We start from the raw sequence: 144179 nt of genomic DNA on the forward strand, positions 1-144179 counted from the left end.
TTGAAATGAGTAACAGTGAAACTATAGATCAAATGTATGGAAGGTTTACAGTTATCATAAATGAGCTAAACTCTCTTGGTAAAAAATATACCACACATGAGAGAATAAGAAAGCTACTAAGATGTCTACCAGAAGAATGGAGACACATAGTAACTGCAATAACTGTAGCAAAAGATCTTAAGAAAATGGATCTTGAAGATTTCATTGGATCTTTAAAAGCTCATGAAGCAATACTTCAAGAAAAGAAACCAGCAAATAACAAAATGATTGCTCTAGAATCACAAGTAAAAGAGAACCTTAAAAGAGAAATAACATGTGATGAAGAGAATCCTCTTCAACAAGATGATGAGGAAGAAATGGCTTTTCTCTCAAGAAGAATCCAAAGGCTGATGATGAGAAGAAATCAAATCAAAAATTCATTTCCACCAAGAAGAAATGAAACTGATTTAAGCCAAGTAAAGTGTTACGGATGCAATCAAACTGGACATTACAAAAATGAATGTCCAAAGCTGAAACCTTTGAAAACATCCTAGGTGTTCAACAAAGAGTAATTGATAAAAATGGAATAGGCTTCAAAACTCATCAAACAATTTATGATAAAGTTTTCTTACCTAAAAAAGATCAAAAAGTAAAAAAACTGTTTTGTTCCTTCTGTCATAAACATGGACATATAAGATACTTTTGTTTTAAGAAAAGATCAAAAAATTCTGTGAGAGATCATTCTCCAGATAATCTCCAAAACTGGTCTCAAAGGAATGCATACACAAAACCATCTCATAAGAGAATGCATTTTAAAAACACTAACCAACAAGGACCCAAATCCATATGGGTACCAAAAGTCTTACTAAACTCAAATGCAGGAATGTATGCTAGCAGTCAAGAAAAAGCCATGGTACTTGGACAGTGGCTGCTCAAGGCACATGACTGGAGACAGACACAGCTTCCTTTCCTTTGAAGAAAAGGAAGGAGGAACCGTTACCTTTGGAAATAATGAAAAAGCTAGCATCAAAGGTAAAGGTATAATAGGTAAAATTAATTCTGCTAAATTAGAAAATGTTCATTATGTAGAAGGTCTAGAACATAACTTAATAAGTATTAGCCAATTGTGTGATAGTGGTCTTGAAGTCATTTTTAAAACTCATACATGTGAAATTAAACAAATATCTTCTGGAAAAACACTTTTTAATGGATTAAAAAAAAAAAAATGTGTATGTCATATATCTAGATGAACTGCCTGTTGAATCATGTTTTGTATCTCTTGAAAAGGATAAATGGATTTGGCATAAAAGGGCAGGACATGTAAATATGAGGACAATTGCAAAACTTTCTCAACTTGATCTAGTAAGAGGATTACCAAAGATAAGTTTTGACAAAGATAAACTATGTGAAAGTTGTACAAAGGGAAAACAAGCTAAAAGCAGTTTTAAACCAAAAGACTTTATTTCAACTAAAAAACCTCTTGAGCTACTTCACATAGATTTGTTTGGACCTGTCAAAACTACCAGTCTAGGTGGTAAAAACTATGGTTTTGTTATTATTGATGACTATTCTAGATACACATGGGTTTTGTTTTTAAAAAATAAAGATGAATCTTTTGAATCTTTTAAAATCTTTTGTAAAAAGGTTCAAAATGAAAGAGGTTCAAATATCATCTCCATAAGAAGTGATCATGGTGGAGAATTTGAAAACTCCCACTTTGAATCATTCTTTGATGAAAATGGTATTTCTCACAACTTTTCTTGTCCAAGAACTCCTCAACAAAACGGAGTTGTTGAAAGAAAAAATAGAACCTTACAAGAAATGGCAAGAACTATGATAGACGAATCCAATGTTGAAAAATACTTTTGGGCTGAAGCTGTCAACACTGCTTGCTATATCTTGAATAGAATGTCTATTAGAAAAGTTTTGAACAAAACCCCTTATGAACTTTGGAAAGATAAAAAACCAAATGTTTCTTATTTTCACATTTTTGGGTGTTATTGTTACATCTTAAATATTAAAGACAATCTAGGAAAATTTGACTCTAAGTCTGATAAAGGAATCTTTTTAGGATACTCTTTAACATCTAAAGCATATAGAGTTTATAATCTAACATCAAAATCTTTGGAAGAAAGCATGCATGTAAAATTTGATGAATATGATGATATATCATGTGTAAGAGAAATAGATGATGAAGATGAGCAAAGCTCATCAAAAGAACAGGTTGCAGAACAGGAATCACCACCTCAAGAACCTCCTAAAACGTGGAAGATTGTAAACAATCATCCTCAAGAACAAATAATAGGCGATACTGCAGAAGGTGTAAGAACCAGAAGATCATTTCAACTTAATGAGAACAATCTAGCTATGATCTCTCAAATTGAGCCAAAATCCATAGATGAAGCTATCATTGATGAATCATGGAAAATTGCCATGAAAGAAGAACTTTCACAATTTGAAAAGAATGAAGTATGGAAGCTAGTACCAGCTCCTGCAGATCATTCTATCATTGGAACTAGATGGGTCTTCAGAAATAAAATGGATGAAAATGGTAAGGTAATTCGCAACAAAGCAAGACTTGTTGCTCAAGGTTATAATCAACAAGAAGGTATAGATTATGATGAGACTTTTGCACCAGTAGCAAGGTTAGAAGCAATTAGAATATTACTTGCATATGCATCTCATAAGTGTCTTAAACTTTTTCAAATGGATGTGAAAAGTGCATTTTTAAATGGATTTTTAAATGAAGAGGTTTATGTCCATCAACCTCCTGGTTTTAAAGATGAACACAAACCTAATCATGTTTTTAAACTTACCAAAGCTTTATATGGACTTAAACAAGCCCCAAGAGCATGGTATGATAGATTAAGCTCATTTTTAATTGAAAATGGTTTTTCTAGAGGAAAAATTGATACAACACTTTTTAGAAAAACAAATGAAAATGATTTGTTAATTGTACAAGTATATGTTGATGATATTATATTTGGTGCTACTAATGAAAAAATGTGCGAGGATTTTTCAAACCTTATGCAAAGTGAATTTGAGATGAGCATGATGGGAGAACTCAGATTCTTTCTTGGCTTGCAAATCAAGCAACAAGATGATGGAATTTTTATTAGTCAAGAAAAATACATCAAAGATCTTCTCAAAAAATACAACATGAATGAAGCAAAGATCATGACTACTCCAATGCATCCATCAACAAATTTAGACAAAGATGAAAATGGTAAAACTGTGTCTGAGAAGGAATATAGAGGAATGATTGGATCACTTCTATATTTAACTGCAAGTAGACCAGACATTGTATTCTCAGTTGGTCTTTGTGCAAGATTTCAAACATCTCCAAAAGAATCTCATCTTACAGCAGTCAAAAGGATTTTTAGATATTTGGTGGGAACACCAGATGTTGGTCTATGGTACAAAAAGGGATCTCATTTTGACCTAAAAGCCTATTGTGATGCTGACTATGCTGGTGACAAGCTTGAAAGAAAAAGCACAAGTGGTGCTTGTCAGTTTCTTGGTGAAGCTCTTGTAAGTTGGTGCTGTAGGAAGCAAAACACCATAGCACTCTCAACAACTGAAGCAGAATATGTATCAGCTGCAAATTGTTGTTCACAAGTGATATGGATCAAAAACCAACTTGAGGACTTTTCTCTAAGGTACACAAATATTAAAATTCTTTGTGATAATACTAGTGCCATTAATTTATCAAAGAATCCCATTCAGCATTCTAGATCTAAACATATTGAAATTAAACATCATTTCATACGTGACCATGTTTGCAAAAAAGATGTTGAATTAATATTTGTTGATACTGAATCTCAATTAGCTGATATTTTTACAAAACCTCTAGTTGAAGATCGTTTTAATTTTATTAAAGAAAATTTGAAAATTATAAAAATCCCAGCTGAATATTGTTGAGACAAAGTTTCTCCTCTTGGAGAACGTCAGGAGAACATTCTTTCCCTGAACAAAAAAAAAAAAATCAGGTCTTAAAAAATGATCTAAGTTTTGGCTGAAAACTCTTAAATGTTTATTTCTCCAATTAATTATAATTTTTTAGGTCTTTTACTCTTCCCATGACATTTGTCTCTCTCTTTCTCACGCCTTAACTATCTCTCTCTCTCTTTTTAGTTTTCCTAAGTACAATTTGCAACTATTCATAATTGTACTAAGCTACACCTAACCTATCTATCAAATCCTTTCCTATTCTCTAGACACTCTCTCATTAGTGGTTTATTTAATCAAAACAAAATCTACACTCTTTCATCATCACTTCCATAAAATCCTTATCTCTTCTCCACTGTTCATCTTCCAAAATCAAATTTTGCTTCCATGGCTCGTTTGAAGAAACCTGCAAACAAGAACAAAATGGAAAGTTGTTCATCCTCTTCTCAAAAGTCAGGTACCAAATCATCCTCCTCTACCTCTTCTAAATCCCTTTCAACTCGTGAAAATGAGATTGAAGTTCAATCAAATCCCTCAAATACGCCTCAAACAAACCAACCCTCTATTGAAACACAATCACCACCACCAACAACCATTCAAATCTCTGAAGTTTTAATTGGAACCATTCCAATTGCTTGTAAAACCGTCATTGAACCCATTCAATGTTCTCAAACCACTGCTGAATTCAAAACCACCACTCCAAAAATCAAAACTAACCCTATCACTAAGAAAACTTCAACCAAAACCAAAAAATCAAAATCACTTGATGCTTCAAAAGTCAGAAAATCAAGTAGATTAGCCTCAGGTGCTGGGAGAAGACCAGCAATAGATAAACCTGTATACTCTCTCTCTGATGATGATTCAGAAAATACACAGTCAGGCTCTCCAAAAGCCAAATCTGTTCCTGAAATTAAAACCTACTCAAAAAGATCTTCATCGTCCAAACACCACACCAAACCCTCAAAATCTGAATCTTCTGAAGAAGATATCATGATTAGAAAACTCAAAAAACCTGCCCCTCTTATTCATGAGGACTGTCAACAAAGCTTTGAAATTTTTTCAAAGAAAAAACCTGTTCTTCCTGGTAGAGTGTATAACTTTGATGATCTTATCAACACAGATCATGACCTAACCCAATACACCAACCCTCTTGGATGGACAAACTTGTTCAACATTAGAGAAACTCATTATCCTAACCTTATCTCAGCCTTTTATTTCAATGCTGTCATTTCCTCTGAACAAACCTACATTGCATCTGAACTCAAAGGAGTAAAATTCAAGGTCTCTGAACAACTTCTAAGTGAACTCCTAGATGTACCCTCATCTGGTCACAAACTATATGGAGAAAGCTGGTTCTCCATGGCAGGAATAAACAAGGAAACATTCATGTCTGAAATTTTTGAACCCGGAACCCCTCTCAAAAATCCATCCTCTTCCAAACTCAAACTTGTGTTCAAAATGTTCCACAACATGTGTCTTCATGCCATCTTTCCCAGAAAAGGTAGCAAGGATAAAGTCACTGACAATGATATGTTAATAATGTATCATATGTTCAACAAAATTCCTCTTAACCTACCCTTTGTCATGCTCAAGCATATGATTTCTGTCATTGAAAATGAATCCAGAAAAGTCACTCTTCCTTATGGAATGTTTCTAACCAGAGTCTTTAACAAGTTCAAAGTAAGCTTTGAAGGAGAAGAAGGAAAGAATTCATCTACCACATTCTCCCTAAAGAATATTGGAAGAATGAAGTTCATAGGAGATATTGAAGACCACACCATTCCTGATCCAAGCCAGAAAAGAAAAAGAGAAGATTTTGAAAAGGATACCAATCTGAACCTTCTAGCTGAAGTTGTGACAACACAGCAGGGAGACCATCCAGAGATCATTCTCCCAGTCTCAGCTCCAACAGAACAAACCAAAGAAACTGTCAGTGAGAAAACCACTTCTGCTCAGTTCAATCCTTTTGTATCCCTAGAGTTTGATAACCTAAGAAATGATTTTGGCAACCCTCAAAATCCACACACCTCTGTCTTGGATAATGACTTTTCCACCATTAATAATCCTGTCAATACATCCATCTTCTCACCTTTATTAACCTCTCCACAAACCTCCTTTGACACCACAGATTTTCTAAAAAATTTCATTTCAACTCCTTCAGATTTTTCAAAAATCCATCAGCCTATCTATACTGATGCTGGTCCATCTCTGCCATCCTTCCCTCAAAACTTTGCTTCCATGAACTCTTTCTGCACTAGCTATCCATCAACTGATTCTGCTGCATTCCAAAACTCTGCAAATATACCTCCTTTTGACTCAAGACCCATCAAAAAGTCAAAAGTTGAGAAAGATATGGCTAAGCTCTTTCAAGCCATCAAGATCAACAACACTCTGATGAACTACACTATCCATGAGCACCAAGATTACGATGGTAATTGTGAAGTTGTTGTTCAAGATAAGTGGGAGTCTGATTATCAACTCTTCATAGATTTTCTATATCATAAAGACCCTCATCTCGCGTTCAGCATAGCATTGAACCGTCAGCCTTATGAAGACCTGCAGGCCATGAGAGATCGCTTTCCGTTCGAGGAGTTGCTTGCTGAATGATCTTGATCTGAATTACTAGTTAGGATCTTAAATATAAATCACTTTTGTTGATGTTTTGTTTATTCCAAGAGCTAGAATAAGGAAGATGCTTATTTTTCATGATATAGTACTAATAATTATAGTAATACATATAACTAATTATTGTCCTGACGTTCCTTTATTAAGCTTCCTTTAAATGATATATTTTTTTTGGGTTATCATGATATAAGCCATGACTAATCTCCGTCGAGGAACCTCTGAGGCACATAAGGTGGTTCTCCCCTCCTAATCAAATTCTTTCCGTACACATTTTTAATGATATTTATGATTGAGTATAGGTTATAGGGATTATTATTTAGTATTTTGTTTTGGCCAAACTAGATATAATAAACCAGTAATGTTTGGCTAGCTAGAACTGTAAAACAAAAAGTAGATTATTAAGCATTAAGTGAAAAATTAAGGTCAATATATTCTATCTCAAAGTACTGAAACTGAATGCTTTATGATATAATTGGGACATAACTTTCACATAAAATTCAGTCACACATGCACAATAGAGGAGTGGAAGAGTTTAATCTTCACAATATCTTTCAACTCAATGCCTTAGCTCATGTTACATCTAGAGCAATCAAGTTCTTCATGCCTCAAAACTAACAACATCCAAGTTCTGTATTGCACTCTGAAAATGTGGCGAATCAAAGTTAAAATCTCTACTAAAATAGGTGACCATATTTAGTGTTCGACGGTGTCTCAATCAGAATTACCTGCACTAAAGGGAACATGTGGAAAATCAATAAATATCATAAAATTCTTATTTAAAATTTTCAATCTTTGCGTTTTTCTCTCTCAAACTGCAGAACCTCAACTCTATTTAGTTGGTTCTTTTGAAACTTCTTCACAAAAAACCCTCGACAGTGTGTCACAGCGTCACAAAATTCATGGCAAGACAAAATATCGTCAAAGTTTAACTTGAAGATTTACATTGCAACATCCAAGTATGAGACAGAGTTGATGACAGTAATGACACCATATCTGTCAATGGTAACAATAATAGCAGGTCCTCAATAACCTCTGGCTGGATCACAATTTGGATGAATTGGAATTTTCTTAACTTCATTCACCAGTCACCACTGCACCATTATTCACATGATACATAGTTTCAACAGGAGAACTGAGAAAAACATCTTCAACATCATTTTTCAAACCAGCACTATCAGTATCAATCAAGACAAAATTTTTATATTTTTTATGCCAAGATAGTAGTACTATCCATGTATACTTCTTCCTTCAAGTAATCATTGAAAATTATATTCATTACGACCCTCCAAATTTTAGTTTCGTCTCTTCAATATTGACTTCGTTCCACTTAAAATATTTCAGTCTCACTTTTTGGAATTTTTACAACAGATTATTGTGAAATACCATAACAATTAGTTTGGAATACAAAAAAGTGCACTTTGAAAGAGTCTTCTCAGACTAATTTATTATTTAGAAGTACATATTATAATAGCTAGCTATGAATCATATTCAAAAACAATTTATCATTGAATGTGTATATTACAATGGTCATTCATCTTGTCTAGTGTATATGACAAAATGTTGTAAGAAGAAATGTAGGCATCCTTCTAGTCTTTGTCCATGCTTTGTATATACAATTGACTTGTAATATATATTGGTATGTTCCACGATCTTTTGGATAAATTTATATTCGTACCTACAAAAATATATACAAGGGATTTCAATTTGTGTATTTCCTCAATAAGAGTATGAAGTTAAGTATGAACAACAAGTTTTCACAATCACTAATCGTCACTTAAAATACAACTAAGTATTTCTTGTTTAAAGCTCTGTTGCATACCTTAAAAAAGTATTGGATTAGAGACTGCATAATTATGAAATAACGTTAATAAAAGTATTTGAAAGTATACTACGCACCCATTATTGGTTTCATAAGGCTTTCCAGACATACCAGCAACTTCAAACAAAGCCGATCTCCATTCCTGTAATCTCTCAAGCTCATTTCCGAAATTGTTTTCATGTTCAGGTCTCTCTAATTGAACGCGAATTGATCTCATAACCGCACGAAATTGACTCCAATTGGTTCTTCTAAAGCTTGTGCTTGTAATGTATATGAATGAATTTCTGAAATTTGCGGCCCAATTGAAAGATAAAATCTGTGCTTGTGAGTGTTTCTTTTCTTTGTTTCAAAACAACTCTTTTGAATGAATTATATTAGCCGCAGATAATGAGATGATAGTGAAGAGATCAAACACTGAGAATGAATTCCTTTTTCTTATCTTGGGCTCCTGGTGGGGGCGAACCCGAGGAGCGAGAGTACTTGGAAGCCGGTTTTGAAGGCTATCGAAAGTCGCCTTCATTCATGGAAGAATAAGTATGTGAGCCTAGGTGGCCATGTGGTGTTGATTAATTCCGTCTTGACATCCATCTCTATCTTTTACCTCTCTTTTATGAAAATCTCGATCGGTGTTAGGAAAGCTATTATCCGTCTCCAAAGGAATTTTTTGTGGGGTACTTCCGTCTCCGGACGGAGCAAAATTCCTTGGGTTAGTTGGAGAGATGTGTGTAGATCAAAGAAGGATGGGGGATTGGGGGTGAAGAATTTAAAGTTGTTTAACCTCTCTTTGTTGGCTAAGTGGCGGTGGAGGTTGCTTGAGGAGGACAAATCCCGATGGAAACTCGTCTTGGAGGCCAAATACAATAGCACTCCCAGCCACTTGTGCTCACGATCATCTGATGCACAAGGGTCCAACAATTCCTTCGAGGTTTTCCAAACGTTTCCTCAATTCCTTGCTACCTTGATCTCGTCAACTACACAACCGTCCAAAACATGTTGCATAACGTCATACACACTCACTTAGCACAAGGCATTTGGCGAGCATTCTCCAAAATAGTACAAATCAAAATGCCGAGGTATAACCCCAAACAAAACACTCCTAAAGAAGTTATCATTTCCGTAGAACTTTTCAACTTCACCAATGTTCGTAAGTCCTTAAATTTTCCTTTAATCCCAGCAGCGCCGAACCGTATGTTCATATCCAAATCTCATTCCAATTTCAGTCTTATTAATACCATTCCCACATCCGGTCGGTGATTAGAGCCTCCCAATTTATTTCTTGGTAATTGTCACACTATCCCATCTACGTCATTTGGATTTTCCCTTTATACAAACTTCAACTTTCCACAAATCAACCTCTTATGAGTCCGCATTATTTCCAAATTAATACTTAGCTTGCTCTCGCGTGCCTTAATACAAAATGTTTCTCTTCATTGACGACCACCGTTGGCACGCACCATCTTTTGTTAAATCCCAAACCGTTTTAAAACTCTCTTGAGTTTCTTTCCTCTTACCAATAAATTCTCTTTTCCTTAAAAGAGTTCGCGTCACCCTGACCATTCTTTATTGTTCCAACATCACCCCTTCCGTCGAGACACTTACTTCCAAAGTATACCTTAAGGCACTCCTCTCATAACTATTGTTCAACCGTCCACGATGACCATATCCGAAGTCTTTTAATTCCTCAATTCTCATTTTCACTATGCTACGAACCTCTCCATTAACAGATATGACGTATCTAACCTTACAAGTCTCAACAACTTTTCCATCTTGTACTCAATTCTCCTCAATAGACAAATACTTAACTACTTACGAGGTACATCAATTTAGTCCTTGCTACCTATCCTGAAGCATGTTTTCACTCACTGGTTTCTTATTCACTTCTAACCTTTTCTAATGATTATCTATTTATGGATGACTATCTCTAAACTTATCTTCATAATGTTACTTTAACTCACCTCCAAACACAAATCTTACCCATCCATCTAGTGTCCGAAACTTATCTCAAATCTCAATGCTCGTCTTCTTGAGACTACCCACCAAAGCATAAATCATCCTCTATAATAACTTCCTTATTACATTCGATTCCCAAATCGATATCTAGAACTTAATCGTCCAAAACTCCAATTGCTCATCATATCATTTAAACTCGTCTATTTTATCCTATTATACAGTACAAGGTTATCTCCAATATCAATTCTTCATGTCTTAGTACTCTTAATAATGACTCCTTGTCTACTCTCAACATGACATTTCTAGGAAATTTCCAAAAATTTTCGTCCATAACTTGAATTATTCAAAACTTGTCTACCACAACTCCTATGATATCATAAATTCAAGGTGCTACTTGGTTCTTTAACCCTCTTGGTCGATCGAAATCGTTAACTTAAATGTCAACTCACACAAGGTCTCTACTCAAATCTTGAATAATCTCTTCCAACTACTCAAGAAATTTACTTTCTCTTAGGTTTTACCCGCCAATAGCTAACAATTCAAGCTTAAAAGGCTACTATTCTATAGGTATTTCCATACTATACACCTCTAGTATCACCTATCATCGACTTACAACCCATTGTCCAAGGTTGAACTCGTCGTTCTTACCTAAACATCTCTCCGGATTCACACTTATCCAACAATCAATCACCTATATTTTTATCTCACATCGACATCTATACTTACCATCTCCCAAACTATGATATAGATTGTCACTTATCAACGTGATACTTGGTCTCCTACCTTCGATTATCACGAGATTTTACCCTTAATAATCTCATTTCATAATCCAGTATGTCCTAATCACTCAACTTTAACCCTTAAAATACCCACTATTCATATAACTGTCGTTTAACAACATTAGGCCCCTCAATATTGACGTGCAACACCCTTTTATTCCGATATAACTCGCCCCGATGATTATCCAATCATCGTAATTAATTCCAATTGACATTGTTGCCTGCTCCGCCATTCCGCAGTGGCCGCACCCTTTTGCCAACCAATTGACTTAATCAAGTCTCATCCCGAACTCACTGTTGCAACATCCAATGTTTCCTCCAAAATGTCCTTATTTGCAATCCCTTATTAGTTGACGTCCACTCGTCCCTACTCAACATCTCTGTGTGATCACGACCAATGCGACTTCCAATCCATAATCTTACTTCCAAGAATCCCTTGCAGTTCTTATTCGCCTCAAATCCATCCTCCTCGGACCGCTGCCTCTGAGAAAATTCGGAGACACCAGTCGACCCAATTCGACCAAAGCTCTAGGGCTTAACTGCCCTACTCACTGAAGCACTATAGGGAACTTTGTTTCGGTTAAGAAACAATCAATTATCTAAGCATATACCATGCTTGACTCAAGACAAACAACCAAGGTTGTCAGATTCGCGAGTCTGCTCAGACTCGTAAATGGTTCATAAACTCGACTCGTAGACTCGATTCGTAAACTCGTACGAGTCTATGAAAAATTAAAAATGACTTTCGAAAACCTATAAGTGACACATATATGACACACTAAAGTTGTAAATGACACATAAACACACACACACACACACACACCGTAAAGTATATAGATAAGGTACTAGTTCTTTCTTAATTGGCTACTACGTAAAGCAAACAATCGTAAAACACATATGCTAATGACTTCAAACATTCAAAGCTTCAATGAAACAACCACCACAAACATCATTGTCACAAAAAAATATTGATGAAGGATGAGAGACGATCGTGAACACCTCAAGAGACAAACGGGACCATGTCGTCGATGAAGGGTAGAAAAAAACGCCAATGAAGGAGGAAACACTCCATATATCCTCACTGAAGGTGGAGACTAAAGAGTGGGAGTTCTTTAACATTTCTAATTTTAAATGTGTACCGTCATACGCAATAAAAAAGGTTTAAGGCCTTAATTTTAAAAAAATAAGTTTGGGGAATTTGTGCCTTTTTGGGGTTTTTTTCAAAAAAACTTATAGACTCGTAAACTCGCCATAAACTCGCGAGTCCATACGAGTTTGTGCGAGTCTACCCGAGTCTATCCGAGTCTATCAAAAACCAATTCTATACACAAGTCCACTCGTTTGTGCTTCCTAGATTCGTAAACTCGTACGAGTTTAAGAGTCTACTCGCGAGTTTGACAACCATGCAAACAACCACATAGCGCATAAGGCCTCAAACACTTATGCCCACTAAACCCGACTCTAGCTCTACTCTGACTGACCTCAGACTGTTAACTCATGTACGCACTTTTCCTTTGATGATCTAATGCCGAGCTCTGATACCACAATGTAACACCCCGATTTTTAAAGCACGAAAAAAGGGCATTATTTTTTTAAACAACATGCAAAATAAACAGAGCGCGCGTGAAAGCTCGTGACCAGCTCAACATTTCATCATACAATGGAATTAATATATAATACCCAATATTGTATCCTAGGGCTTCCGAGAAGCAAAGTGTGTACCTGAATAAAATACAACCCAAAAGATAACATATAGTTCATAACCAAATAAATACAAGTGTTATGAACTAAATGTATCGCACGACCAAAAGGCATAACCAATCTGAGTATAAGTACAAAATACAATTATCCAAAACAAAACTAGATCCTAAACCTAGTCCAAAAGCAAGGTCTAACTAAGACCACCAGCTACTCTTCGTGATACTCCACGAAATCGTCGTCGTCCTTACGACCTACGACATCATGTACAGCTCCATCGTCTAGGGGTGGGAGGAGCCTGCAATGTATGTCATAAGGGTCACCAACTGGAAACAATTATACAAACATACCAAGCACAAATACCAAAACAGAAAGCGAATAAACACGAAAGGGCACATAGCCTATCAATGCAAATCTCTAATGCAATGAGTGTGAACAACTGCCACTGGTTTCCACATGCATGAATTCCAAAATTCAAACCTCTCTCAGAGAATCGTAGATCCAATCCCTACTAAAGCCTACAAGGCAGGTGGAGTCACACAGATCACACACCAGGCGAAGTCACACAGACATACACCTATTTCAATCAAAGTCTCAAAGGATTAGGTGGAGTCACACAGATCACACACCAGGCGAAGTCACATAGACATACACCAATTCAACAAAAATCCCGAAGGACTAGGTGGAGTCACACAGATCACACACCAGGCGAAGTCACACAGACATACACCGCTCACTAAGAATCCCGTAGGATTAGGTGGATCCACTCACGCCCTCACCCCCGTGGTCCACTCACGCAACCCTCACCCCCGTGGTCCACTCACGCAACCACGTACCATGGATGCATGAGCATACGATACTCTTATCTATGCTAATGCAATAACTTACATATTCACATAATATGTAATTTCACAGCAACCTGTCAATACATATATTTAACCAAATCATATGTAAGACATCACACAAACATGTATTCATCACGAACTCATCTCGAGAATACATCACACAACATGCCAACCACTCACAAACAGTGCACAAACAACAAGCATATACACATACCATAACGGAAAAAGAGACAGAAAGAGAAGGTGCCCTTACCTCGGCAAGCTTCCATTTACAACAACTCTACGCAAGCAAACGTTCGTCTCTCCCGACGAAATCTCAATCCGGTTAATTTCTCTTAACCTTAAACAAAACATAATTCCTCTATGTTAATACGCGTTCTAAACGATTACTCCAATCGCTTACTCAAAAACCAAAGTCTATCCTCTAAGACTAAACGGTGTTTTAGGTCGGTTCTAAAGCACTTGGATAGCGGATTCGAGACTCCCCTAATTGATCAAACTCATACCAAAACCTTTTTAAAACAAGGCTAGTTTGATTAAAACACAAGTTAATATTTTCTTTTTCACAACCAAAAACCATTGGAAACATCCTTTTCAAAACCATGGTCAAGCCTTTCCTTTTAGGGCTCAAAATTTTGCAAACATCTTGAGGCCACACATGCCACGGCCAAGAGAAGAACAAGGCTAGCCCCATGCATTTTTTCATTTCAAAACCCTAGCATTGATCAACTAGCTCCCAAAATCATTAAGTTGAACAATGAAAGCATTTTCAAGACACAAGCCAACTCATAAGAGTTTTCTCCAAAATTCTTATGAACACTCAAGAACAATTTTCTTGTTTTTCAAAACAAAACCATTTTTCACCTATCCATTTCCATTAAAACAACTCATTAAACACAAAATCTAACAAGTTTTTCATTTTCTTGATCAATTAGAAATTCTCCAAAACCCTAGCTAAGAACACTTCATGAGATTTTCAACAACTCATGGAAAACAAACTAACCAAGCCTAAATACACTAGTTAAACCCTCATGAGCAACTCTCATGGAACAAAAACCATTCATGAACAATTTCTAGTAAAACTATTCCATGAACATAAACCAAAAATCCATCAAACTCTAAGAGTTTGGCCAATTAAGAGAAAGGAAGATGCCTAGTTACCTTAAGGAAGAAGCTCTTACAATTTCCTATGATCCAACAAGCTTGAAATGAGTTGAAATGGTGAAGGATTGAAATTTTTGTGAGGGTTAGGGCAAGAGGGAGAAGAAGCACGGCCAAGAGAGAAGAGAAGGATGAGTTTTGTGATTTTTTCTCAATTCCACAATGTGACCAAAGTCACCTACTGATATGGCTCTTGATCAATCTCAACCATTGGATCAAATAGTGCAACTAAAGCAAGATCAAACCCTAGCCATTGGATCAAATCCAAGCATATCCACTCAAGATATTTTCCTTCCTCAAGACAGCTCATGCCTCACAGACGAGTCGCACTACGCGAACGGACGAAACTCGCGCAAACAGAAAATTTAGGAACTAAATGTTCGTCGAAAATGGTTTCTAAAAATTCTCGCTAAATTTTTTTCCTCGACTGGATTTTTCATCTCATCCTCCTAAAAATATTCTGAGGACGGTTCCCAACTCACGCCGATATATAAAGTTCCCGTTCAAAAAACGAAAGAATTACGAGTCTGCAAAAATTCTGAACATCGGGTAAACTTTTGCCCGTTTTCTCAAAAACTAGAACAACGCGAAACTTGAAATTCCAAAGACACAGGAACACCCTCATTCCTAAAAGAAGACTAAGAAACCAAAGTCTGTGCTATTCCAACACTCGAGCACCACACAGGCACGATCTCAGCAAACTATGTCGTTATAACGACGATCCTCGCGCTAACAACTCAAAACCCTAATTCTCCTAACCACCACTCATGGTCTCACAAGGTCAATGCTATCAAGCATTCCTCAACTCAACAACCTAGCATCGGAAATGGAATCTACGCGAAAAACTGAGCAAAATAGGCTCCGAGTGCAAAAATCGTCAAAAGTCAACAAAAGTCAACTCTGCCTAAACTGTGTACTGCGCCTGGCTCAACACCTCCCAAGCCGGGCGCAGCAACCAGAGGGAAACGGGAAACATAACACTCACTCTGCGCCTGGCTTAGTGCCTCCTAAGCCCGGCGTAGCAACCAGAGGCTGCAGAAATGCAAAAAATGCAATTTTAATGCAACGGTGCTAACGAACTCGAAAACGACTCAATTGACTTCAACCAAACAACCCAACAACCCAAACATTAGGTTATGTCCAAAAGTCCAACCCACTTACGAACAATTTATTTCACTTAACGTACTGTAGAATTATGGGTCTTACATGGTTCACTTGGTTTGTGCCTTGTGGAGGGGTGTTGAAACCGAAAATCATTTGTTTCTCTTGTGCCCTTTGGCTTGGTCCATTTGGGTTGAGATTTTTAGGTGGTTTGGTATGGTTGAGGTTTTCCCAGGAACTATTTGGTCTCTTTTTGAAGGATTTTTGTCGTCTCTTAAGTGTAGCACGAAATCTCGTAAAGGGATCTTGATGGTTTGACATGCGGTTATTTGGGTCCTATGACGTGTTAGGAACGTTAAAATCTTTTTAGATAAGTCCATTGTTTTTGAGGATGTTTTGGATAGAATCAAGTGTATCTCTTGGAGGTGGCTCTTGGCGAAGAAACCGAACTCTCATTGTTTGTACTATGAGTGGTGTAAGTACCCTCTAGATTGTTTGGCTAGATAAGCTTTGGGTGTGGTTTATTTTTTGGCCTGATCTTTTTTTTTTTTAAAAAAAAAAGAGGAGTAGCAAAGTGCTACTGCCTCAAAAGATATATATATATATATAGAGAGAGAGAGAGAGAGAGAGAGATATGAGGATAAAGATACAAAAAAAAGGAGGGGGACTAGACCAAAACCTCCCTAACTATGTACAACCTTATAGAAGGGTTTACCAAGCCTGTTAGATTCAAAACTATCCTTAACAACAAAAGGGACATCATTCCATAAGGTGAGCCTATCTAAATTAAGCCCAATATTAGCCAATCTATCCGCACAATGGTTACCCTCTCGAAAAATATGAGATACAATGATGTTCATGTGACCAGCAAGCTTAAGGCAGTTAAACCAACGATTACTTAACGACCACGACACTAGATTTGAGGATTTGTAGGCATTCACTACAAGCATTGAATCTGACTCAATCAACATATTTCTCCAACCTCTAGCATCTGCAATTTCAATTGCAGTCATAAATCCACAAAGCTCTGCACTGAAAGCTGAGGCCATGTCTGTTTTAGAAGCAAACGCGCACAAAAACTCTGCATTGCTATTTCTAAATATGCCTCCACACGCAGATGCAGAAGGTGTTAAAGCACCATCAGTATTGCATTTAATCCACTGAGGGGGAGGTGGCTGCCAAATAACCTCCTTCAAGCTCATAGGCTTTGGAGGATGAACAGTTACCATGAATGCTTTGAGCATAGAAAAGTCATTAATGGTACCAGAAGAAAGGGCTTTGGTATGATTACCTGCTAAAACTACATTTGCAGCAATCCAAGTCATAGAAGATTTCCAGTTAGGCCTGCTATCCTTGAACCTTGCATTGTTTCTTGCTATCCAGATGGCATACAAAACATTGATTAATGCAACTTTTATTACTATCTTGCACTAAGGGGACCTAGCTTTATCACAAAGATTCCAAATATCTTCCATAGATTGGAACTGCAGCACTAGATTTAAAGAAGTTGCCAGCCAACGCCAAAGGCCAAAAGCAAATTCACACTCAAAGAATAAATGAAATAAAGTCTCAGTATGAATTTTACAAAGAGAGCACATAGAAGGCAAGCAACAACCACGATCCATTACCTTGTCATCAGTGGGCAGTTTATCAAGCATAATTCTCCAAACCAAGAGAGACCGAGATGGAGGAACATCAATACACCAAATTACTTTGGCCCAACTTAAAACAGGAAAGTGATTTCTCTTGAAATTGTAGGCATCCTTCAAAGTTAGCAAACCTTTGTCATTACCACTCCAAACTAACACATCAGGAAGTGGTTCAAATGGAAGGACCACTTGTTGCACAAGGCTAGAGAGAGTTGGAAAAAGATTGGCTAAGTATGGAGGAATGTGCCATTGCTGGTTTTGAATGATATCACTAACTTTCTGAGGAAGCCAGATTAGGACATTTGGATGAATATTGAGAGTTTCAGCTAAAGCATTACCACACCAAGAATCTGTCCAAAGATCAATACTACACCCTGAACCCACCTTCCAACATGAATTCTCAAGGATAGTTGTTGCTTCTTGTTTTATACTACTCCATAAAGATGAGTAAACATGATAATTCACCACTTTACCATTTCTCAACACTCTATTTTTAAGAATAGATGCCCAGTCCTCCACAGAATTCATTAAATCCCAGCATAATTTCAAATTAGCAGCTTCATTGATAGTAATAAGAGATCTCAATCCAAGCCCTCCTTCTTCATAAGGTGCACAAACTTTTTTCCATGCTACTGTGACTAACTTCTTTTGACTAATATCACCACTCCAGATAAAGTTCCTGGTCCAAGATTCAATGGATTTGAGAATAGATGAGGGCCAAGAGTAGATTGTGATGCTGTAGATAGCCATACTTTGAATCACTGACTTCACTAATTGCACTCTACCGGCTATTGATAATAAAGAAGTCTTCCAAGCTGAAAGTTTAACTTTGATTTTATCGGCAATGGATAGAAATAACTAACTTTTGGCCGGATCTTGTTATTGGCTTTGTTCTTAGGTTTTAGTACTCCTATGTACTTTTTCCCCGATGTGGGTAGAGTACGTCTTCTACATTTTCCTCCCATTTCTCTGCTTATTAATATATTTATCACTTTCTTTGCTGCTTAAAAAAAAAAAAAAAAAACTGAGAATGAATGTGGTGATGGTGGGGCAATGTTGAAGACAAATAAAATATAAACCTTTTAAGTTTAGTGTTTATTTAATTTTTATTATATTTTTAATCACTATAAAATAATTTTTCAAGGACTAAAAATATAATAAGGATTAATTTTTCAAAATACAAGTTAATTTAATAGTACTCCAAACCAAAACTAAGTGCATGATAATTTTTCATAGATTAAAAATTAAGTAAGAATTAAACTTAGAAAGTCATCATTTTATAGAAATAAAAAAAAAAACATATTTAAACTTTTATTTTATTATCGATATTATTATTTTGTTAATAATCATTAGAAACCAAAAAAGGGAAATGAAAAACCCAGAACACGGGTTGTCTTCAACATTGCCCCACCATCACCACATATATTTAACTCTAAGACTATGTTTGGATTGGTGGTATGTGGTGGAATGAAATAGAATGAGAAGGTATATAATAAAATTTCATTGTTTGGATTTGCAAAAAACTAATGGAATGAAACCCAATGGAACCAATTTCATTCTATACCACTCAATCCTTCAATTTTTCATTCCTCCCAATTTGGAGGGTATCCAATAGAATGGAACATCAGATTTTTAATATTACTTTTTTATTCTTATTTTATTTTTCTCTTTCAGCTTTACAACTCTGTTCTTCATTATATTTCTTCTTCTCCGAAGCTTTACAACTTTGTTCTTCTTTGATTCTTCAACGTACCTTATGCGTGGCTATCTTTTGATTTGCTTTCACGGGAAAAACTTACAATTCAACAAAAAAGCAAACGAACACTAAACGTTGATATTTATATGGCTTCCATTATCATACTAAAAAGGAGTTTTTGATTTAAAAAAATCTTGTATTGTTTTTTTTTTAGTTCTACTTATTTAAAAGGTATAAATTTATATCCGAAATAATTTTCTTTCTTTTATTCAAAAAATAAATAAAAATGTTTCCTTTCTAAAATATATTTATATTATGAAATCCATTTTAATATATAGTTGAGTGAAACATTGATCTGTCAAAAAAAAAGTAAAACATTGATATTTTTTTATTTTTTTTGGTAAGTAAACATTGATATGTTTTATAACTACAATTTAGATGACAAAATATTGCAGGAATATTTTATATACATTTTAAATATTCAACATATTAGAAAGAAAAATATTTAATAGAAGAATATATTTTAACCAAGGATAAAAATGGAATAAAAAAGTTATAATTTATTCCATTCCGTCAATTTTCCAAACAACGGAATGGAAAATTTATTCCGCTTCATTATAAAATACCCAAACAGTGGAATGGACTATTTGTTCCATTCCATTTCATTCTATTTCATTCCGCTCCGCTCCGTTATTATAAATTAATTTTATTATTTTATTTAATTAAGGATAAAATATAATTCCAGTCCCTATTTTTATAGTAAATTTTGATTTTCGTCCCCGTAAAATAAAATCACTTGTTTTCATCCCTACAAAAAAAATTCTTTTGTTTTTAGTCCCTAATGAACAAAATTTTGATATTGTTTTGACATTTTTTAACATAATATAGACTTATCACTTGTATAGGTTTAACATGATAAATAAACATAATATAAACCACTTTAAACATAAAAATGTCATAATATTTGCATCAAAATGTCAAAATATTGGCATTAAAATGTCAATATTATGTCAAAATGTATTTTTGACATAGGGAATATAGATCAGAGGGAGTGGTTATGGTGCATAAGCAAGATTTATGTACCATACATAAATATGGAAAATTGCTCAGTGCACCCTCAAATTTCTCGCACCCCCAGATGCGTGAGAAATTTGGGGGGTGCGCGAGAAATCTGGGGGTGTGCTGAGCAATTTTCATTGTTTATGTACCATGCATAAAAAGAAGGCTTATGCACCATAACTTCTCCCTAGATTAGATGCATTAAATATACAATGAACATAAAAAGTACATTTTTATTTATAAAGTGTTAAGGAGGAAGTAAAGTACTCCCCTCCGTTTTTTTTTTAATTGTTGTTTTTGAATAGTAACACTAAATTAAGAAAGTGAATTTTTGCATTTTTTCTTTCTATTATACTCTCGGGGTGTGGTTATGGTGCATAAGCTTTTTCCTTATGCACCATGCATAAATAATGAAAATTACTCAACGCACCCCCATTTACTCCACGCAACCCCATATGCTACCCCATTACTCGCGCGCCCCCCATTTACTCTGTGCGCCCCCCATATGCTACCCCATTACTCGCGCGCCCCCCATTTACTCACGCGCCCCCCATTTGCTTAGCGCACCTCCCAATTTTTTTTCTTTTTCTCCCCTAGATTTCTTACGAGGCCCCCAGTTTTTTTCCTCCCCTAGATATCTAGCGCGCCCCCCAGTTTTTTTCCTCTTCCAGATTTCTAGCGCATCCCCCAAATTTCTAACGCGCCCCCCATTTCCAATTAAATAATAACTTTTGTTCCTTTGAAGTACATATTATAAGAATCTATTTTCAATTAATTGTGTTGGATGATTATATAGTCATATTTTAATTTAAAATTACATACTAAAACATGTACTGTAATTATGGTTTAATTTATTACAATTAACATAAATCATTAGACGAAACCATTGGTTTTTTGTTTTATTACAAAATCATTAGACAATTATTTTGGTTTCACATAGAAAACTATCAAAACCATTAAACCATACTTATGGTTTCAGTAATAATCAGTATTTAAAATCATTAAATCATTTAGTGTAAAACCGTTTTACAATACAAATGGTTTCAGTGTATAACTATCTGAAACTATTTAACCAGCATAATGGTTTCCAGGATTTTTAAAACCATAAAAACACAATATTGATTTCAGAAAACACACTAGCAATATACCCGTGCTCCCGCACGGGACGCGCGTTTCGCGCGTTTTGTTTCGTGGGGGGCCTTGGGTCGGAAATGTGTGTGTGATTCTTTTAATTGATTAGTTTATTGATTTTTTAAAAAATTGGAAAAAATAAATTTTGTTTTGTGTAACGTAATATAGTAAATTCTAAATTTGATATTAGTTTAAAATGAGAAGAAATATATTATTGAATAATAAAATATGTAAAAATGAATTTAATATGTATTATATAATAAAAGTAGTTAATGAAAAAAAATTGGAGAAAAATTGAAAGAATTATTAATTTATGTAAGGAAAATGTTAATATTATATTATTATAAGTGATTTATATTTAAAAAAACTATTGATTTAGCAAATGATAATTTATTATATAAGAAACTATTATAAAATAAATTAACATTTACAGAATGTGATGAAAAATTAGATAGAAAGTAAAAAACATTAGCAATCGATGATAGAAATTTTTCATCAGCAACAACGTATTCCACGTGTATTATTTAAATGCAACATTGTAGTAATTTTAATATAGTGATGAACATTGTAGTTATCCCGTATATAATTAATTAGTGATGCACATTGTAGTTATCCCGTGAATTTTTCATCAGTAATAATTTATAATAGTGATTTTAAAACTTTTATCATCGATAAAAATTGTCTTCTCCCCGTGATTTTTTTTTGTATCAGTAATAATTTGTAATAGTTATTTTAAAACTTTTATTAGCGATAAAAATTATCTTCTCCCCGTGATTTTTTTTATCAGTAATAACTTGTAATAGTTATTTTAAAACTTTTATCAGCGATAAAATTGTCATCACCCCGTGAATTTTTTATTTTATCAGTGATAAAATTGTCATCACCCTGTGAATTTTTTATTTTATCAGCGATAAAATTGTCATCGCCCCGTGAATTTTTTATTAGTAATTAGTAATAACTTGTAATAGTAAAATAGAGTTGAAGACAAAAAGAGAGAGAAGAAGGTGAAAAACAAAAGTAGAGAAAATTGAGGGAAATGAATGAATGAAATTTGAAATGAAAGTGAGAATGAATATTTAATGTGTTAAAATTTGAAATTCAAATTAAAAAAAAAGAGTGGGAATCAAAAAGAGAACAAAAAGTAGATTATTTGCTAAGTCCAAAATGCCCTTAAAAATGATGATGTGGCTGCAAAATTGATTAGGGTAGAATAGAGAATTCCACAACATGTTCTTTGTTAAATTGTTATTAGATAGATTAGATAAAACCATTTTACAAAACAAATGGTTTCACTTTTTAACTCTCTGAAACCATTTAACCAGCATAATGGTTTCCAGAATAATATTGCATATATATATATGTTTCTCTCACCTTAGTATTTATATAAAACCATTTAACAATACTAATGGTTTCAGTGTATAATATCTTGAAACCATTTAACATACCAAACAGGATGAGATTCCGAAAATACCAAATAGAATTAATATTAGTTTGTCTAGCTTTATCGTTCGATTATTCGAGAGATGAGCGAGGGATGAGCGGATGCAAACCCGTCGGTCCCCTTTTTAATCCAATTTTATTTATTAATTTTATTTGCGGAACAACCGGTAAGCAAAGCGCACGGCCAACGTTCGGTCATTCGAGGGTTTAGCGGATGTAAACCCGCCGGTCCCATTTTAAATCCAAATTATTTAATTATAATTTGTTTTGTAGGTTTTTATCATTTTTTTGATTTTTTTGGTTTAAATTAAACAAATTAAATAAATTAGATAATAAATAAATAAACAAATAACATCACAAGGGTTCATAAAGTAAGCAGGAGAGGTGCATGTAGCATGAAAGAATACAAGCCCAACCCACAAGAAGGCCCAGCGCAGCAACAAACAAAAAAAATAGGTGGATGATCTGGACTGTTTGATTAATCAGACGACTCATGCTTGATCAGGAGGGTGGAAGCACTAAGGCTGCTTGATCAAGAATCAAAGGCTAAAATGGAATGGCGCGCGGAAGTAACGATGCGCGCACGCGTAGGGAATTAGCATGCATGATAACTTTTGCACCTCATCTTAATTCCCCAATAAATTCTTATTTTTTTGCACTCTTTTCAATAAATTTAATGTTATGCAAAAAACAAATAATTAATATATTATTTTTCTCTCGTAACAATCAATTGTTTTTTTTTAGGAAAAAACAATTGTAACAAAAAAAAATATAGCATGAACTAGTTTTATTGAAAAAGATAAAAGTAGTTGATAAAGAATTTAATTGACAAATCGTAACCTTAAAATACAAAAGCGACAATTAAATAGAAAGATAAATCCGACAAAAAACGACACTTAAAAAAAAAAAACGGAGGGAGTATTAGGAGTTAAAACATGACTGAAAAAACCAAAATTAACCATAGGTAATTCCCTTGTCGTTGTCGCTTATAACTTCACCAATGCGATAAGCTTTTTCAACATCATCAAGTATTCTATTAGCTGCCTCTGGACTAACTACCAGGACCATCCCTATGCCCATATTAAATGTTCGTCTCATCTCGGAGTCTTGTATGTTCCCAGCCTAATGTGAGAGATTATTAATACAGAACTATACTTAAGATTTTGAAAATGAAAATTGAATTCAATTATATGCAAGTATCAGAAGTTGGTTATTGAAACATGTATTACCTCCTGAAGCCATTTGAACACTATAGGGACTTCCCATGAGTCTTTGTATATAAGGGCACCAAGGCCTTCTGGAAAAACACGGGGTATGTTTTCTGTGAAACCACCACCTGTGATATGGGCAATTCCCTTCACCCCTCCTTTGCTAACTAAGTCAAGCACCTGTTGATAAAATATGAGAAATCTTCAAAATCTAAAGAGAAGGAAACATCACATAGTAGAAAATTTATGACAGTGAAAAACGATGAATGACCTGTTTAACATAAATAACAGTTGGTGCCATTAAAGCTTCTGCAATTGTAATATCGCCACCAGGAAGTTTACCTTTCAATGATAGACCACTTTGTTCAAGCACACTGTTAACATATCAATACATTTCAGTAACCAATAATTTTAAAGCTTAAATACGATTTTAGTTTTTGCAAATATCATTCATTTTGATTTTAGTCCCTGTAAAAAATATTTATGCCCTTGTAAAATTACAAAAGTTTTAAAAAAGTCCCTAAACTACATTTTTCGATGATTTGGCCAAATTTAGGAAAATGTGGCACATGTTGACTGTACAACTGTTGCTGACTTGGCACTTTTAAATTATTTAATTAATAGTTATCTCTAATTAATTCTTTTAATCTATTAATTAAAAATGTAAAACTAATTAATTATTAAACCAATTTGTTTTATACAGTTAAATAATTAAACCCAAACACTCCTTGAAGCCAAAATTGATCTTTGTTGTGGATGTGAGAGTGGTAGTGAGAGAAAGTCACGGTTGTTGTGGATGGGAGACAGTTGTCTGGTGGTGGTGGTGGTTGTTATTGTGGTTGTGGAAACTGCCAAAAGCGATGCCTACACACCAGCGGTCTCAGTCAATGGAGTTCCGTCGACAAGGAACTCCTTAGGTGTTATTCAAGACTAAAATCAAAATGAGTCATATTTGCAAGGACCAAAATCATATTTAAGCCTAATTTTAACAAAATTGATAGATTTGATTACTCATCGTCAAAACCAAAACCAACCTTCTTACAAGTGAGAAGCCATTAGAATGAACTCCACTAGATGGCAAGCCAATAAGAATATCACCAGCAATAATGTTCTTTCCATCAATTACAGAATCTTTCTTCGCAATGCCAACAGCACAGCCACATAGATCAAAGTCACCTTCTCTGTAGAGACCAGGCATCTCTGCAGTCTGTAAGTGTAAAATTAACTAAGTCACCCATATTATCTCTTTATCAACAACCATATTTGCAGATGGTTGGGTATATGCGTAGGAGGGAGAACTATTTAAATAAATAAAAAACTAGAAAATATTTCAATACCTCTCCTCCTAAAAGAGCACAATCAGATTGCTTACAGCCAGATTGCTTACAGCCATCAACAATGCCTTTGATAACCTGAATAATAAGAAGAAGAAATGAAACAAGGGGAGAAACACAATAAGCTCTATTTAACCAATACACACAGAGCTCAAACCATAACATCAAATGCACATCCATTACCTTCTCAGCAACATCCACATCAAGGTGGCCAGTAGAATAGTAATCAAGGAAACCCAAAGGTTTTGTCCCCGAAGTAACAACATCGTTGACACTCATCGCAACCTAAACAGAAACAAGGATGCTCATAATACAAAAAATTCAAATATCATAACACATTTCCAAAAGTTTAAAAATTAAAATTCAGTTTCCACAAAGTTCACCAGATCAATCCCAATTGTGTCAAGAATGCCAGTTTCGAGGGCAAGCATCAGCTTCGTTCCAACACCATCCATACTGGCAACAAGGTACGAACCATCATCTGCTCAAAAGCAAAGGTGAGTCAAAATATAATAAAAGAACAAAACACGAGTGAAGATGAAAAAAAAGAGTACCTAAAGGTAAAAAACCGCCAAAGCCTCCAATCCCAGGCGCCATCTTCGCTATTCTTCGAACGAGTTCAGAACCTGCGTCGATATCAACGCCGGCGCCCCTGTACGTGAGACTTGCGCCCCCTGCTCCAGCAACCACAGTGTTCTTGCCCCTCTTCGACATCGACATTGATAATACGCCGCTGTAACCGCCGATTGGACAGCATAAATCGTGTCTGATTGCAGAGGAGCCATTGGACTTGATAGGGTTAGGCTTAGCTGATGCTACTGCAAGGTAACATGATAGCCCTGTGCATGCTCCCAAGATCATTGTTGAGACCAATACAAGAACTGAATAAATCAAATCAATGACGATAAGTTTCGCTCACTCAGATAGAATAAATCAAACCAAAATTAGTACATAGTTCATTCTAAAAAGTTTGTTGTTTAAGGTTTTAGCACAAAAATGAAAATAGCAATTATTGATACTACAATTTAACTATGTTTTATTTTTGGTCTCTATAAAAAAAGTAGCATGTTTTGGTCGTAAAAATTACCATAGTAGTTAATCCCGGATCACGGAGCGGAGCGGCCAACCCCAAAATTGGCCCCAAAATTGGGATAGCGGCATTCCGGGGAGCGGGATGGCCGGGATGCCGCTATTTCATTTTTTTTATTTTTATAAATTACATAAATAATACTATAAACATATAAATTAGAACATAGAAGAAACAGAACGAAACATAGAAGACAGATTCTACACTAAAACAGAACAAAACATAGAAGAAACAGAACGAAACAGAGATTAGAACATAGAGAGAAAATAAAAAAGGCTTGGAGAAAGAAACAGATTAGAACAAATAAACAGAGTTTAGAACCAAAAAAAAAAAAAAAACAAAGCTTGGAGAAAGAAACAGAGATTAGAACAAAGAAACAGAAATTAGAACAAAAAAAAAAGTACACTTGGACAAAAAAAACAGTGCAGACAAAAATAGAAATATAGAAGAAACAAAACAATCAGAACAAAGCTTAGAGAAGTAAAGAAGAAACAGAACAAACCTTGGTGTGAAGCTTTGATGAGGTGAAGTTGTGGAGAAGAAACAGATCTTGGAGAAGAAACAGATGAAGCTTTGAAGCTTTGAAGAGATGAAGAGTACGATGAAGCTTTGAAGAGGTGAAGAAGAGATGAAGTTTTGATGAAGCTTTGAAGAGACGATGAAGGTGAAGAAGAGATGAAGAGTACGATGAATTTTTTTTTGGATCGGTGAAGAGGTGCGAGGGAATCGTGAAATTGGAACTGGCGGCTAGGGTTATGTGAAGTTGTGAACTGATAACAACAAATTAATTGTAAAATACCTAATATGCCCTTACTAATAGTCTGTTAAAAGCTGTTTTTTTGGCCTGGTCTGGCCTGTTTAAAAGTCTGGCCTGGCCTTAGAGCCTATTTAAAAGCCTGTGTTAAAAATTGTCCTAAATTTTACTTATTTTTTTCCCTCTTTCTCCCAACAATTGGTGCTTCATTTTCTTGAGTTGAATCTACATGCTCATTCACATCTTGAATTGGGTTTGCTTCTCCATTGCTATACAGAGAAAAAAACAGAGCACTGTATCAAAATATAGCATTATATCAGTAATAAAAAACAACCATGTATTTGTTAAAAAAAAACTAAGTATGAAATCAAAATAATACAGAAATCATTAAAGATAACACTATATCTGTAATCATAAAAATCATATGAATCATTGAAAACATAAATCATTAAAACATAACATTATTAACATGAATCGCAGAATTGAAACTTGAAAACAAAAATAATTAAAGTGCGAGATTCAGTTATCGAAAACTTGAAATTGAAATCGCAGAAAGACAGTGAAAGAGAGATAGCGTGCGAGAGAGAGAGAGAGAGAGAGAGAGATGGAACCTGAAAGAGTGAGAGCGCCGGCGGAGAGAGTGAGAGTGTCGAGATCTGTGAGAGACGGAGAGCTGGAGGCGGAGAGAGTGAGAGTGTCGAAATCTGTGAGAGTCGGAGAGCTGGAGGCGGAGAGAGTGATAGACGGAGGAGAACTGCGCGAGAGAGTAAGAGTTGGAGGCAGAGAAAAAGAGATCGACAGACTTAGGGTTTCTATTTGTGATTTTTTTTTGTGATGTAAATATTTTGTTTTTATTTCCTTAACCATTTAATTTTTATTTGTATAAAGTAAATTATTTTTTATTTATACAAACTAATATATAATTATGTACACAAAAACAAAAGTAAATATAAACAGGCCAGGCCGCCCTATTAGGCTTTGCAGGCTTTTTTATAGCCTAGGTCTGGCCAATTTAGGTAAACAGGCTCTTTTCAAAGCCTTAGACTGGCCTTTTTTATAAACAGGCCAGGCCGCAGACCCCTGGAGGCCAGCCTGGCCTATTCCCAACCCTATGTACAAGCAACGTTGGTCACGCAGTGTGTGAATTGGAGAAATTAATTATTTTTAGTCATTAATTGGTACACTAAACATACATATGATGCTAAACTCTAAGTGGACTTTGAAAAGGCATATGACTCGGTTAGTTGGAGCTTTTTGGATTATATGCTTCGGAGGTTTGGTTTTGATGCGAAATGGAGGAGTTGGGTTAAAGCTTGTGTGTTTGCGGGGAGCCTCTCGGTGTTAGTGAATGGTAGTCCAACGGAGCAAATTGATATTAGCAAGGGGCTTAAGCAAGGTGACCCTCTTGCACCGTTTTTGTTTATCCTTGTGGCGGAAGGTCTTGGTGCACTAATGAAAAAGGCGGTGGAGCTTGGCTTTTTCAAAGGGATCCAATTTCCGAATGAGGGAGCTAATATTTCCCACCTCCAATATGCCGATGATACACTTTTTGTCGGGGAGGCGTGTGTAGAGAATCTTTGGACTATCAAAGCAATATTGAGGTGGTTTGAACTTATTTCTGGGCTTAAAGTAAACTTTTTCAAAAGTAAACTTTTTGGCATTAACGTAGAGGACGACTTTTTGAGTTCGGCGACTTCTTTTCTTAAATGCAACATTGGGAGGTTGCCTTTTATTTACCTTGGGCTACCGGTGGGGGCTAACCCAAGGAGATTGTCTACTTGGAATCCGGTATTAGAGGTGCTCAAAGAAGACTTGCCTCTTGGAAGAATAAATATGTTAGCTTAGGGGGCCGTGTTGTGCTCCTAAATTCGGTGTTGGCGGCGATACCAATTTTCTACCTCTCTTTATTTAAAATGCCGGTGGGAGTGTGGAAGAAGATTGTTAGGTTGCAAAGGAGGTTCCTTTGGGGAAGGGTGTCCGGGGCCTCTAAAATTTGTTGGGTTAAGTGGCTTGACGTTTGTAGACCAAAAAAGGAGGTAGGCCTTGGGGTTAAGGATTTGCCGATCATGAACATTTCACTATTGACCAAGTGGAAATGGAGGCTATTATCGGAGGGTAATTCGATTTGGAAAGATGTCCTCCGGGATAGGTATGGTGGTGGGGAGAGTGGGGTTTGTTGGATGTCTAGAGTATTGCCGCCGCGTAAGGCTTCGCCATGGTGGAATGACTTAATGACGGTGGGTCTGGTTGATGGATCAGATCGTCTTCAAGGAATTTTTTCAAAAAGTTTGGTAACGGGAGCTGTTAGTGTTTTGGGTGTTGGCTAAATTTTGTAAAAACAAACTTTGGTCACATGTTGAACCACGATGTTGAAGACATATGGGTTCAACATCTGGTGCCCTGTAACATACGCATCAAGTTTTTTATTTATGCATAATCTTTGATTAAAAGATTTGATTGAAGAATATATTGCATCGACTTGCTACTGGAAGGCGTATGATGTGTGTAGAATCTTCAGGAAGCTACTGGAAGCTAGGTTACTTGGTTCACAAGGAGATTTAAATATTTTATAATCAAAAGATTTGATTTTAAAATATAGAATCAAAAGATTTGATTCTAGAATATAACCACTGAAGATTAATTGGAGCAGAAGATTATTATTAAAAATATGTTTATGAACAACAAATATATTTTTATAATCTTGGAAGAAAGATTTGTTGAAAATATATTTTGGTGAAAAATATATTGCTTTTGGAAGATTGCTCCTCAAGAAAAGTCAGAGCTGCTCATGCCTATATAAAGGAAGTCTCAGACTTTGTTTTACACACCGAAACAGAGGTCAAAAAGCAAATATCAAAGATGTAGTCTTTTACGGTTTTCGTGTCTATGTAAGCCTTGTGCTTTATTTTGTAAGCCAATTCCTTGGTGTCTTTCGGCATAGGGTTGGTGTGTGTAAACCTGGGTAGTACTCTTGAAGCTTTTAAGCAAAAGAGAAGGAGTCTAGGTTTTGATTTTCTATTGGAGGGTTTGTCTCCTTTACTTCAAGTAATTGTTTTGTTCAAAACTCTTGCGTGTGATCGTGAGGAAGAGGAAGTGAGATGGCAATAGGGGAGTTGCTAAGTGGGAAGGGCAAGGCTTGGAGGGTTTTGTCATTAGCTTAGGGCTATTGCTTATTGGTTATCTCAGATCTAGGCTAAGACCCTAGGTTGTAAACAATGGGGGAGTTGCTAAGTGGGAAGGGCAAGGCTTGGTTGACTTTGTCATTAGCTTAGGGCTATTGCTTATTGGTTACATTCCTGGATTGGTATCCCCAGAGTAGGTGAGGTTGCACCGAACTGGGTTAACAATTACTTGTGTTATTTACTTTCCTGCACTTTATTATTTTGTCCATTATGTTCTGCTATAGCCAGATGCTTCAGCATTTGGGTTTGACATCTGTCTGTGGTACGCCAGAATTTCAATTGGTATCAGAGCAGGTGCTGTTGGAGTAAGCCCTAAAAGCCAATCTGTTTTGATAGAATCTTCTTTTGTATCATAACTTTGATTTATATATATAATAAGGCATTTCTTTATTATGTTTGTTTCAAACTAATAAAGTCCCTAGAATAGCTAGTCTAATTAATGGAACATTAAGTGTGACTTAATGGTGAGACTCCATTAAACATAAGGACACTATTCTTAAACTATCCGTAGTCAAGTTTTACTGTGATGTGGGATAACAGTAAAACATAGAGACTATTATGTGAGTAGACTGATGACTTCATCTCACGAGTCATGGATATGAGATATCAAGTCTTCACATAGATATAAATATTAGGAGTAATATTTATATTGGATTGACCCACCATGAGAATACTACATAGTATGTATGAAGAGTGTCATAAGATATTCTCATAGTGATAATGGTGTATAGCACCCTTCGACCTGAAACCACTATGGACCCTAGATGTGGAGTTGAGTGCTTAGTTGTCGTTCAAACGTTGTCCCTAACAGGATGACTATAAAGTCGGTTGATGGGTACTCCACGAATCATGCTGAGGGACATGAGTGACCTAGATGGGATTTGCCCCTCCTGCATAACGGGAGTAATATCTACAGGCCTCTTGATGGAATATGACTGACAAAATGCGTGGTCACGCCGAACTAAGTCAGTATGAGATATTGAGCTTATTCGTTACTCAGTATATTCTGGAATCAAGAAATAAGATATTGAACTATACAAGGATGACACGATCTATGCCTTGTGTTCAATATATATATAAGGGTAAATGGGTAATTATACATACGATCGTTATCACGGAAAGGTTTCGTCAGATCACATGACATTCTCGTCACTTGGGTAGCAATGATGTGTTGCTAGATACCGCTCATTGTTTATAATATTAAATAGGTGATTTAATATTATTGCCAACGTTACGAGAACCTATAAAGTCACACACAAAGGACAAATATATGAGAGAGAAATAGATAAGTTAGACTTATTTATAAGATAAATAAAATAAGATTTATTTATAAGATAAATAAATAAGATTTATTTATTAAATAAATAAATATGATTTATTTAAAAGATAATAAGTGAGACTTATTAGTAGTTAGATAATTGCGGGCTAATTATCACGGATAATTATGCGCGTTTTAAGTGAGATGAAAATTAGGATAAGGACGGACAATTATGACTTGTTGATCACACAAGAGACTCTATAAATAGAACTCTTGTGTGGAAGAAAAACTTAACCTAATTTAGAATTTAGAATCCTAGTTTTCTAAACTCTCACTCTCTCTCTAAAGCCTTCATCAAGTTTCGGCTAGCACCGCGATTGAAGGAGCTGTTCGTGTGGACTGAGTAGAGGCATCGCTACTTTGCTTTGCTCGTGATTAGAAATCGTTTCTACTTCAAAGGTTCTGCGCTTCAAGAGGTAAACACATAAACTTGTGTTCTTTGATTTGTGATTAATGATTTAATCAAGATCCGTTCATCGGGATTGTTCCGCTAAGAGGATTAAAATTTTGAAAAACCCCTCTTAAATCCCAACATACAGGTACAGTCAAGGAGTTGACATTAGCTGATCAATCCATCATCCACTCAAAAGGCAACATCGAAGACATTGTGGTGAGAATCAAAGACATGGAATTTCCAGCAGATTTTATGATCCTCGATGTGGAAGAAGATAAAGAGCATCCCATTATTCTTGGAAGACCTTTCCTAGCCACAACAAGAGCCATCATTGACATGGGCAAAGGTGAGCTGACGATTAGGAAGGATGGAGAGACACGGATTATCTAACTCTTTTCCACATGGAATGAAGAATGCTACAAGCTTGAGTGGAAACAAAAAGCTGCACCATTGACTCCAGGTAATACATGGAGAGTAAAAGTTGAGATGCATGAACTGGAGGAGGAAATGGCACAGCTAGCTATAGGGACAGGTACAATCAAAGAAGTGCCCCAGGATATTGAAGACAAGCTGAAGAGGTTGACCATTGAAGTGGATATCAAAGCTCCGTGGGTCACAACATGGGGTAAGCCACGAAAGGTAGCAACCAGATCTAAGCCATAGCTAAGGGTGAATACATCAACTATCAAGAAGAGGCCTGTCAAAGAAAAGAAGCATGAGAAAAAGGGAGTCGAAGGTGAGACTCAAGGAGATGACAAGCGAACCTATCCACCTCAATAGAGGTGGAAATGCGTCAAGCTAATGAGACGTTAAACAAGCGCTGCTTGGGAGGCAACCCAAAAGCGTCAAGCTGGCGAGACGATAAACAAGCGCTGCTTGGGAGGCAACCCAAGAAATTTTTAATCGCTTTCAGTATTTTCAATTCAATAAACTAATACTATAGAGTTCCAGTCATGTCATCTTGTTAGACCCTTGTGCTTAATTTAAAAATTCAATAACTGTTTGTGGTTTATTATCTTGTGCATGCTAACACTGTTATAGGCAAAATCGCAGCAAAGTGAGAAATGGATTCTTATGATTCGAATTTCATACCTCTAAATATGAGAAACCAAAGGTGAAAGTTCGGGAGGTGTTGAAGTTCAAGAGACAAAGAGACGAGTAAGGAAGTAATGTTTGCATGATACATGTTCAAACCTTCAGTATATCTAAGCCGGTGAGAATTTGAGTCAAATATTTCCAAAACGGTATTACCAATTTCTTTCGATCTACTATGAGAGTACCGTGATTCTTGTTTATTTTTCAGAACTTGCTTTAATTCTCTGTTGACTGATTGATTTAATATTTTACGCATTGAGGCAATTTTTTTTTCTATATAACTCAGAGCCTTTTTCAAGTCACCCTTATATTATTATTATCCTTTGCTAACCAATTTTTAGCCTAAAAAAATATTTCCCTTTTTTTCCGGTGACAAACCATGTTATAAGCCTATAGACCAGAAATTTTTTTTTACCCTCTGTTGGAGTTATGTAGAAATAGTTCACTAGTCACGGCAACAACATAAGTTTGGTGTTGCTCATGGAACTAGCAACATCTAAGTTTGGGGTGAGGTAACAAGAGAACTATCACAAAAAAGAAAACAATGAGAATAAAGAGACGGGATAACATCAAAAAAGTCCCTAAAAAATAGTCTCTTCAAAAAATGAAATGAAAAAGAAAAAAAAAGAGGAAAAAAAAGAAAGATGTGATAGAAAAGAACCACACAAAGACACATCCGGTTCTCATTCTCTTGTACCAAATCAAAAAGGTACCCAAGGTAAACGGTTGCTGATACAAAGTAGTGTACTTAACTCCAATATTTAGTCTACTTATCCAAAAAATATCCCACTTTTACCTAAGCCAAGTTATAACCCTGAAAGACCTCTAAAAATGCGTGAATGTTGAATTTTGATTAGTTGCTTAGAATTCTTGCAAGCCTATGGTAAGATGGCAAGTTTTCACGATGATTGAGAGTTAACCCTTTCAATTTTTGAGCGAAAATGTGAGAAGAGAGAAAAGGTTGAACATGGACTCCTTGTGAATGTTGTCCGACTTGCTATGATTGACGTCTCTCGAACCAAGGCACTAACTGGACAGGATCGCTGCGGTAAAAAGATCAGTGGTTCCATTGCTGACTATAGAGGTTGTGAAATTCCTGTCATCTTTATACATTTCTTAAGTCGCTGACGCTTTTGTTTGACAGGCATGTTACTCGAGTACGAGCAACGGTTTAAGTTTGGGGTTGTGATGACAGGAATTTTGTACATATTTTTAGTAGTAAATGATAGCAAAAGCAGTGGTTACAAGCTAAGAATCTGAAGAAATGAAGCTATTTGTGCAAGAAGACGAAGAAATGAAGAATCTTGAAGAAAATACCAAAAAAAGGCAAAAAATTGAAAAATCTCACCTGCGCGCCATCATACCACGATGGGTTATCATCGTGGTACGATGAAGATTTGTTTTAAAACAAAAATAAAAACAAATCTGCGCAGTAACTTAATTTTCACGCATCATCGTACCACGATGGCATCTCATCGTGGTACGATAGGTTTACAGTGTATTTCTGCCACGCCGCCTAGAAATGGTACCACGATGGCACTTCATCGTGGTACGATGCGCGTAAAGTTTAAGCCCACAAAAACTATAAATAGAGCTCTCCTCACTCATTATTTCACATTCAGAAAATACTCAACGGTATTTCTAAAGACTTGGAGCAATCCAAGGAGGAAAGAGGAGGAGCTTAGGAGGGCTTAAAGCTTCCGAGGCAAGACATCTACGCCATTGGTAAGCATGATTCTTTAATTATGTAGATCATAGCTAGGTTTCTTTTAGGTTTTAGGAGGAGATGTTGAAACTCTTCCATGATGCTTGTAACTATTTGCCCACGCTATTAATATAAGTATTTATGTTATATGTCTCATGTTATTTACGCTTTTAATTACATTGTTATTATACCGGCCGTATTATAATTAATGTCCATAGGGTTGGTATCAGTCTCAACAAAGACGGCCGACCCGGATCAATAAATAATGAGGCTAGCGCATGTAGTGTGATAACATCCGACACTTTTACGCCTAGTTTCTCACTTATAGAGATTCATGCCCAAAGAGACGGAGCTGGTAAATGTTATGCCGGTTGTTCATACCAAAGCTAGAGGCCATATGCGATTGATTGTGCAAATTAGACCACGCACTTGGATGTCATTCTAATGAGAGTGAGATAGTGACAGCTTGGATTATGCCACCAAGAGTCCCTCTTTTATTAGGCATGGATGACTCGTAGTAGTGATTAGGGTAGTTGTTGGTACGCTGACACTACTTAATAGTGATGATTAATCCGACCGGGCATATAGCGGGTGTAAAGGCTATACCTGGATACTTATATTAGGCGGCAAGCGGAGAAGAGCTGGATACTATCCACCTAACCTAGTCCTTACTCCTACTCACTTTATCTGAATCAACTATCTTTACTTTTCTGCATTTATGTCTATCGCATCTTTTCAAAACCAAACTCTTTTAAAACTAAAGCGAAAACATCTTAAATGAACTCAAATAAACTTGGTTGCACACTGACACGGTCCCTGTGGATACGAACTCATTCTAGACACCTAGAATGTAAATTATTACTCGACGACAGACTGGTCCACTTGCCAGACTACAGTCAGTCTCCCTGACAACCACAACCATTTTTAGAGAATGAAAAATTAAATTTTGCAAAATAACCAGTACTGAAAACTTGGGGCCGTAGATGCCAAAATAATTGGATTTGAGCAAAATCAACACAGGGAAAATGGAAAAGTATTGCCCAACAATTTTATGGCCATAAGCTAGAGACTAATCATGAGTTAATTTTAAATCAGTTAACTCATAGTAAAATTGAGTTAATTTATTTTGATTTTATCCGATTTTGCTGAAATTAACTAACTTTAGAAACTCATTAAACTCCCGTTTTTTGGATAGTTTTTTAGATTGGAAATTAACTAGTATGTGTTTCAGTTTTTGTCATTTGGCACAACTTGTGAAGGAAATATATGTCATTGAATTTTTAGATTGATCATTATTTTTCAGAAATTATTATTATTATTTTTCAGAAATATATGTCATTGAATTTTTAGATTGATCATTATTTTTTTAGATTGAATTTGTGTTGAAGTACTAAAATGATATTTGCTTATTGTTTTGATATTGAGACTGTTAGAATTCTCTTAATATTGAGACTGTTAGAAAAAAATCACCGTCCACCACCAAAACATGTTTTAATGGATGTGATTTGAGAGATTCAAAAGAAAGAAAAAAAGAATAAAAATGAGTCAATCTATCTTAAAAGTTGTGAATTTTTTGTTGAGATTTGAGGATGATGAATGTCCTGGTTTCTGTTAAAGTAGAGATTTTAATGGAACACAGATTTCGCAATATAAAAATAAATTTGTTTGATTCAAAAATCATGTCAAATGTGAGGGGTTTGGGTAATATGCTAAAGGTTCTAGGTTCGTTCCTCAGCTGCATTGTAAAAAAAAAAAAAGTTTCATGGGATTTTAGGTTGGAGAGAAGAAAGAAAATTGAAGAAGGAAAAAGAAAATACTCCCTTCGGCCCAAAATATTGGTCCTTACGCATACCAATGCATAATTTGAATCATTAATATCTTTAGTTTTCTTTTATGAAAAATTATAAAAATTTAATATTGTGAAAATATTCATTGAGACAAATCAAACAAGATCTTATTTACCAATCGTTAGTTGGTTCAGTGGTGATTGGCGCTGAACTTGGTTGGGAGGACCACAGTTCGATCCCCCACAACTGCGATCGAGAGGGGGCTGGAACCACTTGATGGCAGAACTGACCCCCGAACCAGATTAAGCTGGTGGTGAAAAACAAAAAAACAAGATCTTATTTGCTAATATTTGTCTTTATATATTAGTAAAAAAATACGGTCAAAATAAATATCAGAAGTCAACATGTACCAAAGTTTTGGGACGAAGAGAGTATTGTTTTAGTAAATTCAACACAAATTTATGTGTTTAGAGAAACACGAGTCAATTTTTGAGTTTAGAGAAGCAAGAAAAAAAAACATATTTTGGATTCAATTTCATTTTTTTGGATTTGGTCCCTCTCAATAATTTCATTTTTGGATTTGGTCTCTCTAAGTGGATGATTGAGCATCATCTTTGACACATAATCCCAATTTGCCACAAAAACTCGTAAACTTATATGGAAGAATTGGTTATTTAAGAAGAAAAAAAAAATACATGTCAACTTTTTCTAATGTGTCTATGATAGAATAATATCTCATAGTCTCGTGAGCTTAGCTCGGTTGGTAGAGATATTGCATTATATATATATAAGGGGCTGGGATTCGAACTCCGATTATCCCACTTATCCATCTCAAGAGTGGAATTTCTAGTCACTATGCTATTTAAAAAATAAAAAATAGTATATCCTAAATTATTAGTCTAGTTAAAAATCTGAGTGTCCAATTTAGACTTGTGCCAAACAAAGGAGTTTTTGATTCACAACCGTGATGAACTTCTAATGACAAAAGTTAAAGAAGAAAAAATCAACCATCAACCATCAACCATCAACCATCAACCATCAACCATCAACCATAGTGTTAAAGAAGAAAAAATCAACGATAGTGTGTTTGATTACTTACGATGTAGAGAATGTAGGATCCACAACATGTCGCGCGGTTATGTCCAGCCAAAATTGCAACATTTACGCTTCTTTGCCAAGAACTAAAAAAAACTAGTGGGGCCCACACGTTTTCGCTCTTCTTCTCCGTTCCTTCTTTCTGTTAAATTTATGTGAGTTCAAATTTGAATGAGCTTCTTATGAAATACGAGTATTATTAATCTTTCTTCTGGTCAAGAGCCAACGCGCCTACCGAGTGTTATTAGTTGTTAATATTAGTATTTTTTTACGACTTATATTTTTATCTGCAATATAATTTTTGTATTTAATTTATATATTAAAAAAATTGATGGCCCCTAACTATTATTTTTGCCACAGCTTTTTGTTGGTATTTCAACTGTGAGTTGAGTTCCACATCGGATGGAACAGTAGATATTGAACACTTTATAAGTGAGAGGACCCATAAACCTAATGCCTTAAGATTTTGGGTTAAAGTGTGGTGTCCAACTCACTTGTGTAGTTGTTCAAGGTCCGATGTGATGATCACCGACCCCTCACGACCCAACACTTTTACACTTCAAAAACCAGGTGAACTACCTCTATATATATCATTAACTTTTTTTGAAGACATATATATATATATATATATATATATATATATATATATATATATATCCATTAACTTGTTTGTTGAGTTTCTTGTTTGAAGCTAAGAAACAATCATTCAAACTTCACTCATCCTTTGTTTCTGCCCGCTGCTGCAACAATATGTGTGAGTTCAATTTCCTTCATCCTTTCTCTTTGCTTCAATTCTCTTCTTTATATGTTTCAAATAGAATATTGCTCAAAATAAGTAAAATCATAACTAGGTATTTTCTATTTTGTTTAAGTTTATAATTTTATATGTATATACAACGCTAGTAACTATGCTGAGTTAGTTGTTTCTATATATAAAAAAAAATTGCAGTTAATATTTTCTATGGTGTGTAAGTGGAACTTCATGTCGAAGCTGAAAAGGAAATCCTGGTTTTATGTCGAGATCATGTGCGTGAAAAATTTGAAGCAATTGATCATAAAACTGAAAAGGTCAGTGACGATGTGTTCGTGTGGCTAAACCAAACAGAGATACTCATACAAAGGGTGGAGAATCTGATGGGCCAAGCCGAAAAACGACATGTACAACGGAATGAATTTAGGAAATTGCAGGAAAAAGTAATGGCACAGAACATAAAATATGAATTACTTGACCCGTTTTCAACTCCAATTCCAAGTTTAGAGCACTTTTATTCTGGAAATATTGTGTATTTTAATTCTAGAGAGAAGACATTATATCAACTTTTAGTGGCACTGCAAGATGATAATTGCTCTGTGATAGGATTGTATGGTAGACAAGGCTCTGGTAAAACAACTTTGTTGGAAGCAATGGGTGACAAAGTTAAGTATTTAAAGATTTTTCATAAGGTTTTATTTGTCACTATGATCCAAAGTACAAATATAATGACAATTCAAGATCAAATTGTTGACTCGTTGAATATTGTATTCAATAAATACACTCAAGCCGGGAGAGCAATAATAATATCCTCCACAATAAAAAATATGGATCGTCCAATACTTGTGATTTTTGATGATGTCCGGGCAAAATTGGACCTACGGCATGTAGGTATTCCTTCTGATAGTAATCTATGCAAGGTGATTTTGACCACACGCTGCAAACAAGAAGGTGACGTTATAGATTGCCAAAAGGAGATTCAACTTGATCCCTTATCAAGAGAGGAAGCCTCAATTTTGTTCAAAAAACATTCAGGCATACACGATGATGAGGAGTACTATTCCTCATTTGACTCATTGAATGTGTCACGTGAAGTTGCTTTTGAATGTGAAGGGTTACCTAGAACAATTAAAGATGTGTGAACTTCCTTAAGAAGCAAACCAATTGAGGAATGGAAAACAACACTAAATAGTCTGAAACATTTAATGGCCAAATGGCAAATTTTCCTTAGTTTCAGAGGAGAAGATACACGCTACTCTTTTACAGGTTCTCTTTATCAAGCTTTATGTCAAGGGGGATTCAAGACCTTTATGGATGATGGAGGACTGCATACTGGAGACCAAATTTCACCCTCTCTTCTAAATGCAATTGAAGCATCAAGGCTTTCCATTATTGTTTTATCTGAAAACTATGCAAATTCATCATGGTGTCTTGAAGAACTTGTCAAGATTATGGAGTGTATGAAATTGAAGAATCAGTTAGTTTGGCCAATCTTTTACAAAGTGGAGCCATCAGACATAAGGCATCTGAGAAAATGTTATGGCAAAGACATGGCTCAACATGAAAATGATTTTGGAATTAACTCGGAGAGAATTCAGAAATGGAGGTCAGCTTTGTTTAAAGTGTTTAATTTGTCCGGAAAGGCTTATACAACCGGGTATGTAATATACTTCAAAAAACTTCTATTTGTATTATTCCATATATAATATTAATAACCATTTTTTACTCTACTAGTGATTGATTAAGAATATGATATAGTATAATTCCATTCTTTTTAAAAGCATGTGACTTGTTAAAAAAGAAATATGGTCTTCTTTATATCTATCAATTTAAGCATGATTTGAATAACAAGAAAGACATGAATATTGTTGTTTTAGTTTTGATTTTAATTTAAGTGCTGGTTTTCTATTCTATGTCACGGCTTGTTCTTGTTAAAAATGATAGTCATATTAAACTTTATATATGTATTTTGATTGAATAAATTCAAAACTATGTGCATAACTGAATTGACAGATCTTGTACATGCTTTTGCATATACGAATATGAATTTATTCAAAAGATCGTGGAAGATGCCAATCGTATTAAAAGTCGTTTGCAAATACGAAGCATATAGATATGGACTCGAAAGAATGTCAATCATATTGAAAATCATCTAGCAAGGCACTTACATTAGGTGAAATCAAAATTATGAAGCATATGATTTAGTGCAAGAAGCCAGAATCCATGGCTCGTTTTGTTAGACAGGGGAATGCCCCTCTTGATGTTGTTTATGTCTGCACAAGTGATATCAGTATTGAACTATGCATAAGTATATTTTTATTATTAGATCAATTGAGATATAATATAATGAGATTTATTGATAAAATAGTAAAAAATAAATATTGTTTTGAATTTATTGTTGTGAAAATTTGTTTGTCAACCTTTGCTTTATCTATGTTGGAAAATGCTAATAAATACTTGACTAATATTAAGAAGATAAATATAGAAATATTTTCTTAAAATTTATGCTTTTAATTTTTTAAACAATAAATTTTTTGTATTATTAAATGCATTTTTTCTATATCTAGATGCTTTACATGTTAAAAATGATTTATAGTTCACAATTTGTTCCCTCTGCTTCATTTTCACAGTCTCCAAATGTTTGAAAAATCAACAAAATAATATATACCTCAAAATTTTAAGATAAGATTGAATTAACACACTAGCTACCTTCTCGACTGTACCCTACCTATCCCTTCTAACAATCAACACATTACATACTAATTTCTCACACAAATTCTCATTAAAATAAGCAAAAAGGATTCACATCTTCAATCTCAATTCTCAAATGAGCAAAATCAGTGTCAACCTCAAATCCTCAATCTTAAATTTTCTACTAATTGTAAGCTTATGGGTGATTGAAAATATAAGGTAAAGTGAGTATTTCAATTTTTCCCTATTCTTTTATTTGTTGACTTTCTTGTTTAATTTGAAGTTACTACACTCATCCTTAATGTCTGGCAGCTGCAACAATACGGGTGAGTTCAATTTCCTTTCTTTTTTTTTTTAATAAAAAATTCAATTTCCTTTCGCTCGCTTCAATTATTTTCTTTATACTATATATATTTCGGTGGATTCTAGGGTGAGGGCTCTATTAAGTCCCTCACCGGTGAGGTAGATAAAATACACCATCCGATTTGGTTAATGGTTGAGATTCATTAAAGATAAACATTAGAACATCAACATATTCCCACACACAATCATGTCTATACCTCTCTCCAATTGTGTAACCGTCCCATGATGCTTCAATGGTGAAATTTCACAAAGTCCCCTGAACCTTGCTATGAGGTTGTATTTATAGCCCCCAGCGTGGGGCCAACGATTCCTGCTATTGGGCCGCCGCAGGGCAGATCCAATAGGGGAACTGCTAGGGTTAGCGTGGGGAGCAAGAGAGTTTGTTGTAACAAACTCTCACCCTAGATTGGTGCGCAAGGCACGGAGATGAATTGAGCACATGCCTTAATGGGAGACTTACCCATTAAGGCACGTAGATGTGCTCGACATAGCCGTTGAGGCGTGTTTGCCGAGGGTATGCTCGACGTGATGAACGCTGTTCTGTTCGTTACGTCGAGCACGTCGCATGTGTTATGAAATCAATGCTGTGCTGGATTGGGGAAAACGGGTCGGATGCAGGATCCTCTTTCCCGAGCGGATTGGGCCTGGAGCGGGCAGTGGGTCGCTAGGCCCAGTCCAGACCAGAAGCCCCCCAAGTCATCATTGCTAGGCATAGGAGTTATGACTTAAGGTCAATGTCGAAGAAGATTTATGTGCCGAGGACATTATGTGTTTGACAAGGGCTTTAATGTTTTGTTCGTCGAAGTTGTGTTCAACGCATCGTTGGTTGATGCAGTTGCGGAGCTCGAGGGATTCGCGAGCAGGTGATGTGACGTTTGAAGTGAAACGTTTCATCTGATCTTTTGCCGCATATCGAGGCTATGAAAAGGCGTAATGATGACCTATTTGAATAGGTTGTCATTTACGAGGAGGAACGTGAGGCGCGTGGCAGATGCGTCTCTTTGGTTTTTGGCGAGGATGAATTTGGACCGCAAGATCTGTTAGTTTTGGGACGTTGGATCAATCCCACGACTGTGATGGCGAGTGATGGATAATTTTCGCAAGTGAACGAATTACCACGTAGTAATAAAAATATCGATCCACAGGGATTGTGTGATTAAACTAGTCGAATAGTGCTCATAGACATTATGCAAGAAATACACATAAATTGGGGGTATGTTGAGTGATGATTTGTTAGAAAACGTGCTTTGATATAATGGAAAAGCGAGGTAGAATCATCGGAATCGCCTAGTCTATAGCTAAACCACATACAATCTACTATATCATAGGAATCTACTCAAGTGTTAACAACTAGATCGACAAATTAGTGAATCGCAATCTCTTGTCAAAATCCACTCTATTCGTTGTCGATACTCCCCCGATCTCTCGGGCGGAAGCTACCTACAACGAATGATATTAACGCGCGTCAATCGTTCGCTACACTCTATGCCTCAATCTCTCGACCGGAGACACTCGAGCGCTTAATGCAATTCAGTTCAGAAATTAAATCAATACTCTCGCACGTGACTTAACTCGAAATCATTACAACACTAATGAAGGATTATAAAGCATTAAACATCGAATTGCATTAAATCAACACTATGAACAGAGTAGTTTCTTACACATATAGCAGATTACATGAGGTCTATCTACATCCTAGGCTATCCTAGATCCTACCTCCGAAGAACTTAGCTCCTCATCTCCCTTTGTTCGCGTCCGAGCTTCAATGTCATGGCTTGTGAATCCATGCTATCGATGTGCTTGGAGCTATCCTTCGGAGTCTTGAATCCCAATCTTGAAGTTCCAAACCCAGAATGTAGATCAAATTTGCAGAATTTTCCAACCCGAAAACAGAATTATGCAGAAACTATATATACAGAAGGCAACCACGCCGCGCGCCAGATCTATCACGCCGCGCGTGGTTGCAAATCCATCAACTACGCCGCGCGTGGTAACAGAATCACGCGGCGCGTGATCAAGTCAGAGAGCAATCTTCTTCTTCAACAAGGCTTCACGCCGCGCGTGGTAAGGCATCACGCCGCGCGTGATCAGAGTGAAAATCTTGGCTCCCTGTGAGCTCCATCACGCGGCGCGTGATGGGCTACGCCCCCAGCGTAGTGAAAATCCTCCATTTCCTGCAATTTTTCCTGTTTTTCTTGCAAATCAAGTAATCAAGCTTATGGTTAGATTTCTCTTATATTTATTGCTAAAAACCTACTAAAATGCATCTAATGTTGCTAAAATAGGCATGGATTAGAGAGTGTGACGATTCGTCATCACAACCGCAAACTTAAACTTTTCCTTGTCCTCAAGGAAACAACTTTTACCTCAAGTTTTTGTGTCAAGACCTTGGCATTTTCCTTAAATTCACTCGAATCATACATACGTGAGAATCACCTGATGATCAATGATCCACCTGCAAACAATGCTCAATTGCACAATCGTTCCCGCAAGACATTTTCAAGTAGTTCACACTTTCCGACCACGGCTCTATGATTCCATCACACTACTCACATGCACTCTTCAGTTTGGGTAATTCACTCAGATCAACACATCAATGCAAGTCAACAATAATTTTGCAAGTAATCTAAGAATTCATTCGGTTCACTTTGTGCACACACATTAGAGGTCTTTTAGGGTTATAACGTGGCTTGGCTAGGGTGGATGGTGACATTTTGGTTGAGTAGTAGAAAAACTTGGAGTTAGATCCCCCTAAGGTCAAAAAGCAATTTATACACCAAAACCCTTTTCTTTTGAACTATAGTGGACTAGAGAACTTTTTCAAATCAACAAGTAAAGTTAATTCCTTTTGTAACTCAAGGCTATCACTTCTTTTTACATGTCTTTTCTATTCTTTTCACATTCATCTCTTTTTTCATTTTTTTTTTTACATTACTTTTCCATATATCTTTCTCTAAAGCCTTGACTCTTTGAAAAATTTTCAACCAAAACTTTTTGTAAGTTCTCTAGTACCCTCACCCCAACTTCATTGTTTGCTAATTCCAAAGAGCAACCCCAAACTTAGTGGTGAGCATTGCGCATCAACCACTAATTAGGTGCCTAACCTCCAAGAAAGTCATTCCTTTTTTTGTTTCAAAAATTTCTTAAGGTTGTGCAAAATAACATTTTCTTTTTCAGCTCAAATTGGTTAAGCAAAGGATAATTATATGTAAGGGTGGATAGAAAGGCTCAAGGTACCAAGGAACATGCCTCGTGTGTGCTACAAAAGTACCAATCAAATACAAAGACGACAAGCAAAATCGAGAGACAATACATGAGTGGATATCACACATAGAAGGAAAAGGAGTGTTTGGCTCAATACCTCTCGGTTGGGTCGAATCAAAGAACCGGTCAAAAAGTGTGTGTTCCCTTCCTTTGCCTCTTGATCACATGAGTGCAACAAGCTATTGCACTGCAAGTTTCACATATCACACACGGAGAAAATCAAGTAATTGATACTCAAGTAACAAGAAGGAACATGCCAAAATATTGAAACAAACTCCAAAGGTAAAAGAAATTCCACAATTAAACATAAAAAGATTCAAATTCAGAGTTTAAAGTACATTCATCCAGCCAATTCAAAGGAACATCAAACAATTATTCATAAAGTAGCATAAGAGTGAAAGGGAAGTAAGGACCGTAAACTCATGGGTTGCCTCCCATGAAGCGCTTCTTTCTCGTCATTAGCTTGACGCTTCATCATCACAAGTTAGGGAGGATACTTCAACTTTGATTCAACCCGGCTCCTCTTGTTCTCTTCATTCAAAGGAGCAATATTAATATCAAATAGTAATGATTTCATGCTTCCCGAATCACTCTTGAGACCTTCCCATTTGGCCTTCAAATTGGTTCTTTCCTTCTTACTAGACCGTGATGGAGATTTCTTAGAACCTTTCTTCACCGAAGCTTTCAATGTTGAAGTGGAAGACTTTTGAGGATTAACAACCGGATTGGGCTCTTTTTCTTTAGCCACCTTGTACAAACAATAGATAGGAACCACACCATCCAAGTCCCATCCTAGGTCGTCATTCACTTTCTCCGCTTCTTTTAACAAGTCATTCTCTTCTAGTAGAGTGAGCAAATCACTTATGATCATGGGTTTCCTAGAGTCGCCACCCAAAAACACATACTTCCATTTAGGAGGAAGTTCTTTCAATTCCGGTGGCTTTTTTCAATTCCCTCTTCTAGGGGGTTATCCAAATTTTGAAGAAAAATTTCAATCTCATGATCCCACTCTTCTTCCTTCCCATCTTTTACCACTTCCTCTAGCACTTCCACTTTGAAACATTCGGATACCACTCCACAAAATTCAAGGTCTTGGTTCTTGACCCTCTTCATCCTAGGATAAGGCATTCTAGCATATGGTGAAGGAACTTGAAACTTGGGGTCTTTCACAAGAGGTTTCTTGCCTTTCTTGGCACTAGACTCATGCTCCACTCTCTTTTCAACTTCTCCCTCATAAGCTTTTTCTTCCTTATTTTTTTTTCCTTCTTTCTTATTTTCTTTTCTATTTTCAACTACACCATCCCTCATCTTTTCAACTACACCATTTTTACTCTCATCCTTCGTAGGATTCTCCACTACTTCCGGTGATGAAACTTCTCTACTCCTCAAATTAATGGAATTACAACTTTCATTACGAGGATCCGTGGTGTCTCCATAAAATCTACTTTGAGTTTGTAGAGAAGAGACTTGCCTTGCTAATTGACCCATTTGGTTTTCGAGATTTTTGATGGAGGCTTCATGACGTTTGCTTGACACTTCTTGGTTTGCCTTCATCACCTCAAAATTGCCTTGAGTCATCTTCATGGCTAAGATAAGAGTATCTTCAAAAGATTCAAGGTGATCTTCAAAATGTTGATCTTGAGGAAATGCTTGATTCAGATTAGCTCCATAAGAACAATTCATGTGATTCTTCACTCCAAGATTGAAGGTGTTGAAATGAGGATTATTTTGAGAGGTTGCTTGCACCAAACATTGAGCTTCTAGTTGTTTGGTAATGATTTGTAGAAAGACATTATTGAACTTGCAACTAGTTAAGAGTGCCTCTTGATTGTATGATTCAAACATGCCTTCCTTCCGCTTTACGATTTGCTCTTGCTGTTTTCTCAATCTCAGGATCGACTTCCAGCTCAATGGGACCTGTCCTCCGCATGCACAAGGAAACACACAAGTAGAACGCTCCGGTAGAAAAAATATAAGACAGAAAAATAAGGAAAACACAGAAAATATGAATCAATCACAATCCCCGGCAACGGCGCCAAAAACTTGATGGATAATTTTCGCAAGTGAACGAATTACCACGTAGTAATAAAAATATCGATCCACAGGGATTGTGTGATTAAACTAGTCGAATAGTGCTCATAGACATTATGCAAGAAATACACATAAATTGGGGGTATGTTGAGTGATGATTTGTTAGAAAACGTGCTTTGATATAATGGAAAAGTGAGGTAGAATCATCGGAATCGCCTAGTCTATAGCTAAACCACATACAATCTACTATATCATAGGAATCTACTCAAGTGTTAACAACTAGATCGACAAATTAGTGAATCGCAATCTCTTGTCAAAATCCACTCTATTCGTTGTCGATACTCCCCCGATCTCTCGGGCGGAAGCTACCTACAACGAATGATATTAACACGCGTCAATCGTTCGCTACACTCTATGCCTCAATCTCTCGACCGGAGACACTCGAGCGCTTAATGCAATTCAGTTCAGAAATTAAATCAATACTCTCGCACGTGACTTAACTCGAAATCATTACAACACTAATGAAGGATTATAAAGCATTAAACATCGAATTGCATTAAATCAACACTATGAACAGAGTAGTTTCTTACACATATAGCAGATTACATGAGGTCTATCTACATCCTAGGCTATCCTAGATCCTACCTCCGAAGAACTTAGCTCCTCATCTCCCTTTGTTCGCGTCCGAGCTTCAATGTCATGGCTTGTGAATCCATGCTATCGATGTGCTTGGAGCTATCCTTCGGAGTCTTGAATCCCAATCTTGAAGTTCCAAACCCAGAATGTGGATCAAATTTGCAGAATTTTCCAACCCGAAAACAGAATTATGCAGAAACTATATATACAGAAGGTAACCACGCCGCGCGCCAGATCTATCACGCCGCGCGTGGTTGCAAATCCATCAACTACGCCGCGCGTGGTAACAGAATCACGCGGCGCGTGATCAAGTCAGAGAGCAATCTTCTTCTTCAACAAGGCTTCACGCCGCGCGTGGTAAGGCATCACGCCGCGCGTGATCAGAGTGAAAATCTTGGCTCCCTGTGAGCTCCATCACGCGGCGCGTGATGGGCTACGCCCCCAGCGTAGTGAAAATCCTCCATTTCCTGCAATTTTTCCTGTTTTTCTTGCAAATCAAGTAATCAAGCTTATGGTTAGATTTCTCTTATATTTATTGCTAAAAACCTACTAAAATGCATCTAATGTTGCTAAAATAGGCATGGATTAGAGAGTGTGACGATTCGTCATCAGCGAGGGTTGCGCTGATTTGTGTAAGGGTGTGCAGCAGGGGACACGATGCTTTAGTGTCTATATAAGGAAAAGGAAGGTGTCATTTTTACACTTTCGTTTCCGCTGTGTCTTTGCATTTTAAACGTTTTCGTTTTCTTCCCATTGCTGCTGCTGCTACTTGTGACGAAACTTAAGGAATTCTTCGCCAAACTCCAAGCTTTTCACACTCGAAACAGGTTGGTCTTTAATGATGCTTCTTCGTTTACGCATTGTTTTGTTTAATTTTTGAGTTTTCTGTTTAGTTGTTTCGAATCCGGTGGAATTTGAGTGTTTGGTGGTGGTTCCACACTTGCAAACGCCACTATTTATAGTGTTCAAGGGTGTTTGATAGTGGTTTTTTACACTGTCAAGTTCCCATTTTTGCGTGTTTAGAGTGAAAAGCTAGGATTTTTCACTGTTTTGAGTGTCGGACCGCCATTAGACGGTGTTTTCCGATGGGTTTTGCGGTAAAAACTCTTGAAATTCGCGTGATTTTCTGGGTTTTATGATGAACCCGAGGAGAAAATTCATGGTGTGGATGAACCAGAGCATGAAATTCATGGAGTGGCGGGCAGAAGTTGCCTGCTGTTCGTCTTTGTTATAAACTTTTGGCTGTGCTAGGTTTAGGACGAATTTTCCCAAGAGTGTTGCGAGCGCAAGTGCTCAATCCTTCGCGAACTGATTTAGGTTTTCGATCGGCGGGGACCGTCTCCCCCCGTTTGTGCTCGCAATACGCGTGTTTGAGCGTAGTTTGCCTTTAGACTCGATTTTTGTGTCCCTCTTCGTGTCGATGCCGTTTGTTAAGGGCTTTTTAGTCGGGGACTGGGTCCTCGCCAATCGCTTCGCCCTTTCACTTGACTTTGCGGTGGAAGGGTGAATTTGATGTTTTGAATGTCGAATTCACTTTGTTCGCTGCTTTTTCAGGTGTATAAATGGCTAACGAGGAGGCGGGGCCTTCGAACAGAGGACCCATCAGACCTACCGAGGCGGAGCCGTACGGGTGGATCGTCGAAGAGGTTTCCGTACCTTCGAGCATAACTCATACGTCGGGGAAAAAATTTATTACCGTAGAGGAAAGAATAGGGGATGCTCCGAGTAACTGGGCGGCGCACATAGTCGAGGAGGGCCAAAGGGTATTCTCGAATTTCGGCGAAGACGGATTCGCCATGTATGAGTTCGCCTTTGAGAAGTTGGGGTTTAGAATGTCCTTCAGCGACTTCGCTATGAAGGTTTTTAAACATCTTAGGTTGGCACCTTCTCAGTTGAACTCAAATTCCCTTGGTTTTATCCATGCGTACGAGCTTGTCTGCGAGCATAGGAGGATCGTTCCCTCGGTGCCGATGTTTTTCCGGATTTTCCAACTGCAAAGGAAATCGCAGGATCGGAGGCAATGTTGGGTGTCCTTGAAGTCGCGCATCAAGATGTTCGACATGTTTGTGGACTCCGTAAGGGGTTTTAAGCCGAGGTACTACGTGGTTCGAGCAGAAAGTGAGGATGCTCGTGAATCTCTCTTTACCACGGCGACGAGGGTGGTAGATGGTGAACAGGTCTCTCGTCGCGAGGAGAAATTTCCCTTGTCGTGGAGTTTCGAGCACTTCAGGCAAGGGACCGATTTTTATTATGTTAAATTCGAGGATCTGTCAGAGGAAGATCGTGTCGGTCTCAAAAATCTGATGGATTGGGTTGGCAGCTTTGTGGCTGGACCCTGTGTGTACAGGACTGACGATGAGGAGGGGAATAGGGTTACTCGTCCTGTTGTAGGGAAGGACGGAAAACAAGTTTTTGCCGCTAGATACATACATACCAGGGATTTGCTTTCGTGTACGAACGGGGCAGCCCGTGCAGTTCTGCTTGGTAATTTAGGTTTTTAATCTTCCTGTACATAACTTGTGAAATTTTCTGTTTTGATTGTGTTTCTAACTTTCCTCGTCTTCTTTTGCAGATAACATGGCGAGTCAGGCTACGAACATTCTCAAGATGCTCGACTCTAAGAAGAGCAAAAAGGGGAAAGGGAAGAGTGGCCCGGGTTCTGCGGTATCTTCGGCGGTTGGGGGTACCAGCTCGAGTTCGCCGAAGATGGGCTCGCATCTGGCCGTCGTGTCCAACAAGTGATTTCGGTCGGACAAGGAGGTTGTGGATCTGTCTGGAGAGAAGATCAAAATTCCGCCTTGCTGGGCGTTGAAGAGGCTTTTCGAGAAAAGCCCGTTGGAGGTAGATCGAGATGATGAAGAGGTCATTATGGGGATGGATTCGACCCAGCGGGGAGCAATTTTTGCCGAGGACATTGCTGGTTTGATGAGGCTGGTATCCAGTGCCCTTGTGCTGAACAGGAAAATTGAGGATCCGAGCAAGGTTGTCGAGGATTTGAAGCGACAGGTTGAAGTTTTGAAGGGGCAGAAGCGTCAGCTGACCCTTACTGTCGAGGATCTGGAGGGCAAGAGTGGCGTGTGGCTGGATACTCAGAAGAGACTCCGGGAGGTCGAGATCAGACTTCAGGAGCTGGAGTTGGAGAATAAGGAACTCAGAGCCGCGATGGAGCCTGCTAAGGATGAGCCCGACACTATCAAAGGACTTTGAAGGACAGTATTTGGATGTCCTTGGGCGCCTTACTGCAGCCGCCAAGTTCGGCTATAAGAACGCGGTCTCACAGCTCAAGGTTGTCAACCCCGGGCTTGCTACTGCTGGGACCGGTTTTTGGCGGAGAGTGGAAAATGGCAAGGTGATTTTGCCCGAGGAGAGTGCGGCGAACGAAGCGGCGGATTTCTTGATTTTGTCTGATGATGAAGAAGAAGGCGAAGAAGACAATGGCGGGGAGGCTGAAGGAGTGAAAACGACGTTATGGAGGAAGACCAGCCAGTTGGCGAAGAGCCCAAGGATGACGCTGTGGAACATCAAGACGAGAGTAGCTAGTTCGAGCTCATGTTTCTTCAGGCCTGTACACCGTTGTCTTAGTTTATTTCTGATTATTTTGTTTTTGGGGCCTGCGCGCCATGTTTTGTAACCTTTGAACACCTGGGGTTGGTCCCATTTTAAATCTTACAAGTACTTTTGATCGTTTTATACTTGTGTTTTGTTTTTATCTGTCTTTCGTTTGTATGTCTTTATTTATGCTTGATAAATAATTGCACGTTTGTATGCTCGACAGATAATTGCATGTGGTATGCTCGACAGATAATTGCATGTTGTATGCTCGTTTTTAACTTGACAAATATTTTGAAGTTAAATATTTAAACTTTGATTGTAAATGTTTTTGCGAAGTAGTGTTCGCCTTGCCTTCTATGCGACGAGCGTGGCGCTTGTTTGCTCAGTGTTCTGGCAAGTTTGAATGCGTCGAGGAAGGTTGAGTTCTTGCTCGGCGTTACCATAAGTGGTTCGGGGAGAATGTTTTGCGAAGTGGTGATTCGCCTTGCCTTTCTATGCGACGAGCGTTGTGCTAGCTCGGCGATACCACAAGCAGTTTGGGGAACTACTCAGGTGTCCGAGGGTTTGTCCTCGGACAAGACAGTGAGAAGACTCGTCGAAGAGGCTTGTCCACTGTAACTTAAGTCCGGTCGCGACTCCGGGCTCAAGCCATGGTACGGGGGACGAAGGGGCTCGTTTTTGGAGTTTATCCTTCGTTGGGTTTTTTCCATTAGTGTTTTTGGGCTTTTGGCGTTGTACCGGACACCTGCCCATTGTAAGTGGATATATCTGCTCGTAGTTTAACAAATATTACGCCGAGATAAGTCGCGTCCGACGTTACCTTAACTGTAATACTGTTTGAGCTTTTTAGCGTTCCAGGTACGGGGAAGTCGTTTACCGTCCAGGGTTTCGAGGTGGTATGCACCATTTTCAGTTTTTGCTCGGACGCGATAGGGGCCTTCCCAGTTCGCGGCGAGTTTTTCGTGGTTGGAGTCTTTGGCGTTTCGTCTTAGGACGAGGCTGTCGACGTCGAATTCTCTTATGATGACTTTGAGATCGTGTCGAGCAGCGACTTTTTGTTTGAGGGACGCTTCGCGAAGGGAGGCTGCTGTTCGTAGCTCTTCGACTAGGTTGAGTTCCTCTCGTATCGCTTCGTCGTTCTCCTCTTCTGATAGTGGCTGGGTTGTTCACCACGTCAGCTCCTCCACTTCGACTGGGATAACCGTTTCGGTCCCGTAGGTTAGTCGAAATGGGGTCTCTCCGGTGGTGGAGTGAGGGGTTGTCCGGTAAGCCCAGAGGACGCTCCAGAGTTCTTCGACCCATTTGTTCTTCCCTTCCTCGAGCCTGCGTTTGCGTCCGCGGAGGACGAGTCTATTGGCCGACTCGGCTTGCCCGTTGGTTTGAGGGTACTCGACCGAGGTGAAGTGCTGCTTCGTTTTGATCGCAGCGAGGAACTCTTGGAAGTTTTTATTCGTGATTTGGGTTCCGTTGTCGGTGACGACCACTTGTGGAATTCCAAATCGGGCTAGAATGTTCTTCTTGAAGAAACGAAGTATTGTTTCAGCCGATATGTTGGGTATAGCCTCAGCTTCTACCCATTTTGTGAAGTAGTCGACTCCAACGATGAGGAATCTGCACTGGTGCAGCCCGTCGGTGAATGGCCCCGGGATATCCATGCCCCACCAAGAAAAGGGCCAAGGGGCAGATTGAGTTTTGAGCTCCTTCGGAGGAGCTAAAATCATGTCTGCGTGTCGTTGGCATTTGTCGCATTTTCTAACGTGTTTTCTTGCGTCTTGTTGCATAGTGGGCCAGTAGTATCCTGCTCGAAGGGCTTTCCTGGCAAGAGATCATCCTCCCAGGTGCTGGCCGTTTATTCCTTCATGTATTTCGCGCAAGACGTAGTCGACGTCATCCTCGCCTATACATTTGAGAAGTGGAATGGAGATTCCTCTTTTATATAGTTTGTCGTACATGAGACAGTACGAGGAAGCTTTTCGTTGAAGCGTCTTCGCTTCTTTTTCGTCCTCGGGGAGGTGCCCGTGCGCGAGGTATGTGTAGTAGTTCGTCATCCAGGATGTCCCGTCTTCGATGGAGTTTACATCGACGGCCATGACTGAGAGGGTCGGGGAGGTATGCTCCTCTATGCTCGGTCGAGGGAGTATTTCCTGGATAACAGACTTGTTTCCTCCTTTCTTCTTGGTGCTCGCGAGTTTGGAGAAGATATCTGCCCGCATGTTATCTCCTCGTGGGACATGTTTGACCTCGATGTAGTCGAACAAAGCGAGCATTTCTCGTACCAGGCGTAGATAATCTTGGAGGTGATCATTTTTGGCCTGATACTCTCCGATGACCTGGGAGACTACCAGTTGCGAGTCCGTGAATATTTTGACTTCTCTGGCACCCACGTCTTTTGCCAAACGCAGGTCAGCGAGGAAAGCTTCGTATTCCGCCTGGTTGTTCGACGCTGGAAAAGATAACGCGACGGAAACTTCGATTATGGTTCCAGCCCCGTTCTCAAGGATGATTCCTGCGCCAGCACCTGCCGAGTTGGATGCTCCGTCAACGAAGATGGTCCACTTGTCCGCTTCGCTGTTAGGAATCGTGGATGGGGTCATCTCCGCGACGAAATCGGCCAAAGCCTGAGCTTTGAGCGCCTTCCTGCTTTCGTATCGAATGTCGAATTCGGAAAGTTCTACTGACCACTTAAGCATTCGTCCGGCCATGTCTGGTCGAGCGAGTAGGGCTTTGATAAGCTGGTCAGTTCGGACTATAATGGTGTGGGCGAGGAAGTACTGTCTTAGTCTCCTCGCCGCTATGACGAGCGCGAGGGCAACCGATTTTAGTTCGGAACACTTTGTTCATCATTCGCTGATATGTAGCGCCTGCATTTTTTAAACCGAAGGGCATTACGTTGTAATAGTAGTTGCCCGACTCGGTCATGAACGCAATTTTTTGCTTGTCGGCTTCGGCCATAGGTATTTGATTGTAACCCGAGTAAGCATCCATAAATGATAGTAATTTAAAACCGGATGAATTATCTACGGGTTTATCTATGCTAGGCAAAAGATAAGCATCTTTGGGGCAAGCCCTATTGAAATCGGTGTAGTCAACGCACATTCGCCATTTTCCATTAGATTTCTTAACGAGTACAACATTGGAGAGCCATGTAGAATATTTGGCATCGGACATAAAGTTTGCCTCTATGAGGTCTTTTACAGCTTTTTCTGCAGCCTCCGCTTTTTCGGGAGACTGCTTTCTCCTACGTTGTACTACAGCTCTAGCAGTCGGATCTATGGCGAGCTGGTGGCATGCCACGTCTGGGTCCAGGCCGGGCATCTCGGAAGCGCTCCATGCGAAAAGGTCAGCATTCTCGCGAAGACAAGTCTTCAGCTGCTTTCTCACTAAGGCGGGGAGGTCCGCTCCTATCTTCACGCCTCTGCTCGAGTCTTCACCAAGGGAAATGAGCTCGAAGTCTCCATCTGGGATTGGGCGGAAGATTTTCTTGCTCGCCTCTTTGTCTTCCTCCTTGTCCTTTCGAAGCTTCTTCTCCTCTTTGTTTTCTTTCTTGGAGAACCTCGAGTCTAGGTCGACCATGCTGATGGTGCTAGGGGGTGGTTTAGTGTCGTCTACTTTCTTCTCCGAGGCGTTACCTTTGGTGGACACCTTGCTGATAGTGGTGTGACCTCTAGAGGCAGCCTCGAAGCACCTTCGAGCAGCAGCTATGTCGCCGTGGAGTGTGGCGACTGTGCCTTCCCTTGTGTAGTATTTCATCTTTAGATGAATGGTGGAAGGAACGGCCATGAGGTCTGCTAGTGATGTTCTGCCAATGATGCACTGGTACAGAGAGTCGCAATCTATGACCAGGAACTTGACTTTGATTGACTTAGCGGTCCGTCCTTGGCCGAAGGTGACAATGAGGTCGACGTACCCCCAAGGCTTGCTGGTGGAGCCGTTGAAACTTTGCAGGTCAGAGCCTACATACGGGGACAGGTGTTCTCTTTCAAGGCCCAGCACTTTGAAGAGGGATGTGTACATGATGTCATAAGAGCTTCCTTCATCGACCAGGATTCTATGAACGTCGAAGTTCGCCATGCTAGCCCGGATCAGCAGTGGGATTGAGGAGTTAGGCGATCCTCCAGGCAGTTCTTCAGGATAGAAGGCCAGAGGAACCGACTTCTTCGGTTTATCGATGGTCACCGAGATGTCGGACGAGGCAACTAGGAGCTCCTCGAACTTTCTCTTAACCGATCCGACGGTGAGGGTGCTGAACCCGCCTCCCGAGATCACCGCAGTTTGGGGGAAGTTCTCCCAAGCTGCCAGTCGGGCAGCTAATTCTTCGGTCAGCACGAAATCTTCCGGACGGGTGATCGACATGGCTACCTGCATGGGAGAGGCCTCGTCGTCGTCCTTGTCCTCGCGCTTGGGAGGGGGAGCTTTCCTGTCCTGAGGGGTATTGTTTGAGCGGGACCATTTTTTGAGGGGTCCGTCCCTGATCAGGACTTCGATCGCATCCTTTAGGCTGATGCAGTCTTCAGTCATGTGACCATGAGTTTTGTGGAACTTGCAGTATTTGCTTTTGTCAGCGTTAGGCTTGGCAAGAGTTTGTTTCGGGATCCTGATGCCTCCATCCCTGAAGACGCTCGACCCGGTAGTAGTAAAGATATGTTCGCGAGACGCGGTCAACGGGGTGTAACTTGCGAAATTACCCTGAGGTCCGCGACCTTTCTCTCGTGGTCGTTCATCATGCCTTTTATCTCCTCCTCGAGGAGGACCCCGGTTGTGCTGGGACGAGCTTTCTGCTCGGGATGAAGCGTGTGTGTTCGCCAGTGCCTCCTTCTCCTCGTATTTGATATACGCGTTGGCTCTCTCGAGGAGGCGATTGAAAGAGGAAGGCAGCTCGATGCCGATAGATCTGGCGAGCGAGCTGGGACGTCGGAGGCCCCTTTCGAGCAGATATCGTTTTATGTTGTCCTTAACAGTTACTTGGGTGGCTTCAGAACTGAATCTTTCTATGAAGGCGCGGAGGGTCTCCTCGCGTCCCTGGACAATGGCTTCGAGAGATGCTATGGTCTTTGGGGGTCTTCGAGAAGCAGTAAAGCGGCTCCTAAACTGTTTAGACAGTTGAGACCAAGAGTGGATGGAATCCCTGGGTAGGGTCTTATACCAGTCCAGGGCCTTCTTCGTGAGAGTGGTGGAGAAAAGCCTGCACTTGATATCAAAAAAGACTCTCAGATAATCCAATTGGATGTTGAACACATAGATGTGTTCGTCTGGGTCCCCTTGTCCGTCGTATTTGGCCAGCTTCGGGGGTCTCTCCAATCCTGGTGGGAGTGGAGCGTTCAAAATTTCAAGGGACAAGGGACCGTAGCCTTCATCCTCGTCGCTGTCGTATGCTTCATAGTCCGGGTATATGTTTTCCCGAGGGGACAGAGAAGGTGAGCGGCTTCTCCGTTCAAGTCGAGGGAAAGGGGGACTGGCATGTCCTTTTCCGCGGCCTCCACGGGTGATGGTGAGCTTTTCGCCAAGACGGTCGAAGATGGTGGTTCCTCTTCCCCGCTTGGTTGTCACCGATGGGGGTTCTCGTCGAGGAGGAGTACGACCCTTTTTCTTGGACCCCTGCAGGAGGCGGTCAGTACCGTCGAGACGGCGGTGAAAGTTTACCTTACTGGCGGCCTTCAGCCTCCGGTCTTGCTCGCGGATGAGTTCCCTCTGTTCTTGGATCAGTTCTTGGTGGTCTCCGAGGGAGACGAGCAGCTTCTTGAGGTCGGCGGGAGTGATTTGGAGTTCTTGCTCCTGCTCGATACGATCGCGCCCCGTCCAGGCCGCAACGGCCTTCTTTAGGGCGAGCGTACCTCGGCGGGCAAAATCTGGAAGCGAGTTACCAGAGTCGGGCGGGTTGGTGGTCACGATGTTGTAACCGTTTTCATCGTCGGAGATGGCGATTTCTTCTCCGTCCCTTTGATCGAACTCGTCGTTGACAGCTGCGATACGTTCATCGGTAGCCATGGGAGTTGTTCGATCTTGAGGAGGATTCTGTCGAGGGGAGATGACGGTGGTCATCGGTCGCCCGTCGGCGTCGACGTAAGGTGTGGAGTCGCTGTTAGTGCGTTGAACAGATGAGCCGGCCATCTCAGATGGTAGAGAGATTTGGTTTTTCTTTCCTTTTGTTGGTAAAGAAAGAGGAAGAACTCACGTTCCCACAGATGGCGCCACTGATCGTACCTGTTCCAGAGAGGTTGATCGACGGCCGGCTGCTTGACGTCCCACGCGGTTGTAGACGGCGCGCCCCGAAGGGGGGTTTGTACCTGTTTACACTCCGACGCTCAAGTCAGTGTAGGGCACAAAAAGTATGAAGTAGAGAGTAAGAATGAGATACATGAACCTTGCTATGAGGTTGTATTTATAACCCCCAGCGCGGGGCCAACGATTCCTGCTATTGGGCCGCCACAGGGCAGATCCAATAAGGGAACTGCTAGGGTTAGCGTGGGGAGCAAGAGAGTTTGTTGTAACAAACTCTCACCCTAGATTGGTGCGCAAGGCACGAAGATGAATTGAGCACGTGCCTTAATGAGAGACTTACCCATTAAGGCACGTAGATGTGCTCGACATAGCCGTTGAGGCGTGTTTGCCGAGGGTATGCTCGACGTGATGAACGCTGTTCTGTTCGTTACGTCGAGCACGTCGCATGTGTTATGAAATCAATGCTGTGTTGGATTGGGGAAAACGGGTCGGATGCAGGATCCTCTTTCCCGAGCGAATTGGGCCTGGAGCGGGCAGTGGGTCGCTAGGCCCAGTCCAGAACATCCACCAAATTTTGCTCTATAATAAAAACCAGTTTTTTCCAAACTCTCAATGGCATCTTATAATCAATGAGAATTCATTTGCCCCAAACATTGACATCGAAAGAGAAACATGTTAGTATTTATTATCATTCGAACTTAAAATTGGAAAGCAACATTATAAACTGCTAATTCAATCAAAACAATTGTAAAAAGTGTTTTTTTATACGTAGCAAGTTGGTCCTAGGCACTAAATTCCAACTTCACATGGCCAAAAATATCATTAAGATTTAAAAGAGTGATGTATAGGCATTAGGCAATGGAGAGGGAAACATAGAGGAAAAAAAGTTCAAGCATAGACAGAAAGAGTGAGATCTAGAAATTGGATCTAGTGTGGTGATGAAATATTAGATCAAGTAGATTAATTTAATCGAACGGTGAAATTAAATGATACTCCCTCCGTCCCAAATTATAAGGGAAAAAAGCTTTTTTTTTTGTCCCAAATTATAAGAGAAAAAATCATTTTCAAGAATGTTTTTTCCTTATTTTCATAAAATTAAATGCAAATTGCATTTAATTTCTTTTCTCTCTCATTTTTTCAATAAACAACAACCAATAAAAATTGTTTTTACATCTTCCTATGCAACTTATTCCAAGGAAAACCCACAAAAACATACTTCAAATTCTCATGTTTTACTTTTTCTTAATAAGTGTGATTTTTTTATTTTCCCTTATAATTTGGGACGGAGGGAGTACACCGGTGAGGGACTTAATAGAGCCATCATCCTATAATCCACCATATATTTCACATAATGCTCAAAATATTTACTTAATTTAAGGATTAAATATGTTTTTTTTATAAAAGGATTAAATATGTTTTGGATCTTATAAAATGGCAGTTTACATAATTTTTTAGTCCCTATAAAATTTTCATAAATCATTTAAAAATATAGGTTGACTTAACAGTAGGGACCAAAAGTGAGTGCAATATAATTTTCTAGGGACTAAAAATTTAATAAAAATTAAGTATGAACTAAACTTATATAGTCACTATTTTGTCGATAACAAAAACATATTTAACTCTTAAGTTAATATATATATATATATATATATATATATATATATATATATATATATATATATATATATATATATATATATATATATATATATATATATATATATATATATATATATATATATATATATATATATATATCCCTCCGGTTTCATATATAAGCAAAAATAACTTTTTTAGATTCATTGGAAAAAGAATGTATCTAGTCCAAATTATAGACAACATACATTATTTTTTCAATGAATCTAAAAAAGAAACTTTTGCTTATATATGAGACCGGAGAGTATCATATGGATTATCCGTAATTTTTTTTAAAGAAATTGAAAATTATTTGGTATGTTATTGAATACCATTAATCTTAATCTATTTCAATAACATATTAAACGATTTTAAATTTTTGTAAAATTTAACATAAATGATCTATATATGATATAAACTTTCAAATTGTCGGTGGATTTTAAACTACTTAACAACAAAAATTAGAAAAATACCATGTTATCTTCAGGACTTTTAGTGCAGTCCTCTCCCTTCACAAAATTAAACATAATGTTGATTGGGTCTATTGAGAGGTATAAAACATATTTACCTGTAATTAATTTAATAGCGACTATCAATTAATCCGTCAAAAAAAAAAAAACGACTATCAATTAATTATAGGTATTAGATTTTAAAATTTATATTCTTTAAAGTGTTATTTGAACAGTGTAACATTATTCAAATACTACTAATTGTAATTTGATTTCTCCCTTATATACACACGCACGCTAAAAACTATGCTGATTTACATATTTCTATATAAAATTTTGCAATGCATATACATATACTTATTCTATATTATTTTTCCAGTTGATTTCACAAAAGAAAAGAACCGATTGGTTACACATCGAGATTTTGTGCGTGACAAAATTGAAAGAACTCATAATAAAACTCAAAAGGTTAGCGATGTTGTGTTTGAGTGGCTAAATGAAACAGATATACTCATACGTCAATTGGAGAATCTGTCGGCACAAGCAATAACAAGAAAACAATTTAAAAAATTGTTGAAAAGAGTAATGGAACAGAACACGAAAGTACCTTCAGGAAATTACATTCAGGAATCTTCAACTCCAATTCCAAGTTTAGAACACTTCTCTTCAGGAAATTTAATGTGTTTTAATTCTAGAGAGAAGATCTCCGATCAACTTTTCGTGGCATTGAATGATGATAGTTGTTCTATGATTGGATTGTATGGTAGCCAGGGCTCGGGTAAAACAACATTGGTTGAAGCAATGGCCAAAAAAGTAAAGTATTTAGAGATTTTTCATGAGATTTTATTTGTCAAGGTAACCCAAAATTCAAATATTAGAACAATGCAAGATGAAATTGTTGACTCATTAAATATGAAATTTGATAAAAAAAACAGTGAATCTGGAAGAGCCAGAGAAATATTCTCAACAATAGAAAGTATGAATTGTCCAATTCTAGTCATTTTTGATAATGTTCCAGCAAAATTCGACCCAGAAGATATAGGCATTCCTTGTAATAGTAATCGCTGCAAGATTCTTTTGACCACATGTTGCCAAAAAGATTGTGACTTGTTGTCCGGTCAAAGGAAGATTCAACTTGATCCCTTATCTAGACAGGAAGCTTGGATTTTGTTTCAAAAACATTCAGGTATTTATGATGATGAGAAATACTCGAGATTTGACTTATTGAATGTAGCATATGAAGTTGCTTTAGAATGTGAAGGGTTACCTAGAACAATTAAAGATGTGGGACCTTTCTTAAAAAGTAAACCAATTGAAGAATGGAAGACAACACTAGATAGTCTGAAACATTCAATGGCCAAATGGCAAATTTTTCTTAGTTTTAGAGGAGAAGATACACGCAACTCTTTTACAGGTTATCTTTATCAAACTTTATCTCAAGCGGGATTCAAGACCTTCATGGATGATGGAGGACTGCATACTGGAGACCAAATTTCACCCTCTCTTGTAAATGCAATTGAAGCATCGAGGCTTTCGATTATTGTTTTATCTGAAAACTATGCAAATTCCTCATGGTGTCTTGAAGAACTTGTCAAGATTCTTGAGTGTATGAAGTTGAAGAATCAATTAGTTTGGCCAATCTTTTACAAAGTGTACCCATCAGACATAAGGCATCTGAGAAAATGTTATGGCAAAGACATGGATCGACATGAAAATAATTTTGGAATTAACTCAGAAAGAGTGCAGAAATGGAGGTCAGCTTTGTTTGAAGTGTCTAATTTATCCGGAAAAGCTTATACAACCGGGTATGTAATATACTTCAAAAAACTTCTATTTGTGTTATTCCATATAATAACCATTTTTTACTCTACCAGTGATAGATTAAGGATATGATATAGTATAATTCCATTCTTTTTAAAAGCATGTGACTTGTTAAAAAAGAAATATGGTCTTCTTTATATCTATCAATTTAAGCATGATTTGAATAACAAGAAAGACATGAATATTTTGTTGTTAAAGTTTTGTTTTTAGTTTCAGGTGCAAGTTTTCTATTTTATGTGACGGCTTGTTCTTGTGAAAAATTATAGTCATATTAAACTTTATATGTTTTTTGACTGAATAAATTCAAAGCTATCTATATAATTGAATTGACAGATCTTGTACATACTTTTGCAGGTACGAATATGAATTTATTCAAAAGATCGTGGAAGATGCCAATCGTATTAAAAGTCGTTTGCAAATACGAAGAACATAGATATGTATTTGAAAGAAGATGTCAATCATATTAAAGATTTTTGGAACGCTCTAAATTGCCGGTCTTTTGAGTGCAGTGTGTATCATATTGAATTTTGATGTGTCTTATATACGAATATCATATGTTATTATAGGAAACACTTCCTTTATGCTGGATTGAAGTTGTAGTTATACGGATCTAGTGGTTGAAAATTTCTTGTAATGTGAAATGTAACAACAATAACTACCTATATCTAATTTGTGGTATTAGTTTTGGTAGGAACTGAGGTAAAGGTGACAAATTGATGTTAACTACTCTTTCATGTACGTACATAAAAGCTTTCAGAGATAATTGATAAAAGCAGATTTGCATTCTTCAACTGTCATTTGTCTATTAGCCGTTAAAGTTTTCCTATCATTCTTGCTTATGTTGAGTCTTAGCTAAGGGCCTAGATAGATATTACTATGTTATGTTGAACCACATAAAAGCAAGTCAATCAAGCAGATTTTCTCTAATTTATTCCATTTCTTACTGAACTATCAAACATACATAACTGAAGGAATGATTGATTGCATGTGATTTTATACCAGATGTTTATTCTTAGTTTTATTGTTTCTTGACTTTTTTTTGTTGACTGTCGTTTCTTGTCATCAATATTTAATACCCAATTTTATGGTCAATATTGGTGATTTTTCTAGGAAACTAGGACTTCATTGACTTGTACATATCTTTGTCCCAAAAATAAGTAGTTAATCCACAACTTTGTTAAAATGTTTAGTTTTCCTTCAAACAACCTGTATAGTTTTTATTAAATATCGATAATCTTGATAGGTCTCAATAACATATTAAATCGTTTTTAATTTTTCTAAATTTATTTATGGAGGATCTATATGATATAGACTTTCAATCCAATGGTAAAAATTTTGTAAAAAAATCTTGTTATAATACATTTAATCACTTGACCACGGTGGACCAGTTCCGTAGTATTAGCCTATGTGTATATATATTCTTTCATATCATGTTTATATTTGACAAGTCAAAATAATGTCCATTTGACAAGTTATTCAACTCTCTGACTGAGGAATGTGATGTATGTTCTTTCTCCAAAAAAACTAGTAGGGTCCACACGTTTTCACTCTTCTTCTCGGTTCCTTCTTTCTGTTAAATTTCTGTGAATTCAAATTTTATTCATATATAGTAATGGGCTCACAACACACACTTGATAATATATCCTTTGAAGCTAAGAGACATTAATCATTCAAACTTCACTCTCTCTGCCTGCTGCAAAAATAGGCGAGTTCAATTTCCTTTCTCTTGCTTCTATTTTCTTCTTTATATGTTTCACATAATATAATGCTCAAAATAACTAAAATCATAACGCTGTTTTTTTTATTTTTTTTAAGTTAAGATATCAGTAGAATGGCAATGGATTCCTATCTGATCCCCCTTGTTTCATCGAGAGATCTTGCGCGTCTAAAAGTTGAAGCAATTGATCATAAAACTGAAATGGTCAACGATGATGTGTTTGTGTGGCTAAATGAAGCAGAGATACTCATACAAGAGGTGAAGAATCTGACGACACGAACAAGAAGAGCAGATGGCTATGAACTATCGAGATTGGTGCACAAAGTAATAGCACATCAAAAGAAATATGAATTAATTGACCCATTTTTAATTCCAATTCCAAGTTTAGAACACTTCTCTTCAGAAAATATTGTGTGCTTTAATTCTAGAGAGAAGGCATCCGATCAACTTTTAACGGCATTGCAAGACGATAGTTGCTCTATGATTGGGTTGTATGGTAGAGAGGGTTCTGGTAAAACAACATTGGTGAAAGCAATGGGTGAGAAAGTTAAGTATTTAAAGATTTTTCATAAGGTTTTACTTGTCACTATGATCCAAAGTCCAAATATCAAGACAATTCAAGATGAAATTGCTGACTAGTTGAATATTGAATTCAATAAATACACTGAAGTCGGGAGAGCAATAATAATATCCTCCACAATAAAAAATATGGATCGTCCAATACTTGTGATCTTCGATGATGTTCAGGCAAAATTTGACCCAAAGGATGTAGGCATTCCTTGTGATAGTAATCGATGCAAGATCATTTTGACCACATGTTGCAAACAAGAATGTGACTTTATAGATTGTCAAAAGGAGATTCGACTTGATCCCTTATCTAGAGGGGAAGTCTGGACTTTGTTCAAAATACATTCAGGCATTCATGTTCAAAATATCTAGAGGGGAAGTTTGTATTTCCAATCTTAGCTCAACTAGGATCATCAATACAAATTTGTGGAGAGCTACAAAAACATTCAACCCACAAGAGCAAATTTGTAGAGGAAAAAAAATAGAATCTTTGTGAATCTATAAAGCACAAACACTTTTTTTATTAGACATTTTTCTGTGTCTGACACCAACAACATACCGACACATATAATTACATTTTTATTAAGCAAACTCTATAACAAAAAGTACAAGAGATGCATCAAAAAAGAGAACAACAAAGGGGGTAAACACAGTGGGAGCAAATCCACCCCATTACAACAAAGCCAAAACCAACTCCAACCCCTATAGGCTACGCCCCTAAACAGCCCCAAAACAACAACAACAAGCAAAACACCACAATCCTAACCACCAACACAGCAACAAGAGGTCAAGTAAACAATCCTCCGGATCCCATGACCATTCATAGAACATACACGCCCCGGTTTATTGATGTTGACGTGACGGTGTATGTATTTGTATCTCGTTATGTGTTCGTGTTTCATAACTTTGGATACCTTATGTCCCCAAGGGAAGGAAAAACATGATCATTTGTTCCAACACTGTCAGATTATAAGGCTAGCTGACAGCAAACAAATTAATTATGATGATTATAATGTAATGTAATCAAACAAAACAAAAGTAGTCCCATAGAAATAGCTTACTAAATATTAGAGACGTTATTGAAGGGTTGAGAATTGAATCTCAAATTTTCCCTCTCTATATTTAGTGTGTAAATAACCATTAAATTATTTGAAACAATTAAATAGTTGGTTGGTCTAAGTGGTAATTGGTGTTGGACTTGTTAGAGATGACCACAGTTTTATTCTCGACAACTGTGAATGGGAGAGGCTGAAAATATTTGATACCAAAACGGACCCTAAAACCGTGTTAAGCGGTTCTGTGGGCATGATACTGGTAGTGAAAACAAAAAAATATTTGAAAGAAAAAAGAAATTCATAAAAGAACTACAAAATTTACTATAATCAACTTCAATTAAACGACATCGTATCAAGGATTCCTTTTCCTTACAATTCTAGGGTTTTATGTTATCCAATACATTTCCCTCCCAAACCAACAATGGCTTTTTCACTAACTCAGACCAAATTCACATTGCAATTCAACTCTTATCACAGATACATACGAAAATCCCTCAAAACATTAATCTCAATGTCACAGGGAAAATCCAAAAGACCAATTTGTCCTTCATGTTCCAAACCCACTCGAACTTGTCTCTGTTCTCGAATCCTCACTCCTCCAATCCCTAATTCCGTCAATGTAACCATTCTTCAACACGCTCTTGAGTGTAATCACCCTCTTAATTCTACCAGAATTGCTAAAATGGGTCTCAAGAATCTCACAATTGCCACTATTTCTGATGTTAAATTTGAATCTCAATTCCTTATTCACTTATTTGATTCCAATTTGTCAAAGGGTTTGTTTTCTGATGAAATTGAAGATACCCATGATTTGTTTTGTGATAAAAATTCAAACATGATTGATATTGATATTGATTGTGCTGGTTTGAAAAATGATGTTGAGGATGTTATTTTCAATAATTCTAGGGTTGAAACTGTGAATCAAGTGAATGATGATGATGGTGGTGTTGTTGTGAATGATGAAGTTAAGAAAATTTCAATTCGTCGAAATGGTGATGATGTAACTGGTGGTATGGAGGACCTGCCATTACTGTCACTATTACCAAATATGGTTCAATTACATCTTTGTCTCATATTTGGATGCAGAAATGTGAATCTAATGAGTTAGGTTTTGACAAGATTTTGTCTTGTGTTGCAGCACGTGAAGCACTCTCGAAAGGGTTTATGGTGAAAAAGTTGAAAAGGAAGCAATTGAATGGGGAAGAAAATGTTGAAAAATATGAGGAATTTGAGCTTGAGGTTTGTCCTGGTTCAGTTTTACTTTTTCCTTCTGATAATGTTGTTAGTGTTAATGATTTGCATTATGTTGGTTTTGAGGTGAAGAACTTGATTGTTCTTGATGGAACATGGGCTAAGGCTAAAAGGATTTATAGTGAAAATCCTTGGTTGAACATTTTGCCGCATTTGAAGTTGGAAGTGAATGAAATGAGCTTATATGGTGAAGTGAGGAATCAGCCAAAAGCTGGTTATTTGTCCACCATTGAGAGTATTGTGTTTGCTTTGAAGGCGATTGGGGAGAATCACAAGGGTTTGGATAATCTATTGGATACTTTTGAGTGCATGGTTGATGACCAAAGGCGATGTAAAGATGAGAGACTGAGCAAACTGTTACCTAGTCGAGAAGTCCCTTGATTACTTTTGACTGACGTTAGACAACTTGAGGAAGTTGCTTAAACTAGAAATACAAATAGTTTTCCGATGAATTATGAACCATGAAATCTCTAGGAGTTTCTGCCCTGTGTATCCTCAGCAGATGGATTGCAAGCATCAAGTTGGAACTTTGAAGATTACAGAAACCTCAGCAGAAGAGAGATATTATCAAAGCGATCCAACCACATGTTGATGAGGTAAAAAGAAGTTGATTGTTAAAAACGACAGTGAGAAACCAATTCTGAAAAAGAAGAGGAAGAGATAGGATTTTAAAAGCCGGAATTCATAACAAGACATATATCTTCTATTAGAACTCTGTTTTTCTTTACAGCTCTATAAATTTGTTATGATGCCTTACATGTAATTGAATTCTCAAAGCCCGATTTCATTTGCTGATAGTACTTCTAGGCAGTATAGGCCTTTCTCTTGATGCTTAATAGTCAACTTTAGGTTTTACAGTTCTCATGTAGTAATTGTTATGTTGTCACCTTCAACCATCAGACCTTCATTCATCCCAGTAGAAATATCATGGATTTTTTCATTTTGATTTTCGAGCCAAGTTTTCTATCAAACACTTACAAATACATGGACACGACATGTCGACACAAATTAATTAAATGTAATCATATGTATCGGTGTGGTGTCACGTGTTGTGTTGGCGCAGCACAACAAGTTTGTTTGTATAAAATAAGACTTGGAGTCAAGTCAACATCTTATTGTTTACAAAGGTTGCTTCAAATCAATAATTAAAGAAGCAATTGGAAACTTCCTGTAAAATATCCATAATTATTATAACTCTTTTGTAACGTACAATAAATTGAAAAAAAATACTATAATAGAAAGATAAACTAATATTATTATTGTTGTTGATATTTTTATAGGGTAGGTATATGATAAACTAATGGGTTCACATCTCACTCATAGCTAGTGTAGACAGAGTCCCAATTAGCTAGTGTCATTGACTTTCTGTTTGGCAGAGACAATCATTTCCATTTTCCAGGTCTCTTCTAGACTCTTTGTGTTGTGCCTTCAAATTCATTTTCCTTCTATAGTTGTAGTGAATGATGCTAATCAAGTTACCAATCTTTCTTTCATTTTCTAGTTCATCAAGTGTTGCATATTTTCTCTAATTTATTCCATTTCTTTCTAGATCTTCAAACATCATTGTAATTAAAGACATGATTGCTTTCAGTTTTATATAGAAATTTATTTTATCTGTGGAACGAAATATTCGCAGTTGAGTTTTAGATTGATTATTTTTCAGGTTAACTGCTCTACGTGATAAGTACACTTATTCAACTCAATGTCATTTTTAGTGACAAGCCTCGCAGAATCTTTGGCCAAAAAGACAAAACAGCTAATCTGTCTCTTTCAGTTTGGCAATATCATGAAAGATGTTGAGAGTGAAAAGAAGAAGTTAATTTTAAATCGAGGTCTTGTGCAGGAAAAAATTGGAACAACTCCTAAAACTGAAAAAGTCAACAATGCTGTTTTTGAGTGGCTAAAAGAAAGTGAGAAACTCATAGAAGATGAGGAGAATCTTAAAACAAGAACAGAAGCAGAGATTCCTGATTATGATTGTTCATTTGCGGTGGTGCAATGGGTATTGTGTAGCAATCATGAGATGAGATATGGGATGTACAATGAAATGCTAAAAAAAATGAAGGTACTCAATACAAACTCTGAACCTGAGCCATTTTCCACCACAATTCCAGCTTTGGAGTACTTCTCTTCTGGATATTTTGTGTCTTTTGAGCCTATGAAAGAGGCTTCAGATAGACTTATAGTGGCACTACAGGATAATAATTGTTCTATAATTGGATTGTATGGTAAAAGGGGCTCTGGTAAAACAAAACTGGTGAAAATAGTTGGTGAGAAAGCAAAGTATTTAAATATTTTTGATGTAATTTTATTTGCTAATGTGTCTAAAAACCCAAATGCTATGAGGATTCAGGATGAAATTGCTGATTCTTTGAATCTGAAATTCAAGAGAAACACCGAAGTTGCAAGAGCAAGAACAATATCTTCAGAATTAGAAAGTATTGGTCGAGTTCTTGTGATATTGGATGATGTTCAAGAAAAGATTGAACTAGAGGATATAGGTATTCCTAATGATGGTAGTAATGGGTGCAAGGTGCTTCTAACCACACGCCGCCAAAGAGAATGTGGTTTGATGGATTGTCAAAGTCAGATTCCACTAGGTCCCCTATCCAATGATGAAGCTTGGGTTCTGCTCAAAAAATATTCAGGCATAGAAGATGAGCCCTCATCAGACATATTAAATGTAGCGCATCAAATTGTTTTTGAATGTGAAATGTTGCCTGGTACAATTAAAGAGGTGGGATCTTCTTTAAAAAGTAAACCTGTTGTGGAGTGGAAAGTGTCATTGGACAATCTGAGACATCCAATGGCTCGATGGCAGATTTTCATCAGTTTTAGAGGAAAAAATACCCGTTACTCTTTTACAGGTTTTCTCTATGATGCTCTTTGTCAGGGAGGATTCAAGACATTCATGGACGATGGTGGGGGATTGCATAATGGGGACCAAATTTCACCCTCTCTTTATAATGCAATCGAAGCATCAAGGCTTTCGATTGTTGTTTTATCTGAAAATTATGCAAGTTCCTCTTGGTGTCTTGATGAGCTTGCTAAGATCCTTGAGTGTAAGCAATTAAAGAATCAATTGGTTTGGCCTATCTTTTACAAAGTGCAACCATCAGACATCAGGGATCTGAAAAATAATTATGGCGTATCTATGACCAATCATGAACAAGAATTAGGAAGTGATTCAGAGAGATTACAAAAATGGAGGTCTGCTTTGTCTGAAGTTTCTGGTTTGTCTGGACAAACTTATAAAACCGACGGGTGCGTAGTATATACTTTTATTTATTAACATTATTTCAAAATTATATAATCTCTTAGCCACTTGTTATAGATGTTAAGTTGCCTCGCATCATAGATGTGAAGTTGGCTCGTTTTTTAAGGTATATACGTGAATTTTAAACATGATTTATAAAAATCAAATATTTTGTTCAAGTTGCTGCATTTTGAGTGACAATTAGCACTAGTGAAAAGTTGTTGGTCATCTGAACTTCATACTTCTTTTTAATGAAAAAAGCGAATTGAAATCCCTTGTGTATACTTTTGTAGGTGCGAGTACGAATATAAATTTATCCAAAAGATCGTGGAAAGTGCTGATAATATTAAAAATCGATTGTATATACGAAGCGTGGACATGGACTAGAAGGATGCCTACATTTCCTCTTCCAATAAGTGCTACACTAGACATAAGTGAAAGCAAACAACTACTTGTTCAGAAATGAATTACGATTGTATATACAAGTTCAATGATATGTTGCTGCGTTTTGATATGTTGTTTTTGAATATGATTTCTTGGTTAATATTTGCTCATAAACGATAAATTAGTTGGAGAAGACAATATCAAAGTGAACTTCTTTTTTTCTATCCCAAGCTAATTGTGGTATTTGGCTCTCTGATGAGAGAGTTGTATGACGAGTGTAGCAACTCACCCTTTTATATGGACCACAAAACTATAGGAACTATATATATATATATATATATATATATATATATATATATATATATATATATATATATATATATATATATATATATATATATATGTGGGTCCCCCTAATATGAACCCCCAAAAGAAAGGTCCACCAATGAACCTCATTGACTGACCTGCTACAACGGGTCACCAATATATATAATAAAAATTATTATTATTTTTTAATCAACATTCATCTTATATTTCATCACTAAAAAACTGTTCTTTACTTAAAAAAAATATGATAAACTTCAAGTTGCGTTTCCGCCGCAGTGTCAACACCTTACTCAATCGTCTCCGATAAACTATTTTCGTCTCTGTCTTTGACCATCATTCATCTTCTTCTTTGCACCTTCCTCTTCTTCTTGAAACAATAAAAAATCTCTATTTCTATGTGTCTTGGTTGTATTACAACCTGCACTGACCTTTGAATTCTTTAGATCTAGACATGAGTTCAGTAATTTAAGTGTACGAAATACATTTCAATTGTTTAGTTTGGTCAATTTTGAGTAATTTCTTGGAGAAAAGACACCAGAGAGCGAGATTAGAGGGACGCCGGCGAGAGAGGGGTGATGAAGATGGTTGTTGTCGTTCTTGTCTTGTTCTTGGATTTGGATCTGGATTTCATACATATCGTTGCAGCAATTAGAAATTAAGGATGGGTGAAGTTTGAATGATTGTCTCTTAGATTCAAATAAGAAAGGCAGCAAACAAATTAATGGATAGAGGTATATTATCAAAGTGTGTTATGAACAAGATGCTAATTCAAATTCAAAGTTAAGTTTAAAGATGGATTTTGTTGATATATGGAATTTGTTGATTTCATATGGAGATGAAATGTGCAACAAAGGGGTTTTCGTTTGTGACGAACACAATGAACAAATCCATTAATTAGAGAGGATGAAATATGATTTTTACTTGGATCAAGATTTAGTAACAATGGCATAAATGTAATCAACAATTAACACTTAAAATGAAGAAGAATTTATTTTTTATACTTTTATGGGACCCACCATTTTTATTAAAAAAAACCTATTGTAGAAGGTCATTTTGGGAGGATCATGGGTGGACCAAAAAAATTGGAGACCACATTAGGGGCTCCCTATATATATATATATATATATATATGCTAAAATGCAGTTTTGGCCCTCTAACTTTAAGAAAGTTGTGATTTTAGCCCCCTAACTTCCAATGGCTGAAATATTGTAGTAATCCAAAGTCTGGTAATTTTTTGGAAAATGGTGGATCAAGATTTTTTAGGGTATGAAGCATTTGTTAATGTTGAAGAGGAAGACGAAGATGAATTTTGCAGTTGTTGTGAAGATGAAGAACTAAGAGAACAAGATAAAGAAGAATGAAAAGAAATTGAGGATACAATGGTGGAAGAACTTGATGAATTTTCAGTAAGAATATTCTTCAAAGGGTTATCAATAAGTGGAAGAACTTGGATTAATTTGTTGCTGTGAATGAAAAATAAGTTCGTTGGTGGAGGGAATGATTTTGGGTTTCTAGTTCTGTTATGTATACTTTGTTTTACTCTGTAGTTGCTTTTGTTAATGTCCACATGATTTTCAATCAATGGGGATGCGGAATCGAAGATGAAGAGAGAATCCAGAGAAAAGTGAAAAATTGCTAGCATATCTCATTATATTTTTTTTTTTAATTTTAAAATTAGAAAATTACACACATGGCATCTTGGTCAGCTAAGTGAGTTGCCACCTATGCGTCGACTAAGTCAAAATTGAGGTTTTGCAAAAGGGGCTAAAGTTAGGGGGCCAAAACTGTTATTTTTAAAGTTAGAGGGCTAAAATCGCAACTTTCTTAAAGTTAGGGGGCCAAAACTGCATTTTAGCCATATATATATATATATATATATATATAAAGGTAGATGTTATTTTCAATTCCAAGGTTGAAACTGTGAATCATGTGAATGATGGTGTTGTTGTGAATGATGAAGTTAATAAAATTTCAATTCGTCGAAATTGTGATGATCTAACTAGAGGTTATGGAGGACCTGCTATCACTGTTATTATTGGATACTTTCGAGTGCATCGTTGATGACCAAAGGGGATGCAAAGATGATAGACTGAGCAAACTGTTACGTAGTTGAGGATTCCCTTTGTTTCTTTTGATTGAAGTTGTATAAACTCAATAATTTTGCAATGAATTATGTATCCTCAGCAAAAGGATTGCAAGCATCAAGCTGGAACTTTGAAGATTACAGAAACCTCAACAGAGAGAGACAGTATCAAATCGATCCACCCAAATGTTGATGATGGTGATGTAAATAGAAGTTGATTGTTAAAAACGACATGGAGAAACAAATTCTGAAAAAGAAGAGGAAGAGGTGAGATTTCAAAAACTGGAATTCATAACAAGACACAGATATCTGTTATTAGAACTCAGTTTTTCTTCACATTTCTATAATTTGCTATGATGCCTTACATGTAATTGAATTCTCAAAACCTGATTCATTTGCGGATAGTACTTCAAGGGCAGTATAGGCCTTTCACTTGATGCTTAATAGTCAACTTTTTGGCTTTACAGTTCTATTCAAAGAATGCTGGTTTATTAAATTATATTGTTATGTTATCACCTTTAACCATTGGACCTTCATTCATCCTAGTAGAAATATCATCAATTTTCTCATTTTGATTTTCGAGCCAAGTTTGTAGTCAAACACTTACAAATACATGAACATGATACGTCAACACCGGTAGTAGTTTAAGAAAATGAGTTAATTGGATGTTGATTACATGTGTCAGTGTCAGACTTGTCTTTGATCAGACATGTCGGTGCATCATAACAAGTTTGTATAAAAAAAGGGAAAATTCTATGGTACATTCCTTAGTTGGAATGTTTTGGTACATTCCAAAACTGGCCAATGAGGATGCAATGTTGACCAACTTTGAATAATATGGTACAACCTTTATGTATGATACTTACCATGGAACTTATCATTTTTTAATATTTCAACTAAGTCCCTTACATATTAAAACTTACACAATTACCCCAATATTATATTTTGTTAATTTTGTAAATTAATTAAAACTAAATTAAAACTAAATTTAAAACTAAAATTAAATAAAAAAACAACAACATGACAAAATAATCGTTGTAATTATTTTTGAATCAAAGTTCATTGTTTTACTTCTTCTGAACTTCATCGTCTTCATCGTCTTCATCACCAACATTGGTTTCGTTTTCCTGAACTTGTTTTCATCCCCAACAAAGTGTAAACAACAACATTAACCTCCAAAACGGTCGCCATTGCTGGACGAACAGACTTTGCTAGTTCATTGTTTTCCTTCACCTGAGTTTGAACAGAACTCCATTCGACGGCGAGTTTGTGAAAGAAGATTGCGTGTGCAGTTGCTAAGGTAAATACGAAACAGTAATAGTTATTAAGAATTAATTTGATTTCAATTTGGGAATTAGGGTTTATGCAGAAAATCCGTTTGATTTCGTTTGGTAGTTAGGGTTCATGCTGAAATTGAATTGCAGTTTTATTTGTAATTAGTTATTAAGAATTAATTTGATTTTCAATTTGGGAATTAGCTTTAATTTGTTTTCTGTATAAAATTAGTTGTGTGTGTATAAATTTGATTTTCAGTTGTGTTAGTTACCTTTCATTTTGTTTAGGAATTTTGGTGGTATTGTTATTGATGGTGACAATTGTTGTGTTTTAGGTTCACAACAATGGTAAAATTTGATGAATCTCTAGATGTTGATTCTAATGAAGTTAGTTCAACTGATAGTCATACATCTGATGATGAGAATTCCAGCTATTCGGCATCCAGTGGGCATGATAGGTCAGATGATGGCGATGATCATGGTGACCACCATGATGATGGTGATGATGATGATGATGATGATGATGATGATGATGATGATGATGATGATGATGGCAATGACCATGATTTTGCTGATGAAGCATCTATAGGTGAAAGAGCGGTACGTATTAATTCTATGACTGCTGATGAAATTCGTGGTATGGATTTTGGTAGTGTTGACGAAGCTTATGAATTTTATTATCAATACGGTAAATGTAAAGGTTTTTCCGTTAGGAAAAGTGATGATAAGAAAAAAATAGGGCCTGATGGTAGTAAAATAATAACAAACAAGCTTTTTGTATGCAGTAGACAAGGTTTACGAGATAAGAGACACATATCTAGGTTAGATAGGAAAAGAGAGCACCGACGTTTGACACGTACGAAATGCACGGCTAGGTTTCGTGTGACATACAAAGCCGATAAGGGTAGATTTGTAGTGTCTGTGTTTGAAGAGACTCATAACCATGAATTAACATCAGCTAGGTTTGTGCACTTACACCCGGTTTATCGTAAGATTAGCGAAGCAGATAGAGCTCAGGTTGATGGTATGCAGTCACGTGGAATTAGAACTTGTCATATTATGGGGTACATGGTTGCTCAGAAGGGTGGATATGGTGGTGTTGGGTTTACGAAGAAAGATCTTTATAATTATTTTGATAAAAAAATGCGTGATATTGTTAAAGATGGTGATGTTGCCGCATCGCTACATTATCTTAATGCAAAGTCAGCTACTGATCCCATGCTCTATGCTGAATATGCTGCTGACACTAGCAATGGACGGATGAAGTCTCTTTTTTGGGCTGATGGGACTAGTAGATCTGACTACTTCTGTTTTGGAGATGTGGTTGCATTTGACACAACATACAAGAGGAACAAATACAACCTCCCGCTGGTTATATTTTCAGGTTGTAACCACCATTCCCAAACAATAATTTTTGGCGCTGCGTTGGTATCAGATGAAACCACGGAGACGTATAAGTGGGTGTTGAATTGTTTTTTGGAGTGTATGGAAAATAAACGCCCAAAAGCTGTGGTGACAGATGGAGATGGGGCTATGAGAGAGGCTATAAAAGAGGTTTTCCCCGATTCGACTCATCGGTTATGTGCCTGGCATTTGAATAAGAATGCAGGTGAGAATGTGAAGAATTCAGGTTTTCTGAAGGGATTTAAAAAAGCCATGTTCTCAAATTTTTCAAAGGATGATTTTGAAGAGTATTGGTCAGAGATGATTAAAGAAAATGGAGTTGAAGGACATCCGTGGGTTATCAAAACCTACGAGAACAAGTTACTATGGGCAACTGCATACCTGCGGGATAAGTTTTTTGGACGTATAAGAACTACGTCCCAATGTGAAGCAATCAATGCAATAATAAAAAGTTATGTCAGAAAGAAAGGATGCATCTTTGAATTTATGCAAAATTTTGAGCAGGCTCTAAGAGGCTACAGAAACAATGAACTTGTTGAAGATTTTAAGTCAAAGTTTTCAGAACCTGTGTTGACAACTCAACTACGTTTGATTGAGAGCAATGCCGCTAAAATCTATACAGCGGAGATTTTCAAAGAAGTGAAAGAAGAAATTATGAAGGCCGGTGAATTGATTGTTAAGCATAAAAAGGAAATTGGAGATACAAAGTTTTATACTTTGACTAAATATTGTCGGGATGCGTATGAAAGAACAGTTGTTTACGATGGTGATACATTCCAATGTTCGTGCAGGTTGTTTGATTCTCGTGGACTTCCTTGTTCTCATATTTTTCATGTGATGAAGGAAGAACATGTTGATCACATTCCTAGCACTTTGGTATTGTCGCGATGGACCAAGGATGCTAAAATTGATTATTTGAACATGGTGGATGTTAATGATCCAGTTGATTCCGATGTGATTGAGCTTGCCCGTTTTGGTGCATATTGTTCTGTTCTGACATCATTTTGCAAAGAAGCTTCTAAAAAGAATGGTGTGTATGGTGACATTATGGATGACCTCATGAATTTAAAAAAAAAATATTGCAGTGTTGAGGATCCTATTGGAACACAAAAGTCAGTTGTTGGTGATCCTATCCCGGTTCAGAGTAAAGGTGCTCCAAAGAAAAAAAAGAATGACCCAAAAGCTCTCAGGCATTGTACTCATTGCAAGAGTACAACTCATAATGCGAGGACTTGTTCGGTAATTTTAATAATTCTTGATTGTTTATCTTTCGAATCATATAATATGTTTTATTAATTATATTGTTTTATATTTGTAGTAAAATTTCTTTTTTATTGTTATAAACAGGACAAAAAGAGAAAAAAAAGTTGCAACGCTGAAAGTAGTGTGCAAGACATAAATTCAGAGCTACCGGTTGACCTTGGTGAAAGTAGTGTGCGACAGAATAAGAAGAAATGTGTAGAGCAACCGAAAGACCTTTGCGAAAGTAGTGTGGCACCAAAAAAGAAGAAATGTTCAGAGCTACCGAAAGACCTTTGTGAAAGTATTGTGCAAAAGAGAAATAAATGTTCGGTGCAATTGAAAGAGTGTGGCGCTAATGTGTCAACACCAACACATATTGATGTTACTAGTGCGACCGGGCAATTCACTCCGATGTATGGATTTCAACATATGATTCCTATGTTACATCCGGTTATGCAACAGATGCACGTACCATCTGGACAACATGTTCCACCTGCACAACATGTAACTTCTGTACCACATGTACCACCTCTATACCAACTGTATGGAATGAATGTTGGTGCAAATTCAACTTCGTGTTATGGTCTGTTACAACAGGTGATGAAATCTGCTGATGGTAAACAATGAGGTTTTGTTTTATATATTAAATGTGTTGGATGTACTATGTGATCGAATTTGAGATTTGGGCTGTAATGTTTATGATATTTTGAAACTAAGTTTTTTGTTTTTAATGTACATTTACATTGAGATTTGGAAAGAATTGAACTAGAAATTATTTTTTTTTAAGGTATTGTTAAATTGTGATTGAATTTTGGGACATAATGTTTGTTAATACTATTACTGAAACCATTTGTTAAAGAGAAAAAAAAAAAAAAAAGACAGCAAGGCATATGTTGAAGCAGGCTATCTAAGTATTGGTGTTATTTATATTTATATTTTGATGCGCGGAAGAATAACAAATTAATTGATTTGGTGCAGTGGTTAGGGCGTTTAACATGGAAAGACCTGGCAGGAGTTCGAATCCTGTTGGTGTCTTTTTTCACATTATTATTTCCAATTTTATGTTTTAATTATTTCATTTTGAATGATTTGTAAAGTTGTAGTTAATTTGATATTTAAATTTATTTTATATTAATAGACATATATCGGTGACTTTTAAATTTTAAATGAGTAATTAATTGAATATTCGAAATTTAACTCGTACTAAACTTCGGTTATCTATTAGGAAACGACAACCCTAACCTTAGACTTAGGTGCTTGGTCCGGTTTCGATATTGGACTACTAGCCTTATCGTTTGACCTAACTAACATATATCGGTGACTTTTAAATTTTAAATGAGTAATTACTTGAATATTCAAAATTTAACTCGTACTAAACTTCGGTTATCTATTAGGAAACGACAACCCTAACCTTAGACGTAGGTGCTTGGTCCGGTTTCGATATTGGACTACTCGCCTTATCGTTTGACCTAACTAACATATATCGGTGACTTTTAAATTTTAAATGAGTAATTATTTATTATTCAAAATTTAACTAGTACTAAACTTTGGTTATCTATTAGGAACCGACAACCCTAACCTTAGACTTAGGTGCTTGGTCCGGTTTCGATATTGGACTACTAGCCTTATCGTTTGACCTAACTAACATATATCGATGACTTTTAAATTTTAAATGAGTAATTAATTGAATATTCGAAATTTAACTCGTACTAAACTTCGGTTATCTATTAGGAAACGACAACCCTAACCTTAGACTTAGGTGCTTGGTCCGGTTTCGATATTGGACTACTAGCCTTATCGTTTGACCTAACTAACATATATCGATGACTTTTAAATTTTAAATGAGTAATTAATTGAATATTCGAAATTTAACTCGTACTAAACTTCGGTTATCTATTAGGAAACGACAACCCTAACCTTAGACTTAGGTGATTGGTCCGGTTTCGATATTGGACTACTCGCCTTATCGTTTGACCTAACTAACATATATCGGTGACTTTTAAATTTTAAATGAGTAATTAGTCGAATATTCGAAATTTAACTCGTACTAAAGTTCGGTTATTTATTAGGAACCGACAATACCTTAATTGGTTGCTTAATTGGGCCATGTTTATATTAATACCCCCGCTATAATGAATACACCAACTACTAGGCCCAGGCCCATTTGATAAGCAGTGTAAAGTTTTGTATTTCCCACAAATACAAACACACGTGGTTACGAAAGGTCACGCCTTTCTCCACTTTACTATTTCTCTCTTCCCCTTCCACACAACGTTTCACTCTCTTCACTTCCACTTTGCTTCAAATCGATTCGTTTTCGTCCCAAACGTATCTCCGATTCAAAGCTTGTTTTTCGACAACTATCAATGGCGTCTTCGTCGCAAAACAGGTACACCCTTTGCAACATACATTGGCGTTTTCGTTGCATGTGTTTGGCTTTCTCTTATAATTAGTTTGCGTGTTCAGAGAGATCGAAGTGTTCTCTGATGCATGTAGTTGTTGTTGTTTAACATGTTCTAGGGTTTGAATTTGTTTTTTTTTTTTTGTTTACGGAAGAATAAAAAAGAATTCTTTTACCCAAAAATTAGTTTTTTTTTTAATTTTGTTTGATGGGTGAATATGTTCATGAAATATCTGTTAATGGTGATTTGATACTTCGGTTTTTATTAGTTTTTTTTTTTTTTTTGTATTACGAAGAATAAAAAAGTATTTCTATATATAAAAAGGAATATGTAATTTTTTTTTTAACTTGTTGTTTGATGGATGAACAAGTTAATGAAATATCTGTTAATGGTGATTTCATATGATGTTTTTTTAATAACTTAGAATAAGGAAAAATGCTGCTTAGATTCAATAAAGAAATTTAAGTTTGTTGTCTTCTATGTACATGTGTTAGGATTAAATTAACTATTTTTGGTTAAAACATGATAAAAGATGATGTTTATTCAAAATTTGTTTATGCTGAATTAGGAAACAATCCCTGAAAAGGGTAAAAATTGAGCCTGAGGATCTTATTTGCTTGATTGATGACGAGAAGGGTCCAATGGTTAAGGGTACTAGGAATGGAAGGATGCAGGGCAAGAGTGCTGCAGTACAGGGAATGAATGCTTCGGTTCAGGGCAAGAGTGCTGCGGTTCAGGGCAGTGGTAATAGTTGTTGTGAATGGGTAGCTCCGGTTACCCGAGCTATTCAAAACTTGAAGAACAAACAAACACTGGTGAGTATTGGTGATTTGATTAGTTTAAAATTTATTTGTCTTAAGTTTATTAATAACATTGTTGTCCTAATTTTTTTTTTCAAATTTCGTCCAGCATCTTCCAGCTCGGGTTGTGGAGGTTTGTCTGCAGGCAAAGTCTGAGATTAAGCTGCGATCTCGACAGACCAACCGTATCTATAAATGTGCTATTTTGAATCCGGGACGAGGCAAGCATGAGAGATATATTGCTACTGGTTGGTATGATTATCTGAATGATCACAAGCCTAAAGTTGGTGACCTGCTGATTTTTGCTGTGGAAAACCCTCCAAATGTTATGGATGTTAACTTAATCCGCAAAGATCGCACCCGTTGAATGATGTTCTGTTTTCTGGATGTATTATGTTTAGTGTTTAATGACTGAATGAGTTCTAATAGATTAATGTTTTTATCTCCTGCTGTGATGTATATTATGTTATGTTTTTATGTTTTTGGTTTAAGTGTAACAATTGCTACTTTTAGTAGTAGCCGGACCGCATTTTGCAATCACTTATGTGGTTATCAACTTATTTTGGAATGACATATATGTGTCTTGTGTTTGATTTATTAGGTTTTGGATTACAATTCATAAAATTGTAAGGTTTTGGGAGTTTATTCCAAAATTTTAAGGTTTGTATCATTTAAGCAAAATTCTAAGGTTTGTATCATTTAATCATATTAGTACCGTAGCGTAGTCCGGATACCGGTACCGGTACGCATACGATATTCCGCTAGTACATACCCTCATAGAAATCATTTTTTATGTCTTCATGTGGGTATGCGCCTGGTACTTTGTAGTACGGTACTCGCACGTATGCAACATAACATATGAGTTGCCCGTGAATATGTCTACTTTTGTGTCTGATTTTTTTTAAAAAAATAAAAAATGTTAATGTTGTTACTTATGCTCAATAAATAGGACTACTTTCTCAATATTAGTCAGTTTTGGAAGTTGAAACATGCTATAATCACTCCATACACCTATAATCACGCAACATCCTATGACTTATGCCTATATTCACTCCACTAAACAATCTTATCCCTATGTTCATTTAAAAGTTGTTTTAACAAAGCAACCTTAAAAAAATTTAAATATTAAATTCATCAATTGATCATATCTTAAAAATTTAGAAATTACAATAAAACATCACACAAAACATGTAAAATAGAAATTAACTTAATTAAGCAAACATTTTCAAATATACATAGAACAAAATCCAGGAAAAAACCAGCAAGTTTCTAAACATCTTGGATGTCTTCCTCTCATTGTCTAGTTTCATCTTCATCTTCTCTCCCTTTTTGTGTTGAATTTCTTTAACCATTTCAACCACATTCCCTAACATATCTGAGCAGTTGCATCCACATCTTTTTGATCCACCATTTATGTCTGAATCGTGGTAACCCACACCATTTCTGGGTTCAGGTTCTCTTTGAGGAACATTTGGACGAACATAGGGGGGGTGGCCTTCAATTAGGTCATCCCAATCGAAAAGATTACAACTTCTGCCAGTCTATGAATGAATCCAACAACAGACACCATTGAAATGAAATTTCAATCATCAGAACCTTTTTTAACCAAAAATCAATCTAAACAGAATGCAAATTATTAATAAATAAAAATAAAACGTAAGTTGTATAAAATGATTTTGCAATGAAACCTACCCCAGCAGCTGCACATTTCCAAAACCTCCTTTTGGGATTTTCGTTTGAGTTTGATACGTACATCCTCATTGGTTTTCTACAGCCACATTCTGGGATTTGGACTGGCACGGAGTTTGCAACAGATGAGGAAGACATTGCTGAATTATTAACTCAAACAAACGGAGGTTGAAGGTGATGGTGTAAATCAGGTGAGGAAAATTTGGGAATTTAGGGTTTTGGTAATAGAAGAAGTGAGTCTTTCGTATTACACCTGGAGTTATAAAGGCCTGGATTAGTTGGGAGCATAATTTAATGAAGACCATGCCTAAAAGGAGTAAACGAATCGTCCGTACGATTGAAATCAATAGTTCAGATTTGTTGGGGTAAGCTAAATCACGTCCTTCCCATATGGACCAATGGCTGTGATTGAATTACACGCGAAGATACCACTAACATTTTTATTTTTAATTTTTTAAATTTTATTATTTTTATTTAGGACAACTGGAAGGAACTTTTTTTTTTTAAGATGTAAGGGTTGACGGTAAGTCTATCAATAATAATGCACGAGTTTAATTAATTATTATTCAAAATTTAACTCGTACTAAACTTCGGTTTCAATTAGGAACCGACATCCCTAAACTTAGACTTAAGTGCTTGTTCCGGTTTCGATGAAGGACTACTAGCCTTATCTTTTGACCTAACTAGCATATATCGGTACTAAACTTTTAATAAATTTCCTAGTTAGTAGCAACAATTTTGAATGCTATTTACACGCAACTCCCAAAATAAATGAGTTTTTGTTTCTTTTCTACTCCCAAAATAAATGCAGTAAAATTTAAATTTTTGAACCATTTATTTGATGCGTTAAAATGAGTTTTTGTTTATTTGATGCGTAACCGTTTATTTGAATTGGTAACTCACCTCATTTTAACACTTTTCGTGCTTTTGGTTAATAAAACAAAGCAAAATGAATTTTGCGACGTTAACAAAGAAATTCGTTATTTCATTAAGCGAAATTATTAGGCGGACTTCGTGACCCGGATTCGATAATATATTGATGTCATATTATATTAAAAGGAAAACTCCCTTATATTAATAGAAATACCATAATATATTGATAATTGTTCAACGGCAGGAGATTGTACGTAACAGTTAACACAACCATAGACAAGCCAAAAAACAAGACATACAACCGACATCAAGTCGGACAACGTTACTTAATGCAAAATGATACCACCATAACTAAAGGTCAGAGCATTAGGACATAGCAAGAGGATGCGGACAGTCAACGACGATTTTCGCGACGGGTCAACTTCACCATCAAGCGCTTCATAGATTTCGATACCATGAAGTGCAGCTTATCTCCAATCCTTGGCTTCATGTCTTCCAAATAAGAGTACCACCCATCTACAATATATCTCACAAACATCCCTCTTTCAGGCGGCCTTGTAATACTACATGGATAAGTACATCCATTGTCGGCCGAGTCCAAAATAATACGAGTCTTATCATGCAACGCTTCTTGAACAATCCAGGATGGGACATGCTGTACACATTTGCAATATTCAGTTATAATCAACAACATTTTGCACCAATACTATTAACAACACAATTGTACTTTAATAACGAAAATAAATACATAATAGCTAAACTAACCAATGTTTGAGGCTTCCTCCAATTCCCAATGGCCGCGGTAACCTCCTTCGACCAGCCCCATCCACATAAAAACTCCTCAACCAGCTGAACCTCTTCTTCCTCGTCTGAGCTGATGTAGATTGTTTCAATATCTTTGTTGATTTCGGCAACCTTATGCATTTTGCTCCTATTTCATTACCCCAGAATACAGGTTATGTACTATTTTGGAAAAGGATTTAAAAAAATAAAAAAATACACCAAATCAAAATGCAATCACCATCTAAGCAACTTTACAATGACTATACATAATTTTTTTTTAAAAAAAGAAACATCAACTTACAGTGACTAGACTAATTTTGTTTCACTACTAACAAAAGTTTTAAAAAATGCAATCTTTTTTCTTTGTTATTACAGATCCAACAACGATCAACACTTTTTTCCCTTTTTAACAAATGATTGTTATAGATCAATAATAGAATTTGTAATGTTTTCTAAAACAAAAAAATAGTATCAACAGTCAAAAACGAACAATAAACCTGAATCAAAACGACAAAAACAACAATGGAAACGGCGATGATGAACAACAACGAACGATTGAAGACATGCGAAGAAGAAGAAATCAATACGCTTCGAACAACAACACAACCTGAGAAAAAAACATGCGTTTTTTGACTAAAAGGAAAAAAAATCTAACCTGGGTTTCGACGATGAAGCCCTTGCTCTCTTCGATTTTGTCATTTTTCAAGTTTGGATTGGAAAGGATGGAACTGTGTGTAAGAGTTTTGTGGTGTTAATGATGAGAAGGAGAATATGCAGAGAGTTTTATGTTGGAAAACGAGATAGTAACAACTCTCCACGCATATATCCGTTCCATCCAAACAACAATTTGGTTTCCACGCGCGTACACATTATTATTTTTTATTTTTTTAAATTTCATTATTTTTATTTAGGACAATTGGAAGGAATTTTTTTTTTTTTAAGATATAAGGGTTTACGGTAAGTTTGGATGAATCGGAACATAATCCCAGGTAAAAGTCTATCGAAATTTAACTAGTACTAAACTTCGGTTATCTATTAGGAACCGACAACCCTAACCTTAGACTTAGGTGCTTGGTCCGGTTTCGATATTGGACTACTCGCCTTATCGTTTGACCTAACTAACATATATCGGTGACTTTTAAATTTTAAATGAGTAATTATTTATTATTCAAAATTTAACTAGTACTAAACTTCGGTTATCTATTAGGAACCGACAACCCTAACCTTAGACTTAGGTGCTTGGTCCGGTTTCGATATTGGACTACTAGCCTTATCGTTTGACCTAACTAACATATATCGGTGACTTTTAAATTTTAAATGAGTAATTAATTGAATATTCGAAATTTAACTAGTACTAAACTTCGGTTATCTATTACGAACCGACAACCCTAACCTTAGACTTAGGTGCTTGGTCCGGTTTCGATATTGGACTACTAGCCTTATCGTTTGACCTAACTAACATATATCGGTGACTTTTAAATTTTAAATGAGTAATTAATTGAATATTCGAAATTTAACTAGTACTAAACTTCGGTTATCTATTAGGAACCGACAACCCTAACCTTAGACTTAGGTGCTTGGTCCGGTTTCGATATTGGACTACTCGCCTTATCGTTTGACCTAACTAACATATATCGGTGACTTTTAAATTTTAAATGAGTAATTAATTGAATATTCGAAATTTAACTCGTACTAAACTTCGGTTATCTATTAGGAACCGACAACCCTAACCTTAGACTTAGGTGCTTGGTCCGGTTTCGATATTGGACTACTCGCCTTATCGTTTGACCTAACTAACATATATCGGTGACTTTTAAATTTTAAATGAGTAATTATTTATTATTCAAAATTTAACTAGTACTAAACTTCGGTTATCTATTAGGAACCGACAACCCTAACCTTAGACTTAGGTGCTTGGTCCGGTTTCGATATTGGACTACTAGCCTTATCGTTTGACCTAACTAACATATATCGGTGACTTTTAAATTTTAAATGAGTAATTAATTGAATATTCGAAATTTAACTCGTACTAAACTTCGGTTATCTATTAGGAACCGACAACCCTAACCTTAGACTTAGGTGCTTGGTCCGGTTTCGATATTGGACTACTCGCCTTATCGTTTGACCTAACTAACATATATCGGTGACTTTTAAATTTTAAATGAGTAATTATTTATTATTCAAAATTTAACTAGTACTAAACTTCGGTTATCTATTAGGAACCGACAACCCTAACCTTAGACTTAGGTGCTTGGTCCGGTTTCGATATTGGACTACTCGCCTTATCGTTTGACCTAACTAACATATATCGGTGACTTTTAAATTTTAAATGAGTAATTATTTATTATTCAAAATTTAACTAGTACTAAACTTCGGTTATCTATTAGGAACCGACAACCCTAACCTTAGACTTAGGTGCTTGGTCCGGTTTCGATATTGGACTACTCGCCTTATCGTTTGACCTAACTAACATATATCGGTGACTTTTAAATTTTAAATGAGTAATTATTTATTATTCAAAATTTAACTAGTACTAAACTTCGGTTATCTATTAGGAACCGACAACCCTAACCTTAGACTTAGGTGCTTGGTCCGGTTTCGATATTGGACTACTCGCCTTATCGTTTGACCTAACTAACATATATCGGTGACTTTTAAATTTTAAATGAGTAATTATTTATTATTCAAAATTTAACTAGTACTAAACTTCGGTTATCTATTAGGAACCGACAACCCTAACCTTAGACTTAGGTGCTTGGTCCGGTTTCGATATTGGACTACTCGCCTTATCGTTTGACCTAACTAACATATATCGGTGACTTTTAAATTTTAAATGAGTAATTATTTATTATTCAAAATTTAACTAGTACTAAACTTCGGTTATCTATTAGGAACCGACAACCCTAACCTTAGACTTAGGTGCTTGGTCCGGTTTCGATATTGGACTACTCGCCTTATCGTTTGACCTAACTAACATATATCGGTGACTTTTAAATTTTAAATGAGTAATTATTTATTATTCAAAATTTAACTAGTACTAAACTTCGGTTATCTATTAGGAACCGACAACCCTAACCTTAGACTTAGGTGCTTGGTCCGGTTTCGATATTGGACTACTCGCCTTATCGTTTGACCTAACTAACATATATCGGTGACTTTTAAATTTTAAATGAGTAATTATTTATTATTCAAAATTTAACTAGTACTAAACTTCGGTTATCTATTAGGAACCGACAACCCTAACCTTAGATTTAGGTGCTTGGTCCAGTTTAACTCCTACTAAACTTCTTTTTATTTTCTCCTTTATAATTGATTTTTAATTTTTTTTAAAAAAAACCAAACTATTTTTTTATTAGTTTAATGTATTTTTCGTTAAAATTGAATCTAAAATTGTGCAATAATTAAATTTCTTTTAATTTATAAAATTTAAAATTTAAATTTAATCTAAAATTTAATCTTTTTCTATATCTGCTACATTCAAGTTTTACATAGCCTGCACATGTTTGGTCCGGTTTCCATTAGGATGCAAGAACATGGATCTGACGGTTAGGTATGGTTGTAGTCAGTTTATATGTTGGGTAATCGCAACCATCAAAATCCATCGGACGGTGTTGATATGATGATGCATCACGAAATGAGTGTATATCATTTAACTCCAACCAAACGATACCACTTCCATTGAAACGATTACCACTGTGTAGTCTCACCGTTTCCAATCAAAGTTGATGCAATTACTTGTCCAAATTAATTCATTAGTCTTATCGATGTAAGCTTTGGTAAGTGAAGAAGCATTAATAAACAAAATTGCTTTTCATCTACCAACAAATACACCATTTCATTTGGTTTAAACACCATTTTGTCAAAAAAAAAACACCATTCCTATTCTTCGAAAAAAAAAAACACCATTCCTATTCCAACGAAAATCTCCATAGTTCACTTGCAACGAACATGGCGGAGACTCTTGGTGAACTTCTTCGAAGACCAGTGATTGATTATTTCACTACGGTTCATGTTGAAGGCGAGGTAAAGTTTCAACTTTCTTTGTTGCTTTGTGGTTTCATGGGAAAAATAGTCAAAAATAATTTCTTTGTTGATTATGTCTTCTTCAATGAAGGAATGATTCAGTTATATTTACGTATAATCTTGCTATGTGTTTGAGTTCACAATAATCACATATTGCTATTTTTTATTTTGATATTTTTAAATGCAAATAGTGATAAGAAACATATCAAAAAGTGCGAAGAGAAACAGAGCATGCATCTTTGGAAAAGGATTTAAAAAAATGCTTCCTGGTTTAGCAGGTTTAGATCTATAAACAATATAATGCGGTATAGATTTGGTTATATGTAGTTTCGCTTAGTATATTCCACTTATTTTGATATTTTTAAAAGAAAACATTGATATGAAAAAACCAAATAACAGAGCAAAAAATGCGATTAGAAACAGAGCATGAAAAAATTGCTATTAGAAACAGAGCATGAAAAAGTTGCTATTAGAAACAGAGCATGAACGTTTGGTTTTGATTCAGTGGTAATGTTTTCTGGCTTAGTAGGTTTAGATCTATAAACAATTTATTGCGGTATAGATTTTCAGATCTGATTGATTTTGACTGAATGTGAAACGTTAGGTTTTTGGTGAGATTGAACCGCAATTCTGTGAAGACTACAAAAGTGAATTGGGAAACATTTGGCACCTGTATGATAAGGATGGTCTTCAACTAAGAGTCACATTCGACAATGATGATGATGATGAAGATGGAGATGAAATCCCCAGAATCACAGATGGTTGGATGACAATAAGGGAGCACTACAAGTTCGAAGGTCATCACGAAATTTTCTTCAAATATTTAGGAACAAATCAATTCCAGATCATTCCTAACATGGACAGAACTGATCCTTCAAGATTCCCTACATGGCACACAAAAAGTAGATGTCTCCGAAAAGCTGTTTCCTTCAAGCTTACCATCACAGAGGATCCTAAAGTGGTTCCTGTTTTGGTTCGTCTCTAAATGTTAAATTTTAGTTATATTTATGTTAAATCTGCTTGTTTTTTATTAAATTTACTCATAGTTTTGTTTTTTATTAAATTTACTATTAAATTTCACTCTATGTAGACATTACCGGAAGATATGGGAGAGTATTTGTGGGACACAATGCTGGATCGAGTGTTTATTATTGGTGCCAATCTTGAAAAGCAACTGTGCGACTTGGAGTACCAACAGGATCCGTTCGTGGTTAGGATATCGAGCGGTTGGAGTGAGTGTGTTGGCATCCATGGATTTGAAGTTGGAGATCGTCTACTATTCAGCATGCGCAATATCTATGATTGCCATTTGATATGGGTTACGAAGTTGGACTAATGAGGGGCACCAAATGTTATTTTGAAGATGGTTGGTCATGAAGGGGTTGTTCTAAAACCTATCTATGTATCTATTTTTAATTTGTTTAAGAACTTGTGTTTTGCTTGTTTTTAATTTGTGTAAGCAGTTGTTGTGTTGTGCTTGTTTAAGTTGTGGTTGTTTAATTATTGACAATTGATAACTTGTAATCCAAGTTATCGAACTTCTAATATAATGGTTATTTTGGTCTTATGAATTGTGTGGCTAAATTGTTATCTATATACCTAATTTCTTTGGGACTAATAATCAAATTTGCGTAACCAAATATGAAAAAAAAAAAAAAAAGGTTAGCACTAATTCTGAGACTTTACGTTTTATAAATAAATTGATTCAAAAAAAAAAGTTGTATAAATAAGTAAAAAAAACTTACGAATTTTTTAAAAAAAATGCTTGATTAGTTAACACTAATTCAGATTTTTGAGTGATTCATGATTTGGAATTTTAAAGACAAAAAGTATAATATTCAAATTAGGATAAAAAAAAAAGTATAATATTCAACTTAAATAACAAAGAAGGCAATTTACATTGTTTATATTTGGTTCGTTTCTGCATTTCCAAAACATTGAGGAAATACACATTGTCATAAAAAAACAAAAAAAAAACATTGAGAAACATTGAGCACACCAAATATTAGTTGATGCTTGGCCTTCTAGCCAACATGCTAATAATTACAACTAAAGTATAGACTAGATGCAACTTCCAAGACCAAAGCACATCAAACCCTCCAAAACCTTTCAATTAACCTAAGCTACCCTAAGTACCATTACTCCACACTCAACTAAACACACAAACCGTCCAACATCCAAACACAAACATCTTCATCATCCAGCAAAAAGAACACCATGGAAAAACCAGATGCACCAAGTCCAACCAAAAAACGCACCATGCCAGAAAGCAAAGGAAAAACCAGTAACAGTAAGAGGGGAAAAGAATACGAAAACACTACTACAACTGAGAACATTACAACTGAGAAAATCAAAACTCACCAGCAAATCAACTCTACACAAGTCAGTGAGCAGTATTCTGAGACTACACAAAAGAACATCAAACATGAGATTATCTACATATCATCCAGGTATTTCTTATTGTGTACACACATGAAAAATGCTATCAACATTCATAAAGAAAGTTTCTTATTGATTCAACAAATTTCTAATGAAAGATCCTTCAACAAAATTATGATTTTTGTTTCATGAGCAATCATATTTGTTTAAGCTATATGAATCTATGCTGAATGTAAACCCTTTATATGACAAGTGCATTCAACATTAATAAACAAACAGTCTTTGGAGTTGTATGTGCATGTGTTTTTGAATCTATCGTGAATTTCAAAACATGTGTGAGTGTGTGTTATTTTATATGATATTCAACAAATGTGTATGTAAAGTTATCTGTGAAGTTCAATTTTTGAGTAGGTTTTGTTGTTCCAAATTATTTGTAAATAACTCTAACTGGAAATCCCTAAATAATCTTAGCTTTCACTGTTTTAGTTAATAATTCCATATTTTATATGTCAGTTACTTCATATTATATGATTTAATCCTTGTATATAACAATAAATAATTTTATTTTATTTTGTTTATATGGTTTGAATAGTCACCACACTACCACCCAAGGCTGGAATGACCAGGAAGATTCTGCAGATTGTGATTCAACAGCATCAACCCCTAAGCAACCAAAAGATAAGGCGACAAAAAAACAATACCCTGCCACAGAGAGAAGGGCATGCAAGAAAAAACTGTGTGACAACTTGGGATCAACTTCGGCACCGCCGAGACTGAAGGAAATCAAGGAGTGGACTGCAATGCTTGAATCTAAGCAATATAAGAAGATTAACAAAATTCTGTTCTGTCAGCCAGAAGAGCAGGATGACAATGATTTTCAAATAAACTACCATCCAAAGAGTTCGATGGGATATGAATTTTTCGATACCGGAGTTCCTATTCCTGAAGTAAGTGGTACTATATTGCTATTTTTAAACCTAATACATAACTTTCATTTAGTACTAATAAGAATCTTTGTTTCACATATTTTTTATTACAGTGGATGCCTGTGAAATTTAGGCCACTACCAACCATGAATCTGAATGATATTTGCTCTTACACCATTGCATACATCTTTATGAGCGACAACGAGCATAAACATGAGTATGTGTTTTTAATATATCTTGCTAAACCATTTATTTAGTCTATTTAATTTGAATTCAACTAACAATTCATAAATCTACCTGTTGCAGTGATGAGGTTCTGATTAAAACTTCAACAGATGTTTATGGGGACAGAAAAGCAATTAAGTCGTTGATGCCTAGGTGTAATGTGGACCAAGAGGTTATATTTTGATCTAACATTGTAAATTTTTTGGCTATACAAGGTGAAAGTGAATTAAAATTTGATCTAACATTGTTTTCATTTGGCTATACAGATAATCAATCTGGTTGTTGCACGAAGCAATTGGCTAATAGATTCGTTAGGAAAACATAAATCTGTTTGGTATTTGCCTACGTATTTTGCGGTAATTACATGACCAACACTGAATTATGTTACATTTACATTTACATTAGTTGAGTAATAAATACTGACTTAAACTACATTACTTTTTAAGCAATATGCTCTGGATAACAAATACAAGGCTGATTATATCAGGAGCAAATTTCAAGACAAGTACATGCCACCAAACTCTATAGTTTCAAAGGTGAGTTTCCTATAAAATCTGCTTACTGTGTAGCAACACATGTTTGGTTGATTCAGACTTGAAAAATCTGTTCTAATGGGTAATATGATTTCTATAACTACAGATTTTTATTCCTATGAATGATGAGGGAGCACATTGGTTTTTGGTGGTTGTTGATTTTTCTGAAAGAAAAGTTTATTGGTTGGACTCTTTACCTTCAGATGAAAGATATCATCCTAGGCGTCATTCAATTATTAGATTGGTATGCATGTGATCTATACTTTGTTTTACATTCAAATTTATTTTTTGCTTTTTTAATTCAAATTTTATATTTACTATTGTGGCAGATTGTCAAGCTTGAGGAAATCCTGCTTCTTCCTTGTTTTGTTAATGTTGCTAATCTAATTGGTCATGATAACCTAATCACAAACTTCACCAAGATTGAACCTACGTGCCTCCCGCATCAGCGACCTGGATCGTAAGTATTCTTAACCCCTATCTCTATTAATGATTTTACTTAAACTACATATTAGTGTGATACTAATGCAGTTTTATCAATAATCATAGGAATGATTGTGGAGTGTGGGTTGCTAAATGGATGATTGAATGTCCATTCAATAGTAACTACGGAGGCATAACTGTAAGTTGAATTAATGTCATAATTATTTGTAAAACATATCCCATCTAAGTAAATTTCTAATTCCTTGTTCAAAAAAAAGTAAATTTCTAATTCATCCACTGTTTGTTTCATTATATGTAGGTTGCCACTGCCACAAGGATGAAGCTTGCTCTATATCTTTGTCATTCCTCTAATAATGTGTTGTTACAATCACTGTTGTCAAAGTCTGCTCAATATTGGGATGATATGCACAAGAAAAGGAAGGCTTTGGTTGATGTCTGAAGTTTGAAGTTTGGTTCTTACACTATGGGATGGAAGCTTTGGTTGATGTCTGAAGTTTGAAATTTTATTTTGGATATTTTGGTTTATTTTCTGTTTTTATTTTTGGTACTGTTACCTTAACCAGTGGGTTTGTATTTTGCACAATATGGTGGTCTTATATTTTGGATATTCTGTTTTATATCGGTTTGAAGTTTTATTTTGGATATTCTGGTGAATTTAGTTGACAGTGTTCTATTCTGGTGGATATTGTGGTTTATTCGGTTTTAGGATTTATTATATGTTTGTCTTAAGCTGTAGGTATCTCATGCTATTATCCAATTTCATGCTATATGTTTTACTTAAATACATGACATAACTATTTTGATTTATTTGTTTGTTTCATACAATTTTCAAAACATTATATATATATATATATATATATATGTTGGGAACATACCTCTTAGTTCTATGTCTATGTAAAATTGATATGAATCACATTCTCCTTCTTAACATTTTTGACTTCAAGTCTAATCACCATGTTGAATGCATATTCATGTAACCTGTTTCAAATTGCAATAAAACTTAAGTTTCTGTAATTATCACCTAACAAACATACATTTAGCATTGTAACAAAATTTGGTATTGGAAATAGACATTTTCATGTATTTAATCAAAACTATTTAAAAATTGGATAATCAATATCAAAAATGTTATTGTCCAAAATTACACAACATTGTTCAATAAAAGTTGGATAATCTTCGTTTAAGTTACCAAAACTTATTAAAGTTACGCCTTTCTCATGATAACTTACAAAACTTATACATCTTTCACATCATGTACATTCAACAACCTTTAATTGGACTTGTGTGATCAGTTAATGTACATTGAGCAGATTACAAAAGTTGCATGTTTCTCATTACATGACATGAATAATACATTATGAATAGTTAACTTAAGCTTGGAGCAACCTTTAAAAGTTAATTGGAATTGTTTAAAAAATTTCATCTTTCTCATTACATTGCATAAATCATAGCTTATCAAAAATTAAGGTACATTGAACAGCCTCCAAAAGTTAATGTACCATGTTTTACTCAAGTAAAAAAGATTACAATATTCAATTTGAAAATTGTTACTGTACTACAGTTTAATGTAACACTGGGCATTAGCTAAAATATAGCACTGACTTCATATCATTAACTAGTGCTTATTCAACTCAAATACATATCACTAACTATAAACTTAACATTATAAAGCTTGATTTGTTTACCCTTCAAGCTCTTCTACATTGTCTGTTTTCCAGTTCAAACCTCTTAAACACAGGATTCCTTAACTGGGATCAGAGTGGATATATTACCATCCATTATTTAACTGCAGGAGATATGAACACTAATATCAGAATAGCACACTAATATCACATTCAAATTAACATAAGCACACTAATTAAGTGTGAATAACATCCCAGTCTAATTTCAACCCTAATCCCCAACTCAAATGACATCAAATTCATAATTATAAGATTTTGATAACACAGTATTCCTCAATTGGGATCAGAGTGAATATATTGTCATCCATTACTTAACTGCAGTATATATGAACAATAATTGATGCAATAATTCAGGAATATCACACTAATATCACAGTCAAATTCACAATAGCATACTTATTATTCCTATGAATCATACCAGTCTAATTTCACAATTAAAATGACTTACAAATCGTAATCCCCAATTCAAATGAAACCATAATTCCCAACCCATAAGTAACAGTATCAACATATACATTCAAAAATCAAATGAATTCAAATAAAATTGACAAGCAGAATTTAACAATTTGATAAATACAAAACCAAATCCCCAATTCCAAATGGATGGTTTATGCAGTAAGAATTCAAAGCAACTTCAATTAAAAATGCAACCCTAATCCCCAATTCGATCGTTTGAGGGTAACAATTTGAATCAACTTCAATTAACGTTGTAAACCCTAAATCGATAATTTCAGAGGCTAAAATATATATACGAACAATTACCTGTGAAGTACACTACGATGCTTTGAACAATAGAACAATCTTGCACTGAAAATAGTTTTTGGGTGAACACAGATACGAATTATGCTTTAGTTTTTGGCGAATTACAAACAACCAGGAACACAGATACGACATTGGGTGAAAAATCGATAATGCTTTAGTTGGATATCAATGAAATGAAACGAATGAAAACAAAGTCTGAGAGAGGCATAAGACGATGGATGACGAAGATTAAGACGAAGAAGAAGAAGGGATGAACAATCGAAGAAGGAGAAGAAGGGATGAACAATCGAAGAAGGAGAAGAAGGGATGAACAATCGAAGAAGGATAAGGTCGAAGAAGGATGAACAATCGAAGAAGAAGAAGGACGAAGAAGGATGAACAAAATGGAGAACAAGTGGGAATTTGGGATTTAGGGTTTTCACTCTCAATTTTAATTTGTTCAAATAATAATGTTAAAAATAATAATTTGTTCAATTTTATTGTAAATGATTTATGATTTTAAATTGAAATTAAAAATGTTTTTGATTTGTATTTTTAATTTGATGGAGGACTCATATGCAATAAATAAAAGTTTATTAAGAAAAAAGAGACTCACCATGGACCTTAGTTGATGTGGCAATTAAATTGAATTCTATTGGTTAAAATTTTGGAATGCACCCATACATTCCAAAGCTGGAATGCACCATAGAAGCTCCCTAAAAAAAGACTTGGAGTCAAGTCAACATCTTATTGTTTTCAAAGGTTGCTTCACATTAATAATTGAAGAAGGAATGGGAAACTTCCTATAAAATGTGATCATCAATATTACATCCATCCTTTTCATAGGACCTTTTCAAATTTTCAACTACATAAAAATATCCATAATTAGTATAACTCTTTTTTGTAACGTGTAATATATTAAAAAAACAGTACTATAATAGATAGATATATTAATATTATTGTTTTTGTTGATCTTGTTATACGGTAGGTATATGATAAACTAATGGATTCACATCTCACTCACAGCTAGTGTAGACAGAGTCATTGACTTTCTAACCTGCTGCTACTGCAACCAAGTCATTGACTTTCTTCTGGTTGGTATATAATCCTTTGTGCTGTTTGTGCCTTCAGTGTGCATCTTTTAAGTAAGTGAGCCTCAAATTCATTCATTTCTATAGTTCATTTTCCATCTATTGGTTGTGAATGATGTTAATCACGGCACCAAGCTTGCTTTCATTTTCTTTTTGATCAAGTGTTGTACATTTCTCTAATTCATTCCATTTCTTACTAGACATTGTAATTGAAGGTATGATTGCATTCGATTTTATATAGAAATTTATTTTATCTGTCACACTTCTTTTTATTTTTTTTTGCATGAAATATTTGTCGTTGAGTTTAAGATTGATTACTTTTCAAGTTAACTGATTTGCATGATAAATACTCATTCAACTCAAAGCCATTGGATACCTTTGCAGATTTTTTGGTCAACAAAACTAAGAAGCTAATATGTTTGACAATATCATGAAAGATGTCGAAAGTGAAAAGAAGAAGTTGATTTTAAATCGAGATCTTGTGCAGGAAAAACTTGAAGCAACACCTAAAACTGAAAAGGTCAACAATGCTGTTTTTGAGTGGCTAAAAGAAAGTGAGAAACTCGTAGAAGAGGAGGAGAATCTTAAAGCAATAACAGAACTAGAGATTCTCGATTTTGATTGTTCATTAGCATGGATACAGTGGTTATTGTGTGCTGATCACAAGATGAGACATAGGAGGTACAGAGAAATGCTAGATAGATTAAAGGCACTGAATAGCAAGTGTGAATTTGATCCATTTTCCACAACAATTCCACCTCTAGACTACTTCTCTTCTGGATATTTTGTGCCTTTTGAGTCTATAAAAGAGGCTTCAGATAGACTTCTAGCGGCATTACAGGAGAGTAATTGTTCTACGATTGGATTGTATGGAAAAAGGGGCTCTGGTAAAACAAAACTGGTGAAAATAGTTGGCGAGAAAGCAAAGTATTTAAATATTTTTAATGAAGTTGCATTTGCTACCGTGTCCCAAAACCCAAATGTTAGGAGGATTCAAGATGAAATTGCTGACTCTTTGAACCTGAAATTCACTAGAAACACTCTAGCTGGAAGAGCGAGAACAATATCTTTGGAATTAAAAAGTAAGGATCGAGTTCTTGTGATATTGGATGATGTTCAAGCCAGGATTGAACTAGAGGATATAATAGGTATTCCTGGTGATCGTACGAAAGGGTGCAAGGTTCTTCTGACCACACGCCGTCAAAGAGAATGTGCTTTGATGGATTGTAAAGAAGAGTTTTCACTAGGTCCCTTATCCGACGATGAAACTTGGACTTTGCTCAAAAACCATTCAGGCATAGGAGACGGGTCATCACCTGACATATTAAATGTGGCGCATCAAGTTGCTTTGGAATGTGAAGGGTTACCTGGTACAATTAAAGAAGTGGGATCTTCCTTAAAAAGTAAACATGTTAAGGAGTGGAAAGCATCATTAGACAATTTGAGACATTCAATGGCCCGATGGCAGATTTTTATCAGTTTTAGAGGAGAAGATACTCGCTTCTCTTTTACGGGTTTTCTCTATGAAGCACTACTTCGAGAAGGATTCAAAATATTTATGGATGATGGTGGAGGATTGGATACTGGAGACCAAATTTCACCCTCTCTTATTAATGCAATTGAAGCATCAAGGCTTTCGATTGTTGTTTTATCCGAAAACTACGCTAGTTCCTCTTGGTGTCTTGATGAGCTTGCTAAGATTCTTGAGTGTAAGGAAAACAAGAATCAAATAGTTTGGCCTATCTTTTACAAAGTCGATCCATCACATATAAGGCATATGAGAAATGGTTATGGCAATGCGATGACTGAACATGAAAACATTTTTGGAAATGAGCCTGAGAGATTACAGAAATGGAGATCGGCTTTGTTTGAAGTTGCTGGTATGTCTGGAAAGCCTTATGAAACCAATAACGGGTGCGTAGTATACTTTCAAATACTTGTATTAACGTTATTTCATAATTATGCAGTCTCTAATTGAAATCCCTTGTATATATTTTTGTAGGTACGAATATAAATTTATCCAAAAGATCGTGGAACATGCTAATAATATTAAAAGTCGATTGTATATACGAAGCATGGACATGGACTAGAAGGATGCCTACATATCCTCTTACAACAAGTGCTACACTAGAGAAGATGAATGACTATTTTAATATATGTTGAGAAAATCAAATATTTAAGTATCCTTTAAGGACTAATATAATGATATAAATTACTAATGTAGTTATAATACTATAAATATATATTATACTAATTATGAGAATGAAGAGAATGGAGAATTTTGGATGAGATTACTTATTGCTCTCAAAGTGTGTTTTACATGATCCAAGGGGTGATATTTATACTACTAAAATTATGAATACAATAACTTAGATTTACTATTGCAAGTTGACATTTACATTGATAATTTTACATTACTATTTTAAGTTGACATTATAGATAGATATTTCAACATTAATAGTAACCAATGTCTTTCAAGATAATTTTGTTGATTTTCCAATTTATTATAACACTCCCCCTTTGAAATATCTATCATGGTGCTTTATTGAAGCTTAGTCGAATTTGTGATGGGAACATACGTTGCCTCGTTAAAAACCTTATTAGGAAAAACCCATTGGGATAAAAACCTCAATAAGGGAAAAAGAGTACAACATTATGCTCCCCCTTAACCAAGCCTAGGTAATTCTTCTTCAAAGGTCTCGAAGGTGACGCATTCCAATACTTCGTACGTGTTTCTTGAAGACTGATGTAGAAAGTGCCTTTGTAAAGAGATCGGCCACATTTTCACTCGAACGAATGTATTGAATATCAACCTCTTTGTTTCTTTCTAGCTCTTGTGTGAATGAGAAGAATTTTGGAGGGATGTGTTTGGTTCTATCACTTTTGACGTAACCTTCTTTCATCTGAGTAACACATGCAGCATTGTCTTCATACAAAATTGTTGGATTCTTATCAGTTGGTAAACCAGACGTTCCTTGGATATGTTGAGTTACTGATCTCAACCATCTACATTCTTTGCTAGCTTCATGTAGGGCAATTATTTCAGCATGATTTGAAGAAGTTGCTACAAGTGTTTGCTTTTGAGATCTCCATGATATTGCGGTGTCACCATATGTAAACACATATCCAGTCTGTGATTTAGCATTATGTGGATCTGACAAATATCCTGCATCTGCATAACCAAGTAAAACTGGTTTTGTATTGTTAGAATAAAACAAACCAAAATCAGAAGTACCTCGGAGATATCGAAAAATATGTTTTATTCCTTTCCAATGTCTCTTTGTAGGACATGAACTGAATCTTGCTAGTAAATTCACTGCAAAGGCTATATCAGGCCTTGTACAGTTGGCAAGGTACATGAGTGCCCCAATGGCACTGAGGTATGGTACTTCAGAGCCAAGATCTGTTTCATTTTCTTCCTTAGGTCTAAACGGATCCTTTTCAACATTTAATGTTCTGCCCATCATTGGGGTACTCAAAGGGTTGGCTTTGTCCATGTTGAATCTTTTCAATACCCTTTCTGTATAGTTTGATTGATGTACCAATATACCATTTTTAGTATATTCAATTTGCAAACCAAGGCAGAATTTGGTTTTCCCCAAATCTTTCATTTCAAATTCTTTCTTTAAGTAATCTCTTGCTTCTTTAATTTCTTTATTGGTACCAATGATATTTAAATCATCAACATAGACAGCGATTATTACAAAACCAGATATTGTTTTTCTTATAAAAACACAAGGGCAAATAGGATTATTTACATAGCCTTCTTTAAATAAATATTCACTCAGTCTATTATACCACATGCGTCCTGACTGCTTTAACCCGTATAATGACCTCTGCAACTTTATTGCATACGTCTCTCTGGGTTTTGAGTTTTCAGGCATCTTAAATCCTTCCGGGATTTTCATATATATGTTACTATCAAGTGATCCATACAAGTAAGCAGTAACAACATCCATGAGATACATGTCCAATTTGTTAAACACTGATAAACCAATTAAATAACGAAAAGTAATGGCATCCATAACAGGAGAATATGTTACCTCATAATCAATTCCTGGTCTTTGGGAAAAACCTTGTGCAACAAGACGAGCCTTGTATCTTACAATCTCATTTTTCTCATTTCGTTTTCTTACAAAGACCCACTTATACCCAACAGGTTTCACACCTTCAGGTATATCCACAATGGGTCCAAATACTTTTCGATTTTTAAGAGAGTTTAACTCAGTATTTATCGCATCTTTCCAATTTTTCCAATCATGTCTATTTTGACATTCATTCACAGTTTTGGGTTCAGGATCATCATTTTCGTTTATGATTTCACATGCAATTGAGAACGAAAATATTTCATCAATGTTCATACCTTTTCGGCTCCACAGATTTCCTGTATTAACATAATTTATTGAAATCTCGAGATCATTCTTGTTATCAGCTTCATTATTAATGATCTCATTGTCATCATTTTGTGCTTCTTCGAGAGCACAATTTTCAATCATGGATTTGTTGTTATCTAGTGTCTTTTCAGGATCACTTTCAATCATATTCACCTTTTCTGTTTCTTTTCTTTTTCGGGGATTTTTGTCTTTGGATCCCATAGGTCGGCCACGCTTCAAGCGTGCCTTGGATGTACTTGCTATATCATTTGTTTTTGAAATATCAATTCTAGCTGGGACATTTATAGCTGGTACATGTGACTTTGTCACTCTTTTCAAATCAGTGAATGAATCTGGCAGTTGGTTTGCTAAATCTTGTAAGTGTACTATTTTCTTTACATTTTCTTCCCATGATTTATTATATGGGTCCAAATGTAATAAAGATGGTACATACCATGTTATTTCATTTTCTATGTGTTTATTTTCTCCCCCTAGTGTTGGAAATTTTGTTTCATCAAAATGACAATCAGCAAATCTTGCCTGAAAAACATCACCTGTTAAAGGTTCAAGGTATCTAATAATAGACGGTGATTCATACCCTACATATATTCCCAATCTCCTTTGAGGTCCCATTTTTGTTCTTTGTGGTGGAGCTATTGGGACATATACTGCACAACCAAAAATTTTTAAATGGGAAATATTTGGTTCCTTACCAATTGCAAGCTGATAAGGGGTGTGTTTATGATCAGCACTCGGCCTTAGACGGATGAGTGCTGCAGCATGTAAAATTGCATGACCCCAAACAGTAACTGGTAGCTTAGTTCTCATTATTAATGGTCTAGCTATATATTGAAGACGTTTTATTAATGACTCAGCTAAGCCATTTTGTGTATGCACATGAGGAACAGGATGTTCAACAGTGATTCCTACTGACATGCAATAATTATTGAATGATTCTGATGTAAATTCACCAGCATTGTCAAGTCTAATTTTCTTTATAGTATAATCAGGAAATTGTGCTCTTAATTTAATTATTTGTGCAAGAAATTTTGCAAATGCCATATCACGACTTGACAATAAACAAACATACGACCATCTACTAGATGCATCAATTAATACCATAAAATATCTGAATGGTCCAGACGGTGGATGGATAGGTCCACATATATCACCTTGAATCCTTTCAAGAAATGCAGGTGATTCTGTATGAATTTTGCCTGGTGAATGTTTTGTTATTAGTTTTCCAAGAGAACAGGCTTCACATGGTTTATCCTCTTTTGTAAACTTTAAACCTTTCAAAGGATGACCATGAGTACTTTCAATTATTTTTCGCATCATTGTTGAGCCAGGGTGACCTAAACGGTCATGCCATAAAATCATAGTTTTGGGGTCTTCTTTTACTACCAAATTACATTCAATTTTATGTATATATGTATAATGTAATCCCGAAGGCAATTTTGGTAGCTTTTCTAAGGTTTTCTTCTTTCCAGAAACATTAGTAGTAATATTAATATATTTCATATTGCCTTCGGTTACAGTTTCAGTGTCAAACCCTTGACGATATATGTCATTAAAACTCAACAAATTTCTCTTTGATTTAGGAGAATATAAAGCATCATTAATGACAAATTTTGTTCCATTTGGTAACATGAACATAGCATTACCTGTCCCTTCTATTAAATCAGCAGGTCCTGAGATAGTATTTATCACACCTTTAGTAGAATTTAAATCATTGAAATATTTCTTACTTTTGAGGATCGTGTGGGTAGTTCCACTGTCCGGGATGCAAATGTCTTTGACATGTTCCATGTCTGACCTTCTTAAAATAAAATCAAGATTAAAGATAGGAAAACAATAAATCAATATAATACATTCAACATTATTATTCAATAACCAAATATTACACAATGCCCACCACATAAGTCATACATATTATTAAGTAATTTAAGCACACCACACAAGTCACACATATTATTAAGTAATACAAGCACACCACACAAGTCACACATATTATTAAGTAATACAAGCACACCACACATTATTCAAATACTTAATTAATTAGTTACTTAATTCATATTCATTTCGTTTTCTTCTTCAACAAAATCAGCAGCCTCAAGGTAGGTAGTATCATTATTGGGTTCAACTTCATTAAAATTTACTTCCTTTCCCTTTTCTTCAACAGATGCCCTGTATTTTTTACACAGGTGTTCTGGTGTCCTACACGTCTTAGACCAATGTCCATTCTTTCCGCATCTAAAACAGATATCATCACGGTTCCTTGAGGGACCTTGTTGGATATATTTACCTCTACCTTGATGATTCTTATTATTTTGGTCATATTTAGGAGGCCTATAATTATTCACATATCCTCGTCCACGACCTCTACCACGAAAGTGGTTTCGACCGTGATTTCTGCCTCGACCATCAAAATGAGCTTTACCCCCTCGTCCTTTATGACGATTATGGCCACCACGCCCACGATTAAATGTTGTTGCATTTATTTCGGGGTATGCTATTGTTCCTGTGGGACGTGTCTGGTGGTTTTTTATCAAGAGCTCATTGTTTTGTTCTGCCACCAAAAGAGCTGCGACCAAATCAGAGTACTCAGTAAATCCCCTCATTCTATATTGTTGTTGCAACAATACTTGGGATGCATGGAAAGTTGAAAATGTTTTTTCCAATTTCTGTTCTTCAGTTATAGCCACACCGCAAAATTCTAATTGTGCAATAATTTGGTGCATGGCAGAGTTATATGCAACAACACTTTTATAATCTTGGAACCTTAATTTGTTCCACTGATCCATTAATGAAGGTAACAGGACTTTCCTCTGATGTCCAAATCTTGCCTTAAGTTTGTCCCATAGTATTTTGGGATCCTTGGCATTTGAATATTCAGTTTGTAATCCATCATCAAGGTGGTGTTTAATTATCCGATTTACTTTCGATTTTTTCATTGCTAATTCTTGTGAGTCAGCTGTTTCCACCTCTGCATTATCTCCTTCTAGAATTTTATCGAGCCCCTCACATGCAAGGTACTCAGTTAAGTTGTTGTTCCATGTTATGTAATTATCTCCGGTTATGTTTAGAATTTTGAAATGATGCTTAACGTTTGACATGTTTATATCTAAAATACAAAAGAACAGAATCAATTTTTAATGTATAAACTATGACAAAAAAAAAAATAAATTATTTTATTCAATAGCTATGATTACAAAAACCATGATTCTATCAGCTAATAAACCAGGCTAATACTAGTAATGGTAAAACAACAAATATTGTTACTATTATAAAAGGTTCTCCTAATTCTTCATATTTGGTGATCCAGAAGATGAAAAACATAAAGACAAGTAGAGTGATAAGCATAAGAAAAAATTTAAACATTTTGGAAATATGAGTAAAAGTTTTGAGAATGGTATGAAAACTTATGAGTGAAGGTGAAGTATTTATAGGTGAATTTTATGAAGTGTCCGTTACGTTACCGTTGGGTTTGTGGCCGTTGGGAGATAGTGGAAAAATGTAAGCTTTTACTGTTCATGGCCGTTATGTGGCCGTTAGGGGATATGAGAAAAGTGTTAAATTTTATTGTTTGTTACCGTTGGGAATGAGTAAAAATATTCTAAGTGTGTTAAAAATCATCTAGCTCTTAAAATGGAGAGAACAACATGTAAAGTTATATGATAATAACTTTAAATAATATCAAATTTCAAAATCTTAATTATGAGTCTCTCGTGAAATAATATTATTGACTGAGATTTTAGTCTTCCATTAACAATTAAAGTTAGCAATATTATAGATGTGGATTTTAGTCTTCCATTTAATATGAAGATTAGTATTATAGATGGGGTTTTTGGACACCTCCATTAAGTATAAAAGTTAGTCATACATATGGGGTTTTAATCCTCCATTAAGTATGAAAGTTAGTAATATAGATGAGGTTTTGAATACCTCCATTAAGTATAAAAGTTAGTCATAGATATGGGGTTTTAATCCTCCATTAAGTATGAAAGTTAGTAATATAGATGGGGTTTTGAACACCTCCATGGAAATTAGTATTATTAATCAAAAATTATCTTTTGTGATATTATGGGGATTTTAGACCTCCACACAAAACTTAAATAATATTCACACTTATTATAAAGTTCTTGACAAGTTGTGAGTTTTCTATAATAAGTGGGTAAAGTAGTAGTAATAATAATAATAATAGCCACTCTAGTTATAAATCACTTGACAAATTGCCAGTTCTCTATAACGGGGCGAATAATAATTATAATTATCATAAGATTAAAGTAATAAGGATAGATGATATATACCTAGTGGTGGTAAATCACTTCCGATAGAAACGATCGTGCTGATAACGTGTTGAGAAAATCAAATATTTAAGTATCCTTTAAGGACTAATATAATGATATAAATTACTAATGTAGTTATAATACTATAAATATATATTATACTAATTATGAGAATGAAGAGAATGGAGAATTTTGGATGAGATTACTTATTGCTCTCAAAGTGTGTTTTACATGATCCAAGGGGTGATATTTATACTACTAAAATTATGAATACAATAACTTAGATTTACTATTGCAAGTTGACATTTACATTGATAATTTTACATTACTATTTTAAGTTGACATTATAGATAGATATTTCAACATTAATAGTAACCAATGTCTTTCAAGATAATTTTGTTGATTTTCCAATTTATTATAACAATATACACATTCAATGATAAATTGTTTTTGAATATGATTCCTAGCTATTATAACATGTACTTCTAAATAATTAATTAGTCTGAGAAGACTCTTTCAAAGTTCACTTTTTTGCATTTGAAACTAATTGTTATAGTATTTCACAATAATCTGTCGTAAAAATTCCAAAAAATGTACAAGAGGCTAAAATTTTCGAAGTGGAACGAAGTCATTCTTGAACAGTGGATAGTACTACTATCTTGGCTTCAAAAATATAAAAATTCTGTCTTGATTGATACTGATAGTGCTGGTTTGAAAAATGATGTTGAAGATGTTTTTCTCAGTTCTCCTGTTGAAACTATGTATCATGTGAATAATGGTGCAGTGGTGAATGAAGTTAAGAAAATTCCAATTCATCCAAATTTTGATCTAGCCAGAGGTTATGGAGGACCTGCTATTATTGTTACCATTGACAGATATGATATGGTGTCATTAACTCTGTCTCATACTTGGATGTTGCAATGTAAATCTTCGAGTTAAGCTTTGACAATATTTTGTCTTGCCATGAATTTTGTGACGCTGTGACACACTCTCGAGGGTTTTTTGTGAAGAAGTTTCAAAAGAACCAACTAAATAGAGTTGAGATTCTGCAGTTTGATAGAGAAAAACGCAAAGATCCTTAATTTTTCACTTATTGCTTAATAATCTACTTTTGATCTATTGTTATCTTTAGATCTACATATTTAAAATAAAGTAACTGCATCTCACTCTCTTTATTATTTATTTAGTTCTCTTATCTTTTGTTGTTTTTGTGTACGATGTATTGAACAATTTGAAAAATATGAATTTTTTGATCAATGGAGTTTTAGATGTAGTAACAAATTCTACTCGTCACTCGCGCAACCTACCACCCAAACAAAACGAAAGTGTAGACCGTCGAAATTAAGCTCAAATTAAATGGTTGCAATAAAGGTGAAAATGACACAGAGAGAGATACAAATGTGAGATTCTTTAAGTTATGGACACTGGCACTGCTACACGGTACCATCTTTCAAAGACACAGTTATCACTCAAAATGCAAAATAAGTACACACTTTATGAAAGGAAGGTACATACATATTATCAAGGTTTTCAGAACCGGACCGGTCATCGAACCGGTGAGCTCATCAATTCAAGGTTCAACCGGTCGGACTGGTTCAACCGGAGGTCAGACCGTTTTTAATTAAATATATATTTTAATTAATATATAAATAAAAATATATAAATAATGACTCAATATTTCCTTGTTTCACACCTAAATTTTTTTGGTCAAGTAAAAATATATTTTATTACATTATAATAAGTTTTTTTTTAATAAACACTATAATAAGTTATCAACACATGAATGTAAAAAAAAATTATTAGAAAAATTAAAAATAAAAGCTAATATTCTAATATTCTAGAAAGAAGAAAAAATTATCATGGGAAGCCCATTTTATAAAGCCCAATCCATCTTTCAAACCCTAAATAACTATTGTTGAAAAGCAAGTTGAAAAACAAATCACAAGCAGCTAGCTAGCAGCCGCCTCCCCTAGATCTCTTCATCTTCAAACTCCTTTCACGTATCTTTTTCTTCTGCATATTTCTTTTTGTTTCTTCCTTCCTTTGTTCTCTTGCATATGGATTTTAAGAAAACATAAACATCAAAATGAATTCCACTTCTTTTTCTTTCTCCCAATCTTAGTATTAGTTCTGCAATTTTATTTCTAATTCAATTTAGATCTTATAATTTCAACATAAAATTTTCAAGTTCAACAAAATGGATATTTCACCTTCTTAATCTACATAGATTCTTGATACATAGTTGAAAATGAACCAGAAAACTAATAGGTTTTAACTTCTTTTATTTCCAAGACAAGACAAGACAAGATAAAAAAAATTTAAAAAAAAAAACAAAAAACGCTCAGACCGGAAAACCTGTGTGAACCGCCGGTTTTCCGGTTCTTTCCGGTTTAAGAGCGGTTTCCCCGTTTTTTGTCCGGTTTAATGAACTAGCGGTTTTGAGAGTCAACCGGATCGGACATAGGTCCGGTTCACGGTTGAACCGGTCGAACTGCCCGGTCCGGTCCGGTTTTGACAACCATTTGAAAGTTAATGGAATAGTATAGCTTGCAAGTAAATGGAATAGTATAGCTTGCAAGTTTAGCTTTTCTTCCAAACATTATACACTGCTCCACGGCTCCCTCCCTGTATCACACTTTATTATTAAAGGAAAAATAAATAAATGAGAAGCAACATTATCTTATGTCACAATCCCACCTTACAATTTTGTCATCTTTCTTACTTAAACCCTAATTTTTTGGCATAAATAAGAGTAAAGTTTCACAGCAAAGAGGAGGTTGAAAAGAGGCAGAACCGAAAGTCACAAGAGCAAAACAGAGCAACAAAATGTAGAGAGAAGAGATCAAACACCTCGCCACCTCCATATTTCACCCATAACCTCTACAAATCACCACCACCATTTTCTATCAATAAAAATCACCATAACCTATAACTAAAAAACCAGCAAATGAAAACCAAATAAACTGATCAGAGATGAAGAGAAGAGGATAGACACAGCCACCGCCGTTTCTGGACTACCACCGCACATCACCACCATCTCCGGCCGGAACTTCCACCGTCGCAGCCCCACACCACTTCAACTCAACGGCCAGTCTTCTCTCTCTTACTCTTTCTCTGTATCTCTATCTTTATTGGTTTATCCTGATTGAGAAACAACGTAACGCCTTGTTACTGGTTGCCGGTTGGTCATAGCAGAAGAAACTCTAGGTCTACTTTCTTACTTTTATGTATTTTTATTTAATTTTAATATCTTTTTTCATTGTTTTAACCTTGCAATTTGGGCTCAGCCCACATGTATAAAAATTAGGTTTATAGGTTTACTGCACCTTCCAAACAAAAAGAGAAAAATCAATTAAAATAAAAAAACAAAAAATATAAATTCAAAGTAACTTTTTTTTTTAGGCTTAATCGGTTGGACATCTCTTTAGTTTTTTAAAGAGAAATTGGTGAGAGAGAAATTGAAGAGAAATGTCTATTTTCTCTTAATTGGTTTGGTGAGAAATAGGAAAGAGAGAATAAATTTATGTGAGCCCAATTACTTTTTATGGTCTCTCCAAGAATGAGAAGAAAAGGAGAAGAGAAGCCAATTTTTACTCAATTCCATTATTACCCTTGCATCTTCTTCCCTTATCTAGTTTGTCGCTGGGTTTTGTTTTTCTTTTAACAGGAGTGCTTTGCTCCATTTCCATTTTCATTACTCTTGCATCTTCTTCCCCTATCCTATATATGCCTTTTTTTGGTGTTGTTTTATTGCATTTCTATAACAAATTCCTTTCGATTCTACCGACAATGATCATGATCAAAATACAATTTCCGATGTTTTTATTTTATTTCTTTGGCCATTTATCTTTTTTTTTTTTACGGTTGATAAAAAAATTAATTTTATATTGGCTGTCTATTTCAAAGATAAATGTAATTTATAAACCAATCAAAACTAATTAATTAATTAATTAATTAAATGATGAATTGAATAAAAAAATTAAATTAATTTTGGTTAAGGTGCTTTTAATTCAATGGCATTTTTGTACTTTCAAAAACAATCAACACTTCTCTCTTCTCAATTTCTCTCATTTTTCTCTTATACTAATCAATACACTAAATCTACTCTAATTCTCACCTCTTTCTCTCTTCTCTTACTCTCTCTCTCACCTATTTCTCTCTTCTCACTTTCTCTCGACAACTAAACATACCATTAATGTGAGAGATGAGAGGGTTGAATCACAACCCTTGGATCAAATCAAATGCCAACAATTTTTTACAGCTGCTCACACACAATTAGTCTCACATCGTGTCTTTCTCTCTCTCGGTTACTCAAAAATGACTTCTCCACTTCTTACCATTGATGCATCATCTGTGTTCTTTCTTCTTAAAAAAAAATCATGACTTTTAAATTGAAAAATGAAACAACTTAAATTGAATGGAAAGATGCATCAACTTCCTCATCTTCTTCCCGTGTTCTGTTTTCAAACACCAACAATCACCACATCTTCAGTTGCGACTTTGTACTGACAAACCCATAAATTGCTTAATAGGAAGTAGCAAATTTTTTTTAAGCTTAATAAGAGGACACAAAGTAGATCATCTAATTTACCAATATCACTTAAAAATTGAAAAACGCATAAATTCCCATCTTTTCCCTTTATGATTGACTCAAACTGCGTAGTACCAAATTTGAAAGAAACAAATTGTTCACCATAAAATTGGTCCAATTTCATAGAATTTCCTTAGAATATTCTAATTATTTTCTATGTACCAATTCTCATTGGGAATAAAAGTGAAATTGTAGAGAGAGTGACGGATTCTCACTTCTCATGCCTATAATCTTCCAACAGAAAGTTAAACTATTTCACAATGAATCTTCTCACTTCTCATGCCTATAATCAACCACTACATCCAGGCATACAAATTATTTAATCTCGTGGCTGACATTTAACCCTCTCACTATCTCATTTTAAAATTCATCTTATTTGAAAGTCTCCCTCAGTGAGGTCTAAGTTAGCAAGGTGCACCTTTTTCCTTTGAACATAAATATCCTTCTTTCACAATTTTAATTAAATTTAAAATGAAGGGTAATTTGATAGTTTTACAAAAAAAACACAAAACCCTTTCATCATTCCTTAAAATTCTCAACCAATTATTTTCCGATCACTATCATCTTCATCTTCTTACCGTGGCCATTGTTGCAATCTAAACAATACTCCATGTTACACTAATTTCTAGCTGCGTCAGCGTGAATCCAACACGTATTCTCAACCAATTATTGAATATAAAACCCATAAGCAACTAAATAAATAAAAAATCAAGAGGAGAACAAAGAAGATGACAAAACAAAGCGATAAAAAAATCTGCAATTACAATTATTCTACAAATAAAGAACAAAGAATATGATAGCTTTGATTGCAATTGCAGAGGAGAACAAATAAGATAAAACAAATCTAGCACAATTGAAGAAGAAAACATAACAAAGAAGATGATAAAACAAATCTTTCATGAGAAATTAGGGAGAGGTTTAGCACAATGATGAAGATGATAGCTTTGATTGCAATTGCAGAGGAGAACAAAGAAGATGATAGGTTCGATTGGGTTGCAGCGGAGGAAGATGAAGAGGAAAACAGAAGACAAAGCGAATCCTGGAATGCGTGTTTTTTTTTTTTTTTTGTAAGGAAGCTAAAAGATAGAAAAAACAAAACAAAAAGAAAAACTATTCACGAAGAAAGAAGGTTCTCATAGCGTCGTTTCTAAGAAGATCACGAATGCCTTCTGGAGGAGAAGCATGAGTCAAGAAGTCAGCATCTGAGGAGGCTCCAAGTTTAGCGAAGAAATCAGCACATTGATTCCTCTCTCTAAGTGTGTGATAAAGAGAGACATTGGTTTGAGAGATCAGCTCCTTTATATCTTGGATCAACACAGCATGAATATGATACTTAACTTGAGGACCATTGATGAGGTTGATACAGTGTAAAGAGTCAGAGTAGCAAACAAGTTCATCAATACTCATATCTTTGGCCAACAAGAGGCCCTTGAGGACCATGAATGCGTATTTTGATTCTGTTAAGTTTTTTTTTAATTTATTCTTTAATTCATGAAATACAATTGACATAACTACCCTTTTATTTATAACAGACTTGAGTAGTGGTAATTGGTTTTTTTGTCAAAAGTAAAAAGGTACACCTTGCTAACTTAGACCTCACTGGGTCTAAGTTAGCAAATCCCTATATATATATATATATATATATATATATATATATATATATATATATATGAGGAGGGATCCGTTGACTCCAGGAGTAAGTCTCTATTGACTTACTACGCTTAATAACTCGATATCGGCATTATATTTCTTTAATCCAACCGTTGAATTCAAAGATCTCATTGAGTAGATCAACTCCACAAATTTTTATAAAAATTCAAAACCGTTTGATACTTTTTCTGATAACTTCAATTGAACGGTTTTTGTAGAAGTTTGTCGTACGTTCAATTGAAGTACAATTTCCATTTAATTAATTCATCTATATATATATATATATATATATATATATATATATATATATATATATATATATATATATATATATTTGAGATTCACTCTAGGAACTTTTAAGAAAATTTTTTCAAAAAATATTTATGACTATAATAAATGTGCACATTTATTATACCTATTTTTATTTTTTCGAAAAATATTTTATAATATATATAGAAATGGCTTAATATAATTAAAATAATATAATTAACATGTGTAAAATTTAAATATAATTAGAACCTTACAAAACCATATTATTATTATTAAAAATGAATTTTCTTACATGACTTCTTTGAATAAAAAATATGCGTTATTAAAATAGATTATTTTAATGAAAAAATTATTTAGATGCATGATTTTAAATTGTAAAAAAAGAAACACTTTACGCAACAAGAAAACGTGTTTAATAGAAACTTTATTTGCATTCGATTGCTCAAACAAAGTTAGAAATAATATTTTTTTTTTGCTACTACACAAAATTGGTGAAAAAGACATTCTCAATATTTATTACATTTTATTTTTTCAAAAAATCAAAAAAACTACTCCCTCCGTTTTCGTTTAAGTGTTCAGTCTCGTCAGATTTAGCGTTTTTAATTAACTGTCCATTTTCTATTTTAAGGATACGATTTGTCAATTGTACACTTTGTCAATTATTCTTATCTTTTTCAATAAAACAAATTAATGCTATATATTTGAAAAACTAAAGTTTTTTGTTTTTTTTTGTACATAACATATTAAATTTTTGTTTTTTTTTTTACATAATATATTAAATTTATTGAAAAAAGAAAGTGTGTGAAAAAAAAAAGAGAGGGTATAATAGGAAGATAAGGAGCAAAAATCTACTTTCTTATTTTGTGTTACTATTCATAACCGGACACTTAAACGAAAACGGAGGGAGTATATACAATTGTTATAATAAAAAGGTAAAATACATTTTTTGATATTTACCTTTTTATTTTTTTTCAAACATTACCCTATTTATTTTATTTTTTCGAATAATTAAAAAAATTATATACAATTATTAAATATATTAAAATTTTCAAAAGCAATAATTTTCATAAAATATTATTAAATAAATATTCTAAACACTTTATGTAGGCCCTTTCTGATATATTTATGATGGGTGTAGCATTCAAATTTTAAAACACGGGAGGGAGGTTCTTTAGATTATAATAGTGGCTAGACTCAATTTAGAAAAATAAAGAATTTAGGGTTTGAAGTTCGGCCCCCCAAATAATGTCAAAATTTTTAGACCACGGGATGGAACTTTTACAAGTATATGAATGAATCCATGTTTATTATAAATTACTTATAAGTTTTAAAATTTCAATATTTGGTCCTTTGATCCTTGACTATGGTGTATAGAAATTAATATACACTTTCAACTTTTTTGCTAGAACACCTTCAAAAATAGGGTAACCAAATGTACATTTAAATATATTATTAAAAAAATATATATTTTAATCTAATTATTATTAAAATACAATAAAATATTTCATAATATATTATTAAATAATTTATATTTTTATAAGTAAAAACTCACCCGTGCAATGCACGGATAATTTATACTAGTTATTATATATATAATAATGCTCAAAATAAGTAATATCATCTGTATTTAATTTTTATTTTGTTTTGAACTATATTAAACTATAATTAATAGAAGGGAAATTCTATGATAGAGTCTCTAAATTGACTATTTTGATAGAGTCACTTGTCTGACCAATCAGAAAGCAGAGATGACTTAATCAATGCCACGTAAGATTATATTATACATCTCACATATCATGCACCCTCATATCTTTTATTATTACAACTAAGTCCCTAATAATTTAAAAGTGACAAAATTATCCCAATCTTTATATTATTTATTAATTTGTATTTTATTCTAAAAATCAAATAAAACACAAATTAAAAACATTCTCAAAAACAGTCTTCACAAAACAGCATCGACGAAGCATGTTCTTCACAATCGCTTATCTCCACTGAAACCTGATTTCCATCGCTTATCACCATCGCTTTTCTTTTGTTCCCAGCACGCAGACGAACATTTCCTATTGCTCCCATTCAATCGCTTCATTGGAGGTCAAAATTGCTTGTGTGAGTAAGGTAAATTCGATTGGCTTTGTTATGTTTGGTTCAAATTAGTTGAATAATTTCGAATTAGGGGTGATAAATTTGTTATGTGTGCGTAATAATTTTGAATTGGTTTGTTAAGATTTAATAATTTCGAATTTCAATTGGGGGTGATAAATTTGTTTTCAAATTAGGAATTAGGGTTTATGGTTGAATGTGTTTTCTATAATAGGGTTTCAAATTTAGTAATTTTGATTTTCAATTAATTAAGTTACCTATGATTTTAGTTACTTTTGAATTTTGAAGTTGCAATGAAATTAGGAGGTTTTGTGACGGTTATTGATTTTTTGTTGTCTTAATTCCATGAATTATGTTGATGTTGAGTCAGGTTTAATATGGAAAACTGCGACGATTCTGTTGATGTTGATTCCAATCACGTTCATTCCACTGATGGTGATACATCTCATGTTGAATTGAATGACGATGAGGATGACAGTTATTCGGTATCAAGTGGCGATGATGCTGACGATACATCTCAAAGTTCAGATAATGGCGATGATGCTGGCGATACATCTCAAAGTTCAGATAATGGCGATGATGCTGATAAAAAAGATGATGATAAACCTGTTGAAGTAAATGCAGTTGTAGGTGATGGAGTGGGGTAAGTATAAATTCTATGACTTCTGATGAAATCCGTGCTTTGGAATTTGGTACTGTTGATGAAGCATGTGAATTTTATTATCGGTATGGTAAATCTAAAGGTTTTGCCATTAGGAAAAGTGAAATTAGGAGAAGAGGCCCTGAAGGTAGTAAAAAAATAGTAATGAGGCAGTTTGTATGCAATAAACATGGGTTAAGAGCGAAGAAATACTTGTGCAAGATAGATAGGAAAAGAGAGCACAGACGTTTGACCCGTACTAATTGCGCAGCTAGGCTTCATGTGCACTATAAACCCAAAAAGGATAGGTATGTAGTGTCAATTTTTGAAGAGGGTCATAATCATGAATTAACCCCGTCTAGGTATGTGCACTTACACCCCACTTATCGGCAAATTTCTGAAACAGATAGAGCTCAAATTGATGGTCTTCAGTCACGTGGAATTAGAACATGTCATATAATGGGATACATGGTTGCTCAGAAGGGTGGATATTCTAGTGTTGGGTTTACAAAGAAAGATCTTTACAATTATTTTGATAAAAAAATGCGTGACATTATTAAAGATGGTGATGTTGCCGCTTCTCTAAATTATCTAAATGTAAAAACATCTACTGATCCCATGCTCTATGCTGAATATGCCGTCAACAACAATGATGGACGAATGAAGTCTATTTTTTGGGCTGATGGGAGTAGTAGATCTGACTATTTTTGTTTTGGTGATGTGCTTGCCTTCGACACAACTTACCAAAAGAACAAATACAACTACCCATTGGTTATATTTTCAGGGTGTAACCACCACTCCCAGATAGTTATTTTTGGTGCTGCAATAGTATCGGATGAAACGACAGAGACATATAAGTGGGTGTTGAAATGTTTTTTAGAGTGCATGGAAAAGAAACACCCAAAAGCAGTGGTGACAGATGGAGATGAGGCTATGAGGGAGGCTATAAAACATGTTTTTCCTAATGCGACCCATCAGTTATGTTCTTGGCATTTGAATAAGAATGCAAGTGATAATGTAAAGAATTCAGAATTTTTGGCAGGTTTTAAAAAAGCCATGTACTCAAATATTACAAAGGATGAATTTGAAGAGTTTTGGTCAGAGCTGATTAAAGAAAATAAACTTGAACGAAATCCTTGGGTTGCCAAAACGTATGCGAACAAGTCAATGTGGGCAACTGCATATCTACGTGATAAGTTTTTTGGATGTTTTAGAACAACGTCTCAATGTGAAGCTGTTAATGCAATAATCAAGAGTTATACCAGGAAGAAATGCTCCATTTTTGAATTTATACACAATTTTGAGCAGGCTCTGGGGGACTACAGAAACAATGAAGTGGTTGCTGATTTTAAATCAAAGTGTACAGAACCTGTGTTGACAACTCACCTGCATTTGATTGAGAGTGATGCCGCTAAAGTTTATACGGCAGAGATTTTCATTGAAGTTAAAGATCAAATTATGAAGGTTGGTGCATTGATTGTTAAGGATAAACATGAAGTTGGGGATACGAAGATTTATACATTGAAAAAGTATTGTCAGGATAATTATGAAAGAGAAGTTGTTTATGATGGTTCAACATTTTAATGTTCGTGTAGGTTATTTGATTTTCGTGGCCTTCCCTGTTCTCATATTTTTTATGTCATGAAGGAAGAAAATATTGACCACATTCCTAGAAGTTTGGTATTGTCGCGTTGGACGAAGGATGCCAAAATTGAATATTTGAACATGGATTGTAATGATACAGTTGATTCGAATATGATTGAGCTTGCTCGTTTTGGTGCATATTGTTCTGTTTTGACCCGTTTTTGCAATAAAGCTTCTAAAAAGAGTGGTGTTTATCAAGAAATAATGGATGACATCATGAATTTAGAAAAAAAGTATTGCAGTAATGATGATCCTACTGGGACACAAAAGTCAGCCGTAGGTGATTCAATTGCGGTGAAGGGTAAAGGTGCTTATTGATCAGTGCATTTTGGCACATATTTTCTAGTATTATAATTTAGCATATTAGTAGTCTTTCTACAATAATATCGAGTTTTTATTATGTTTCTAAGTTTTGGGTCACAATTGAGCCTTAATGAATTTATTTGACCAATTTTCGTATTTAATGACATATTGATCCTTCTCAGTCTGCAGGTCATAACTTGAGCTACGAGTATCGGATTGAGGTGTGCGAATATGCGTTGGAAAGACACGAGAAAGAGCTACAACTTTCATGTTAAGGCCAGAACCCAGTTCGGAGCGCAACGCAGTCAAATATTTACGTTTATGTTCCAGACTTTATGAAAATAATGTAATTTCGGGTCAAACTTATGTTTTTCGACCCGTAGCTTTTTAAGCCCAATTTTCTATGAGTACTTAAGCAAAAACACAGCTAGGGTTTGGGAATTCTGATTTCACGCAAAAAAATAGAAAAGAAAGGCTGCTACATTCTCATGGAGAACTAGCAACCCTAGGTTGATCCATTGGTATACGGGAACATCGTTCATGACTTCTTGAGGTTCAATTCTTAATAGTAATTCAGTTTATTTATTTATTTATTGTCTTCTCTTATCAATTCATGCTCTTTATTTATTTATGAAACTCGAATATAGTGATGCTTAATCTCTATTTTGAGTTATATATTGTGAGACTTTTCGGATTGATTCATCGCTTGTATGACTAGTTCGAATAGGAATTGATATAGGTTTTTTCGCGCTTAGCAAAAAAAGGGTTGGTCGAAATCTGTCATGATACAAACCGTGTTCTAAGTGACGCTTGTTCACTACTCATGGTTAGTTGAACACATTCTTTGCTTAATCGAATGAATTCGTATAAACTGTTTATCGCTTGTATAATCGGTCTTATAAACCAACCAAGGCATGAATATATAAACAATATTTTATGTGAACCGACGATAGAATCATAACGAAGTTTTCCTAAAACCAATGGATTGATCGTCTTTTTATCAATTGAATTTCTAATACTCTTTCGATCTAAACAAACCCAAAACCCCATATTTAATTGTGTTATTCATTGTTCTTATTTTTACTAATTATTAAATTAGAGGTCCTTGTGAGACGACCAAGGTTAACTCCCTTGTACTACTTTTTATTTTAAAATTATTTTGATCACGAAACGACGGTGATCAAATTGGCGCCGTTGCCGGGGATCTCTGATTAGGATTAGTAAAATTGAGAAATAACTAACATTACTAACAATTTTGTTTTGTGAGTTTTAGTTGTGTTTCAGGTTCTGACGTTGAATTTTGTAGTGAAGCTGAAAAATAATTAATTTTCGGTTCATATCTCGGATTGATCCGAAATTTGGTCCACAAATCCGAAAAAAATCAAGGAACAACACTTTCGTATCTTTGATACGAAAATTCAGGCTGAAATTGCAAAATTCCTTCGTTTAGACCACTTTTTATTTTTTTTGAATTTTCCATATATTTAAAAAAATCCAAAAAAATTATATATAGATTTGTTTGATTTTTAGAGATTTTAGGTGGTATTTTTATTTTTTTTAGATTTTATTTGACTCAATTTTTTATTTCTCTCTTCATTTCATTTAGACAAAAAAAAAAAAACCTATAAAAAAAAATGGAAGATTCATTGGACCAGTTGACTTATATAATTAATTGCTTGGATGCAAGAAAACAACAAACATGCTATCAAAATCATATTCCAACTGTGATGTGTAATATTTGTTCTTCGAGTTTTCATATTAGTGATGCATGTCCTATATTGTTAGATACTGCTCTTTGTGGTGAGACCCAATTTGTAGGTAATTTTCAAGGACAATACTATCAAGAACAAAATTCATATCTTGAAGAACAGCCTATTTGGTCACATCCACAGTTTCAGCAAATTGATTCATTAGTAGTTGAACCACAACCTAGTTTGGAAGAAATGATAATGCAGATGGCTGAAAATAATAAGAGAATGGCTGAAGATCATTTGCAATTTCTTCAACATATGCAAGTTATGAAAGTCCAAACTGATCAAGTTGAACAAATAATCTCCACCGTCCATCGAATTCAAGAGGACAAGATGTCTCATGTTGATGTACAACCTGCTGCACTATTAGAAGTAATGCAATGTGATACAAGTCTTGATGAAACTCCAAGTGAGCCCATTGAAACAATACTTGTTTCCGTTGATGAACACAAAATAAGCAACATAAATTCAAGTGAATGCATGGAAGAGATTACACCACAAAATTTATTGAAATCTGATTTAGATGAATTATATACTTCTCTTGAAGTAGATAAATCTTTTGAAATTTTTGCTTGTGAATGTGGTGTTTGTAATATTTGTCATGAGATCAATGCAGCTATTTTAGGTGAAGACATTTTGATTCCGGCAACCAGTTGTGCAGAAATCCCAACAAATTCAATAACTCTTGAAGTTAACACAAAAAGTGTGGATTTTAGTCGGAAGCAACCATTGTCTATAGCAAAAAGATTGTTGGTGGAACCTCTGATTAAGCCGCACAACAAGCAGCCATCCTTCATCATTTGTGCATCTCTTCCACCCAATTTATCTGACTCACAAGCTAAATGTGGATTTTCTGATATTCATGTTTTTGTTAGTGCAGGTTTACCATATGTGCTGGCTATTCCTCCTAAGCCACCAGATTTTTTGTTGATATCCAAGTTCACTTGCTATTTATTTTTTCTTGTCTCGTGCATTCGTAGTACGGAAAGGCCTCCACCAAAACCACCAGACATGGAAGCTACAACTATAATTCCACCTTGATCCCTCGGGTGTGTTCCTTCCTTTTATCACTTTATGCTTATTGTTACATTGCGGACAATGTCTGATTTAAGTGTGGGGGGGACATTTTACATTTAGTTATTTAATAAAAAAACAAAAATAGGATAAAAACAGTTCTGGCATGCTTGCAATTGTTATGAGTAGTCACATGTTCTAGGGCTAGAGTAGTATAATTGTAGGATTGGTGAATTTTTTTTTGAAATTCTTGTTTTCATGTTGGATATGATAATCTTTGCACCTTAATGCACAATTGCTGAAAACTTGCAAACTTAGTAGTGGCTTGATAAATCTTTAAAATACACAGTCATTAGCCTAAGTTATTTGAGTACTGAATTTGATGCAGAAGTATGACTAAGACTAAGTTTGGGGGAAAAGCTAGATTACTTGATTGCAGGATCATGGCTAGATTAAATGATGGGACACTTCATGGCTTTTCTATAAGATAATAATATAAGTTCCTGTACCTAAAATTGGAGGAACAATAAGATATATGTGGAGTTCCTGTGCCTAAAACTGGAGGAACAAATGCTGTGTAGGGTGCTCTACTCGGAGTAACAGGTTGGACTCGCAACAAACGAGATCCCGTCAGGTGAAAAGGTAGAGTAGCACCTAAAGCATAACTAAAATGAACTTAATAGGTGTCCCTGCGCTAAAACAAATCGCCTGTGAGAACATGAAAAGTGCAGTTTTCCCCCAAGCTGAAATCCGGACCCATACTCTGAATTGTAAGAAAGGAAAAGCTAGCTTAGTATCCTGACTGTGTATTTTCGAGAAGGATCATGTCATGACTCTGGTTGAAAAGAAATAGGCAGTACACACACACACGCAGGGTTATCGTTGACAGCTGATATACAAGAGTTATGTCAATCTTTGAAATACAGTCCACGGTTGGAAGCTTGAATCCTAGAATTTGTTGATTGCTTGTGATGATTGTAGCATGCTTTGTTCTAGAGTTTTGCTCAGGAGAGCCAAAGAATAAGTGTGGGGGAATTTGATCAGTGCATTTTGGCACATATTTTCTAGTATTATAATTTAGCATATTAGTAGTCTTTCTACAATAATATCGAGTTTTTATTATGTTTCTAAGTTTTGGGTCACAATTGAGCCTTAATGAATTTATTTGACCAATTTTCGTATTTAATGACATATTGATCCTTCTCAGTCTGCAGGTCATAACTTGAGCTACGAGTATCGGATTGAGGTGTTCGAATATGCGTTGGAAAGACACGAGAAAGAGCTACAACTTTCATGTTAAGGCCAGAACCCAGTTCGGAGCGCAACGCAGTCAAATATTTACGTTTATGTTCCAGACTTTATGAAAATAATGTAATTTCGGGTCAAACTTATGTTTTTCGACCCGTAGCTTTTTAAGCCCAATTTTCTATGAGTACTTAAGCAAAAACACAGCTAGGGTTTGGGAATTCTGATTTCACGCAAAAAAATAGAAAAGAAAGGCTGCTACATTCTCATGGAGAACTAGCAACCCTAGGTTGATCCATTGGTATACGGGAACATCGTTCATGACTTCTTGAGGTTCAATTCTTAATAGTAATTCAGTTTATTTATTTATTTATTGTCTTCTCTTATCAATTCATGCTCTTTATTTATTTATGAAACTCGAATATAGTGATGCTTAATCTCTATTTTGAGTTATATATTGTGAGACTTTTCGGATTGATTCATCGCTTGTATGACTAGTTCGAATAGGAATTGATATAGATTTTTTCGCGCTTAGCAAAAAAAGGGTTGGTCGAAATCTGTCATGATACAAACCGTGTTATAAGTGACGCTTGTTCACTACTCATGGTTAGTTGAACACATTCTTTGCTTAATCGAATGAATTCGTATAAACTGTTTATCGCTTGTATAATCGGTCTTATAAACCAACCAAGGCATGAATATATAAACAATATTTTATGTGAACCGACGATAGAATCATAACGAAGTTTTCCTAAAACCAATGGATTGATCGTCTTTTTATCAATTGAATTTCTAATACTCTTTCGATCTAAACAAACCCAAAACCCCATATTTAATTGTGTTATTCATTGTTCTTATTTTTACTAATTATTAAATTAGAGGTCCTTGTGAGACGACCAAGGTTAACTCCCTTGTACTACTTTTTATTTTAAAATTATTTTGATCACGAAACGACGGTGATCACTTATTTTCATTGCCAATTTGTATACGTTGTTTTATTCAAAGCAGTTTATTGCTTATTTTCATTGCCAATTTGTATTATGTCAAAAGATCAAAACTGAGGTGATTTTATATTCCAAACAGAGTTGATAGTGTGTCTGTGTTTCTATGATGATTTTGTTCGAATTTATATGAAATGTTTCTTCAAAATTCATAAGCAAACAATTTGTGTGGAATCTGGTTTGCAACAATTATTATTCTGTCAAAAGATAATGGATAAATATTAAACATTATTCTTTTTCTTAAAATTTAGACAAGTGTGCATTCGTTGAATTTCGCAAGCAAAATTGGTCTTACCATATAGCAGTGTTGTTAATTTTTTACTTATTACTCCACAACTTCACTGACAACAACGAAAAGGTGCACTAAAAACCTGAAGCTAAGAGAAAATCAACACTTAAGGAAATGCTTACAGGGTTAACACCCTTAACGCAACACAACCTGAAGCTAAGAGAAAAAGCACCGCTAGAGCTGTAACTCATTATGTTAACTAAGCTTCCATTATTGTTCAAAGCATATTAAGATTGTGGTCTATCAAACACCAAGCTCCCCTTATCATCCATTTCCACAGTTTAAAATACAACGGAATTATAATCAACTTCAATTTTGAATACAAACCTAATCCCCAAATTGTTCCTTTTTGGGTAACAATTCAAATCAACTTCAATTTTAAAATACAAGCCAAATACCCAACTTCAACTTAAAATACAAACCCAAAAACCAATTCAATAATTTCTGTGTAATAACTAAAATCAATTTCATTTTGGGAAAATATACGTATTACCTGTGAAAGGAGACGACGACATTGAAGAAGAAGAAGAAGAAGAAGAAGAAGAAGAAGAGATGGAGGAAGAAGGACGGACGTCGGTGGACGGTGGACGAAGAAGGACGGAGGACGACGGAACTCGCCGGAGAAGTTCTGATCCTTTCGAACTGTGGAAATTATTTCGTCAAATATAAATTGTTTTTAATTTTGTAAATTATTGTTTCTCAAATATAAGTTGTTTTTAATTTTGTCAAATATAAATTGTTTTTATTTTGTAAATTATTGTTTTTGACTATTGTAAATTATTGTTAATTATAAACTTAATAGGGGACTTATATGCAATAATAAGAAGTTTTATATAAAAAAGGCTTACCATGGACTTGCCACACTATATTTGCTTATGTGGCATTAGCTCATTTTCTATTGGTCAATTCAAGTGATTCTATCAAAATAGTCAATTTAGAGACTCTATCATAGAATCTCCCTTAATAGAATCATAGACCACTGTATACATTAAATGTTGGAGTTTATCTCTAAAATTTTGACTATCAAATTAGACTATTTTAGACTTTTGTTGCAACATGTTTTTAAATTTTTTTAGTCTTTTAATATTAAAGATAGTTTACCGTAAATTTGTTTAAATCCATACCCTACTTTGTATATAGTTAATGAACAAGACTAAGCATCTATGAAACACGTACTTGTAAGACATTCATATAACACGTGTCGGACAAGTGTTTTTATAAAGATTTGTTTTTTGTTTTTTTTTTTTTTTTTTTGTTTTTACTCTCCTTTTACACATACATTTTGATTATCAATTTAGATCTTTCATAAATATGTAGCGGTGTCGGTGTTCTATATTTTTTATATTAGCAGTGTCGACGTGTACGTATCCATGTGTCGTGTCAGGTGTCCATATCAGAGTCTTGCTTCATAGCTACCCATATATCAATTTTGTTAATAATTTTATTCTTCAAAGTTGTTATATAGCATGCATTCTAATATAATAATAAAATTTTGCAGCAGAAATACACCATGTCTCTGATTATGCTCAATATGCCGGTCTTCTTGTTCGTTATGGGGTAAAGAAGTTAGAGGAAGCTGATGGAACTTGGAAGGATACATGTACCTGATTGGTTTTGCAAAGTCTTACACAAAGTTGAAAGGTAAAAGAACAAACTCATTTTAAATCGAGATCGTTTGCAACTAAAAGTTTATGAAACTGATCAAAAAACTGAAAAGGTCAGTGATGATGTGTTTGCATGGCTAAAAGAAGCATACATACTCTTACAAGAGATGGAGAATCTGAAAACACAACCAGAAGTATCATCATGGAATGAATTTAACAAATTGCAGGAAAGAATAAAGGCACTCAATGGGAAATGTAAATTTGACCCATTTTCAACTCCAATTCTAAATTTAAAGCGCTTCTCTTCTGAAAATAATTTTATGTGTTTTAAGTCTACAGAGAAGGCTTCTGATGAACTTTTAGAGGCACTACAAGATGATAAGTGTTCGATAATTGGATTGTACGGTCAGTGGCGGTACTCGGACCCTGGACTAGGGGGTGCATTTTTAATCGATATTTTAATAATTATAATATAAATATCTATAGATGCACATTCATATATAATATATTCAAAAATTACATTGTACTCAAAAAATTACATATATATGTTTTACAACTGCTGCTACGCGGATTCAAATTTTAAAATCGTTGAATAACCAACTTATTATCAACATTGTTGAGCACGTCTCTTTCAACATAGATCACGAGACAATGGTTCAACCATTCATCCCCGAAGAACTTTTTTTTTGTCAAAAAAAAAAGTACCAAGAAATTGTTATAGAGATCTTTAAATTATTATAAGTTAACTTATTTTTTAAATTATTATATTGCTAGTTAACTTGTCCCAAAGAAGAGAACAAGACCTACATAATGTTAAATAGAAACAGTAAACATAGAAAGCTCGAGATAAACTTAGAAAAAGAGAAAAAAGCATGAGACATTCAAGCAGAAACAACATGTAAAAAAAACGAGAAGGACAAACTTAAAATATAGAAAGAAGAAAATAAAAACGAGAATGACAAAATATATGATAAGCAAAATAAATGGAGAAATAAAAGATAACACAAATAAATTAAAAGATTTGGTTCTATATATTATTATTGGCAAGTGTCAATCAGATGACATAAATATCTAATTGGTCAAGTGAAATGGGTTGAAACTTTAAGCTTTGGTGCAAACCAAACTTTCCAGGGGATTCAAAGTAGATATAATATACAATTTAGGTGCAAATAGCAAAAATCCAGGGTGTGCAGCTGCACACCCTCACCCTCAAAGGGAACCGCCCCTGTGTACGGTAGACAGGGTTCTGGTAAAACAGCATTGGTGAAAGCAATGGGTAAGAAAGTCGAGCATTTAAAGATGTTTTATGAGGTTTTGTTTCTCAATATGACCCAAAACCCAAATATCACAACATTGCAAGATGAAATTGCTGACTTGTTGAATATCAGATTTGATAGAAACAGTGAAGCCAAGAGAGCAAGAAGAATAGTCTCCACAATAGAAAATATGAACCGTCCAATACTTGTGATCTTTGATGATGTTCGGGCAAAATTTGACCTAGGACATGTTGGCATTCCTTGTAACAGTAATCAGTGCAAGGTCCTTTTGACCACACGTTGCAAACAAGATTGTGACTTAATGCACTATCAAAGGAAGATTCAACTTGATTCCTTATCAACAGAGGAAGCTTGTACTTTGTTCAAAGTATATTCAGCCATTCATCATGAAAAGAACTCTGAATTATTGAATGTAACACGTGAAGTTGCTATTGAATGTTGTTGTGAATTCGATTAACTCACACCAATAACCTTTGATGTGTGGAGCAAAATAGAATTAAGCAACCAAATAAGCAAGAACGACGGTAATATCAAACAACATAGTAAACAATGGAAACAATAAAGAACATAGATAATTTGTTTACCCAGTTCAGTTATAACAACCTACTCTGCGGGAGAGCGCCACTCTCCGTTCCACTATCAATAGAAAACTTAATTACAAAAGATTCTCCACAAGAGTTACAAGAATTAGACTTCAATCCTAATTCTACCCTTTGCCCGAATCTCTCCCCGTGACCAAGAGATTCTATGAAAAGTGTTTCCCAAGGTGTTAGAATGTTTCCCCAACCCTAGAGTCTTCCAAAGAACTTGTTCTTATAACCCTAGTTTGTTTGTTGGCCTCAGAAACCCTAAAAACCTCATAAAAATACAGAAAACGCAAAACAGTGTATTTATAAACCTGCGCCCGCGCCCCGCGCAGGTAGGGCTGCGCCCAGCGCAACTAGCAGAGGCAAAACTCCATGTTCCAATCTTGCCTGTGCCCCGCTCAGGCAGCAGGAACCAAACCTTATTTTTTCTGCTTCTTCCAAATCAAAGGCAAATTCCAACAATTTCCACCTTGCCTTTTAATTGATGGTGATGTCAACTTCCCACCAACCATCATGCTGCTCTCTCCAAGATCACACCACACCCTCTTCGAACCTCAGAGTGAATCGCTTCGTACTCTCGAAGAAAACACTTGCCTCCAATTGTCCTTGGAATTTTAGGACAACCCTACAAGCTCCACCGTACCCTCTTCAGCCCCCGAATTGTTCATGTCCGTCCTCCTGAAGAATTGCTTGCCTCTCAACTTAACTTTGGAATTTTAAGTAAGTTCCACAAGCTGCAACATCAGACTCTCCTTGTATCCAACTACCTCCAGCAGTCCTACAAGTTCCCAAGTCTGATCACCGTTGCTTCCAATTGCCTCCCTGAAGTTCTTCAACATGTTTTGCACTTCTTCAGCCATAATCGGAACATAATCCACAAGGTCTCCATAGCTAAACTCCTTTGGTGCAACACTACCACTCTCCTCCCTATCTCCTAGATAGCCAAGAGCTAATGTTGATTTTCTTTTTCTAGTCCCACTAGTAAAAGACTCCACCTCAAACCGAGTTCATCCACCAAAGTCTTTAAACGAGTACTTCCACTATGTCTGATCAGTGCATTTTTAATGCACTTTTATTCATCATGTGCTATGGCAATTTTATAACTTCTCCTAGTATTTTAGTGTTTTTATCATGTTTTCTATTTAGAGTCTAGTTTTGCTATTTATTTTCGTAATAAACAGTAATTTGACACCTTCTCATTCCGCAGACCATATCTGGAGCTAGGAATATCGGATCGAGGCGTGCAAAAATGCGTTGGAAAGCTAAGATAGAGAGCTACAACTTTCATGTTGAAGTCAAACGCCAATTCAGAGCGCAAGGGAGTCATATTTACTCGTCAAGTTTCAGACTTACAAAGATTTAATTATTTCCAGCATAACTTATGTTTTTCGGCCCAATTGTTTTGTGGCCCGTTTTACTTGATGTATAAAAACTGAAATATGACCTAGGTCAACGAATTCTGTCACTTTCGAACTCAAAACCCTAAGCCAGCCGCCATGCTAATGGAGAACTAATCTCTCTTTCAATTCGTTGGTGTAAGGAACTCGATTAAGATTCTTGAGGTCTGATTCTAATAGCAATTTCGTTCTCTATTTATGCTTTCTATTATCAATTTCGTTTCTTGTCCACTGTATGAATTTCGATTAAGATGATTGCTTAATTATTATATTCGAATTTATACAGCAGATTTATTCGTTTTAATCCATCGCTTGTTTAGATTAATCCGAATAGAAATTGATATAGTTTCGCGCTTCGCAATAGGTTGATCGAATATGTCATGATATTGACCGTGTTCTGTGACGCTTGTTCACTTTATATGGTTGGTTGAACGCATGAGATGCTTAATCGAATGAATTCGTTTGTAAAACTGATTGTCGCTTGTATAATTAGTTTTATAAATCAACCAGAGCATAAACAGTTGAATGAATAATCTTATGAACCCATGATAGAATTAAGATCGAGTTACCTGAGACCAATGAATTGATCGTGTTAAATCATTTGAATTTCATATTCTTTATTCCCTGTTTGCAAAACAAACACCCCATATTTTATAATTTTCAAATCGCTTCTAATATTGTTAAACTGATTGTGAGTCTTTGGGAAACGACCAAGGTTAACTACCTTGTACTACTTTTAATTTAAACTTATTTTGATCAATGTCTTCCACCTTGTAACTGAGTATTCTTAGCACCGCCTCTCCAGGCTGATGTTGAGTATTATTCCACCGCCTCTCCAGGCCGATGTTGAGTATTATTACCACCGCCTCTCCAGGCTGATGTTGAGTATTATTCCACCGCCTCTCCAGGCCGATGTTGAGTATTATTACCACCTCCTCTCCAGGCTGATGTTGAGTATTATTCCACCGCCTCTCCAGGCCGATGTTGAGTATTATTCCACCGCTTCTCCAGGCCGATGTTCTTCTATGGTTCCCGACTTGTAACTATGAGTGCTCCCGCACTCTCATAGCCTTCCTCACACTTCTGTTGAAACAATACTGCCATCATCTTCACCTTCCACAAACCAAAGTCGTTACTCCCGGTGAATTTCTCAATTTCCCACTTAGAACCCGTGGTACTTAATTCGTTTGATCCTTTGCCCCAAGGTGGGCGCCAATTGTCGTGAATTCGATTAAATCACACCAATAACCTTTAGTGTGTGGAGCAAATACGATTAAGCAACCAAATAAGCAAGAACGGTGGTAATATCAAACAACAAAGTAAACGACGGAAACAATAAAGAACACAGATAATTTGTTTACCCAGTTCGGTTATAACAACCTACTCTGGGGGAGAGAGAGCCACTCTCCGTTCCACTGTCAATAGAAAACTTGATTACAAAAGATTCTCCACAAGAGTTACAAGAATTAGCCTTCAATCCTAATTCTACCCTTTGCCCGAATCTTTCCCCGTGACCAAGAGATTCTATGAAAAGTGTTTCCCAAGGTGTTAGAATGTTTCCCCAATGCTAGAGTCTTCCCAAGAACTTTTTCTTATAACCCTAGTTTGTTTGTTGGCTTCAGAAACCCTAAAAACTCCATAAAACTACAGAAAACGCAAAACAATGTATTTATAAATCCGCGCCCGCGCCCCGCGCAGGTAGGGCTGTGCCCAGCGCAACTAGCAGAGGCAAAACTCCATGTTCCAATTTTGCTTGCGCCCCGCTCAGGCAGCAGGAACCAAACCTTATTTTTTCTGCTTCTTCCAATTCAAAGGCAAATTCCAACAATCTCCACCTTGCCTTTTAATTGATGGTGATGTCAACTTCCCACCAACCATCATGCTGCTCTCTCCAAGATCACACCACACCCTCTTCAAACCCCGGAGTGAACCGCTCCGTACTCTCGAAGAAAACACTTGCCTCCAATTGTCCTTGGAATTTTAGGACAATCCTACAAGCTCCACCGTACCCTTTTCAGCCCCCGAATTGTTCATGTCTGTCCTCCTGAAGAATTGCTTGCCTCTCAACTTAACTTTGGAATTTTAAGTAAGTTCCACAAGCTGCAACATTAGACTCTCCTTGTATCCAACTACCTCCAGCAGTCCTACAAGTTCCCAAGTCTGATCACCGTTGCTTCCAATTGCCTCCCTGAAGTTCTTCAACATGTTTTGCACTTCTTCAGCCACAATCGAAACATAATCCACAAGGTCTCCATAGCTAAACTCCTTTGGTGCAACACTACCACTCTCCTCCCAATCTCCTAGATAGCCAAGAGCTAATGTTGATTGTCTTTTTCTAGTCCCACTAGTAAAAGACTCCACCTCAAACCGGGTTCATCCACCAAAGTCTTTAAACAAGTACTTCTGCTATGTCTTCCACCTTGTAACTGAGTATTCTTAGCACCGCCACTCCAGGCTGATGTTGAGTATTATTCCACCACCTCTCCAGGCCGATGTTGAGTATTATTCAACCGCCTCTCTAGGCCGATGTTGAGTATTATTACAACCGCCTCTCCAGGCTGATGTTGAGTATTATTTCACCGCTCTCCAGGCCGATGTTGAGTATTATTCCACCGCCTCTCCAGGCCGATGTTCTTCTATGGTTCCCGACTTCTAACTATGAGTGCTCCCGCACACTCATAGCCTTCCTCACACTTCTGTTGAAACAATACTGCCATCATCTTCACCTTCCACAAACCAAAGTCGTTACTCCCGGTGAATTTCTCAATTTTCCACTTAGAACCATGGTACTTAATTCGTTTGATCCTTTGCCCCACGGTGGGTGCCAATTGTTGTGAATTCGATTAACTCACACCAATAACCTTTGATGTGTGGAGCAAAATAGAATTAAGCAACCAAATAAGCAAGAACGACGGTAATATCAAACAACAAAGTAAGCGACGGAAACAATAAAGAACACAGATAATTTGTTTACCCAGTTCGGTTATAACAACCTACTCTGGGGAGAGAGCCACTCTCCGTTCCACTATCAATAGAAAACTTGATTACAAAAGATTCTCCACAAGAGTTACAAGAATTAGCCTTCAATCCTAATTCTACCCTTTGCCCGAATCTCTCCCCGTGACTAAGAGATTCTATGAAAGTGTTTCCCAAGGTGTTAGAATGTTTCTCCAACCCTAGAGTCTTCCCAAGAACTTGTTCTTATAACCCTAATTTGCTTGTTGGCCTCAGAAACCCTAAAAACATCATAAAAATACAGAAAACGCAAAACAGTGTATTTATAAACCCGCGCCCGCGCCCCGCGTAGGTACGGCTGCGCCTAGCGCAGCTAGCAGAGGCAAAACTCCATGTTCCAATTTTGCCTGCGCCCCGCTCAGGCAGCAGGAACCAAACCTTATTTTTCTGCTTCTTCCAATTCAAAGGCAAATTCCAACAAATGTGACGGGTTACCTGAAAATATTATTAAGACGGGATCTTCTTTAAAAAATAAACCTATGGAGGAATGGAAAGCTTCGCTAGACAATTTGAAAAACTCATTTGTTTAATGGCAGATGTTCCTCAGTTTTAGAGGGGAAGATACTCGCTTCTCTTTTACATGATTTCTTTATCAAGCTTTATGCCAAGGGGGATTCAAGCCTTTCATAGATAATGAAGAATTGCACACTGGAGATCATATTGCATCTTGTCTTAAAAATGCAATTGAAAGATCAAGGCTTTCGATTATTGTTTTATCAGAAAACTATGCAAGTTCTTCATGGTGTCTTGATGAACTTGTCAAGATTTTTGAATGTGCGGAATTGAAGAGCCAATTAGTTTGGCCAATCTTTTACAAAGTAGATCCAGCAGACATAAGGCATTTGAGAAACAATTTTGGCAAAGCCATGGCTGATCATGAAAAAGAACTTGGAGTTGACTCAGAAAAAATACAAAAATGGAAGTCGGCTTTGTCAAAAGTGCCTGTTTTGTCGGGAAAGCCTTACACAACCGGGTATGTAATACACTTCCATGGCATATATACTTCAATTTGATTTATCCCATGTTAACCAATTCCCACTCTACTATAGTGATGTTTAGAATGAGTTCAGGCAGGGACGGATCCAGATATTTAATAATGGTGTGGCCAAATATCAAAGAAATTATACGCTAAATTATATTGAAAATAAGAAATAATTTTTTTTTTTTTTGAAGAAGCCAAAGAAATATATTAAAAATAAGCACAAGTTGTGCCTAAAAATAAGGTTCGTACACAAAGAAACCAACAAAGTACAGGATTATCCTGTGTTAAGTCCTATACAAACTTTTGGATCTAACATCCAATGATTTAAATCGTAACAGAAGCCTTTTTTCTTAGCCTTAAACCACCACCATACTTGAACTTTGATGGTAAAAATTAACCTGTCAATAGATATTGTCTTGCCATTAAAAACTCTATCATTTCTCGCTTTCCAAATAGACCAAATTGAAGCTAGCCAAATTGCTTGCAAACCCGACTTAGTATTTTTACGAAAACCATCAGACCCACAAAATTGGGATGCCAATGCTATTGCATTATCAGGAAGAACACATGTGATCCCCAACCAGGAGATGATGTTACTCCAAACCGCGCCAAAAACGGGACAATTCAGAAAAAGGTGATGAACATCCTCAATAGCATCACAACCAACTGAGCACAATAGGGAATCATTACGTAAACAACCTCGCGTGAATAGATTAAGCTTTGTGGGTAACCTGTCATTGACACACCGCCAAGCAAAAGTTGAAACCTTTGATGGAACAAGCTTATTCCAAATAAGATCGTTGTGAGTAGACAACTCTCGCGGATGCAACAATTCAGAAAAAGGTGATGGACATCCTCGATAGCATCACAACCAACTGAGCACAACATGGAATCATTACGTAAACAACCTCGCGTGAATAAATTAAGCTTTGTGGGTAACCTGTCATTGACACACCGCCAAGCAAAAGTTGAAACCTTTGATGGAACAAGCTTATTCCAAATAAGAAATAATATTGTTTAATGCAATACATTTACGATAAAAATTGTCTATCATCCATTTCTTGAAAATGAGTTAAAATAACATCATTGCTTATTTGTTTCGAGTGGCGGAGGTACATTAACATATTGGGATGGGCCGCAACAAAGTTTGAATTTATGGGGTTAAAAATGAACAAACTGTTAATCTTGACGAGTCTCAATAACATATTAAATGAAAAAGAAACTCAAGAAATTATAAATACTAGATTTTTTTTATTTTGTTAAACTCAGTCCTCTGGTTACTAAAACATTGATTGGAGAATTTTTTTTATTGAAAAAGATAAATTCAATCTAAAAATTCATAGACCATTAACAATCGAATAATGTTACATCGTTCAATAACGTCTAAATACTTATATAATCATGTAAAATTTTAAGGAAATTTAAAATAATTTCATATGATATTGAACTCCATTAAGGTTATCAGTGTTCAATAAAAATATATAAATGCTTAATCTTGATAGGTCTACGATACACGGATCGAACACCTCAATTATAGTGCAGAGAATTTTACCACCAAGCTTCATGGACTCTTGTGATTAAAATTAACGATAATATGTATATATACCATAATAGTAACAAAAATGTGTATATATATACCTATTAAAAATGAAAATTCCACTGTGGCCAAGGCCACAGTCGACCTCAATGTAGGTCCGTCCCTGAGTTCAGGTTCCCTCCATTGGATAAATTCTTCATTTAGCCTGTTGATTACATAATATACCATTGTTTTTGAAGATTTGTTAATTGTTAAATAAGAAATTTAGTCTTCTTCACACACCTATCAATTTAAGCATGATATTTTGCACAAATTTAGACATGAAATATTTTGTTTCTAAGTTTTCCGGTACAGATTTTTATATTATACGTGATCATTTGTTCTTGTGAAAAATTTATCGTCATATTTAACTATATACTACTTTTCTACGAAAAAAATACTAAAAAGTAAAATAGTTGTAATTTAAAGATCTTGCACATGATTTTGCAGGTACGAATATGAATTTATCCAAAAGATTGTGGAAGATGCCAAGCATATTGAAAATCGTTTGCAAATTGAACTAGAAGATCATAGAAGCAAATTAAAAATCGTTTTGCATGGCAATCGTTTTTAGAACTAATTGGAACCATATAAATTGTCTTTAGCAAGTTGTTCATATATATTTTGGTTGTAATTTTGTTTTGTTTTATATTTTTACAAGTCTTTTGCTTTGTAAAAAAAATGTAAGTTATATCTACCATTTTTTTTTTGTGTTGAGTCTAGTTTCAAAAATTGAAACCAGATTCTTTTGAATAATTCTTTTTAGAAGAAGTTCAATCTTTTGAGTCAAAAAAGAAAAGAAAGAAGTTCAATCATTAATTATAGGCAAAATGTATCCATAAGTCCTTTAAGTTTTACATTTATAATAAAAATAGATTTTTAAGTTTTACGTTTGTATTAGATATATTCTTTATATTTGTAATTTGCAAGGACCTATTTATTACAAACGTAAAACTTAATTAATTAATGTTATCCACAAAATTCAACATTCTTCAACTATTAATTAATTATTTTTTGACAAATTTAATTAATTAATTATTAAAAATATAAAATCATAAAACGAGTATATCAACTATCAATATTTTTTTTTGGGCAGTATCAACTATTAATTATTAAAAATATAAAATCATAAAATAAAATAACATCACTTTTTTTCTGGTATATTATATATATAATAAAATACATCACTTTTTTAATATAAAAAAACCGGATGAAATTTTTTTTTTTTAATAAGAATGTAGAGTCCATTAAATCAATTTTTCGGTACTAAAAATATAACAAAACTTCCCCTCAAAAAAAAAAAAATATAACAAAACTTGATTTTTAGTTCTAAAAATAAAAATAAAATATTTTCAACCTCTACAATTTTCTGTTTCATTTTTTGTCTCAAATAGACATAATTGACATATCAAACATAGTAGAAACAAAAATTCTCTGAGGAATACATGTGTTGTTGTTTCTCCGTGATTTCTTGGCTTATTTTCCAAGCCCACACGTTTTTATACTCTTCTTCCTCTTCTTCTTCTACTAGTTCCTTACTTCGCTGAAAAATCAAATTAAACCCGTGGACCAATTCCTTCTTTCTGTTATGAAATATATATAGATGAGTAAAGTGAAGTAATGGGTTCACAACAAACTTTATAAGATAACTCTATATCCATTATTTTATTTGTTGACTTTCTTTGTTTAATTTGAAGTTAACAAACAATCATGTCTGGCTGCTGCAACAGTATGGGTGAGTTCAATTTCCTTTCTTCTTTATTTTTATAATAAAAAATTCAATTTCCTTTCTCTCGCTTCAATTATTTTCTTATATATATATATATATATATATATATATATATATATATATATATATATTTCACATAATGCTCAAAATAATTAAAATCATAAAACAAAAATAAATAAAAATATTTAAGTTAAGGATTTCTGTCAAAAAAAAGTTAAGGATTAAGGTCCGTTTGGATTAGCTTATTTATGAGCTTATGCAAACAGTTTATGAAATTTTTATGTATTACTATTAGTTTGTCAAGGTAGTTTATGATAAAATAATTTATAAAAATACAATTTTCACTAGTGGGAACTTATAAAATATCATAAAATCTAATTTATATTGCATAAGCTGTTTGCATAAGCTTAAAAATAAGCTAATCCAAACGGACCCTAAATATGTTTTAGGTCTTATAAAATGGGAGTTTACTTATTTTTTTATAATATTTTTAGTCTCTATAAAATTTTCATAAATTATTCAAAAATATAGGCTGATTTAACAGTAGAGACCAAAAGTGAGTGCAATATAATTTTCTAGGGACTAAAAATTTAATTTTGTCGATAACAAAAACACATATTTAACTCTTAAGAAATATATATATATATATATATATATATATATATATATATATATATATATATATATATATATATATGGGTTTTGCTAATATATATATATATATATATATATATATATATGAAATAATGTAGAATAACAGTATAACGAATACGAATTTTACAAATTTATTATTGGATTGAAAGTTTATATCATATAGATCATCGATAATTTTTTTAAAGAAATTGAAAACCAATTGGTATGTTATTGAGATCCATCAAAATTAACGGTTTATGGATTTTTTTTTATTGAATACCTTTAGTTTTGGTGGGTCTCGATAACATACTAAATTATTTTTAATTTTCTTAAAAACAAAATCGTGGAAGGTCTATATTATATAAATTTTCAATTCAACGGTGGATTTTATAAAATTTGTATTAGTTATAATGTTATTCACTACTTGTGCATCATGCACCACTTGAAGGACTTGTGCATGTTGGATGTCGCCATATATATATATATATATATATATATATATATATATATATAGAGGATGGATCAAATTACACCGGTGTAACATTTGAGTAGTGTTACACCGCTCAATAACGCTTTAACGAATACAAATTTTATGAAATCCACCAGATGAGGGATCAAATTACACCGGTGTAACATTTGAGTAGTATTACACCGCTCAATAACGCTTTAACGAATGCAAATTTTATGAAATCCACCGTTGGATTGAAAGTTTATATCGTATAGATCATCTATATCAAATTTTATAAAAATCTAAAATCGTTTGATATGTTATTGAGACGAATCAAGATTAATGGTTTGTGTGTATATTGATGACGAATCGTCACACTCTCTAATCCATGCCTATTTTAGCAACATTAGATGCATTTTAGTAGGTTTTTAGCAATAAATATAAGAGAAATCTAACCATGAGCTTGATTACTTGTTTTGCAAGAAAACAGGAAAAATTGCAGGAAATGGAGAATTTTCACTACGCTGGGGGCGTAGCCCATCACGCGCCGCGTGATGGAGCTCACAGGGAGCCAAGATTTTCACTCTGATCACGCGCGGCGTGATGCCTTACCACGCGCGGCGTGAAGCCTTGTTGAAGAAGAAGATTGCTCTCTGACTTGATCACGCGCCGCGTGATACAGTTATCACGCGCGGCGTAGTTGATGGATCTGCAACCACGCGCGGCGTGATAGATCTGGCGCGCGGCGTGGTTGCCTTCTGTATATATAGTTTCTGCATAATTCTGTTTTCGGGTTGGAAATTTCTGCTACATTTCACTGATATTCTGATTTTCTGAGCATTGGATCCTGGACTTCATTGGATAGCTTCGAGCACATCAGCGGCATGGATTCTCAAGCCATGAAGTTGAAGCGTGGAGGCGAACGAAGCAACATGAGGAGCTAGATTTCTCGTGGAGGTAGGATCTAGGATAGCTTAGAATGTAGAGTAATCTAATGTAATCCTGCTATATTGTATGATTTCACTCTTGTAATAGTGTTCGTTTAATGCAAATCTATACTTAATGCCTTACGATTCTTCATTAGCGTTGTAATGGATCTAGATTTAAGTCACGTGCGAGAGTATTGGTTTAATTTCTGAACTGAATTGCATTAAGCACTTGAGTGTTTCCGGTCGAGAGATTGAAACATAGAGTGTAGCGAACGATCAACGCGTTTTCAAATACTTCGTTGTAGGTAGCTTTCATCCGAGAGATCGGAGGAGTATCGACAACGAATAGGGTGGATTTTGACAAGAGATTGCGATTCACCACCATGTTGATCCAGTTGCGAATACTTGAGTGAATTCATATTGTATGGTAGATTGCATGTGATTAAGCTATAGACTAGGTGATTCCGATGATTCTACCTCGCTTTTCCACTTATTGAATTAGCACGATTTTCTTACCGTCAAATTACTCAACCAAACCCCCAATTTATGTGTATTCTTTGCATCATGTTTATGAACACTATTAGACTCGTTTAATCACACAATCCCTGTGGATCGATATTTTTATTACTACGTGGTAATTCGTTCACTTGCGAAAATTATCCATCAAGTTTTTGGCGCCGTTGCCGGGGATTGTGATTGATTCGACAAGGCGATAGTGTTCATATTTTCTGTGTTTTCTTTATTTTTCTGTTTGATATTTTTCTACCGGAGCGTTCTACTTGTGTGTTTCCTTGTGCATGCGGAGAACAGGTCCAGTTGAGCTACAATTCGATCCCGAAATTGAAAAGACAGCTCGCGCAATTCGGAAGGCAACAAGGGAAGCTCAAGCGTCAAGAGAACAAGCTTTGCTAGGTGGCACACCGGACTGTCAAGGACAGATCTCAGCCACTATGGAAGAAGAACAGGTTCCTCCGGTTCCTCAACCACCAAGACGTACTCTCGGTGATTATGGGAGAAGAGACAACGACGCGTTGGCAAATCAAGGGTTTCAGCCGGCGAATCCTGTCTCATTCGACATCAAGAACACGGTCCTTTCCGCCCTAAAAGAGAATCCTTATTCAGGTTCGGAAGCTCAATGCCCGAACTTACACTTGTCTCACTTCTATGAAGCCTGCGACTATACCGATCCACCGGGGGTGAGCGAATCGGACAAAAGACTGAGGTTATTCAAGCATTCTCTCACCGGCCGTGCTAAAGATTGGTTAGACACGATACCCGCCGGAACGATTGAGACTTGGAGACAGCTGGAGCGGAAGTTCTTAGATCGTTACTTTCCTATTCACAAGTTTCTAGAAAGAAGGGCTGAAATTAGCAACTTCGATCAAGCAGATGGGGAAACGTTGTATGATGCTTGGGAGAGGTTCAAAGTTTGTCTTAAAAGATGTCCGAATCACGGTTTCGATGGCCACAATCAGATGCAAATGTTTACCCAAGGTTTGAGGGCTCAAACGCGAATGATACTTGACGCATCAGCCGGTGGTTCGTTGAAGAACCGTGACGAAACGGAAGCAAGAGAATTGGTGGAAAGCATGGCTCAAAACGAGTATAGAGCTACTAATGATAGAGGAGCCAAAAAGAAAGGCGGAGTGTTGGAATTGGATACTCAAACAGCACTATTGGCACAGCAAAAGCTCATGACTAGCCAAATGGAAGCAATGATGAAGCTGCTGTCCAATCCACAAGTTCAATCTTCTCCAATAGGTAAAATTGACAATGTGCGCTGTGATTTTTGTTTGCAGGACCACCCAAATGGCGGATGCTTCCCGGAGGGTTCAGAGGAGGCTCGCTACTTAGCCAATTTCCGGAAGCCGTACAACAACAATAACAACGGTTCCGGGTGGGGAAAGGGTATGCAAGGTCAAGGTGCACCGCAACAGCAGCAAAGGCCTCCATCAAGGATGGAAGAGACTCTAAATCAGTTCATGCTCATGACCCAAAGAAATTTTGAAGCGATGAAATCGAGTCAAGCAACCTCTAACAAGAATCATGAAGCTTCTATAAAGAATCTTGAGGTGCAAATGGGTCAGCTGTCAAGACAGTTTTCTATGTTGCAAAACTAAGGAGGGTTCGGTGGAAACACTCATGATAATCCGAAAAATGAAACTTGCAATGGAATCACTTTGAGGAGTAGAGAGATACCGGAAAGGCCAGCTGTGGAGAAGCCCTTGAAAAAGAAGGTCAATGAGGGAGAAGTTGAAAATAAGCAAGAGGTTGTAGTCGAGAAGGAGAGATTTGAAGGAGAAGTAGAAAATGAAAATATGTCTAAGGAAGTTGAGATTAGTGAGGATGAGAAAGAAGAAGTTGAAAAACAGAGGGAGATAAAAGAAAAAGAGAGCAAGAAGGTTGAGAAAGGTAAAGGAGTAGATGAATCGCCGTATGCTAGGATGCCTTTTCCTAGGAGAAAGAAAGTTAAGAATCTTGAGCGGGAGAAGGAGTTCAAGAAGTTCATGAAGGTGTTGAACAAGCTTGAGATGGCTATACCATTAGTGGAGGCTTTGGAGCAAATGCCAAGTTATGCAAAGTTTTTGAAGGAGCTGCTCACAAAGAAAAGAAAACCGCTAGATGATGAAATGGTAAGTATGACGGAAGAGTGCAGCGCTCTCATCCAAAGGAAGCTACCTCAGAAAAAGAAAGATCCGGGGAGCTTTACAATTCCATGTTCCATTGGAACGCTCACTATTGAAAAAGCCTTGTGTGATTTGGGTGCTAGCATAAATTTAATGCCGTTATCAATGATGAAGAAAATACCGGGAGCTGTAGCAAAGCCGACAAAGATGAGTCTCTCTTTGGCGGATAGATCGGTTGTGCATCCGGAAGGTATTCTCCATGATGTGTTGGTTAAAGTTGCTGGGTTTGTGTTTCCCGCAGATTTTGTGGTCTTACACATAGAAGAAACTAGGGAGTGGGAACCTTTGCTACTTGGTAGACCCTTCTTAGCAACTAGCCGAGCCCTAATCGATGTGGAGATGGGGGAACTCATGCTAAGGACCGATGATCAGCAGGTTACATTCAATGTCTTTGATAAGATGATATGTGATGATGGAGACCCACAATGCTTTAAAATCCAGGTTTATGATCATATGGTTAAAGATGCCCTTAAGTTACCTTGGAATGCACACTACTTGCCACATTGTGGCACTACTTCTCCATGACCCTTAGGGGCATGGAACGTCAAGCATCGGGACGTTAAACAAGCGCTGGTTGGGAGGCAACCCAACGGTTTCTAATGCTTTAGTTTGTTTTGTTTTGAAATATGTAGGTAGGTGTGCAGCAGAAGCAAGGACGGAAGCAAAACAGGGCAGAACAGAGTTCTACTACGCCAAGGGCGCAGTACAATCACGCGCGGCGTGATCCTTCAACACAGAGGAAGGGGTTTTTCAGAATCTATTACGCGCGGCGTGGGGATGCATCACGCGCTGCGTGAAACCTGGAAGAAGTATGGGCTCTCTGTCTAGTGCTACGCGCCGCGTGATGGAGATTACGCGCGGCGTGGCCTTTAGGAAAGAAGTTCTTGACCGTTACAATTGGTACTACGCGGGGCGTAGGTATGGTCACGCGCGGCATGGCTGCACAGAAAAGCGTGTAAAATTTGAATTTCTTCATCTTCTCAACCACTCCATCCGTCCCATCATCAATTCACACGTCCTCCCACACGAAAAACTCCATTGTTAACCCATTTTCATCTTCCAAACCTCTCCAATTTCATCTCTAATCACTCCCAATCATCCCATTCCTTCACATTCACATACAACCCATTCCAATCATTTCAAATTCACTCCAAATTCCTCATTTCACCACTTTCCCAAATTGACCCATTTCAACCTTCCTAATATCACCATGTTAACACGGCTAACTGGAAAGGGAAAGAAGAAGAGTGATGCTAATCCAACACAAGAGCCACCCAAGAAACCAAGGACGAAGATGAGTGCCAGCAAGGGGCAATCTTCGCGGTCTGCTCAAGCATCTCCTCCTCGCCGGAGCAATGTTACTCGGCCACAGGTTCACCCCCACTTCATCAGTGAAGTTCATGAGAAAAGGTACTCACAAATTCGAACCTTTACTATTAATCAAGAGAAGGGTTTTGGTGAGGATTTGCTGAATGGTGTAGCTGCGTTAGGAAATGAGATAAAGTCTAGGGGATGGGAGAAATTTAATAAATTAATGATTAAAGATGAAGTTAATCCTGGCAATCAGATGTGGGCTAGGGAATTCTTTGCAAATGCCTATTTACCGGATCAACCACTGTTTCCGGATTATACTTCTGTGGTTAGGGGTGTTAAGGTGAGTTATTCTTTTGAAACTATAAACAATCTGCTTGGTTGTGCTGCGGGAGGCGTGTGTGAACTCTTGCGTGATAGAGAGAGGATCGACAAGAGTGGGATCGAAGTTAGGGAGGAACTGAAGAGTATAGTGTGTCGACCGGGAGCAATGTGGCTAGCCCACTCACCAGCTTCTCTCCCTAGAAGGTTGAGCTTAACAAGTTTTAATCCGGTTCACCGAGCTTGGGGTGAATTTTGGTTGAAAAATGTGAGGGTTGTTGGCAACAATTCAGAGATTCAGCTTGATAATGCGCACGCGGTCCGATTGTTGGTTGAAGGGAAGTATATTAATCTTGGGTATTGGTTACAAAAAGATCTTCATGAAATAGCCAATCATCCGAATCCTACTTTTACTTTGGGACATTGTAATCTCATCGCTGCTTTGTGTAGGGCGAATAATGTTCCAATGAATGTACAAGAAGGTGACCTTCATCCCGTCCGTCCACTGTCCTTATCATACTTCATCAAAAAGTTTGAGAGAGGTCCTATTGTGCCCCGAGGTGAGGGGAATGCTGCAAGAGAGGAAGCTTTGAGGGAGGAGGAAGAAATTAATCGGTTTGAAGAAGGTAACCATCCGGATCAATAGGGGGATCCGGCATATGAGTCTCAGGAAATACCGGCACATGCTCCTCCTCTTTACTCTCATGATATGAATCAGCTTGCTTCGATGTTGCATCAGATGGAAATCTCACAATACTCCGGGTTGCCTAATCTTTACTTTGATACCGCCTCTTCCATGTACACCGAGGCGATGACTTACCGGTCTACTTTCCCTCCTCCTACTTTTGGGACTTTGTATCCCGTTGATACTGATTGGGAGGCGCATCAGGCGAGGGAACTGACATCTTTTCAGGCCAGACAAGCGTACAATTCGGGTCTGAGAACTTCTGAGTTGGCCGAGATCGAGAGGCGACGCCGGGTTGAGCAGGATGAGGCTGCTGCTATGGAGAGGGAGATGCTGGATGTGGATGGGCTGAATCTGAATTTGAATAGCCCGTTCACAAACTACTTCACTGGCCAGCCGGATGACGCTGTTTGACATTGTTGGTGATGATTTGCTGCTGCTGTTGCTACTACTCTACTACTCTATCTTTACTTCATTGTCTTTTACTTTCGTTGGTTTGTAATAATATTTGATGTTGCTTGGATATTGGCTGGATGTTTTATTTGTGTACTCTGAATTTGAATCTTCTCTTGTTTGATGGTGGAATGGTTTTTACTTTTAGAATTTGTTTCAATACTTTGGCATGTTCCTTCTAGTTACTTGAGTATCAATTACTTGATTTTCTCCGTGTGTAATTTGTGAAACTTGCAGTGCAATAGCTTGTTGCACTCATGCGATCAAGAGGCAGAGGAAGGGAACGCACACTTTTTGACCGGTTCTTTGATTCGACCCAACCGAGAGGTATTGAGCCAAACACTCCTTTTTCTTCTTTGTGTGATATCCGCTCATGTATTGTCTCTCGATTTTGCTTGTCGTCTTGTTATTTGATTGGTACTTTTGTAGCACACACGAGGCATGTTCCTTGGTACCTTTGAGCCTTTCTATCCACCCTTACTTATAATTATCCTTTGCTTAACCAATTTGAGCTGGAAAAGAATATGTTATTTTTGCAAAACCTTAAGAAATTTTTGGTGAAGAAAAAAAGGAATGACTTTCTTGGAGGTTAGGCACCTAATTAGTGGTTGATGCGCATTGCTCACCACTAAGTTTGGGGTTGCTCTTTGGAATTAGCAACAAATAAAGTTTGGGGTGAGGGTACTAGAGAACTTATAAAAGTTTTGATTGAATAATTTTTTTTTTAAAAAAAAAATTTCCAAAGTTGCAAGGCAAAGAAGAAGAGATAAGAAAGAAAATAAAAAAAAAAAGAGATGAATGAATGTGAAAAATCAAAAAAAAAAAAAGAATATATAGAAAAGAAGTGATAGCCTTGAATTCAAAAGAATTGCAAAACTTTGTTTGATGATGTGAAAAAAGTTCTCTAGTCCACTATATTTCAAAAGGGGTTTGGTGTATGAAAATGTTCTTTGACTAATAGGGGGATCTAACTCCAAGTTTTTCTACTACTTATCCAAAATGTCACCATCCACCCTAGCCAAGCCACGTTATAACCCTAAAAGACCTCTAATGTGTGTGCACAAAGTGAACCGAATGAATTCTTAGACTACTTGCAAAATTATTGTTGACTTGCATTGATGTGTTGATTTGAGTGAACTACCCAAACTGAAGAGTGTATGTGAGTAGTGTGATGAAATCATAGAGCCGTGGTCGGAAAGTGTGAACTACTTGAAAATGTCTTGCGGGAACGATTGTGCAATTGAGCATTGTTTGCAGGTGGATCATTGATCATCAGGTGATTCTCACGTATGTATGATTCGAGTGAATTTAAGGAAAATGCCAAGGTCTTGACACAGAAGCTTGAGGTAAAAGCTGTTTCCTTGAGGACAAGGAAAGGTTTAAGTTTGGGGTTGTGATGACGAATCGTCACACTCTCTAATCCATGCCTATTTTAGCAACATTAGATGCATTTTAGTAGGTTTTTAGCAATAAATATAAGAGAAATCTAACCATGAGCTTGATTACTTGTTTTGCAAGAAAACAGGAAAAATTGCAGGAAATGGAGAATTTTCACTACGCTGGGGGCGTAGCCCATCACGCGCCGCGTGATGGAGCTCACAGGGAGCCAAGATTTTCACTCTGATCACGCGCGGCGTGATGCCTTACCACGCGCGGCGTGAAGCCTTGTTGAAGAAGAAGATTGCTCTCTGACTTGATCACGCGCCGCGTGATACAGTTATCACGCGCGGCGTAGTTGATGGATCTGCAACCACGCGCGGCGTGATAGATCTGGCGCGCGGCGTGGTTGCCTTCTGTATATATAGTTTCTGCATAATTCTGTTTTCGGGTTGGAAATTTCTGCTACATTTCACTGATATTCTGATTTTCTGAGCATTGGATCCTGGACTTCATTGGATAGCTTCGAGCACATCAGCGGCATGGATTCTCAAGCCATGAAGTTGAAGCGTGGAGGCGAACGAAGCAACATGAGGAGCTAGATTTCTCGTGGAGGTAGGATCTAGGATAGCTTAGAATGTAGAGTAATCTAATGTAATCCTGCTATATTGTATGATTTCACTCTTGTAATAGTGTTCGTTTAATGCAAATCTATACTTAATGCCTTACGATTCTTCATTAGCGTTGTAATGGATCTAGATTTAAGTCACGTGCGAGAGTATTGGTTTAATTTCTGAACTGAATTGCATTAAGCACTTGAGTGTTTCCGGTCGAGAGATTGAAACATAGAGTGTAGCGAACGATCAACGCGTTTTCAAATACTTCGTTGTAGGTAGCTTTCATCTGAGAGATCGGAGGAGTATCGACAACGAATAGGGTGGATTTTGACAAGAGATTGCGATTCACCACCATGTTGATCCAGTTGCGAATACTTGAGTGAATTCATATTGTATGGTAGATTGCATGTGATTAAGCTATAGACTAGGTGATTCCGATGATTCTACCTCGCTTTTCCACTTATTGAATTAGCACGATTTTCTTACCGTCAAATTACTCAACCAAACCCCCAATTTATGTGTATTCTTTGCATCATGTTTATGAACACTATTAGACTCGTTTAATCACACAATCCCTGTGGATCGATATTTTTATTACTACGTGGTAATTCGTTCACTTGCGAAAATTATCCATCATATATATATATATATATATATATATATATATATATATATATATATATACACACACACGTTGAAAACTATGCTGATTTACATATTTCTAAATATAAAATTTTGCAATGCATATACATATACTTATTCTATATTATTTTTCCAGTGGTACTAGGGTGTGCATTACTGCTACTTCGAATTGATTTGAAAAAAGAAATGAACCGATTGGTTACAAATCGAGATCTTGTGCTTGATAAAGTCGAAACAACTCATAAAAAAACTGAAAAGGTTATCGATGTTGTGTTTGAGTGGCTAAATGAAACAGAGTTACTCATACAACAGTTGGAGAATCTGGATGCACAAGAGATACCAAGAAAACAATTTAAAAGATTGGTGAAAAAAGTAATGGCACAGAACACGAAATTACTTGAACCATTTTCAACTCCAATTCCAAGTTTAGAACACTTCTCTTCAGGAAATATTGTGTGTTTTAAGTCTAGAGAGAAGGCATCCGATCAACTTTTCGATGCGCTGCAAGATGAAAGTTGTTCTACGATTGGATTGTATGGTAGAGAGGGCTCTGGTAAAACAACATTGGTGAAAGCAATGGGCGACAAAGTTAAGTATTTAGAGATTTTTCATGAGGTTTTATTTGTCAAGGTACCTCAAAATACAAATATAAGAACAATGCAAGATGAAATTGCCGAGTTATTAAATATGAAATTTGATAAAGACAGTGAAGCTGGAAGAGCCATAAAAATATTGTCAACAATACAAGGTATGAATCGTAAAATTCTAGTGATTTTTGATGATGTTCGAGCAAAATTTGACCCAGAGGATATAGGCATTCCTTGTGATGATAATTCCTGCAAGATTCTTTTAACCACTTGTTGCCGACAAGATTGTGAATTGATGTCATGTCAAAGGGAGATTCAACTTGATCCCTTATCTAGAGAGGAAGCTAGGAGTTTGTTCATGAAACATTCAGGCATTCGTGATGATGAGGATAACTCCTCCTCATTCGACTTATTGAATGTGGCACGTGAAGCTGCTTTTGAATGTGAAGGGTTACCTAGAACAATTAAAGAGGTGGGATCTTTCTTAAGAAGTAAACCAATTGAAGAATGGAAAACCACGCTAGGTAGTCTGAAACATACAATGGCCAAATGGCAAATTTTTCTCAGTTTTAGAGGAGAGGATACACGTTACTCTTTTACGGGTTCTCTTTATCAAGCTTTATCTCAAGCGGGATTCAAGACCTTCATGGATGATGGAGGACTGCATACTGGAGACCAAATTTCACCCTCTCTTATAAATGCAATTGAAGCATCAAGGCTTTCGATTATTGTTTTATCTGAAAATTATGCAAGCTCCTTGTGGTCTCTTGAAGAACTTGTCAAGATTATGGAGTGTATGAAATTGAAGAATCAAATAGTTTGGCCAATCTTTTACAAAGTGGACCCATCAGACATAAGACACTTGAGAAAATGTTATGGCGAAGGCATGGCTCGCCATGAAAATAATTATGGAATTAACTCAGAGAAAGTACTAAAATGGAAGTTAGCTTTATTTGAAGTGTCTAATTTGTCCGGAAAAACTTATAAAACCGGGTATGAAATATACTTCAAAGGACTTCTATTTACATTATTCTATAATAATCATTTTTTTTTATGTTTTTAATATTGATAAATATTCTATGTTTTCAAACCAAAAGCGTTTTAATATTCTTTATGTTCACTTTGTTGTTTAAGTTTTGCTCCTAGTTTGAGTGCAGGTTTTCTATTCTATGTGAAAGCTATATCAAAGCTTGTTCTTGTGAAGAAATTTGATTGTTATGTACATGAATTTGCAGGTATGAACATGAATTTATTCAAAAGATCGTAGAAGATGCCAATCTTATTAAAAGTTGTTTGCAAATTGATAACTCTCGTTATTACGCACATTAGTATCCATTTTTAATGGAATTTTAACAAGAAAAGTCTAGTTTTTGAGCTTAGAATAAAAGAAATTGCATAAGGATATGAGATTACTTGGTTTGGAAAAAATCTAGAGAAAGTTGGAAAATTGAAGCAGGAAGCCGCGCCTGGCGCGGGATGCATGGCGCCTGGCGCCGGAAATTTGTGAAGAATGGGAATTCGCCGCGGACGGCCGCGCCTGGCGCGGGTGTGTGGCGCCTGGCGCCGGTCTGTTTGAAAAACTGAAGAAAAGTGGTGCAGAAGGCGGCGCCTGGCGCGGGCAGCGGCGCCTGGCGCGAGCAGCGGAGCCTGGCGCGGATTTGCTGTATCTATATAAAGGAAGCTCATTTTCTTGCACCAGGTTCGGAATTTTGGAAGGAAAAGCACTATAGAAGCTCTGGATCTGATTTTTCTCAAGG

General features: G+C 35.8%; 8 protein-coding genes and 4 pseudogenes across 13 annotated transcripts; 9 read left to right on the forward strand and 3 right to left on the reverse strand.

Moving 5' to 3' along the window:
- Window positions 1-23652: 23652 nt before the first annotated feature.
- LOC123909984 (phosphoribosylformylglycinamidine cyclo-ligase, chloroplastic/mitochondrial-like) lies at window positions 23653-28152 on the reverse strand. 5 transcript variants are annotated; one of them, XM_045961002.1, is made up of 10 exons: window positions 27875-28152; window positions 27012-27556; window positions 25977-26303; window positions 25806-25903; window positions 25606-25707; window positions 25426-25500; window positions 25123-25295; window positions 24360-24462; window positions 24110-24268; window positions 23653-24002 (listed from the first exon to the last, which is right to left on the reverse strand). In XM_045961002.1, the coding sequence occupies exons 3-10, from the start codon at window positions 26281-26283 to the stop codon at window positions 23835-23837; spliced, it is 1185 nt and encodes a 394-aa protein (XP_045816958.1). In that variant the 5' UTR covers window positions 26284-26303; window positions 27012-27556; window positions 27875-28152; the 3' UTR covers window positions 23653-23834. The 5 variants fall into 5 exon arrangements, with proteins under 5 accessions (XP_045816958.1, XP_045816938.1, XP_045816921.1 ...); XM_045960982.1 differs by having other exon boundaries at window positions 27012-27532; window positions 27875-28111; XM_045960965.1 differs by having other exon boundaries at window positions 25426-25707; window positions 27012-27532; window positions 27875-28063.
- Window positions 28153-31531: 3379 nt separating this feature from the next.
- Window positions 31532-40445, forward strand: LOC123890609 (annotated as a pseudogene).
- A 785-nt stretch (window positions 40446-41230) lies between these two features.
- Window positions 41231-62022, forward strand: LOC123909998 (annotated as a pseudogene).
- A 1060-nt stretch (window positions 62023-63082) lies between these two features.
- On the forward strand, window positions 63083-64065 carry LOC123910077 (putative disease resistance protein At1g63350). Its single transcript, XM_045961120.1, has one exon. It carries the CDS (start codon window positions 63083-63085, stop codon window positions 63605-63607), a length of 525 nt encoding a protein of 174 aa, XP_045817076.1. The 3' UTR covers window positions 63608-64065.
- Window positions 64066-64705: 640 nt separating this feature from the next.
- LOC123910018 lies at window positions 64706-69592 on the forward strand (annotated as a pseudogene).
- A 3918-nt stretch (window positions 69593-73510) lies between these two features.
- LOC123890618 (protein FAR1-RELATED SEQUENCE 5-like) lies at window positions 73511-75717 on the forward strand. The gene is made up of 3 exons (XM_045940261.1): window positions 73511-73664; window positions 73755-75599; window positions 75713-75717. Exons 1-3 carry the CDS (start codon window positions 73511-73513, stop codon window positions 75715-75717), a joined length of 2004 nt encoding a protein of 667 aa, XP_045796217.1.
- A 19100-nt stretch (window positions 75718-94817) lies between these two features.
- On the forward strand, window positions 94818-96492 carry LOC123890628 (putative disease resistance protein At5g05400). Its single transcript, XM_045940268.1, has 2 exons — window positions 94818-96316; window positions 96405-96492. The coding sequence occupies exons 1-2, from the start codon at window positions 94818-94820 to the stop codon at window positions 96490-96492; spliced, it is 1587 nt and encodes a 528-aa protein (XP_045796224.1).
- A 4438-nt stretch (window positions 96493-100930) lies between these two features.
- On the reverse strand, window positions 100931-101891 carry LOC123890636. Its single transcript, XM_045940278.1, has 2 exons — window positions 101081-101891; window positions 100931-100962 (listed from the first exon to the last, which is right to left on the reverse strand). The coding sequence occupies exons 1-2, from the start codon at window positions 101889-101891 to the stop codon at window positions 100931-100933; spliced, it is 843 nt and encodes a 280-aa protein (XP_045796234.1).
- Window positions 101892-104958: 3067 nt separating this feature from the next.
- LOC123910027 (protein FAR1-RELATED SEQUENCE 5-like) lies at window positions 104959-114100 on the forward strand. 2 transcript variants are annotated; one of them, XM_045961054.1, is made up of 3 exons: window positions 104959-106271; window positions 111621-111693; window positions 112049-114100. In XM_045961054.1, exon 3 carries the CDS (start codon window positions 112337-112339, stop codon window positions 113900-113902), a length of 1566 nt encoding a protein of 521 aa, XP_045817010.1. In that variant the 5' UTR covers window positions 104959-106271; window positions 111621-111693; window positions 112049-112336; the 3' UTR covers window positions 113903-114100. The 2 variants fall into 2 exon arrangements, with proteins under 2 accessions (XP_045817010.1, XP_045817018.1); XM_045961062.1 differs by lacking the exon at window positions 111621-111693.
- Window positions 108766-109095, reverse strand: LOC123890643. The gene has a single exon (XM_045940291.1). The coding sequence runs from the start codon at window positions 109093-109095 to the stop codon at window positions 108766-108768; it is 330 nt and encodes a 109-aa protein (XP_045796247.1).
- On the forward strand, window positions 114044-130577 carry LOC123890651 (annotated as a pseudogene).
- Window positions 130578-137639: 7062 nt separating this feature from the next.
- Window positions 137640-143899, forward strand: LOC123890660. Its single transcript, XM_045940311.1, has 4 exons — window positions 137640-137801; window positions 137997-138687; window positions 141972-143415; window positions 143658-143899. Exons 1-4 carry the CDS (start codon window positions 137640-137642, stop codon window positions 143749-143751), a joined length of 2391 nt encoding a protein of 796 aa, XP_045796267.1. The 3' UTR covers window positions 143752-143899.
- Window positions 143900-144179: the final 280 nt, after the last annotated feature.

Source organism: Trifolium pratense, linkage group LG1 (genome assembly GCF_020283565.1).
Source record: "Trifolium pratense cultivar HEN17-A07 linkage group LG1, ARS_RC_1.1, whole genome shotgun sequence".
Classification (NCBI taxonomy): domain Eukaryota; kingdom Viridiplantae; phylum Streptophyta; class Magnoliopsida; order Fabales; family Fabaceae; genus Trifolium; species Trifolium pratense.

Bases quoted from the DNA above. Each gene is read 5' to 3' on its own strand.
- LOC123910077 (XM_045961120.1), top strand. From the start codon at position 63,083: ATGGCAATGGATTCCTATCTGATCCCCCTTGTTTCATCGAGAGATCTT.
- LOC123890643 (XM_045940291.1), bottom strand. From the start codon at position 109,095: ATGGTCCTCAAGGGCCTCTTGTTGGCCAAAGATATGAGTATTGATGAA.
- LOC123909984 (XM_045960965.1), bottom strand. From the start codon at position 26,283: ATGATCTTGGGAGCATGCACAGGGCTATCATGTTACCTTGCAGTAGCA. The intron at 25,708-25,805 runs GTGAACTTTGTG...GTTTCTGTTTAG, and splicing joins ACACAATTGGGATTGATCTG to GTTGCGATGAGTGTCAACGA. The intron at 25,296-25,425 runs GTATTGAAATAT...TTACACTTACAG, and splicing joins GTGCTCTTTTAGGAGGAGAG to ACTGCAGAGATGCCTGGTCT.
- LOC123910027 (XM_045961054.1), top strand. From the start codon at position 112,337: ATGACTTCTGATGAAATCCGTGCTTTGGAATTTGGTACTGTTGATGAA.
- LOC123890636 (XM_045940278.1), bottom strand. From the start codon at position 101,891: ATGTCAAACGTTAAGCATCATTTCAAAATTCTAAACATAACCGGAGAT. The intron at 100,963-101,080 runs GTAAATATATCC...TAAAAAATACAG, and splicing joins TAAGAATCATCAAGGTAGAG to GGCATCTGTTGAAGAAAAGG.
- LOC123890618 (XM_045940261.1), top strand. From the start codon at position 73,511: ATGGTAAAATTTGATGAATCTCTAGATGTTGATTCTAATGAAGTTAGT. The intron at 73,665-73,754 runs GTGATGATGATG...AAGCATCTATAG, and splicing joins TGGTGACCACCATGATGATG to GTGAAAGAGCGGTACGTATT.
- LOC123890660 (XM_045940311.1), top strand. From the start codon at position 137,640: ATGTTAACACGGCTAACTGGAAAGGGAAAGAAGAAGAGTGATGCTAAT. The intron at 138,688-141,971 runs GTAACCATCCGG...TTATTTTTCCAG, and splicing joins AATTAATCGGTTTGAAGAAG to TGGTACTAGGGTGTGCATTA. The intron at 143,416-143,657 runs GTATGAAATATA...ATGAATTTGCAG, and splicing joins GGAAAAACTTATAAAACCGG to GTATGAACATGAATTTATTC.
- LOC123890628 (XM_045940268.1), top strand. From the start codon at position 94,818: ATGTTTGACAATATCATGAAAGATGTCGAAAGTGAAAAGAAGAAGTTG. The intron at 96,317-96,404 runs GTGCGTAGTATA...ATATTTTTGTAG, and splicing joins CCTTATGAAACCAATAACGG to GTACGAATATAAATTTATCC.